Genomic DNA, 107,604 nt, shown 5'->3' with positions numbered 1-107,604 from the left:
AATAAACACAAACACAAAATACAACCAAAAAATTTACATCTTAATAATGTTCTTGTCAAATAATGACATTGATTAGCCACCTTATTATTTAAGGTTACTGGTCGAATGAGTTGAAGCGCGGTATTTAGAACAAGAAGTCGCGAGTGCGATCCCATGAGGGAATATATTTTTTTAATTATTATGTTCTGATTTTTGTTACTTTGGTTTTAAAAATCAAAGAATGGAAAAATCATATCTTTGCTAATATTGTTTCGATAATTTTATACATTATTTAATTTTCTAAACTATTTTATTTTATCATTGAATATTTAGTACATATAGTAGTCATGGGCGAAGAGATGAAAGGGACAAATATAATGATTGTTATTTTAAATTTCTTTTATGTATATGTTTATATGTATGGAGATAAATTTCAAAAAAGGTTGATTTTATTTTTAAATTAAGATTTTTTGGCATATATATGATACTAGTGACGTTATCCATCTGGGAAGAAAGAGTTATTCTTTCACCGAGAGTTAATTTAATAAGATTTTCACATTTTAGTAGGGATTTTGAAACGGTGCCACAAAGAATTAAAAAAATCCAGGGACCTAATGACTTAATGCTTTCAAATAATATATAATTTCTCCGTGGTCCCATTTAAGGGTATCTTACAAAATGGCGCCAAGAAGCTATTAATAAAACTGAGGCTTAGTTCAGTTACCTAAAAATTGAGTAATTCACGTTTTAAGGTTCAGAAAAGAGTAAATTCATTCATTTTCGCTAGAATATATGGACTCAATAGTTATTGTCTGCCTGTTTTTCTGCCTTTATGTGCTATAACTATAAAGAAAATATCCTAAAAACTTGATACATAGCTTGATCCAAGGTCGAACCCTATTGAATTTCTTCTTCTTATTCTTTATAAGCAATTCTGATTGTTCATTGGCGAATTAATACATCTATGGAAGGTTGTCAATCCGTCTTTTGCCCGGCCATCCGATACTTCTGGTGACTTACCTTTTGCTATTTTGACGACACGGGTCTTCTCCATTGTGTTTATGGGGTTATTCTATTTCAAGTTTTTCTATTTATTGTCTATTCGCGTATACACTGTACGGTACATTTTCTTCTAATGTCTTCGCTTCTCTTTCGATCTCTCAACGTATTTCCTGTAACTCTTCTCAGTACTCTCACTCTTATCTCTGTCGTTTCCAGTAGCCTTTGTGTTGTGGCTGTGTCGAGTTTTGTTTCTGAGGCATATGTCATTATTGGTCTTACACTGACTTTATAAATTCTTGACTTCATCTCAATGTTAATGTGTCTGTTTCGCCATATAGTGCTACTAATTCATCCTGTCAGTCTATTTGCTTTTTGTACTTGATTTCTCACTTATTTGTCCAAGACTCCATAGCTGCATATTAGTAATAATGGTATTTTATTTCCATTACTTTTCATCAAAATATTGATTCAATCCTTCATTGTTAGTAAGTTGTTAATAATTCTGTTTCTCTTTCTGCTCTCTCTTACCTATAGCATTACATATGTAATGATTGTGCCGATTGACTCCCATATAAATTTGTAACAGCGAACGCGTGTATAGAAGTATAACTTTTACCGGCAGTCCCACTGGACTGCCACACCCTCTTTTTTGTAAAATTTTAATCCTGAATTAACCATCAGTATTTCTGTAGCTGTTACAATTTTTGCAACACAATTTTTGCAACTTTCCGTAGAGCTTCATACTATGCATTTGTAGAGAAATATATACATATAAACTACTTTAATAAATAGAAAGAATTATGTATTTCGCTCCTATATATTAATTAAGAGACTTGTCTAAGGCGTTGTCCTTAATTTTTACAAAACTTTTAATCCTGAATTCACCATCAGTCTTTCTGTAGACGCTACAGTTTTAGCTGCACAATTTTTCTCTACAGGTTTACAGAAAATAAAACCCGTCAGTTTAATAATCTTTTCCATCATGAATACGAAATTAGTACTTCTGTATCTGTACAGTTTTGGCTCTATGGCTCGATAAAATACTTTTGTACAATGTTAGTTTGTACTAATCGCTCATATACTTTGATTTCTGATGCTGCAATACAATAGAGGTATTTAAGAAAACTTGTTTTTTTTAAAAAAAGATGAAATTAATTTACTAATTGGAAAATTAACAATCATAAAAGACATACGCTGAGTTATGTACACGAGACTATCAGTTATATCATATTTAACAAAAATACATTATACTTAAATAATCTTATTCTTAAATCAATCATATATTGCATAAAATTCGTAACTAGACAGATAACATTCAGTAAAATTGTAAATCCTAAATTGTATTACTAATTGTCAGATTGAATTTCTTCTCCATCGCTTTTGAACTGAGAAGAGACCCACGCCAGGCCCCATTTTAGATTAGTCAGCATAAATTTCAAAGCTTTGGTCCACTGTTCCTCCGAATTTAACTGAATTCTAAAAAATACAAACAATACAAGATTAATAAGCAACTAATTAACTATAATAATAATTTACACTTTATTAGGATAAAATCAATGATAAATACAAATATTAAAAACTAATTATACTGCTGGTCATCGAAATCGTTTTCATATACTTACTTTATGGAATAACTGGCATCTTTATCTTCTATTTTACCTTTGTTGGTTCGATATGGAAAGCAGAAAGCTTTACTTCCCTTCTCTAATGTTTCCACCTTCTCCTGAAATTGTTGAAGACAGTCCAAAAACGCTACCATTCCACTGTCAAATTTCGTATCCCATAAAAACTTAAACCCACCAGATCCGTACAATGGAAATTCCTTATCATCATCTAGTGACTAAAATAAATAGTAAAGTGAAATCAAATTTTCTGTAATATTATACATTATTTTTAAAAACATTCCTTAGAGCAATGTAGGATTTGTATATAAAAGATTAGAGGTTGAAGACTTTTACCAAACAGATTTTATAAACTGTATCTTCTGACAGCTCTGACATTTTATATACAAAGACTTCGAGGTCAAAAAGGGGTTCAAACAACGGGGATCCCCTTTCTACGCCGCTGTTTAACTTAATACTTGAAGTTATTATGGGGCAAAATAGAATAGAGTCAAAATATTTTTACATTAAATATTACCTACATCTCTGAGCCAAAGTGGTATGTCATACTTAGTCATTTTCAGAAAATTCGTGCTTTAACACACTCGCCGCCAATTGTAACATTAATGTGCACTTTGTATTGACACACGTGTAACATTAATGTACACTTACAGCGTTTCACGTTAACAAAATAATATAGTTTTGGCGCACGACGAAAAAATTTAAAATATCATTGGCGGCGAGAGTGTTAATCTTTATTAATCTAAAATTTACTAAGTAATGAACTAACCCCACTTTAATAAATAAGGGTAAATAAGTACTATTGTATGTTATACTTTCATAATTTCTCTTATTCTGTTGTTCGTTACTCTTTCTAGTCTAGATTTTCCAGCTTACGGTAAGGGTAAGAGTGAAAGATGCTGGAAGTTGAAGCTAGAGAAGTGGGTCACACTGTATGAGTTAGATAGGCGTGAGTCAGACTATGGGGAAGGAGGAAATGTCCGTCTGGGAATAATGCCGTACTAGGAATTATAAGGGTCTTCTACGCGCTACCTGGAACGAGACAAGGAGCCTCCTTGCTGATGAATGGAGTGTGGATGTGTTGAATGGAGAATGAATGAATGAAGGCAGTGCTTCGGAAGTGATGCCGACCTTACAGCGGCCACTTCGCTTCCGAATCGCTGGATGACAGAGGTAGGCGTTAGCAGGTAGGCGTTCGGCGTAGACTCGGAGACGAGAGGGCATTTTAAAGTACCTCAGGAACTATCGCCGTGAGTACGAAGAACGAATCCTGCACTAAGGTCAGTCCGGTGGCGTCCTGGACTGAGATGTCTTTTGAAGATTCCAGACCCCCGTCTATAAAGACGAAAAAAAAAAGATTTTCCAGCTGAACGTCTCCAGAAATCCATTTCCGTTGCCTCAAGTTTTCTCTTGTATCTTTCCTTTATTTGTCATACTTCACTACTGTAGGTAATTATACTGTTAATGATTGTGTTATATATCTTGTGCTTATTATTATTAGAGATTGATTGGATAAGAATACTATTGAGAAGGGAACTTGCTTTTCTTGCTTGGTTGTTTTTCTCCCTAATTGTGTCGTATACGTTGCCTTATTTTGTGATGATCATACCTAAATATTTATATGTGTTGCAATGTTTGATAACTTCTCCATCTTCCAAGATGAGGTCCTGTTGTTTCCCGCCGATACAAATATACTCGGTTTTTTGGATATTGATTTCAAGTCACCATTTTTTATACTCCTCGATTAATTTTCGAGTCATATACTCAATATCTTCATAATCTTGTGCTACCACTAGTTGATCATCTGCAAATGACAAAGTGTATATGCTATTGTTGTTAATTGGCATTCCCATAAATAATGTCGGGGAGAGACAGCAACCCTGCTTAAGGCCTTTATTCATTTGGAATCCACTTGATAGATTATTTCCAACCTTTACCTTTGACCTAGCATGACCGTACAGTTCCTTCGTCGCATTTATTAAATTCATGCTTATGTTTGTTTTCTCTAACGCTTCCCATAACTTATAATGTGGTACGCTATCCTAAGCCTTTCGTAGGTCTACATACAATAAATGTACTTCTTGATTAACGGCTATTTTCTTTTCAATTATCTGTGTAATGCAAAACAAATGGTCAACAGTAGATCTACCTGCCCTAAATCCTGCCTGTTCCTCAGCCTCTAAGTCTTTATATTCGCTTTCTATTCTACTGATCGAGTTTGTCACTGCAATGCCTCTGTAATTGTCACATTCATCCCTTCTGCCTCTTTTGTGTATAGTGGATATGAATGATGTCTTCCACTCCTCTGGGGTTTTATTCCATTAATGCAGTTTTGGAACAGTTTGGCTAAACTTGTATATAGTTTGGTTGTACCATATTTAATTAACTCTGCAGGGATGTTACCTGGATCCGGTGCTTTGTTATTTTTTAGAGATATACATACATCTTCCACTTCTTTCGTTGTTATTCGTATGGGCGAAGTTAAAATATTTATACTTTGTGTTTCGTTGCTGTCTTTAAATTGTGGTCGTTTAAATCGTAATAGCCGTTACAGTCATGGTTGCATTATTCTACATATTCGCGATCAGTTTGGAGTACCGATAATATATGCGATTTCCTCCAACGCTCTCATTAGGCTGTTAATTTCTATCGTATTGAATGCTTTGCGAAAGTCTCCGAAAGCTAGGACCAATGGTTGGTTGTATTCGATGGACTTTTCTACAATCTACAATTTTTAAGCGCTGGAGGTGGTCATTGATGCCAAAGTTTTTCCTAAAACCTGCCTGTTCCCTATGTTGATAAAAATCTAATTTTGTTTTCAGTCTATTTATTATCCTTGTGAATAACTTGTAGAGGTAATTCTCGAGGTCTGTTGGATCGCTCTTTTTTTTGTAATAAAATGGTAAATGCACTGTGTCATCTTGTGTATCTCTGTTGGTAATGATATTTCCATTTTATCCTTTAAAATAAAATACAGCATATTTGCAAGTCTACCCATGAATAGTGTAAATCCTTAGTCCAGTAAATGCCCCACCAAATGCTGATGCTGCTCCGTTTTAAAAATAAATATCCGTTCCCAATATTTAGTTGCCAATATCTCCCAATATTTAGTTGCCAACAAAATGAACATTCTTTATTATTAATTATTTCTGTTAGAGTAAGTATATTTTGTTTTGTGTTGCTGATTGTACTAATTGCATAGTAATACATTAAAAACATGATTAGAAAAAAAAATAAACTGTCAGCTATCGGAATTTTGCGTGTATTTTAGTTTATCCCATTATATAGTTGTCAGGGCTTGTATACTATAGGCTGTAGGTTTTAATATTAACATTTTGCTTGTAACTTTTTAATGACATTATGTATAATTTTAGTTTACTGCAGATAATTGTCACTGAAATCCTGTATACCCAAGAATAAATTATTAAATTATCTTAAATTTTGTAAATAATGTATTTATTAAATATTGTCATACACCACGCTACTTTACTCTGCAATCATAGTATGACTAAAATTCATGTTGTAAATTTTACATTGAATATACAAAATGTACAGAAAGATTAGTACTGGTACAGTATCTTTACATTTTTTGCTTTACTTTTCTCGAAACTACACCCACATGAGGGTGCAGTTTTCGACTAGGGACATATGGTTTCCGGAAAGTTAATTCTTTAATTATCAACAATATATCACTTAATTATATACTTTTTAATTGTCTGATATGTAATTTTAACACAGCAACTGCTTTAAGTTTACTGAAGATGGTCTAATAAGACCAAAAACCTCCATTCTGAACAATTTCAACAATTATAATTAATTTGGATTTTTGATTTTGTGTTTCATTAAATATATACCAATTACACTACAAGTTTTTACTTCGTTGTAAAGTTTTTTCATAAGATATTTAGTAAAATAGAGAATAGAAAAAACATATTTTCTTACCACAATATGTGAATGGTTTCCAAATGGGACTAATCGAAATCTTTCAAAAGTCAGATTTATTTTTCGGGCTAAAGATGAGAGCAACAACGCCGTTTGACCCCAGGCCGCGTTAATTTCTGACCAATCGACAGGAGCGGATGGCAATCTTCCTAATCTAAAATTATTAATTGTCCCAAAGTGACCGTTATGCCATATGTGAAATGTTGCATTGAAAACATTGGTTCGCTGTAGTTTGTCTAATTGATTTGATGTGTAGTTGAGCTGACATTCTAGACTGAAAATAATAAGGCATATTATGGAAAAAAAGTGATAAAAAATATTGTATTTAAAAAAATCCTTTATAGAAGGTATAATAAAAAAACCCATTGGACTACATCACAAAACGTTTTCGGAATATGGAGGTGGAAACTGATTCATCCTTACCGTTTCTCCACGTTATCATAAAGAAAAACTAATCCCAAGGTTTTAATCACTCTGTTTATCGAAAACCCACCCATACCAATCGTTACTTGCAGCAAACTCTCATCATCCACCTTCACAAATTAATTCAGGCGTTAATACCCTTGTCTCCAGATCAATATGCCTTTGCGATGATGTAAGTAGACCCGCTGAGCTCTCTAGTTTAAAACAAGCCCCCATCTAAAACAGTTACCTCGAAAATCACATCAATAGGAGCATCAATAAATCCAACAAAACTTGTCATCTCTTGTCCAATCAATCAATGACAACATTCAGACTGTTCCCGATCCTATATAGGCCAAACAAATCGTAGAATCCAAAATAGGATTTAAGAACATTTCATTTCTGTTCGCAATTCCGACTCAATTTAAGCTCTAGATCAACACCATCTTCATACAGGTCACAAAATTGATTTTAAAACTCCAGAACCATAGCCCCATCCGCTTCTATAAACCAAGAATTATCCGAGAAGCCATATAAATTGAAAAAAGCCAAATTATCTCAATAAAAGAGATGACGGCATATGGTTACCTTCGACATGGAGACCTCTCATAAAGAAAATATCACCCGCTCCACCCAAACCACGTCACCATCGACGGTATAAATAAACCGCTTTCTTTTCCAGTACCAGTAATGCATTGGTTAGTAATCAGTGTAGTAGTGTCTGGGGGTTCGGGAGAATGAGACCTCGGAAGTCCTGAAGAAGACATCAAAGAGGATGTCGAAAGCTCGGCGCGCAATGATAATCGACGCGGTTCAACCCGGAAGACTGTTGAGTTTATTATTATTTCTTGTAATAGTATTAATCTTAGCTCTAGGTTTTATTATAACATTTACAATAAAATAAACATGTATGTCATTTACTTAATAAACAATTATTAAACACGTCCATATTTTTTTTTATTCTGGCCGGTACATATGCCATCTGTACAATGCACGCTAAAAATTTCCATCTGTGTGGCATTGCAAGGAAAAATAAATGCAATCCTGAAAGCGTTAAAAATTATTGAATTTTGATTAAAAATACCAACAGACACATTTTCTTTTCATCTACTTTCTTCCAAGGGCGCTAAATTGTGCCTTGGCGTCCAATTTCTGACGTTCTTATACATGGATTCCCTTATCATCTCTTACTGACAGTGTTTCTCTATCCATCCTCACTACATGATCCAAGAACATGCAGTTTAGGGAAGTCTGGCATAGGTGGTTTCTTTAAATAATTGGTAATGTTCATGATTATATCTAGATCTCCATATCCCGTTTTTCCACTTTTTCGTGATAAAATATCAAAGAGGAACATTTAACAAACATACTTTCTAACTTACAAACTTACCTTTTAGCTTCTTCTTCTAAAACCAAAAAATCTCTTCTATGTCTAGTATACTCTTTCCAATACCTATCCTCTTCTAGAGTTATTTTCTGTGCAATGGCTTCTTGTTCTTGAATAGCTTTTTTGGTTTCTTCCTCCTCGTGTTCTAGGGCGCTCAACTCGTCCAATAATCTCACTTCTTCGGCTTTTAAATCACTTAATTCTTTTTCTAAATCAGATAGTTTTGGTTCGTCTTTATCACTTTGCAACCTAAAAAATAACACCAAACGCATATTTAACTGGGTTTACCTTTTTTGTTCTATACACACTCAACTATGGGACTGATTTCAGTGAAGAGATTATAGTCTAGAATCGAGACACTGACAAAGCACCACAGTCTGGTGTAATAACCAATGTGAGCCGAAATTAATTAAACTGACAAAAATACACAAAAATGTCTTAAGTTGGTTACAAGATTGTTGGTTTTAAGGTTTTCTTTTCTAAGGTTACACCCCCATAAGAGGCAAACAAAAAGAATCAGCTACCACACAAAATCCTTTAATACAAATTCGACAGGTCATCACGAGGATTTGGTGCTCTACAGGAAATTGGTGAAAGTAACCCACTCATTTCCTGTTAAGTAACCTACTCATTTCCCGTTATGAAAACATTCATTTTAATTTATTTCTGTTCTTAACGTGAAACGCTCTATAGTATAAATCTAAATTTAATTAATAAATAGAAATAAAAATTTAATCAAATATTTTATAGAATTATTGTAGTTCTGATTACAAAATCAAAAATATTATCTAAAGTTCATTTGTTTACCAAATTCCCATCATCAAACATGAGCACGTGTTGATATTCGCCGTTTCATTCGTCAAGAGGCTATTAAATATAATGTATTACCTTAAGCGAGACAGATTCTCATGTTACAGATCCCAACTTGCCATAATTTTAAATTAAAATTGTATCGTGTTGATTTTTAAGTTATTATATTGTGTTATATTTATGTTATAGTTATTGTTAAGTTATTTACTGGTCGTGTTATTTTTTAGAGTTTAGTTTAATTGTGATATAATGATTAAATTTCAAGAAATTCTTACATTAACAGTTTCAAAAGTAAATATTTTTAAAAATCATATGATACATAGGTCATACTTCAGTACGACCCTGTTTGGCTTACACGTGGTTCTATTGATGATTGGGAATTTGTAAAATGAATACGGTATAGTAGAGAAATCTAAAAACAAATGGTTGAAAAAATATTCTTACATTTTATAATATCTACTGTAATCGTCATAATCCTCTTGTGCAATTTGAAGTTGTTGATCCAAAATTTCGATGAGGTTATCAGTACACTCATCACACAGAGGATGATCAATATTGGAATTTCCAGAAAGTGTATCAAACAGAGCTGCCTGTACCTAAAAAAGTTTGTTGATATCGTTATGTTTCTTAATGCTACAGTTTATTAAGCAAATACACAAACTTAACACTTGAAAATATATTTATTAATAGATAAGTTGATTTCAAAACGATTTACTATCATGATCCCTAAAATATACTTTTTACATTAACTTAACAACCACACAGGGTTATTAGCGTTTTATTAGGTTAAACTAAAGTAAATAGATCACTTGAGAAAGGCACTCTGCCAAAACAACTGTAGTGATAAGATTTTATAATAAATTTTGTGGAAGTTTTGAAAACAAAGTTTTCAGTATTTTATTGTTATATAAAATTAATTTCTATCAAGTAACGGTCAAATCCATCACTTGAATAATAATTTCTTTATTTTTTTTTTCTCTAACTGCATGTCAGTATTAATTTTTGGTTTTAATCTGAAAAGCCCAGGGTAAAAGTATTCAAGGCTTGTAGGTATTTCTGGTGATTATAAATAGTATTTTACTCATGATTTCTTTTCTTATCATTTAGATAAGATTAGCTGCATTTAAGCAAATTTAATGAAAGACTCATAGAACAAAGAACTTTAATAGCTAATATCAGATTAATTTTAAATTCATTTAAATTTAAATCAGGATTGACATAATACAAAAAGAACCAGCATCAAGCTTAAGCAACAACTACACTAATTAGAATAATTTTTTGTGAATATCTGGATACCTTGTTGGATCTCTATATTCCTCTAAAAACCAATGATGAAATAGAGAATATGGTGGAACATTTTACAAGATACATACAGAAATCGATATGGGACACTGTTGCAGTTTCGCAACGATATATAAACATTTATATAACATTAACAGACTTTGTGGTAGTTTTGATTCTCCCTATATTTCAAGATTACAGCTTACAGCCCATACAAAAATACATCTGTGTTAAAAACTACACATTACGAGACGGACCATCTGCAAAATGACACAGATGTGTATTTGAGATAAGAATAGTAAGAGTCGAATTTTATAAGAGATGTGTATGTGTGTGGGTTAAGAGTACCTGAGACACTTCGTATCGGTCCTGTGACCGGGAGAGACGACAAATGCAGTAAGGTTGCATTATCAATTTTGTGTGGTTTCTGTGAGTCGATGAAGACGTCCTTTGCGATAGCGGTGGTGCTATCATTTAATGGGGTAAAGTACACCCTACTATTTGTTGCCAAAATTACATTGCTGCATATATCAAGTATGTTTACTTGGTATATAGATGTCATATTTGCTTAGAACTTTATATCAGTTGTGCCGCGATCGCGATTGAACTTTATTGGGAACATTTTATGTTTGGTTAAATGTTATTACCTTTACATACATCTGTATATTTATTAGATTGTAATAACTTTACTATTCTTTTTTGTAACTATATCACAGCGTTTACATGATGAGTTTAGTAATTGTATTAATTATTGTATGCACCGCATTATTAATTTGTTTTTTACAACGTTGACATATGTATCCATAATTAGGTTGTTTTTTTTTTTGTAATAGTAGTAATTTGTCTTTTAATTGTTAAATATGTCATAGTTGTCACGCTGTTTGATCTAGTAGTGTTATATCCCTTAAATGGTTATCTTTTTGGTGTCGTTTCATAGTAACTAATATTTAAGTTGTTATAAACTCTTGTTTAGTTATAATTATATGTTTGGTTATGTATATTTATGTTTAATTTCACTTCTTTTTAAAATAGAGTTTTATATAGTCTCTGGCTTTCATTTTTTATTTTAATATACATACTCAATGCGAAAGGGAGAAACCAGCAAGTTCTTGATTGAACAGAATATCTTCTCTTCCCTTTCTGATGACCCCAATTGTTAAATTTTGGTCATCGTATGTGCAGAATGCAACAGACACAACTCCAAGCCAGGTCTCAACTAGCACACCTCAAGAACAACTTTCAATAATTAAACAAAAAATAGTAGAGAAATAGAAAATAAAGAAAACACTGACTATGATTTATGGAAAGCAGATGGTCAATGGGCAAAAAGTAATGAGGACCAAGGCAATGTTTTTGCCAAGCACTTAGAAAAAGTCTTTCAACCATATTCCTCTGAAAATACCTTCTACATTGAAGGCAAAGTGAAAGAATTTCTGCAAACCCCACATCAACTAGAATTACCTATTAAAAATGTTACTGTTAACCAAGTCACAGGATATAACTTAATTAGTGCTAAAATTCTGAAAGAACTTTCGTACAAGGAACTGAGGTATGTGACACAAATATACAACGCTGTTTCAAGAACATGATTCTCTTTTGTGGAAGGTAGCCCAAATTATACTAATTGCTAAGCCAGGAAAACCTGCTGAGCAAACAACATCCTGCAGGCCTACTTCCTGCTATGGTTAGCATCTATCTGCTACTCTTTCAGAATAACAGCAAACTATTTTTATGAAAAATGTAAACGAGTTGTATATTTTTCAAATTTTCATTCTGTAATGTGATTTAGAATAGTTTTCTGGGGGGGAAGTGGTAACGCTGAAGAGCAATCAGAACTCTACTTAACTTGAAATACAGGGATTCATGTAGAGGTAATTGCAAAAAGCTAAACATACTAAGAATGGCTGAAACATACATATAAGAATGCTTACTTTTCATTTTAAAAAACAGACATAAATTCTTGAAACACATAACAAACCATAATAACTAATACACGAAACAATCTCATAAACTATAATATACCAATACATAGATTAACAGCATCTGAGAAAACCACAGAATATGCCTGTATTAAATTCTTTAATAAACTGCTATACAGCATCAAAATAGAAACTGACATAAATAAATATAGAAAGTCTGTTCAACAGTTGCTTATACACCTCGAACCGTACAAAGTGGAAGAATACCTTCAAGCTAACCTGCAGGGAGACTGAGGGCTCTTATCTAAATCTAAATGTCACTGTTATTATTTTTATATTTTAATATTACTTTTATGTTAAGTGTAGGTTGTTACAACAACCATTATAAATTGTAATTGACGCCATTCTCTCTATTGACAATTTATATTTGTGTGTAACTTGTGAATCCTGAGAATAAAGCTTTTTTTTATTCTATTCTATTTGATGACCAAGTTACTTGAAAAATTACTTGTAGAGAAAATAGAACCAATTCTAAAAACAAATCAATTAATTTATAACCATAAATTTTAATTTATAGCGAAACATGAACCCATCGAACAAGTCCACTGAGTTATAAAAAAAAATGATATAAATCATTTGAAGATCAAGAATACTGCTCTACTGCCTTTTTAGTCATCACCCAAGCTTTCAACAAAGTTTGGCAGATGAACTATTGTACAAAATCAGAAAAAGCTTACTAAACAACATTTTCCTTAGCCTCAACATTTTCAAGTAAGGTATTAGGACAAAACCACAACTCTATACCCAATAAGATCCTCTATATTATCTACACAGATCTTCCCACTAGTAAAAATATAACCATTTCAACATATGCAGATGATACTGCTGTTATGGCATGTCACAGAGATCCTATCATTGCTTCTTAAATCTTGCAGACTCACTTGGATATGATTTCCTCTTGGTTAAAACTGGATGAAAACATCTGCGAAAAAATGAAAACCAGGACAGAAGTACAAAAGTTTATTTAAAATTACTGTTCCGGAACTAAAAACACCTCATTTAATGAAACAAGAATTATGGCCGAACAGTGTAAGTTTTTACCATTTTCTGTAAATGAGATAAGATGAAGATTTTAAATATTTCTGATTATTTATCTTTTTATGCCTCTTTAAGCTATAAACATATCTTTATATTAACTAAGTAATAAATTTTTAAAATTTAAATACTTCTATGTATCTTAATGTTTAAATATTTATTGGATTATAATTTTTGCCTTCTACACCCTTTCAAACAATTTTGAAAATCTTTTAAAAGGAAACAGAAAATCAACAATTTGAAAGTAAAAAAAGTTCTTAAGAATATTGCTTCTTATTCTTATTCATATACCTACTGTGTAAACAAAATGAAAGCTGAACAAAATGGCACAATATAAAAACTATTTATTCCCTATTGATGTATTTAGAAATAAATTATTTATCATTTTGGGGATTATATAATAACTGTAACGTTTTAAATTATTATGATGTATGTTTGAACTTACCTTGAATTGGTGACTGAGCAAATCTACCTCATTTTCATCAGATATTAGCATAAAGCCATTGGCTCCATTACCAGAGTCTGATAACCTACATGGAGGTACATAATGATCAAAACTGGTAGCCTGGGATTCCAAATCAACTTCAGGGTTGGAATATATGGGCACTACGAATATAAATGCTGTTTTTAAGGGTACAAACAAAGGACATACAACTTACAATTTAATTCTGCTGAGGTATGTTCACTAAAAGAGTTCAGTGATTCATCTAATCTTAATGATTGAGAACATCTTTGGCATGCAAAAGACACAAATAATTTATCTTCTGCCATTTCATTAGTTCATTTCATATTGTTATTTCCGTTTCTAATCCAAACAATTCTTCACATTTTGACAATGATTTAAGTTTGACATCATCTGTGTTTGTCAACTCTATCTGTGATTGTGATGTTAAACATATGTTACTTACGTCATACTTTATTCTTTTTACTTTTTATTTTTCCAAAATTTTTGCAAAACAGGATATTTAGCCGTTGAAGTTTTGTTCTCATTAACTGGTGTTTAAAAGGATATGATAGTTTTATAACAATAAATAATAAAAAATTATTAACGATATACTTTAGAACACATTTCAGAAATTTGCTGTCCAAATTTTAACCATTAGTAAGTTAAGTAGACTTTACACTACATGATTTTATCATATGACAATATCATATGAGATTTGTTATGATTCCTCGTTTCTATGATGTTTTAAAAAATCGTGTTTACATTGCATGATAAGTTATGACTTATGATATGAGTGACAATGAGTGAGGTTTTATTGATTTTTTTTATTTATGGTCATAGAGATATTAGACACAGTATAGGTATCAACTATTAGATTTTGAAACCATTATAATGGAAGATCAGACGCCTTTGGGCTTGCAGGTGGCTCTTACAAAGAAATCGTGGACAGGGTATATCAAATTTATTACTTATTATTATTATTACCAAAAATCATATGATTTTATCATGCCCTTATTATCATGCACCATCCTATTCTCCTGTGACAAGCTATGACGAGCCGCATGACAGTGCTTTGCTTATGACCATAGTATATATGTACTATGGCTTATGACAAAACCATGGTACAATGAATACACAAGGTATGATACATAATGTTCCAAAATCGGTTCGCTTTCGCGCATGACGTAGTCAAGATCGCTTATTACCGCAACATTTGAATGTAGTTGTATAGGAAAGACTTTTAATTTTAAGTTTTTTTTATATAATTTGGCTAATTTAATTATAGTAATTATAAAGAGATGATAAAATTATGTTATTATAATATTTATCCTTTATAAAACATAGATATCCTTTATAAGACAAGTTTTAATTATCTTTTATTACACGTAGGTACAGGTTAATTAACTTATACTCCAGAGTTCGATATTTCAGATGTTTAAAAAGATACAGAAAAGTGGTAATGGAGGTACACAACATTTGTACGTATATATATATATATATATATATATATATATATATATATATATATATATATATATATATATATATATATATATATATATATACCTACTGAACTAAACACAAAATCAAAATAAATACTGACAAAGTCAACTTTATTTATATCGAATGAGCTAGCTGGCCATCGAATATGAGTGTAGTGAGGGCACACAATATTGCACAACATTTAAAATTACATTTTTGTAATATTCACACATAAAATTATCTTGGTATTGTTTATAATAATGATAACATTGTATATTTTAATAATGATAACATGATTTAACAAAGAAAAATATGTTATTTTGGAAGATGCTAAATTGATTTCCTCCGAAACAGTTCTTATTGCAAATTGCATAGCAGGCTGAGGCTAATTTCTTACTTAACAAATCGATATGAAAAAACCATTAAGGTTTCATGATTAATAATTAATAAAAATAAAGATTTAGACTTACGTCGTTGACCTAGAAGTAATAAGAAGCTGCTCAACATACTTTTTGGACTCTGTGTTCGCCTCCTTGTACGCGTTTCTTTTGGTTGGTTAAAAGGGTAGCCGATGTTGATTCAGGCAAATAAAGACTCGGTACTGCCTCAGGTTTGAGTTTTAGACCCTTTTTAGAAACGTAACTTAAAAGTTCCTGTTGTAGATTTCTTTGGTAATCTTCAGTTTTAAAATGTGTATTACACATTTAAAATGTGTAAAATTATTGCAGTATTACAATTAAAATTATCCTATCTATAACAAGATATAATCCACAGTTTTCTGGTCACGCTATCTTTAGGAAATGTATGAAACCTAAAGATTTTATCTTCATTGTCACTATTGCAACAAGCAATTGCACAGCTTACTTTGAAAAAGGTACAAAACCAGATATACAATGGCAAATAACTACTATATACTATATACTATACAGTATAAATAAATAGTAACTAAACACCATTTGTATAAAGACACATATATAAGCATATATCTAAATTATTTTTCTATTATAAAATAGATGACTTAGTCAGTATTAAGATACTTTAAAATATATTTATTATCTCATAACTTGCAATTTGCAATAGTCACAATTGATAACTGATATTATTGTTAAACTTTTGTTTTTATACAAGCTTTCTGTCTTGCCGGTGTAAAGTCGTCTGAAGTCGATATTTATTGTGTTTTGCGTTTGAACTAATTTGTGTCTTATTTTCATATTATTATATTGTTTGATAAGTAAATTTTGCATATAATAATCGGTAGGTTATAGTAATGTGTATATGTTTTATTTTACTAACTTTCATTATAACTCATCTAAAATATCATATTAAATTGTAAACAGATTTTTCTCTATTGTACTCTATTTTGTTTTTATTTCAGTAAAACTGCTTGGAAGTGAGTGACAGTGAATCAGAATAAGCAAATCTTCTACTATTTACCTATAATTCACAGTATTTCCTCTGCAGAAAATTTTTAAATTTCAAGGGATTTGCATACAAAAAGAGTACTTATATTATTAGTATATGTATGAAAACAAAAATAAATATTTTGCCTGAATCTCTAAGAGAAGTAAAGGTTTTACGCTACTGAAAATATATTTTTTATTCAATTATAACCAAAACAAAACATTTAAAAAAAAATTAGATCACTTTTTAACCACAATTTCAAAATTAATGTGTACGTTAAGCTGTAATAATGGGTTCGAGGTGGTTCAGGCGATCTTAACTACGTCACACTCCTGGGCCAGCTGTCAAATGTCATGCGCAATATCATACCTTGTGTATTCATTGTACCATGTGACAAAACCATATGACAAATCACACAGTGTAAACATGTAAATTTCACTTTATGACCAAATCATAGACAAATCACATTATGATAAATCATGTAGTGTAAAGTGTGTATTAATATATTGTATCACGCTTACAAAGTCGCATGATCCGCTGCGAACTCCGGCACAGACACCAGGAATTTTTTAATTTCTAATTTAATTAGACCGCCACCGGTTTGGAGGGCACACAAAACCGTCGGTTTCATCTACATAAGTAGACGTTAAATCTAAAACCTGGGCCAAAAGGTTACACTAATCGAATATGTAAAATAAACGAATTGGCTACGGTACGACCGGATTATAACAAAAAACGGCTTCCGAAAAATAAGGTAATCACCTCCGCCTATGATCTTTCAAGTCTGTCACATTCACAGCTGTAATATTGGTGTGAAGTGCGTAAAATTGGAAGGACGAAATTTGGGGTTATGTTAGAATTTTGACACCTTACATAATTTCGAAAATGTCGCAAACTAAGGAAATAAAAACTTATAGTTATTTCGATACCCCAGACGGCCATGACGTTTTAGAGAAATTTTGGTGCGTTATGAAACCAGCTTCATTAACTGCATTTGGTATTGGAACAATTGATGTAGTTGCCTGGTCCCATCCAAAAGGATACCTACCAACTCTGGGTAGATATGCATATATGGGATTCCCTATTGTAGGAGCAAGTGCAGCTTTTGTGCTAGTTACAAATGCTTCTGCAAGTTTACGCAAAAAGGACGATAACTGGAATTGGTTTATTGGTGGTTTTTCAGCAGGTAATTTCTAAATTTTTTTGAAATAAATTTTTTTTGATGGTTACAAATGAAGATACACAATATGTCTCTTATTTCTTTTTAATCCTACACTGCCCAATTTAAAATATATGACACATACTGCGAATTTACACATTTAACACAGTGAAATAAAAGAAATAATTTGAATTAGTCAGTTGGTGCTTAACTGTGGTGTTGAGGATAATGTGAAGTTTATCAAAGTGATAAAGGTGGTAGGTATTATTAATGAAAATTGAATGTGTAAAATTGTGTTTTCTAGTTCTTACACATCCACAAGTCATCTATTAGTATTAGTTTTATAGAGCATATATTATTTTAAAAGGTATAGTAAATAATTTATTTGTATCATTTATGATACAGAATGTACTTTTGATATTTTAGATGTCTAACTGAGACATGAAGAGGTCTCTATCAGATAAAGAACTGCAAGATATAGTCAACAATTGGGATGGTAGTAAAGATGATTATGATGTAAGTGATATATGGACAAAACTGGAAGATACATCAAAAAATAACTGAGAACAAATAAGGAAAATCAAAGATATGAGAAATGAATTAGATGAAAACATCAGTAAATTTATTAGAATACTGCTCTATATGCCAGTCATCCATTTGCCTAATGCATGTTGCTACTGGTCTAAAAATATTGGAGTATGCCAAATAAAAGAAACAATGAGCCAACCTGCTTAAGATCATGTCAGAAAAGTAATTCATTTTACAGATAATTTAAAAACGAAACCTAAGGATGATCCACAAGCAGATTGTCTTTATACATTGAAGAATATTTTAGAACATTTAAATTTAAAGGTATATGTAATGAACAATATTTATGTGTAGATGAACAACTATGTGCAACTAAGACCATGAATTATCTAAAACACTACTTGCCCCTTAAACCACATAAATGGGGATTTATGTGGTTTAAGTCTGTTTTTGTAAGTGGTGTAAAAATGCAGAATCATATCTGGGGGTTAGTGCCAATGGGTGGTTGGATTATGTCAAAATATTCATAACAATAAATTCTTCAGGGTTTACTTTGACAACTACTATTCATCAGTTCTCTTAGGGGCATATTTAGCTAACCAAGGCATATACTCACTGGGCACTATTAGAAGGAATATAATTCCAAATTGCCTTCAGTTAATAAGATAAAGAAGCAAGAAACATCATATGAGTATGTATCAAATGCAGAAAGTGTTGATATATCTACCATTATTTGTAAAGATAACAAAGCTGTTACACTTATATTAAAAAGGAAACAAGAAAATCAAGATATCATGTCCACATCTGGCCAAAGAATACAACAGACACATGGGTGGAATATACCTATTAGACAGTCTCATCAGCAGATATAAAATTAAACTCCATAAAAAAAAGTGGTACTTGCTAAATTTTTTCCATCTTATAGTTCTCACTTGTAAATAGTTGAAGTCTTTATAAAAAAGTATGCAAAGAAAATGAAAACAAGTCTATGACGCTGGTAAATTTTAGAATTGAGATAGCTGACTGCCTGTGTGGAGCAGCTAACAATCAAACCTATTGTAAAAATCCAAACTGTAAAAACTCAACCTATATTAAATGTGGTTTACACTTATGTCTTAATAGGATTAAAATTGTTTCTTTGACTTTCATTAATCAAAATATTGTATTATAAAAGTACTGAAGTATTTTATTTAATATATATAATTTTGCCCAAATGCACTTTGTATCAAATATAATACATTACCAAAAATGTCCTGAAATTAAAAAAAAAAGAATAATAGCTACATTTTTCTAATTATTTTTCCTCTAGTGCAACAGAGAAAACTGATGCAAAGCAGTCCCTACATCTCTATTTAAGGGGCTAGGTTTATCGAACATGTGACCTTCTCATTGGTCAATTTAGGTCATGGTGGTAAATAAATCTGACAAATTAGAAAAAGATGCAAACTTGTATTAGGAGATAATTCTATTTAAGGTTTATTGGATTATTTATAGGGATTTTTCAAGACAGTGTGTCTATTATAATTCTGTAAACAGCAATAATAAATATAATTAAAATGAAAAAAATTAATTTATTAAATGCATGGGTTCCATTTTCTTCAGTTTTATCAAATTCAAGAGAAGCTCAGCTGTTCTGATAATATATTGTCCATTAACCAAGATTCTTGTTGTTTATTTTAAAATTAATCTACGTTATCTAGCCTTATGTGAGGGTTTCATATTTTCCTTGCATTAATGATTTTTAAATTGAAACTGTATTCTGTTTGGATGTTTTTTATTTTATTTAATACATGGGATAACCCCATTAACAGTTTACATTACAATATATAATATCACAGTTCAAAACTTGAAATTGTTGTTATGAAAGATTTCTAATTCATTTAGCTAATTAATTTATCATCATCAAGATGCTACAACCCTTTTGGAGCACTGATATTCTCAGCAATATCTACTTGGTACTTAACTAAATAATTAATTTTTTAAAACATACACATTTTCACTGTTAGTTTATTTTGACTTAAACCTTCAATTTTTTTAGGATCTGTTTTGGGAGCCTGGAAGCGACATGCCATGATTGGATTTAATTGTGGAATGTTTTTCGGCATACTTGCTGTATGCAGAAAAATAATGGCAGATAACAACTGGGAGGTTACACCAAGTGTGACTCCTGTAGCTAGCCAAAATGCTTGGAATTATGATTTTACATTAACTAAAGAAAGGCCAGGTAACTGGACTACTGGCAGAGATTGATATGTTTTATAAATAATGTATATTTTAAATGATAGTCTTTAATATAATAAAAAATATTTAAAATTATACTAGAACATATTTATTCCAAAATTGTATAAACCTAATATGATTTATGTTCCGTTTGTTTTTATTCCACATCACACTTTCATTTTGTAGTTGATACAATTGTCTATCAATGCAATTATTTTGATTAATGATGGAACATTTTCATATCACATTGACTCTGATAAACACATTGTCATACAAAAGAAGTTATTGCTGCTATAGTGCTTCGCATAGAAGCTTTGTATGAGTTCTTTGCCATTGCCCACAAGAATTGGAGCTGTATCGATCCACTCAAGGAAAGATTTTGTTAAAATATCTTTGTTTGCAAATGGGCAAGGTATGGATCAGCAAACCAGACTGCTGTTGATACCGATTTTCATAAGCTATGAAGCTCACTTATGGTTGAATGGTTATGGGCTATATAAATAAGTAAAACAGCCATATTTAGAGAGTGAAGATCATCCTAAATAGTCTATTCGTCAGAGAGTTGACTTCTAACAATTATACGAACAAGCTGAATTTTGCCAGGAATATTAATTAGTTTACCACGTTTACCCCCGGGCTTCCCCTTAAGACCCCGCTCTTAACGGGGTAAAAACGAAAAAAAAATCAATTCACCAAAAATTTGTACGCCACAGAAAAAAATGTTTCAGATAAAAAATGTAGCTCAGATAATTTTACACAAAAATTTTTATTAGCACTTTTTGTGTGGAATAAACTGTTTTCTCAGAAATAACGCTTGAAACGACTGTCTATTTTAAATGTCAGTTCAGATCTTTTGATCTAAGTGTCACATCAAAAAAAATCAAGATTACGTTTTAAAAGTAAAGAGTGCAGTTTTTGTGTGCAATTTACGCATTTTGCCAAGAATAAAGTCAGTTTTTATAAAGGTGTTAAATAAATAAATGTGGAGCGACTTTTGTCATTTTTTATGATTCTCGTGAGATCAATCTTTAAAACCTATGGCACGAAATTTCAATTTTCGAGTTGTGGCAAGAAATATGAGGCATTTGAAATATGAATAAAAAACGCAGAATTTAATGTTTTACGTTACAAACGATCGCACGTCACGTGAAATGCCTCCTAGAGGACGGTTTTGGATGTAGTTTATAGCAGAAGTTTGGTTCTTCAGAAAAACATACTAATGTAATTAAAAAAAAAGTTTTAAACAGTTTGTTGTGTGAAAGTTTAAATTCATTTAAAAGCGTTTTTAAGCATTTCATGCCTCATATTTGTTGAAAAAATTCAAAACTAAAAGTTGCGATATGAGTTTATTTGCGACAAAATACAAAAATTACATACGAAAACGTAACTCTTTACTTTTAAAACGCATCTTCATTTTTGTTAATAGGACGCTTAAATCAAAAGATATGGAATTTTAACTGACGAGCTGATACAAAAATTATGCCGCCATTACATTTAGAAAAACTGACTTTGTTTTTTTAATACACTGTACTGCCTCCTTTGACTGCATTGTCAGCACAAACAGTGTGTTGAATCAAAATCTATATTTGTTAGTTAAACCTTAGGTATACCCAAAATAATATGTTTATGAAATATGTCTCAAACAACACATTAATATACAGTGTGTCCGTAAAGTATGGAATAATTTCGATATTTCCTAAATGAAAAGCCTTTTTAAAAAAATTTAAAACATGTCGATTTTTAAATTTAATGTTCTACATTTTACAATAAAATTTCATTATACAAGGTGATACACATTACAGTGATGGCGTTATCGGCTCTTTTTTTAAATGTAACACCCTGTATTTTAGAACATTTTTAGATCGATAAAAATGAGCTAATTTCAAAAAAGTATAATACACGGGTCTAATGGATATAATTTTGAAAGATATTCGCTTAGAAAATTAATTTTTATTGATTTATAATATTAATAAATTATAATAAATAACTTGAAAGTAATCCAGTAATTAATACATGACTTGTATTTGACAGTAACCCAAACGTTGTACAAATTCTTGTAGAACCATGTTTATGCTTTCTTGAGAAATATTGTTTATTTCTTTACGAATTCTTGTTTTTAAGTCTCCAATATTTGCAGGTTTCGTTTTATAAACAACATTCTTTAAATAACCCCACATAAAACAATCCGAAGGATTGAGGACTGGCGACCTCGCTGGCCATTCAATATGTCCACGTCAGCACGTCTTCCAATCCACCTGCTCGGAAAAATTTCGTTTAGGTACCTTCGAACATCTAAAGCATAATGCGGAGGAGCACCATCCTGTTGAAACCATAAACTTTTATCAAAGCCTCCAAGATTAATTGTACTGGGGAATAAATTAACTAAATTATGTACGAGATACCCACTTAAAAACTGAAGGTATGCTGGCCTGTTTAAATTACCTTCGAAATAGTAGGGCCCAATGATTTTATTTCTTACAATGCCAGCCCATACGTTTACCTTTTGCGGGTATTGTGTATGATGTTTCCGCATTAAGTTGGGAGTTTTTTTTGCCTAGTATCTACAATTCTGACGGTTGACCTCGCCATTTAATTTGAATGTAGCCTCATCAGAAAAAATAATATTTTGAACCAAGAGAGGGTTTCGGTGGCTGTTATCCATCATTATTTCGCAAAATTGTATTCTTTTATCTGGATCATCCTCGTTTGATTCCTGTACAACTGTGCATTTTACTTACTTTTACATACTTTGTGTACCGTTGTTTTGCAAACATCGAGATCACTACAAACCTTACGAACAGAAGTGTGCGCGTCTTCTTCAAAAGCAAGTAGAACATCTAATGTAACATAATTTACAGAGGGACGACCTGATTTGTGTGCATTTTCAACCGTTTCTCGAAATTTCTTTTCAATCTTACTTACTCTTGACTGCGTGATGGGTATTTCTGGATATTTATCATTAAATAAATTACTCACTTCCATCTGAGTTCACGATTTGTCTGCATACACCCAATCATCATGAATATTTCAACTCTTTGCTTTACACTCAAATTCATTTCTACTTAAAATTAATTCTAAACAATAATACAGAACATTCACAAATTAATACAATTATTGTACTACTTAATTGCTATTGAACATTACTAAAAATAATTAGTTTACCAAAAACTAGAAGTAGGCTACTTTTTTGCAACTGATAATAAATAATTTATTTTCTAAGCGCATATCTTTCAAATTATATCCATTAGACCCGAGTAATATACTTTTTTGAAATCAGCTCATTTTTATCGATTTTAAAAATGTCCTAAAATACAGGATGTTCATCGAGCAAAAAGACAAAAGAGGGAATGTAAAGGTAGTGGGGGCAAAAATATTGTTAGACAGGAAGTGCCATCTTGAGAGGCCAAATTAAACAAGGAAAGAGAGTCTTTCCTTGTTTAAGAAATCAAATTTAGTTGGGTTATGTTATTATTTGTCCCAACTGTCACATGAAATCTTATTTATATTGAAGTTTTTTAACAATTGTTTCACATTTTAGACTGTTATCGTTAATATTTAATTAAAATATTCTCGTCTAAGACACATTCTGAAAACTATTTTATAGCTACTGTTAATAAGTGTCGGAAAATTTAAATTTGGCGCATTCGCATTTCCGGATATGTCCGCCATCAGAGGCCACTTTTTTGGTCGCCTTTTCATAACGATTAGATTCCCTCTTTTGTCTTTTTGCTCGATGAGGATGTTACATTTAAAAAAAGAGCTGATGACCTCATCACTGTAATGTGTATCACCTTGTATAATGAAATTTTATTGTAAAATGTAGAACATTAAATTTAAAAATCAACGTGTTTTAGATTTTTTTAAAATGGCTTTTCATTTAGAAAATATTGAATTTATTCCATACTTTACAGACACACTGTATTTGAAAACTAGAACTGCATTCTGTTAAAATGTCTTCCATTCTCTCCATTTTAAAAACCTTTGAGAACACTGTGTATTCAATATATGTAAAAAACACATTGAACAATAAATAAATAAATTTATTAAATTACTTCACAAATCAAACATATTATTTGGTTTTGATGCTAGCTTTTTTATTTTTCACATTTGGAGGAATATAAATACCATGTCCTGTCTTCTTCAGATGGTCAAATAATTTATTCTTTGATGGAAAAGCTGATTTACAAGTCACACAACTATGGTTTATATCCAAATCTGGTATTTCCTTTTTAATCATATCTTTTGCAGTTTTTCTTTCTTTTTTATTTTTTGGCACAGGCTTTTCTTCTGTATGGTTTTCTTGTAATTCTTCACTTTCAATCTTAACAGCCTCATTTGTTTTATTTTTTGTGTTCTTTTTGGTCTTCTTTTTCTGTTTTTTTGTTGATGAATCAAAGTCAAAATCATCAGAAGATACTTCAAAATTTAAACCATTAGAACATTCTTCTTCATGATGGTTTATAACATTGTTCTTTTTCTTCTTCTTTTTGTTTTTGTTACTTTCCTCTATAGACTCTGAATCTGACTTAGTTTCATCAGATTCTATGTGTACATCATCTAAATCCTCATTTACTGCCATACATTGATTATCTTTTAAATGTTTTTCATCTTGTTGTTTTTCATTATCTGATATTTCTTCATCACTTTCTAATATTTCTTCCTCTTCTAGCATTGTCTCCTTTAGAATTTCGACATTTTCTTTATGCTTTTTACTACTTTCATGGTTTTCAAAAGCCTTTGGAGTTTTAAACAACTTTGAACAAGCTACACAATACAAATCTAATTCACCTTCTTCATCAGAATCACAAACATCACCAAATTGTTCTGCTAAGTTTCTTTCAATTTGTTCCAATTCAGATTTAACATTATCAAATTTGGCCCATTCGGCTTGACTAGAAACTTTAGCTTTTTCCAACTCTTCTCGCCTTTCTAATCTCTTCTGTTTACTTAATGATTCTCGTTTTTTCTTATCTTCTAGTAGCTTTTGTTCTTGTAACTTCTTTTGAGCTTGTACTCTCTTGTCTCTTTTTTTCACAAAAGCTGCCAAATTTCTAACTTCCTCACTTCTTTCTTTTTTTGCTTTTTGTCTTATTTTTTTGTTTTCCTTTTCTACCATTTTAAGATACCTTCTGTCTCTAATATCTTTGATATCATAAGGATCTAGCCAAACAAAAGATTTTTTTGTTGCATAATTAAGCCAATACGCATAAAATTCTGAAACTACCTCAAAGTCACTTGTAGAATTTCCAAAAGTTGGTACACTACAAAACTCTTCTTTGTCTTCCATAAAATCCATTTCTTCTTTTGATATTCTCTCAAAAACATTTCTATATATCGTGTAAAAACCATTTTCGTCATCTCCATATCCATTAAAGCAAGTAGTTGTGAAGTACTGAAACACATCCAGGGAGTTGTCTTGAAAATCAGAGCTTGAACCCCTAAGTATCTGCTCACGGTGATTGTCATACCAGGCTCTTTCTTGTCTGTCACTCAATACATCATAGGCTTGTTGAACTATCTGAAACTGTTCTTTGGCTAAATCTGCATTATCCAAATTTTTGTCGGGATGCCATTTTAGAGCCAACTTTCTGTATGCTGTTTTAATTTCACTGTCGTCGGCATCTCTGGATACACTTAAAACTTCGTAATGACACTTCATTATTGTTGCTTATAACGAATTTTTAATATATAAAGCCGCAAAAACAATACCTTTTAACTGAAGAATGAATTGTAAGGATAAATCATAATTTTATAAAGCCGCATGTATTCTTGCATAAAATTGTGACAGATTGAAGAAAAAAGAAAAATACTTTCCTGAATGTGACGTGACAGTCGTGACATGTGTCATTAGTGTGGTGAAACAGTTTGAAGTGAGCTACGATTCCAATTAACTGATAAGGATAAAATTATTTACCACAAATAGTTGTGTAAGTGAGATAGGACATTTGGGGAGAGTGAATTGCATGGGCCGAGCCGTTCATAATGGGTACGGCCACAAACCATACATACATGAGTATGTATGGTTTGTGGGTACGGCGCTAGTTATCTACGCCCAATCCATAGGCGTAACTGTGATACCTGTACAGGATTAGAAAATATAAATAAAAAAATTAGTCATTATAGTCATTAGTTTATATAGCACACTTGTAATTGTAGAAAATTGTGCTACATAACATTAAAAATAAATACTGGAAAGAAAAATATGTAAAATATATATTTTTTGTTAATCATCATCATTCTCTTTGCCTTTAACCCTATGAGAGATCTGCTTCCCCAGCTTAATTTCTACATAAATTACTTTAAGTTGTGCTAATATCAATCCTATTTGTCAACATGTCCTGCTTAAGCCTCTTCCACCAGGTTTAATTTGGCCTTCCTCTCTTTTCCAGGAAATTGCAAATCAGCCATTCTTCGTATTTTCATATTATTTCCTTGTAGAGCTTAAATATGCCCTAACTATTTTAACATAATGCTCTTTCATTTTTGCTTTTGCATATTTACTCTATTTTTGCCAATATATGCTTTAAATCCTATAACCCTGCGCGGTTGATGTGGTTTTGTGTTTAAATAAAAAAAAAGAAAACGTTGCACATAGTAGGGCTTTTTTGTGTGAGAGTGAAAATTTTGTAAAGACTACCAGGTGAATCGTGCCTGGCGTGAATTGGATTCAGAGTAGACGGAGTATATTATTATGTAAACGCAATTTCCTTTTGGGAAAGTCCCATCCTTTCTCTTCTCTTTTCTGTTTCTCTCTATTGCTAACGTTACTTATGTTTACCCCTGTTCTCTCTCTAAAATCTTTTCTTTTGATGATTTTTGTCACAGCCTCCAGCATTTCTTTAAACTCATTTCCCCCCTTTCTTACTACGGTCATAAAATTGTACTTTACTTTTTTAACATAATATGATTATACAAAAGTAAATTATTATTCAATATCAATCAACAATTTCGTATTTTAAAATTTAGGACAAATTTGGCGTTAAAAATTTAAAATTAATGTACTTATTTTAAGGATCCTCTTTTTTTTAATAATATAATGCTCATCTTTATTGTTAAAAAGACATAAAAAAGGACAGAAATATTAATCGATAAGACGCGTGACGACAGCTATTACTTGTCAATGTCAATTAATAAACAGCTGATTACAAGTAAAATGGCGAATTACATTTTATTCAATTATTTGGAGAAAATAATATTTTGAGCGTAATCCGTCCTTAAAAAGCTCGAATTTATCAGGTAATTATTACGAGCAAATCCAAAACTAATTGTAATGAGAATATCAAATAAATGACCGCTCTTGTCTGGCGATGTTGTTGTACCAGTTTAAACCACTTTATTACTCCTAATATTTATTGCTGTTGTTAAATCAAACGCAGATTATTTTAAAACTGGAAAATTAAGTCACGTGATCGGAGCTCATGCATGTAATCTTTAATTTAAATCAATTTATTTTTTATCTGAACTTTTCTTATTGAAAGAGATCTTAAATGAACCATGTTTTTTAGATATCTAAAATGCCTGGCACAAGTTTGGTAGTTCCCGTTGTATTATGGGGCAAATACGCCCCAACACATTGTATTTCATGTGTTTATCTATCAAAAGACCTCAAGACTTTGGCAACTGGATGTTATGATGGTCAAATATGTTTGTGGTAAGAAAACATTTTTTAAATATTTTTATACCATAATATAAATATTACTTTATACGCTATACATGCTTGTTATTGAGATTTACAGTTTAATCACGTTAAATTATCTATAACATTATTTAAATTTATAAGGAACATTTGAATACATTAATTTGTATGGTTTGTTTCCAAGATTTTCTTCTACTCAGAGCAAAAGAGTAGTCAATAAAAACCATTATCAATTTAACCTGTCATATTGTTTACAGTATAAACAATTTAGTAAATAATATTGATTGATTAGTAGCAGATATATTTTATTGTAGATTATACTGTTATGATGTGAAACATTTTGATATCTATATAATAAATATATTTTAATTTTGAACATTTTTCTTTAATTTTCTAGTAACTAAACTATATGTTAGTGAATTCTTTCAGTTTATTGAATCCTTTCAATAAATCTGTTATTATGATTACTCAAGCTTGACTGTATACTTTTTGGATAATACATTTACACAACCTTTTATATTGTGCCTTTTATTATGCTCTAATTCTACCTATTTATTGGAACAGACATCTTAAATACTGTAAATTGTATTACGAATTTTACTTGTATTTTTTATTTCAGTATTGGTAACATTCTTAGGCCTAGTAGGTTTTTTAAGTGGTTTATATATATATATATATATATATATATATATATATATATATATATATATATATATATTAAACAAGAAAATAAATAATAACATCTAGTAAAAGTAATAGGCAATGAATTTATCCTTTTGATCCTAGGCAAGTGGATCCAGATACCTTACAGATGATTCCAAGATGTCTCTTGGTTGGTCACACAGCTCCAATACTGTGCATCACAAGGGCTTCTATGATACAAGATAACAATTATATTGTTTCAAGTTCCGAAGCAGGTGAAATGTGTACCTGGGATTTGATAGATGGTAAATGCAGAGAGGCAGTTAAGTTGCAACAAGTTCATACCAATATGCAGGTATTTTTCTTTGTTTCTGCTAAACTTAATTTAATTAGTATGTAATGTTATTCAAGATGTAATGTAGATCAACATTTCAATATATTTTCAGGTTTAATCAATAGTAGGAGTATTCAACTGTGGAATGTTACTAAATTAGAATTTCTACCACCTATACACACGCTACTCCATAGTGGAGTATGATGTGTATATATATGTTTATTCATCTTCATGTGCTTCTATCTTGGGTTATCCCAATATTCATTGCCTGCTCGTATTTCAGTTTGGGAGTACAAAAACTAATCCAAAATTTGTTTTCACAACTTTGAATATTTTATGCAGTCTGAATAATGATCCTAAGCAATCAATATGTTCCACACTTCTTTGCCAATGACTCCACCTTATATTGTTCCTTCTACTTCAGTGCCCTTCATTGTAGAAGTCTCATTAGGGCCTCATGTTTTTTGCTGAGAAGTGTATTTTGTACATTTATTCCATGTATAATACCAATTATTGACCATTTTCACTTTCAAAATGACTCCTGAAAAAGCCTAATAATTTTTCTTAAGGTTGGTTTTTTAGCAAATAAGTTTCTTTTTCTTCTTCTTCCTCTTTATAAGCAATTCTGCCTGTTAATTGGCGGATTAATACCTCTATGGAAGGTTGTCACTCCATCTTTTGGCTGGTTGTTTGATACTTCTTCTGCTGATTGGTGACTTATCTTTTACTATTTTGACGACACAGGTCTCCTTCATTCTGCTTATGTGGTTATTCCATTCTTTTTTTTCTATTTTGTGTCCATTCAATTGTATGCTGTATGTTACATTTTCTTCTAATGTCTTCATTTCTCTTTCGATCTCTCAGTGTGCTTCCTGTAATTCTTCTCAGTACTCTCATCTCTGCTGTTTCCAGTAGCCTTTGCGTTGTGGCTGTGTCGGGTCTTGTTTCTGAAGCAAATGTCATTATTGGTCTTACACTATAAAAGAGGCTGAGGATGACCACTGACTAGATGGACCGATGATATAAAACATGTAGCGGGAAACTGGCTACAAGTGGCCCAGTGTAGAGAACACTGGAAAGAACTGAGGGAGGCCTATGTCCAGCAGTGGACGTGATTGGCTGATTGATGATGATGATTCTCTTCCTTTATTAACGCTTTTGATGATTTCATCCATGATCAAATTGAAGAGCATGGGGCTCAATAAATTTCCTTGTCTTATTCTGCTGCCTATTTCTATAGGTTTTGTTAGTTGTCCATCTATTCTGACTTCCATTTTGTTGTTTTGGTAGATGTTTTCCATAGTTTTTATAATATTTAGAGGAACTTCTCTATTATACAGAAGATGGATTACATCTTTGAGTCTTATGCTGTTAAACGCTTTCTTTAGGTCAATCAGACACAGAAATGCTGGTCTATTATACTCTAGTGATTTTTCAGTAATTTGCTTTATAACTAATATTGCATCTGTACATGATCTTCCACTACTAAAACCCTGTTGTTCATCTGCTAAACTTATCCTCTGATTTATTAGCACTTGTAAAATTTTAGTTGTAAGTTTTAGCGTAGTATTTAATAAGTTTATACCTCTGTAGTTTTATGGCTGTTTTTTATCTCCTTTTTTGAATAGTAGAATTAGTTTGCTGATTCTCCAATCTTCCGGTATTTTATTTTGTTTTATAATTTTATTAATTAATGTTGTTAATTGTTCTGTCATTGCTGCTCCACAATATATGAAGCAAATAACTTTGTAAGATACAAAGAATGGACATTAAATTTACACCAATAAAAAAAATACATTGTTCTATTCCATCTAGAAGTCTTGATATGGTATATGATAAGGTAGCAGCACATGTTCTCTAAATCTCTTAACAATATTACTGTCAATTGATGCATATATGATTCAAAGAACCTACATGTGTCCTTAGTATGTATGTCCATGAGCCAAATGTGATTCAAGAGTAGATGTTGCATTAATATTAAAGTAGCATTGGACATGGTAGACTCCAGGTATATGTTACCATTGGGACAGTGAAGTTATTAATCTTAATCACTCTAAGCTGTCATAATTAACACAGCTGCAATATGATGAAAATTGCATATGTTGTTAATTTGCTTTACATATTAATCATGAATTGTATGTATATAATATAGTTACAGTAAAAAAATATGGTAGGACATCCAGATTTGTAGGTTTTATAACAAAGTACATAATAAATGTTTCGTAAGTTTTGTTATTCGATAAGAATAAAAAATGCTGAAATATATTTTATTAAATATAATATCCCTGAACTGCTATACGAGTCTTCTAGCAATTTTCTAATGCACAGATTCCATCCTTGAAGTGAGAATCTATAAGTCTGTCAAAATATGTTTCCCTGACTGCTAATAATGATTTTCTGTTGTAAGAAAATCATGTCATACAACATGAATTATGTATGATGTAAGACTAGCCAGAGGTCAGAGGGAATTAAATATGGCTAATATGTTGGGTTTTGTAATTATTTATACTTTTTGTGAGCTTTGTGAAAAGGTGAGTTATCTTAATGGAAAATTAATATTTTTTTGTATAAATCATCATTTTCTCCCAAATTTTACATCCAGTTGGTTCACAACGCTATTGGATCAAAATAATTGTACAAAAATAAAATTTCGATCCTGTAGACTATGTTTGTCTCTCCGTCCATCCGTCTGTCTGTCCAGTCTTAGGTTTAAAAAACTGTAACAGATGTAAGGTAATGTAATAGAAAAAAACTGACGACAGATTCTGATTCAGCACTTAAAGTTATCATGGCAAAAATCGTCAAAACAGAAATACTCGCTTCTGGTTTTGAGAAAATTAATAAGAACTATGTAACTTGCAAATGACGATATATATAATTATTTTCACAATGGATTCGTAATTAGCACGCAAAAATACCTCTAAAAACATATCTGGTGGGGTTTGGACTCAAAAATCTGTAAACCCCATAGACATATTTGAAAGAAAGGTACTGAGACGAATACTAGGCCCTATAAATGAGAACAACAGGTGGCGAATCAGATACAATTATGAAATATATAATATCTCCGCCTACAGCGTCTTGAATGGGCAGGCCATGTATTTAGAATGGAAGAAAACAGGCTCCCAAAAAAAACTGTTGAATGCAAGAATGCAGGGAAGATACCTATTGGAAGACCGAGAAAGCGATGGCAGGATGATGTGAATGAAGATGCCAGAAATCTCCTTGCCATTCGATCGTGAAGGAGAATGGCTACAGATCCTAACGGATGGAAATGTTGTATGAGAGAGGCCAGGGCTCTCTCATCCAACATTTAAATTGGGCTGTAAAGCCATAGGATGGAGGATGGAACTTATTTTCTAGCGATAGTATTGGGTTTACATCGCTTATTACCTTCTTGTTTTGACTTAAAATAATGTTTTTAGAGCCTGGTCTGATACAAAATGATGAAACCTTTTGTATAAAAACGTTTTTATTCTTTCTAAAAACCTTTCTATCCTTTCTAAAACGGTCCAAATCTTGCTGGTAATTGAGTATGTGGTTATTCGACTATGTTTTTGTTCCATTGTTCGTAAATGTCACACTCATTATAAACAAATATTTCCAAAACCCAAAACTTTAGCCAATATATTGCTCTGAGATCCATAAGTCTGTTACTAAATATATCTTTTGCTGGTATTGGTGCAATTTTTGAAGGTCATTCATATGGATTCTCGACCACATTTAAAGGCAGCAACCCATTTTTCTACTGTTCTTTTGTATTGTTCTATTGTCTTATAATCGTTTATGAATTTACTTTAGCACCATACCTTCTGAAAATAAACGATTTATAATAGGCAATAGAAATGTTTATATAAATTAGTAAGTGCTCATCCAACAGTACTACAACCCTTAGAAAAATAAAAGAATGAATCTAATATATAAACTATTAAACAACCCATTATAAACAATAGTTTTGTGGTTAAAGTGACTTGAAGTATGTTTCCAAATGTAGAAAACAACGAAATTGTTGTTATAAATAACTGAATTTGCGTATGTGTGCTAATAAATATGATTAAAATTCCAGTACTGTTCATATAAATAACAAAAACCAACTGGTGAATATTTTTTGTGTAAACATGCTTATATTTGTTTACAAATTTTTGTAGTTGACATTGCTACTATTACTATTGATACTGTGTTTGTGTGGGGTTTTTCATGTTTTTAAGTTATTCATATTTTGTAAACTTTTAGATGTTAATGCATAATTAGACTAGTATAATTATGTACACATAATTGCTACTCACCAGTTATTTTGACTTTAAATGTAATGTTTAGTTACAAAATTGAGAAATTTAATATTTGCAAAAAAAATGTTAAATTTGTATCGTTGATGGATTATACCAGAATATTTAGATATCAGGACAGTGGCGGAGCCAGAATTTTTTGTGGGGGGGGGGGGTCATGAGTCTTGTGGATGATTTTGATATAGGATTTAGATTTTTGCTTATGATTGATATGATTTGTGCCTCATGTAAGGGAACCATTTTCTCAATAATTATTTTAAGCGATATATTAAACCAATGAGAAGTTAATTAAAACCCAAATACCCTATGGGTGCAAAGAAGGATATAACATACTTAAACTTAAACAAAAAAGAATAATTTAAACTCACATACTCTATGACAGTAAAATCAAGTGTACAAGATTATTTAACCAAAGGAAACCAAATTAAAATATAAATTCTGAAAAATCAAGGACTATCAATTTAAACTAGGGTTGAGTTTACCGAAAGTACAAGCTGATTATAGCCGCAAATGCCAAACATGGAACAAAAAATTTCGGTACATCAGTGTTGGCATGTTTTTATAATGTAGATGCTGCATGCTTCAAATATAAAAAGATAAAGCTTTAGAAAAGTACATTTTGTTTATATTATGTTATGAATTCTGCAATTTTTGATTTATATAAAACAACAATGAGTAACTATTTGTGTCTTTGGAGATTAATTGCAGTTAATTATTAGAAATTTTTTTAGCAATTACCCTTTGATAGATTAGGAGATAGATTTGGCAATCGTCAAATCAGCAGTTGCCAGATTACAACAGATGTTTGCAATTAATCTCGAAAGAGACAAATATTTACTCGTTATTGCTTCATATAAATTAAAAATTGCAGAATATATAAAACAGTATAATCAAAATGTACTTTTTAAAAGCTTTATCTTTTTATATTTGAAGCATACAACATATGCGTTATAAAAACATGCCAACACTGCCAAACCGAAATATTTTTGACATATGCGGCTATATTCAGCTTATACTTTCGGTAAACTCAACCTAAACTAGGTACTTTAAAGACAATTAATTTAAACCCACCTATCCTATGGCTACAAGATCAAGAAGAAACCAAAGATAAATAAGTATAAACCAAAGTTAAGTAATTTAAATCAATAACTCAATGTAAGTGTAAACATTAATGAATGTATTAAACATTCCTAATCTATATTATCGTTGGATATCCTATATCAATCTGTAAAAACATTCATTTATTTCTTATTGCTATACGAAGTGGAAACATGGACTCTCGGAATTACAAGTATGAAGCGTATAAGCCTTTGAAATGTGTGTTTTTCGAAGGATGCTGAAGATTTCGTAGACAGAGCACGTGACCAACAACGAGATGCTGAGAAGAATGAAGACAGAGAGAATTCCTAAATATTGTAAACAACAGAAAAACGAGTTATCTAGGTCATATTTTCAGAAGAGAAAAATATAACTTTCTACAACAGGAAGAAGAAAATGCTCCTGGCTGAAGAATGTAAGAGACTGGATATGCATGGACACACATTCGATACTAAGGACAGCTCAAGATAGAGAGCAATTTGCTGTAGCTATAGCCACTCTTCCGTAATGAAGGAGGAACCTTAAGAAGAATGATCTGCTCCAAGATTCGTCGCCATCCTGTTCGGTTTCTAGCGACCTTTTGTCATCTTCTGATTTTTAATACCTCAATGTCAGTCTCAACTCAATCCTACTACCTAATTTACGATCGGTCTCTGCTTCCTATTTTGGGTAAGAGCACACCATTAATTCTGAATATCGTGCATGGTTATGTGACAGAAAAATCTATTTGAGAGGAGCGTTGCCACTGTTTGCAGTAATTGTAATATATAACGAAATGTATTGATTCTTTGGAAAACATCGTATCTTTAAATAATTGAATTATCACAAATCGATTTGAAATATATAGTTTTAATTCTGAAAATAAATTTTATGAGACTCAATGTTTACCTATACTATACTATACTTTTGTTTGATAAAATAAATATCGTCAAATAAAAGCCTGATGGGATTCTTAGTAACTTTTGTGAGTGTACTGAGCGAAGATGCAGGTGTGTTTGTCCTTACACCTTGTCCTGATGCCTTTGTTTCGCGCACCAGTCATAGGTCGCTGGTTTTTTCCCTTGGGGAACAAGTTTTATGCTTAGGGAAATAGGTTCACTTTGTATACTTCTTTGAAGGACCATCCAGAAAACTGGGACAAATGAAAGTTTAGAAAAGAACGTTTTAACAAGTCTATTTAAACCATTACAACAACGTATTTTGGACGCCGATAACTTGCTTGCAATGATATTTAGTTTGAATTTATGTGAAAAAAAAAACTAGATAACTTGTCGGTGGTACAATATTGACACGAACTGAGTAAACTTATTAATATACCGACTGTGTTAAACCTTCTGAGATGCGGCTAATGCGGACAGGAGCCTAGCGCTCATCCAATGCTGGATTCGAACTGATGTCCACTCACCCCTTGAATCACTATGCTCGTAATGGTTTCTTAACATTCAGAAATCTCCCTCCTGACCCCCTCGATGTATATAAAGGATATGTTTACATTCCGACTTACCTTTTATTAAGAATTTTATAAATCTTAAACTAATATACAGTCTGATATAATGATATGATACAAAATAAAATAAAAATATTAAATGTTGTTGTTACGCAACATGTACTTTTAGATTTTAAACAAATATGGCCTCTATAGTTTTGGAAGATATCGTTTATTTAACCAATATTTGAATATATGATCCAATTTTTTGATGGTGCTATGCTAAAATCGATCCCACATTTTTATTATATACCATAATATATTAATACGTGGAGTAGCCGAACATATAATACAATGTTATACTAATAATAATTAATCTCAGGGTTTATTTTATAATGAAAATTACGGTGATTTGATACAGCTGTATAATCGTGTGTCAGACCACACACACTCAGGTCACTAGTCCATCTTACAGGACTCTCGAGACGCCATATTTTGGGGTTTTAAAATAATAATATTACGGCCCGCCCTCCTGAGGCGCAGCGTCAGGTTGGTTTGTTACAATACGTAATTTTTGTTTTTTAAGTCGGTAGTATTTATAATTGAAATTTTTCTCATGTATGTTGACTCCAAGAGGTTTGTGCACACAAGAGAATTGTTTGAAGTCACAATTGCTCTTGTAAAAGTTAATAGTACCATAAGAGGAGACTATTTTTAGGTAAAAATGAGCGTTGTGTTCATTTTGAACACAATTTGGGACAAGGGTTTATAATAGCTCTCGTCATAGAGCTAATTTAAATGTGATAAATACGTCACCTTCTTCATTCTGCTATTTAACCTTTAGAGAATCTCAATCATTGTTCGTTTTCTATTTTATACTGTTCAATAGGGACATAAAAGCATAAAACTACATTCATTTCATTATATGTTACACGTAGGGATCTAAACATTAACCGAATTAGATATTACTGTATAATTCTGTATTACTTTATAAAAAATGTTAATAATTGTTATTTTAGGCGTATCATATGTGCAACTGTGAGGATCTACGTTTATTCTGTAATGGTTATTATCCAGAGATTATAGTTATGGATCCATTCAGTTTGGAGATACTCTTCATGCTTTCCTCTAAACAAAATCCTGACTGGATTAGCGCCTTACACGTAAGTCGAATATATTTAATGTATTTATTACTTTACAAATATATATACAGTTCAAAATGTAATCAACAGTAATTTTCAAAACATGATTAGCGATTATATACAAATCCTCGGGACTTCGTGACATGGCGTATCAAGGCGACATTGAATCCTTTTGTAGCAACAGTAAGTAGAACTATAGGATTCCACATCAAACAAGCCGAATTCAGAGTCCGAATTCAGACACAATCAGGTTCCGAATTTGGGAATCATTATGCTGTTAACTATTTTCCAGGGAATCGGAAGTTGGTTATATTTTAGGCGTAGATTGACTGTATTTGCCAGAAGACTCTAGATGCTTTCAGGAAGTTGTTCAAGACATCTATTGATAGGATCGAGGGCAATTTAATTATCCATGGTGGTAGTATTAATAGAATACATGATTTGTTAATGAACTTCAGGAATGGATTGTGAGAGGCTGCTTCTGAGGATGTTTTCTGTTTCGTGTTCGAATACAATATCATACATAGGATTTTCAGGAATTGGGAAGATGGTCTGAAGAGAATTTTTAAAGTCTTAGACCTTTTTTAATTTGAATTTATGATTTGGTTATTTATCAACAGGTTTAGAGAGTTTTTGTTTCGTTAGAACTAGGAATATTTCCAGAATTTTTCGCTGTCCTGTAATCCAGTTTTGAGGTGGTTACTCCCGTCCTTTACTGAGCCCGTTAAAGGATGATAAACCTCTTAATCCTGGCCGAGACGAGGTTATATTCTGTTTTGATTAGTGAGTCACTATTGAGTTTATATTGGCGAAATAGCTTGATTTTTTGTTTGATAATGGACGTTTCGTCCTGGAGGATTCGTACCCAGCAAAATCTGGAGGCGAAGCTACAACCCAGATAACTGCTTTGTAAGCTTCAACATCCATGAGTGCTGCATTTTCCAAATGTCTTTTTCTTCTTTTTCTTTCTTTTTATATAGACATGACTGTATTAGGATGCTTGATCTCCATTCTTGAAGAATTCTGTTTTGTTCTATTATTTTTTGGATTAGTTTTAATAGTTGTTTGGTCAGATCTGGTCCTCCGTACTTTAGCAGTTCGTTCGGTATTCTGTCCTCTCCTGGTGATTTTCTATTTTTTAATTTCTTTAATGCTTCCTTTACCTCTTCCTCCTCAATATTGATTTCTTCGTTTGTCGTCACCTCTGGTGTTGGTGGTTCATTATCGTCACCTTTAGCTAATAGGGATCGAAAGTAGTCTACCCATATTTCCTTCTGATTTTGTTTTGTTTTTATTAGTTCGTTCATCTCTTTTATTGTCCTTTGATCATTCTCCATATTTCTTTTTGTGTTCCGTAGAAGTCGTGTTCCATCTGTTTTTTCCCTTTTTATCTGTCTAACTAAAGTATTCGTTTCATTTCTGATTCGTTTATAGTTCTTGTATGCCTATTGTGTTTGTTGTGTTCTGTATTGTAAAAAGATTTTCTTCTTTTCTTCACATTTTGTCTTCACTTCCTCTCTAAACCATGGTGTTTTCTTTTTTGATATGTTAGTGTTCGTTACTTTCCTCTCTCCAAGTGATTCTGTTTAGTATTTAGTCCTTCGACTTTGATTTTTATTTGTGTTGGCGCCGCCCTTTTGGGTGGGAAGTATTTCAGGAAGATTCTTATTTTACATAATACTAGGCTATGGTCGTTACCTACATCTGCTGCGTTGAGGCATCTTACGTCGATTATTTTCGATGGATGTATATCTTTGTTGGTTATAACATAATCTATCATAAATCTTTGTCCACGGGTGTTATTAAATGTATATTTGTGTTGGTCTTTGTGGTCAAAAAATGTGTTGTTTATTCTTAGTTCGTTATTCGTGAAAAAGTTTATCATCAGTTCTCCATTTTCGTTTTTGACATCCTCGGTATGTTTTTGCTTAATTCCTGGTATTCCGGATATTTTTAAAATGTCTATGAACGAATCCCAAAGATCTAACATCAACCCATAGGAATATAAACAGAGCAACTAAAATTCCCTTTCGTAGAAGATTCGACTTTTCAAGGCGATCTATAATCTGAAACTACTCCAAAGAACTACAATACTTTTATAGGGATAGTCAAATAATATCAAGGCGACACGTACCCAGCAGTTGGGACAGTATTTCATATCAGGTTTTTCCGAGGAACCAAAAACCATTCTGACCAAATAAAAAAAACTGTTTAATGAAAATCCATCTAAAAAAGAAAATATATATTGTGGAACAGCAGTGATGAAAATGCTCAGCGAAGCAAACGATGTAGATGAATACCTTGAACAAAATGGATATGACACACAGTAGTAAAATAGTGTGGAACCTCATTAAGAAGCTCAACTGCGACCCTACTGAAACCAAGAAACCCCATAAAGTAACGCCAGACCAAGTATCTCATCATTTCTTATTAGAGGTCCAGCGCGCAAGACCACAGCAATAAAAAATAATAAATTAGAAAAAGACTGTATGACTTGTATACGCTTCTAAAATAAAGGTCAAACTGACAACAGGTGTATGTTCTGAAAAAACTTGATAGTGTGTAAAATTTTTTATTAAAATCAGCTGAGTATTTTGGCATGTATCATGCCATCTTCAGGAACAATATGTTAAGAGAAATTTATTTTTTACAATTAAAAAACTTATTACAAACGTCTCTAATCAACTGAAAAGGTTCATCCCATCTTCTCCAGAAGTTAACGAAAATACCCCACAGACCGATTCACAGATATTTACTCCTCATGAAGTAAGCAAACCAAAGAAAAAGTTAAAAAAGTCAACCAGAAATTCTCGCGAAGAACTTTTACTTTTTGTTTACTTAAAGACAAAATAGAAAATAGATCACCACCATTTATCCTAAACTATAATGAAATATGTGACTTTCTGGAAAATACACTATATGCCAAATATCCTGAAATAATATCAAAGATTACTCGAATGAAACTGCCGAGCTAATTGAGATCCTTAATTTTGTTCACGCTTTTACCCACAATTCAAGATTGAAACATAATATCACTGGATTGAAAAAGAAACTAGACCTCAATAATCTCTCTTAGACAGAGGAGACAGATGAATAACTATCTCGATCAGAATTCCAACATGTCCAATTCCTTTGTTTTATAATAGAATCTGAATGGGTTTTATACCCATTTAGAACAGTTAAAACTTTTAATAAATGAATTATGCCCAAAGTTCTTACGTCTTCGAGAAATTCATTTTAAACAAGCTAATATAAATCTTCGAAATTATCAATGATTTAAAAAAAAAACCGAATAGCACAACAGGCCAGTGGCAGAGTAGCTATCTTCGTAAATACAGACATAGAAGCTAAGCCAATTCTATTAAGTACTAATCTCGAAGTTGTATCAGTGAATATTACATACCAAAAACATTAATATATGCAACATTTATTTACCACATCCTAGCGAACTAGACCTACAAGAATTAAATATCCTTCTTGATCAAGTTGACTCTTCTGATCTACTATTACTTAATACAGGGAACCTACCAGATTTAGTTCCTATAACGACTCTTTTTCCACCATAGATTTATCACTATGTAGGCAATCCTTATCCCTTATTCTTCCCTGTTCTCTTAAAATATTGTTTGTTATTGGAAGCTCTGAAGATGGTCAGTTTGGCTAATAAAGTTATAAGCATCCAACTTGAAAGAAATTGCCTAGTAATTGCTACCTTTCACAATTAAAGAGGGAGGCGTAGAATGTCATGGCTGCGCAACCTGAGAGAGTGGTACGGATGTACATCAAATGAACTTTTAAGAGCAGCCGTCTCAAAAGTCCGCATAGCTGTGATGATTGCCGACCTCCGCCGCGGAGATGGCACTTGAAGAAGAGAAGAATTAAAGAACTAAACCAAGCCATTTACTCAATGAATAATAGGAACGCAGTTGCCGCGGATGATATCTCTGTAGAACAAATAAAAAACTTGGGCCCAGTTGCCAAGAACTCGACCTTGGAGCCTTTAAAGTCGGGTAAGGACCTAGACTCACCCAAAAACTATGGACCAGTCTCTCTTATATGCTATCTTTTTAAGGTATACGCGGTTGTTTATTTGGTTATCTATATTTTATTCACTTCTGTCCTATGGCCACACTCTAGACAGATCGACATGGAGGAGAAGAAGGTGATCAGAAACATGGAACATCTATCTTCGACTTTATCCAAAATATTACCTGTATTCAGTGTTGGTGATTTTGAAATAGGAAGTTCTACAATCAGGTCACATAATTATGTGCCTTCTATGTTATAATGGTGATCAACGAATTCAGTTTCCCTACAGTTTAAGTCATCCAACATAAAGACTTTCTTGAATGATGAAAAATACTCAATATGTACGGGTAACGGACGATTTGTGTGTCTGTAGTTAACAGATACACTTTTTGTATGACTTTTGTTGAAACTATGATATATTTATATATTTTATTTTGAATTCTACAGTTGGTGCGGGTTATGTAACACCATTAATGCACATTTTAGGTATTAAGACCGGCGAAACGTAAAGACGATGTGGTACTGGCGTTAACCACAACCGGTATGGTCAAAGTTTGGACTCTAACGGGAGCCGAAAATAGACACCAAGAACCGATTTACGAAAACGAAAGTAAACAGATTAGAACGTTGAACGCGGTATGCTTGCAATGTTGCTGTTACAACCAAAGAACGGTTCTTGTGGTCTGCACGAAGTACTGGCAGATTTACGATGCAGGTAAGGATATTTTTTTATGATGATGTTTTTCTTTGTTTCTTTTTCTTCACTAATGCTCGTGTTTGGTGTCTGGTGTATCCACCAGAATGATAAGATAAAAAAGGATGAGGGGACGATGCGTGGTGAGTTATCTACGAATTACATTAAAGCTAAAAGAACGCAATATTTAAAAATCTGTAAAATGTCAAACGTCACATTTCATCGTTTTCCTTCATTTTAGAATCTAGTTTTATATTTATTACTAGTAACTTGCCCGTCATTATATACTTTATATGTACTATACGTATCGCGTCGTTTGATTCGATGTGTCATATGCTAATATTAGTCTAGTTGTTTATTTTGTAATCAGTCAGGGGCCTTTTTCAGGCCTTACTTTTACTTTTTCGTGTCTGGATCCGACTACAGTTTTTCTGCTCAATATCGGGCTACGTCTACACCCTTTGTATTTGCGAGCCATAAATCATCGAGGGTGCACTGTGATGGACAAAATCTGCATACTCTCAGGTGCTCCACGTTCTGTATTTCCCACATTCACAAAGTGCGTCGCTGTCTGTTTTGATGCCCCATTTAATGAGGTTCTGTTTTACAGGGGCAACACCTGTGCGTATGCGATTGAGTGTCCGCCAGGTTCATTCCATTGGGTCGTTCTGGATGTAGGCGGAACAGTTCGGGTGGTTCGACGCTGACATTTTTCATAAACCTTTTCCTTGATTTAAGTCGGCTGATTCCTTTCGGTTCGTCAAACCCGTATAATTGGTGCCTTTCATCGAAAGTTTGCCTGAACTCCTCCACATATTGTGAGGCGCATCTACGGTAGTCTGGTGATGCGAATCCAGCTACCCGGTACAGAAGGGGAAGAGGGGTAGGCTTCATACAACCGGTAATTATTCTACATGTTTCATTTAACGCCGTGGTGACTTGTTGGGCGTGTCTAGATCTGCCCCAGACGGGACAAGCATATTCCCCTGTTGAGAAACATAAGGCCTCAGCTGTTGTCTTCAAGACCTGGGGGTTTGCACCCCACTTGCGCCCTACAACCCTACAAGTTTCCGGAGAAGGTTGTTTCTTGTAGAAACCTTTTGTCTTGTTCTCTGACAGTGGAATTTATACGTTAGTGACCGGTCTAGTATTACTCCAAGATATTTGGGCCTATCAGTATGTTTCAAGCGTTGTCCCTCCCAAGAAACATTTAGTTTTATATGCGCCAGTTGGTTGTTGAGATGGAATGCACATATTTGGGTTTTAGTAGGGTTTGGCTTTAATGAGTTTTGTTTGTAATAAGTTGACATCATGTTTAAAGCCTCTTTCATTGTCGACTCTACTTCTGTGAGTGTTTTGCCCTTTACGGCTATACCAAGGTCGTCAGCGTAGACAAAACTCTCAGTCTGAGGGTGCATTGGTTGGTCGTTGGTGTAGATGTGAAATAAGGACGGCGCCAGAACGCCAATAAAGCTAATTTACCTTATGCTTGATATATAAAGCAAATGTCTATTATCATCCATAGTGTCATGTGATATGTCATATGTCGCTATACGTTCATTAATAACGAAGACGATGTGTAGTGCCCTTTTAGTAGTCTCTTTGTTTTTTCTATCTAAATATATTCGTTATATCCCCCCTTTTATTTGCTATGTCGCATGTTAGAATTCGATCAGTTGTTTATTTTGTACTCAGCCAGAGGCTTTCTTTAAGTCAATAAATCAAAATTTGTTTTACAGTAAATCTATTTTTATCTAAAGGGTGTCCAGAAACTCTCCTGACAAACGAAAACCGCAGATTCCTCAGATAATTTTAAGACGATTTAATTCATTTCACCTATTCCGAAAATGCTTCCTAAAGGAGCTAGAGCTCTTTGAAGATGGCGCCTTGTAAGTGTTTTTTTTTAATAACTCTAGAACGCTTCTATTTAGAAAAATGAAAACTGGTACGATTATTTATCCTTTTTTCGGACTAGGTGAATTGGGTTAAATCATAAAATTATCTGACGAATCCGTAGTTTTCGTTTGTCAGGAGAGTTTCTGGACACCCTGCATAAGTGCCCTATGATATCCCGTATGTCGCTATACGTTCAATAATAATGAAGATCCTGTTTAATGTCCTTTTGCTAGTCGCCTTGTTTGTTGTTTCTATCTGAATATATTCGTTATATCTTCCCCTTTCATTTGCTATGTCGCATTTTAGGATTCGTTCAGTTGTTTATTTTGTACTCAGCCAGAGGCATTCTTCAATAAATCAAAATTTGTCTTTTAGTTAAACTATTTTTATCCATAGTGCCCTATGACATCTCGTATTTGGTAGTCGCCTTGTTTGTTTTCTCTATCTTAATATATTCGTGATATCCTTCCCGTTCATTTAACGTATCACACGCTCCAATCGGACCAATAACAAATGAGATACGATGTAATGCCCTCTTAGCAATGCCGCAATGTGTGTTTTTTCTGTCTCAACATATTAGCTATTAGCAGTGATGTATCAAAAGGCTCAAAAAATGAGCAGATTGAACGTTAGGATTTTCTTATGGGATTTTATGGTAAATGAAGCAGAAACGGTATAGCAGCGTTTTTACAGGTATAGCTTTTACTTAATTTTATTTAATTTTACTTTTATTTTATTTTATTTTGGTAAAGCGTCATTTTATTTTTATAAGAAGTGTATGTGTATCTTATCCAATGACATAATAAATATATATTATACGTCATTAATCTTACCTTAAAATTACAGTAACCTATATTTTTAGCAATTTTCGAAAAAATTAATTACTGTGAAGTAGTAAAATTTCTGATTAACAATATTTGAATTACCAATTTGTAAAATGAATTAGCAATAAGTCAACCGTATCGTTTTAAGAATAAAATATAATTGAAATGTCAAAGTTGGTAGTTCAGATTTCATTCCTAGGTGGCGTCGTTACCTTACTGGACAAACGGTGTGACCTGTCATCATAGACATATATATATATATATATATATATATATATATATATATATATATATATATATATATATATATATATATAAATATATATATATATATATATACATATATATATATATCGCATACTAAGTGAATGAATTTTTCGCACATCGGAAAATTTGAATACTGCTTTTGCGTTATTTTAGCTTTAATGTAGTTCGTTGACAACTCACCACGCACCGCCACTCATCTTTAACAGAGCGAATTATAATTCATGACATGGTCAGATTTTGCGTTACATTTCCATGTCACATTAGACCCATTAATAAAATAATTTCATGAATCCGCAATAGTCAAATATTGGTCTTTGGAAACGGGTTTTTTAATGCGTCATTGGTACACTAGTTTCAAACATTGCGACAGGCAGGCAATGATAGTAGGTAAATAGCTTTCAAAAGTCCACAATAAAACCAATATTGTCTCTTTTTTCACTAAAGTAATAAGTTTTTATTAATGGCTGCACTGTTGGCTGTTTTTCAAATAAAATCTGATGAATTTGATATCTTTATGTCCATCGCTTCGGTATTTTTTTTTATTAATTACAGCCAATTCGGCAAATATTATGTTTGAAGAATTTTCCTTTCAAAAAGAGAAATCAAACGATTTCTACTTAGCGAAACCGAATTCAAATCTTAACCACTGTGTTTCCTAAAATTTGCGAAACAAACAGCTGGATGAATTAATCGGCAAGGGAATCTAAAATTGCATTCCACAAGCCGTTCACCCTAGTCAAAATTCGTAGTGAATTCAGTTTCTCGTACTTCCAACGAAGTAAATAACAAAACAGAATGACGGTACTAGATTTTTGTTTTGATAAAGTGCAGCAACAACCGTGCTGCCGATGAATTAATCGGCAAAATTTGCCGATTAATTCATCCAGCTGTTTGTTTCGCAAATTTTAGGAAACACAGTGGTTAAGATTTGAATTCGGTTTCGCTAAGTAGAAATCGTTTGATTTCTCTTTTTGTTTTTAGATGGCGTAGTTACGTCTGTATATAGTTATTTTAATAACTATTGTCTAGGACGGGAAAGATTTTTGTTTTGGTTCAGAGCAGTGGCTATACCGTTCTGAAGAGACTTAAGGAGGTCGAAATACGTATCAACGGTTGTTGCTGCACTTTATCAAAACAAAAATCTAGTACCGTCATTCTGTTTTGTTATTTACTTCGTTGGAAGTACGAGAAACTGAATTCACTACGAATTTTGACTAGGGTGAACGGCTTGTGGAATGCAATTTTAGATTCCCTTGCCGATTAATTCATCCAGCTGTTTGTTTCGCAAATTTTAGGAAACACAGTGGTTAAGATTTGAATTCGGTTTCGCTAAGTAGAAATCGTTTGATTTCTCTTTTTGTTTTTAGATGGCGTAGTTACGTCTGTATATAGTTATTTTAATAACTATTGTCTAGGACGGGAAAGATTTTTGTTTTGGTTCAGAGCAGTGGCTATACCGTTCTGAAGAGACTTAAGGAGGTCGAAATACGTATCAACGGTTGTTGCTGCACTTTATCAAAACAAAAATCTAGTACCGTCATTCTGTTTTGTTATTTACTTCGTTGGAAGTACGAGAAACTGAATTCACTACGAATTTTGACTAGGGTGAACGGCTTGTGGAATGCAATTTTAGATTCCCTTGCCGATTAATTCATCCAGCTGTTTGTTTCGCAAATTTTAGGAAACACAGTGGTTAAGATTTGAATTCGGTTTCGCTAAGTAGAAATCGTTTGATTTCTCTTTTTGTTTTTAGATGGCGTAGTTACGTCTGTATATAGTTATTTTAATAACTATTGTCTAGGACGGGAAAGATTTTTGTTTTGGTTCAGAGCAGTGGCTATACCGTTCTGAAGAGACTTAAGGAGGTCGAAATACGTATCAACGGTTGTTGCTGCACTTTATCAAAACAAAAATCTAGTACCGTCATTCTGTTTTGTTATTTACTTCGTTGGAAGTACGAGAAACTGAATTCACTACGAATTTTGACTAGGGTGAACGGCTTGTGGAATGCAATTTTAGATTCCCTTGCCGATTAATTCATCCAGCTGTTTGTTTCGCAAATTTTAGGAAACACAGTGGTTAAGATTTGAATTCGGTTTCGCTAAGTAGAAATCGTTTGATTTCTCTTTTTGTTTTTAGATGGCGTAGTTACGTCTGTATATAGTTATTTTAATAACTATTGTCTAGGACGGGAAAGATTTTTGTTTTGGTTCAGAGCAGTGGCTATACCGTTCTGAAGAGACTTAAGGAGGTCGAAATACGTATCAACGGTTGTTGCTGCACTTTATCAAAACAAAAATCTAGTACCGTCATTCTGTTTTGTTATTTACTTCGTTGGAAGTACGAGAAACTGAATTCACTACGAATTTTGACTAGGGTGAACGGCTTGTGGAATGCAATTTTAGATTCCCTTGCCGATTAATTCATCCAGCTGTTTGTTTCGCAAATTTTAGGAAACACAGTGGTTAAGATTTGAATTCGGTTTCGCTAAGTAGAAATCGTTTGATTTCTCTTTTTGTTTTTAGATGGCGTAGTTACGTCTGTATATAGTTATTTTAATAAATATTGTCTAGGACGGGAAAGATTTTTGTTTTGGTTCAGAGCAGTGGCTATACCGTTCTGAAGAGACTTAAGGAGGTCGAAATACGTATCAACGGTTGTTGCTGCACTTTATCAAAACAAAAATCTAGTACCGTCATTCTGGTCAATTTTCCTTTCGTTTAAACACTTTATTTTCTTTCTTCTCCAATTTAATGATTCATCCTTACAAATATTCCTGAGTGCTCAAAAAATTCCTAAAAGAACACCCAAAACGTTCAATTATTAGCAAGTTCTCTTTACCCAAAACTAGAGTTTGTAGTTGCTCAGCTTTTCGCAAACTAAGAACATTTAACGTTTTGTTGTAGGAGATTTTAGTGTACTATGTTCGTATTTGGCTCCCCGTGGAGAGAGGTGGATGTCTGGAGACTTTCTGGCGATGGACAGGATCATAATGTGGTCCGACGCTGGAAAAGGTTACCTGTACAAGTTGCCATCTAAGTAAGACTCTTTTAAAACGATAATAGTTGAAATTGGTGTAAGATTTTTGTTACTTATGATTAATAATAACATTTTAATTGTTTAATTTTTAACATACTACTATGGTATTAACTTGATAGATGTTTACGGTTATGGATTTTTAATTATTCGGGAGATGTGTATTTATTAATAATTTTCTTTTTTTGGCTTAGTACAATTAAAAACAAGCACAATAAAATAAATAGGGAATATGGATCCAGTTCATTAATATTAGAAGTAGTGAGAAATGAAGAGAATCAAATTCAGTTTGCTGTTGACAAAACTTTATTATCTTGTTCATGTGTCCATTGGCTGGACTGCTCTTTGGTTTGCGAGTACAGTGGTAACCCAGGGTTATGAAATGGTGAAAAATTACTGGTGATTTTGGACTCTATGCGCTAAGTACTTTTTATTCTTCACTTCTTCCTTTAAAAATTTTAGCACAGTGTAATTTGAGATGTTCACTATGTCTGCTAATTATAACATTATTTGTGCTTATATGACAAAATTTAAATTCAGCAAATCAGTTTGGAATAACTGAAAACAAAGATGCGGATTCCATCAGTGTTGAACCCAGCTCTGATTTGATTTTGATTAATGTTGCCTTTAAACTTAAAAAACTTGTACTACAAAACTAAAGAGTTAATAATTTGGCCAATATCATTCATAATTATTTCTAACTATTAATATTTATTCACATGTCTAATAGTACAGCATGGTCGAAAATCCACCACAAAACTCTCTCTTGTCTTCTCGTTTTTTCTGAGAACATGGCATATGGTCTGTAAATGTCATTAACTGTAGATTTGATGATTGAACATGAAACATACAGGCAAATATTCTCACACCCACAAATGCAAAACACACACACATGCACACCCACAAATGCTCAATTAGCAAATCGCCAGACAGCCATACCACAACTAACCCACTATACGGTAATATTTTAGATGTAACACCATGCCCAGCGGATGCATTGTTTGATAATTAAATGAATACGGAGACAAAAACAAATGATACAAAAGAGCACTCAAAAATGAGTCACTCTTCTGAATCTGCAAATAAAAATGTACAAGGAACGAGCAGAGAGGCAACCACGGTCTTGGACTCTGTATATCTGCTCCAAATGGCAATAAATGAATCAGTGTCCTACAGATGAACCTTCAGCACATTAAGGCAGCTTCGGCAGAACTTAGTGTTGGCGGGTAGCTTGCCGTGTCTTTCATCATGTTTGTGTAGTAAGTGGGTTAATAAATAATTTATACAAACAATTATTTCTAAGAAGGGAATTATGAAACATTTCTTGTTCCCGATGAGGGAGAGGTGTGTGAATACTGCGCAGTGTAGAATACATGGCTTCCAGACAAAAATGTCATTCTCTTCTTCCTTCTTTGGCTAACATTCGATCGACATGTACGGTGCATATTGCAAGAACTCAAATCTCAAGTGCTTAGCTGATGTTAAAACCATTTAGAATACATTCGGCGTAATATTTTTATGATTTTCTGAAGCTGCTATTGTTACAGCTTATTATCAAAATCCTCCGAATTCGATCCATCTCTTGTAAGACTAAGTATTTATTGAATACTTTTCGAGGCAAGTGAAGCTAATCTGACGATATTATGTCACGTATGTCAACGATCTTTTTTAACACAACAGCAAATTTTTGGACAACCTTCACGAAATTCGCCTTCGATATGACTACGAGCTATTTTTGAGTTTAATTTTCTGTAGTTATGGGACCTCTTCTCTTTCGTTTTTTAAAAACATTGGGTCATATTATTATTCATTCTCCTTGCCTTTATCTCTATGCGTGATTGATTTTTTTGGGAATTTCTGTCTTGGGTCATATCAATCCTCTTTACAGACATGTCCTGCTTAAGCGTCTCCCACCAGTTCTTCTTTGATGTTCCTCTTCTACTGCTTACAGAAACTGGCAACAGAAATCCTGTGTATTAAGCTTTTCGACATTGAAGATGTCCTAACCATCTTAACGTATACTATTTTGGCATCAATTGATGCCATCCCTGAATATCTCCGTTCTTAATTTTATTATTTTTTGTCACTCCACTCATCGTCTAAGGATGCTCATTTTCACTAAATGTATTTGTTGTTCCTCTTTCGTTTTAACTGTCCAACATTCAGTTTCTTATATATTATGGCAGTTATAAAATTTTCCTTTCCAGTTGATTGGAATCTTTCTCTTAGATAACACCACATCACAATACAACATACAACATATAACACATATACAACACTTCATCCTTCCACTATTATTCTGTAATACTGATTCTAGGTACTTAAAACTTTGTGATAAATATGATGCATTTACATAAAAAACGTCAAAGAAAAGAATAATCTTATAATAATTCTCCGAAAAAATCTGATTGCCTTTGGCAATATTTGATATATATAATTTGGTAATAAATTAATTTGTTAAATTATTGTTTTACAAAAAATGAATTGATAAGTACACATCTCTAACAAGTAGCGCAATTTACAAAAAAACTAAACACAAACATGGTCATCTTTTTGTTTTTTATAGTTCGCAATATGGCAATTTCAGTTATGATTTAGTTATTTTCTTAAAGTGCACCTCCATTAGCCAGTGTAATTAATGATTTCATTTTTTATTTTTCACATGGACTACGAACAGCAAGCTACGTGGCAAGAACATTAATAATAGGTTAGACTCTCACTACATTTATGTGTTTCTTTTCTTTTGCTTTATTTAAACAAGTGTTTTGATGCTGTACATAGAATGCTTCAGGTCACTGTGCGTTGACGAACTAGTTCATTATATATCCGTGTTCCGAAATATTTGGTCGAAATTAAAATAAAAAAAATTAAATCCTTTAGTTTTGTTCCGTCCGTCTATCCAGGATTGGTGCAGCCAAAACTATATCAACCACATAAAAACTGACGACGGATTCAAATTCAACATAAAAGCACATTTACATGTCATATTTACTTGTAAAATATGATATCGCTTATTATAAACATAAACCAAATTACGTTAAGCTGAGTTACCCGAGTGTTTAAAAAAATTGACGTGAAATCATGTATTTAAAAAACCCTATCAACAAAGAGCGGAGGTCAGACAAAAATTTAATTTCGCCAAAAGATCAGCTGAGTGGAGTGACTATCGCAAATGACTCAACATAATAAGGAACTGAAAACGACAAAAAGATAATTGTGGAAGATCGCGAGAAGATAGAACAGACTGCAAAAATGTCAAAGCTGTATAAGTTCTCTACAAGGATCCTCAAATAACGATAAGCATTCCATTCCAAGAAGAATTAGGCGAAAACACTTAGTATGGCGAAGAGACCCTGAAAGAACTTTTCAGGGATATAGAGCGTTAACACCTCCTATCAAGCAATCAAACAGGCTATTCGTCTAAAAGCAATAGATGAAACAAGTTGCAATGGATAGTCTATATGCTGAGGAGCGTGTAATATTATTAAAAATTATCCATATATAAGGAGTGACCAACATTTATTTTCGAATCCATCAAATTTAGCACTACTTTTTCCGTATGATTAAGTCCTTCAACTACGGGGTCACTAGCTCTACTATAAACTAATATGCGTTGAATCATCCCGGTACATTCTGCCAAAGTATACAGTTTGACACCATATTTGTGTCGTTTGCCCTTGAGAAATTGACGAAAACTATGTCTTCCTCTCCATAAAATCATAGATTCGTCCAGGGCTAATTTTTTTCTGGATAATAAAGATTCTCCATTTTATTATTAAAAAAATCTAACAATGGAGATATCTTGGCAAATCTGGACTGATTATTGTCACTATTATTGTTAAAATGTAAGTTACGCAAAATTAACATAAAGCGATTTCGGCCCATGTATTGTCCAAACACTGGAATACTAAATAAATGATTTTTCTTCCAATAATCATTCATACGATTAATTTTTATGGTTTCCATGTGAAACAACAAACCATGAAAAATTTTAAATTCTTCTACAGTTATATCCTTCCAAGCTGCAGTTCTACTTTTCTCAGATTTACTTAGAGAAAGAATATCAACGGCATATAAATTGCTATTTTGAATAATCAGGTCATAGAATAATTCACATGCCAATAAATTGAAGTAATCAATAGGATTGCTGCCACCCACATTAATTTTCAATCCTGGTATTGCTGTAAATGTACACTGTAGGATGTTGAACCTCTGAAGACCATTCAATAATATTTTGAGACTCATCACCATCATCATCTTTAGATTCTTCTTGTAAATTAGGATCGTCTGTCCGATCATCTTCATCACAATATAAATCTTCATCACTTGCGTCACTATCGTCATGTGAATCTTCTAATATGTGTAATAATTCATCATCTGAGATTGGCTGAGAAGTTTCCCACCATCACCATCACTAATTTTAAAAATAATTTAAAATTGAAGTATTTAGCAAAACACGTGCAATGACTAACAGTAAAACCAAAAACGGAAAGTGGAAATGCAATATAATCTAAATAAATCTGGTGATTCTTTCAAAGCTTACCGATGCATTTACTTTTATTACTTTACAACCTTTTATCACAGCCAATTTTGTCGTTTTAGAGAACGTCTAGCTTGAATATTTAAAAAGTAAGCAATAAAATTGAGGGTTTCATATTTTATCATTCAATTTATCAATGGGACAGAAGATATTTGTTATAATTTGTGAAAAATCCACCTAGATAACATTCATCCGACACTCTATTAGGGTAAAAGGAAGGGGAGAAAGAAAGAAAGATAACATTCATACATTGTCATATACTCAGAATAAAGTTTAACATCAAAATTCGAAAACCAAACACAAACTCCAGTATATGCCAGTGTTTCCAAGCGATCAGCAGATATTTGTTGTAATTCGTGAAAAATCTACTGAGATAACGTTCATATATTGTCATATAGTCAAAGACCGCGCGACTCGCGTTGGTGGCCTCTGAGGCTATATTCACTGAACGCGACAGTCGCGTTGTCGGACTTGAACGTGTAGTATGATCAAAATTTCAAATCGATCGGTCAAAAAGTTATTAAATTTTTTTGCAACAATATGTCAGAAAATGATGTAGTTAAAGTAATTATACGGGTAGCTTCTGAAAGAAGAATATTTATTCTATTAATATAATTAAAAAAGAATAATGAAAAATAGTTGTAAATATTGCAAAATAATTTTGCAAAAACATATCAATTTTTTGCTTATAAACAATTAGAATAACTTGTTAACCATTGCCTATAAGAAAATTATTTTTTCATATTTGGAAAGGGTCCAATTTTTTACAAATAAAAAATAAAAAAAAATTGACCTAGGACAATTTGGGACGAAGTTAGTCCCGTTTTTTTTTTAAATTGATAGAAGCTTTGTTTACAACAACTAAGATATCTTATTAGGGTCATCTGAAAGAACAAGCTTTAAATTTAATGTGCAAAATTCGAAAAAGATTGTTCGCTTCTCTGGTTCTTGTTTATGGATTTGAAGATTTGAGGACGATTCCATTAAAATGAAATCTTTGTCGAATTTTGCACATTAAAACTTTAAAGCACGTTCTTTCAGATGGCCCTCATAAGATCTCTTAGTTGTTTTAAACAAAGCTGCTATCAATTTAAAAAAAGGGACTAACTTCGTCCATAACTGTCCTAGGTAAACTATTTTTCTTTTAAATAAAAAAAAATGCTGACTTTCTTTACATGAAAAAATAATTTTCTTGTTGGCAATGGTTAAAAAGTTATTCTAATTGTTTATAAGCAAAAAATCAACATGTTTTCTTAATTTTTTTAATATTTTTCGCAGAATAATCCCCCTTCTTTCATAAACTATCCTTAGAATTACTGAAACTTTATTGATGCAAAAATATTTAATTTGGAATAAACAAATAAAATAACTTTTAAACACTTTGAGTAATTTTGGTCATATTTTAATCACTACAAGACCCAATATTGTGTGTAATATGAAGATTGTAAGTTTATTTTTAACAAAGTTATAAACATTTATTTAAAACCAAAGTTTTTGACTTATTTTGCAACTTTCTAAGCAACAAATAAGGATCAAACATTTAAAAACGCCATTTTAAGCGTTTTTATATGACTTATATACCTTTATTACTCTTAAATTTGATTAAAATACTTAACTTTTTGCTGATAGATGAAAAAAGTGAAAATATACCGCATTTTACCTTAATTTTTTAATAATTATTAAGTCCAAACATTCGACTGCAGGACACATATAGGTGTTTGTTACAGAGGTCCGTACTACTCAAAACAACTGTCGTTTGCCTGGCCGGTTTAGTAAGGGTACTTTTTTGATTATTTCCCTGGCCCATATAGTAAATTGGTAGATTAGGTAAAGAATATGTAAAAATCGATTATGACACACTTAATGTTGACATACAATGAACTGGTTCGTTAATTCCTAAGAAAGTGACATCATTCACTGAATTAATCTTTCAAAATGGGATTAACTAAAGAGATTTGCAGTTTTTAACACCTTACATGTACTACGTATTGCTATAACGTGCGTTTTAAAATATATACAGGGTGGTTTGTTAATACTGAGAAAGGGATATAATTCTTACATGACAATGTTATTCTTACATGATACATTTGCAGTGGACTGTATTTATTATGACCTTCAATCGGAGCCTTCTCTAACCATGACTGACTGGTTACATAGATAATAATGCTACATCAGGAAAGTGAAGTATCTTCTCGTTCAAACTAATCATATTAACTTCTTCTGTAAGTGCCAGAATTATCCGTTCATCATCGTGAAGGCTGGAATTCTTGCAAACAAATGCTTTTAATTTAATCACTTTTAGCAAGTCTTTTTTAATTAAGTCTTCTTAATACTTCATTGTTAGTTTTGTAAGCCGTCCAAGCAATCTTCTACATTCTTTTATGTATCTATATTTCTAATTATTGAATTCGGTTAATTGGTTTTACTTTTAGCGTCTATGCTTCTACTTAATATAACACCACAGGCCAAACATAGCACTTTATCATGTTTTCTCTTTATTCAAAGCTGAGATGGTTTATACAAAGAAATATTCTCATGCACAAAATGGCTTTAATCGTTGCAATTTTTCATTTATTTTTGTCTGGATCAAATCGATCTGTTATATTTCCCAAATATGTGAATTTGTTAATTGTTTTAATTTATACTTCATTTAATTCGAGTTGTATGTAGGTTACGACCGCAGACTAAAAATGTGGTTCTAGTTTCGTTTATTTTGATATACATTTCCTGTCTTACTTCGATTCGGCGGGATTTGTCTGATAAAATTACCATATCATCCGTATATCTAGTGACATTAAGCAATTCCCTAATTATTTTTATTCTATATAGTTGAACTTCAATGAGTTTTTTTGAACAATCGATCTGAGCATAAATCGAAAGTTTTTGGGAATAGAATTGTACCCTGTTCAATTCATCGTTACATACATATGCGATTATCCTTGTTATCAATTCGTATATTTTTTAGTATTTCAATTCAACGAAGCACGCAAAACATCTTTTGACTGATCACGACATTTGTGCAACAGGACATTTAGCAGAAAAAGTACGTCTCTAGTTCTGAGTGCATTTCTAAAATCTAACTACGCATTATTCGCATCTCTATCTTCTGGAAAGTATTCTAAGGAAGATCTTAAGAGTTTGAGGATAATTAATCGCCATTCTGGGCATTTTGTCGCAATGCTTGTGGAATTCTGGTATCACACCAGTCTGAGTGAATCAAGTCAATCTTATATACTGCATTAAAATGCTATATTACACTTTTAATATTCTTTTAACAACTCCTTTCTTTGTTTTGCCAGGCTATCAGGTTATTTAGTTTTTCCATTTTTTATCCCTTGGTATACCTCTGACTTCATGACTTTTGGATTTTATAACATCAACAAAAGGAACGTATGGCCTCGATGGCTCAGCGGACTATCTTACTTACTTCGGGTTAGTAGGTTCATGGTTCGAGCCAAGATTTAGTCAATAATTTTTGAAATACAACTGTCTCTCAGCTGTGAGACGTTCTTTTATTGATTCGTACAGGAAGATGTTAATAGGTTAGAAAATAAAACATACCTACATCAAAACAAGATATATAAACAATTTTAATGTTTTTTCGTGGATACTTACTATAAAGTGAATAGAGGTATGATGATTTCGAGTTTATTAGTTTATATTTTATTGTTAATCTAATGCTTATAAGAATTTGCTGTGAAATTTAACAATGCTCCGTAAGAAAGATATTCAAGAGGATGCAGAGAGAAGGCGAGACAGAAAGATCGATATACACATAGTGAGAAAAAATATAGTAAACGACTTTTCAGTCGACATTTGGAATTTTCTTTACGGAACATAGAATTTTTAATACAATAACTTTGTTGATTTGCAATTAAACAGTGTAAATTTAATATAACGTCGCGATGTTTTATAACTAATTTATTTGTTCCTCTGGATTGCATCTCCTTTGCGGTTTGTTAAAGCGTATGTGGGACGCCGACAGTGTTGTCACATCTACCGATTTTTCCTGAAACTCCGTTTGGGATATTCGTGATTCTGTATTTTTGTGCAGATAATAATAATGTTTTATTAACATCAATTTTGTTTGTGTTCATTGGGTATTATTTGAATTATTAAATTTATACTTAAATACATTTATTATTCCAAATATTGTTTATAATTTCAAATTAAAAAGGGTGTATTATTATTATTTTAATTTTGAAATTCCTTTTTATTTTTAGAAATATACTCTTTTTTTCAAGTCATTTTGGCAATAAAACATAACCATTTTTTTTAGTTAAATAATATTTTTAATTCCATTTATCTACATTTATAAATGTGCGTTTTTAGCGAATTGGCATGCACTCTATCTGTGTTCTGGTTTTACACGTACACTGGCGGCATCGCGGAATGGATTGACTTGACGATGATCGTTTGCGAAGTTGCGGTTACAGTATATTGCTAAATATTATTCTTTATTAGTAATATACCTACTATGGCACGGTCACGGTAGTAGGATATCGGCTGTAGAGGGACTCCAGTCGAACAAATGAATTAATTATAAAATATCGCGACGTTGTATTGAAATTTACACTGGTTAATTGCAAATCAAATCAGGCGATCTGAGTATATATATATATATATATATATATATATATATATATATATATATATATATATATATATATATATATATATATATTACGTCTATAACTATCTCATTATTGACACACTACCCTGTAAACAGAGTGTGTGGCGCTTAACGGGAGTCTACTTGTCAAACAAGTAAAGATAAAAGCTTCTTTAACAACAAGAAAAACAGAAATATAGCGGCTGAAAATTTAACATTAAATATTTTTATGATGATTGTCTACTTTGGACTACTCTGTATGTGTCTAACTAATTTGAGCTTGTAAACGCTAGTGATTTGCAAATTCTGTTCCTGCTGAAGACAATATTAATTTTATTATTTGACAAGAAAACTCCGTTCTGTTGAGTGCCTCCTACACCTTATATATTCGTATCTTTAAAATATTTTTTAGTACATTTTTTTCTAAAATAAATCTGACTTAAAAATGTGAGGATCGTTCAGTGGAAACATAATTGTGGAATGATAATTAAACTATTGGTGATTTTATCTCCTTAAATCACCACTAAAATCTATTTTATATTTTTATTGATAAATTAGGACTGATTTTTTCACCACATGGGACGTAAGGGCTTGATGAATCACTGCCACTTAAACATTCCCACGGTGCTTTACAGAGAGATTTCGACGGTCAATTTGAAGTCCACTCTGCGTAAATTCCATCGTCGATGGATTTGTGGTTTTTCTTACACAAGGAATTAAAATAAAACAACTTTTGAAAGGTGGAAACTATCCAGCCACAGAGTGTAAAAATCCTAGAGCTGAGCAGAGCCCCGACATCGGACTCCCAGGGTGCGGAGACCCTATTTGGGAGCCGAGACCAGACTGAGGCCGAGTGCAGAAAATGTCCCATATTTATAAGTATATTATAAAACCTTTTTTCTTTCTCGGTAATGGTAACAAATCAATAAAAAAATGCAGTCTAGCTCAAAATAAAGTATTATCCTACAAGACATGATCAACTCAAAGAACTGCAAACTAAGGCTGAGTCACAAAACGAGTACGTTAACAACCTCCTTCCAGTCGTAGTCTTTGTTTGACCACAAAACAGAGAAACAACTAAGTCTAACAAACAAATAAAGAAATTAGACATCTAAATGGTAAAAAGCAGCTGGAATCACGTGTCAATCATGGATTCTCGGAAATAGTGAATCAATCATTATCAGCGCGGAAGAAAATGTTTATTTTTGGCCAGTTTACACTGTAACAATTGAATATTATATTTCTGCTTATAATATTAAAAATACTACCCGTACATTAGATCTTTATAAAATACGTTTTCCTTCACATTAAAAATGACTTCTACAGACTCGTGGATAGTCTGCTCTATGGATAATCCGCTATGAACGGGAGTTGACTGTATTCTTATATACTTATACCGGTAACTTTGATGAGCTTCGACTCATTGATCGAAAAACATAGAAGAAATATATAAAAGAGGTTCCGAAACCTCAACAAGACACCTGAACAGGCTTAAGAATATGAGAAGAAGAAGACCTATTGATTCTAATTTCAACGAGGTTCTCCCTTGGAGCAAGATGAGCCCTTGTGCTGGTTTCGAGACTTTGGGACTTTTCCTTGAAGAGTTATTGCAGGCAGACGAATAGTCGTTAACACAAATGGACATATCAGATTGGCTTTTATATAGTTTGGCTCCTGTGTGAGTTCACCTAATCTCTGTCTTATGTCATTTATATTGGTCGATTGGAGTATTAAGATGGCTGAGTATACGAAAATGGTAGCTGGCGGTGTTCTTCTTGGTGTTTAGTGAGGCTTGTGAAGCTGCAGTTTTGGGTATAAGTGTTTCTTCTGGAACGGTCAGGAGATCAATTAATATTTATTTTCTATAACGGTTCTATAGAATTATGTAGAACATGTAGTTTAACAAAAACGTGTGAAAGTTAGCTGTGACTGTTATCTCATCTAGGACAGGTGTAGTTGAGAACCGCATAAATCGAATCTCCACGTGTTCTATGTGTTATTAAAAGAGGAGAGGTTAATGTTCGGATGATTTTGAATCATCGTCCAACCTTCCAATCATCAGTTCTTATAATTGTCGATCATATAATTTTTGGTACCAATGATATGATCATTTGTTCAAAATGATTTGTTTTCTACTAACATCTTGGCAGTTGACAGGTACTTATAATAGTCCATTTACTCAGCAGATTTAAGAGGATTTTGGTAAATATCTGGAAGACCCATGTAAATCATGGCCTACATGAGAGGGGGGGGGGGGGATTGAGAATTTCTCTACAAAATAGTGACGGGTTGGAATTACTCGCGAGTGGATGGGAGATTCCTGAGGCATAAGATTTGTGGTCTTAAATTGTACGTTTATGAGTAGGAAAGGAGAAAACTGACATTATGACATGTCTTCATATAAGTAGAGTGGACACATAACCAAGTTTCGGTATAAAATTTTACTGAAATCGCGTTTTGATCCTAAAAATAAAGGTTTTATTATTTTAACGATAAAGAAACTTGATTTTGATATTTTTTAAAATATTTCCAATGAATAATCCTCATGATACATATACAATGTAAAATATATAAATTTTTGATAAAAAATGACCAGGTTTAGTAGATGTAAGGTTTGTATTTTTTAAAGCACCCTTTATTTCTTTTTTACTTCAATTCGCTTTTTATGCATGTCCATTTTGTTTACACGAATTATGTTGTTTTCAAGTATAAATTTTTGAAAACCAGCACTCAGTATTAGTTTTGACCTATATCAAAACTTTTGTTTGAGTGTTTATAAAAAGATTAAATGCTCCCATTCTGTACATATTCATAACAACCTCAGACAACTTCTTGTAAAGACACAAGTCGTAATTTGTCATTTTTTATCGTCGTAATTATTTCATTTGACAAGTATTACTGATGTTTTTTGTAGCAGTATACCGGATCACGCCGAGTTTCACACGCCTAGCACAGAAAGCGATAGTCCATTTTTATACTGTTTATTAAATCAGCCCGACGGTAAGGTAAGTTGTAATTGCAACGACTCTAATTGAGAATTGTACCATTAAGAACTGTATTAAGTTTTCTCCTCGTTCATTCCTGTTTCCCATGCCAGAATTTCCAATAAAATGACGTCCATTTAAAATAAATTGCCAAAGCAATCTTCTATAGGTTTTGATAAAAGATATCGTTGTAGCCTTTGTCTTGTCCACCATCGATGCATTTCATCACGACTACGAAACAAAACAAGCCAAATAAATCCAGGTATCTGATCAGAGGAGATTCCGAGGGAAACGTGATGGTATGGAGTATCCCAGAAATATCTGCCGCTCAATTAGAAGAAATCCAAAGACAAAAATTACCCCAACCAGTAACGATGAAAGCCACTCTCACTACAAGTTTAACAGAAGCTTGGGCTGGAATGAAGCCGAGTCCGGTTGGGATTTTAGATCAACTCGAGAAACAGGAAGAACAGTGTAAGTATTCAAATGTTGTAGTTATTTTGTAACTAACGCCTTTTATCACACACCAAGTCACACATTATTTATACTCTAGTTCTTCAAGAGCTTTATATGTATACCCAAGCTAATCTTGATCCACAAAGAAATGGTTTAGGAAAGCGTTTTTGGTATTTTGAAGTAGAAATAAAAGCTTTTTATTTCCAGCTGTCAAATTAACTGCCAGTATATATCTGCCTCTGCAAAGTAGACTAGTCGTAGGAAGAGAAGATGGTACAATAATTATCGTTCCCGCAAACCAAACTGTGATGTTACAATTACTTCATGGAAACCATCAACACTATAAAGGTATTTGCGTTTTCTATTTTAGTTTATAATTTATTTTTTTCTAAAACCGTTTTTTTTTCATAGTCTACAGATAAGTTATTTATATTGCAGCTGTTCCAAAATATTTGCTAAACAGAAATAATCACCATCTTTTTAAAATTTAAAAATAATAATTAAATTCAATGTATTGTTTCTGCAGTTGTCGTTTTAGTAGTGTATTCTCGGAAACAAATATATTTTTACACCCGCCCGCTTTGCTGCGCTACGCTGATCGAAAAACTTTGCGACATCCCGAGAGGCAGTATAGGTGGTATTAACCATGTAAAAGGGTTCATATAATCGATCATATTAATTTGTATCGTTCAGTAAATAAATGTTACAAATTAATTGTGTGTTTAGTGTTAGTGTTAGAAGGCTGTAAAAAATTAAAATAAACATTACAATATATTTTCCCCTTCTTCCACTACTCTGCTTCACTTATGTTCACATATTATTCCCGAGCGAAGGAAATGTCGGCTATACTGTACCGTAATTCTGTTATTTTCTCTCCGATTTTTATCAGTGCTGTCTGATTAATTAACAATTTTCTTTTAATGACATTATAATCGATTAACAATATATTAACCAGTTTAGGTAACTTGACTAAATTACGTCATCTAGGAATTAGGGGAAACTAGGCGACCTAGTTTCTTGCTGCAGTGTTACCTTAGTTTCAATATTTCCTTAAATTAACAAATAAAATTTAAACTCAGTAAGATCAAATATTAAGACAAATTTAATAATTTTGTTGGAAATTGTATCATCCGCAAACTCTATATCACTTCTCGCATTGGTTCGACATTAAACATTTTGAAGATTTACATTTGTAATGAGATGTCAATTATTATAATCAAATAGACAATACTTTTTTTGTAAATTTAAAACATATATTTACTGGTCCAAATTTTAGGTTGGCCACAGCATCAGATCCTATCAGGACACGGAGGAAGGGTGAATTGCCTGCTATATCCGCACAGAGAACACGCAAGATATGACAAAAATCATCTGGTGTCAGGCGGAGTAGATTTTGCAGTTTGTGTTTGGGATCTATATGCCGGCACATTACTTCATAGATTTTGTGTTCATGCCGGAGAAATTACTCAGTTGCTAGTGCCTCCTAATAATTGTAGTGTGAGTATATTTATTTTTATGACCATAAAACAGTGAAGTATCATAGAAAACAAAACCTAGAACGGTTTCGACTGAAAGAGGAATTTTATATCAAATGGAATATACAAATGAAGCGTGCCATATGCAAAAGGTGCTATGTGCAATTTTAAAAATTTTACAGGAGGCGCATTAATTTGTTTTGTTTTAGTTTACTAAGAAATACAAAATATTTGCAGCTATTTCTGATATTATAATATAAATTTTATTATGCAAGTAAAGCATTGCACATACTACCTATTTAGCTTATAATCCGCATTTGTGAAAAAGTGGCACTTACAACGTTTTGCATATGGGACGCTTCAAATAATGTAAACAGACATGGAAATAAACGGGTTAACGAATACGGTATAAATTGTAACAATCTAATCACCCATCAGAAACAGTGGGCACCAATGTGTAACAATAAAACTCCAACTAACGTTGGGAGCCAATTATTTTGGGCTTCGACTAGTTCTAGCCTCTCAGGTGTAGAACAATCTCATCTTAAACGAAAATCCGAAAAATGAATTTGGCTGTGACAAATAAAACATGATGTTAACTAATCATATTTATTATACATAAAAAAAAGAAATGAAATTTTAGTATTAATAAAAAAAGAGCAAACCCTGCCTAAAGCTGTACATTAACTTGATATTTAAAACCGGCAACACTGAGCTCCAAGCTTCTATAAGATTTACGTAGCCCTATGCTGCTCCTACTGCAAAGTGACCGCGAAACGCCCTATAGTTACATACACCTAAATAAAAGCTAAAAGAAACGTGACCTGACGTCAAAAATGTATGTCAAAAGAATATTTGTTAAATGGTAAATATAAAGAAATCAGCTTACCCTAATAGAGATTTAACTATATATATATATATATATATATATATATATATATATATATATATATATATATATATATATATATATATATATATATGTATATATATATATATATATATATATATATATATATATATATATATATATATATATATATATATATATATATGAGTTTGGAATATAAATTTCACTTTAAATAGATGAAAAATATAAAAAAACGAGATGTAATGTGGAGTGACCGAGGAGAGGAAGTATAGCTTTCTTATCGTCTACACACAGAGCGATTTTAATTTAGTTTTATTCAATTCGATTTAATTTGATTATATTCGATTCAGTTCATTTCCATTTCATTCAATTCGATTCATTTCGTTTCCATTCGATTAGATTCGATTCCATTCGATTTTATTTGATTCGATTCGATTCCATTCGATTCGATTTTATTTACTTGGTTAATTTTATTAATTTATTAATTGTTTACGCATGGAACTGCTTCATTGCGTTTTGTTGCGTTACTTTTGTTTTTATTTTTTCACACGTTGCGCTATCTGCGATCTATTTCACCGATCAATGCATTCCATCTGTAGCACGCGATAAGAAAGCTATGCTTCCACAAAATATATTCCCGCTTCTGCATTGAAGTAAAACTGACGTGACATAACTCGGAATTACAATTGTCAATAAACAAATAAAGTTTGTCGCTACTTGGATTAGAGCATAGACATTTTATGTGTGTCTATGGAGTAGAATAGTTACAGGGTCTGAATACGGGGGTTATCCGAAGAATAAATGGGAATAGAATCGAAATAAGTGAAAATGTAAAATTAAGAATAAAGATGTGTCGTAATAATTGGTGATTTTCTACTACTAGTGTTCGATAACAAGTAGTTGTACTTACTTATATTTTTATTTACAATTATAGTTGAGGCGTAACTAATCAATGTATACTTTTTTGTTTGTTTAGGCTCGAATACAAAAATGCATATGTTCAGTAGCGTCGGATCATTCGGTGACTTTACTCAGTCTAGCAGAAAGGAAGTGCGTATGTTTGGCGTCGAGACATCTCTTCCCAGTTACGACAATTAAATGGAGGCCTAATGACGACTTCATGATAATAGGATGTTCCGATGGCACAGTCTACGTTTGGCAGATGGAGACCGGACACTTAGATAGAGTTTTACAAGGTATAGCAGCCGAAGAAGTACTTTACGCGTGTGAAGAAAACGAGGCTAACAATGCTTCGTCTGAAGTTGGATTGGCGAACCCCGCTGTACACTTTTTCAGGTAAATCTTTTCAGTTTTTCTTGTATAGATTTGTTGTTTTGGTTTGTAGAAGCAATTAATAGAAGAAAACACTTAATTTTTAAGCCTGAGCAAAAGACAATTTCTGCCTAAATATTTCGCCCGGCACCCTTCTGATTTGTTTCCTTGCTTCTGAAGGAGACATTTTTGAACAGGAATCCGCAAAGAAACCGAATCAGAAACATTTTTACTACGAGAGTGGCCTCAAAAGCTGGACTATATGTCTGTGTACTTTCTATCCACATCCAAATTAAAAAGGTAGAAAGATATGTGCTTGTTTGATGATCACTGCTTCTAAATTTTTATTTCGAAGTGTCTGTTATCGGTATGTGAACTTTAATGCATATGATTTTAGGAAACTTTAACAGGTTTGTCATTTTTATTACTTCTGCCATCAAGAAACGTTTGACCTAATAAAAATGAAGTATTTTTTCAGTTTTTCTTGTAAATGCTATTATTTTCATATTTCACAATTTTGTTGTGAATTTAAGATTCGATCAAAAGCTATATTAAACGCAATTTAAGTACATTTATTCTAAAGCCTTTATCACAAACACCAATGGCATCTCTAAAATTCTCGATTCTAAAGAAGTTAGTGTCTTAGGTTAGTTCATTTTGTAGCGTTGCTATATAGGTACTTCAGAACTTTTTAAAATACTTAAAGTAGGTTTGACTTTGAATGACGGTGTTTAGGAATTTTATTATATTATGGACAAATAAACCCCCTATATATGTTACAAAATTAATCAAAATGGTGTAAACGTGTTCCAGAGTCGCTTATTTTCTTGTGTTAAATTGTGTTTTACAAAGAAATCAGACAACTCTATAGATGTTAGGTTATAGATGATTCTGTATTTAATGATATATAATTTAAGATATATTTTTCTTTATCTTTATTGTTTTTATAGAGGATTAAGGCACAGAAACTTGTCAGCAATAAGGCATGCGACTCAACGAGGCCTCCATCAATTACAGATGCTTGGAGCCCATACGAACAATGATGACCCCCATATGCAAAGAAATCATAATTCCCCGCTTTCCATTCAAGGCCTAAGAACAAATCCAAAAGGTAATGCACATTTTACTGTGTAAATTGTATGTTTTTACTTATTTTATTTGTTTACTTTAAAGAAATTACAACAAAATTATGTTAACACAGTATACTTCAAAAGCAATTCCCAGTGCTTTATGAAAAAGTTATTCTTTAATTAAAACTTTTTCGCAAATTTTTCGAATCCCGAATTTCCAATTTTAAAGTTATTATGTACTAGAATTTTCTGGAGTAGTCCACCTCTAATTCGCCTCTTTGGCGGGTCGATCTCTCCCGCGCTCGATATCGCTGGAAGCCTCTAGTCGCTTTCGAGATGCAACCGTTACATGGGCCACGCCGAATGCATGTTCGTAACACTGGTCCCCTCTTAGATATGGGCGTCCCGATCAGCAACTCAGGACTAGGCCCAGGATGGCGGAATCTACAGGACTCTCTAGCTCTGCATGAACCCCTCAGAAAGAAATAACAGTCTACTGTCTTTAAAGGACACTATCTCTTCGGATTAATGCAACACACAGTAATTCGTACGCCGGTTTCTCGGAAGATCACTTCAAGCATGCTTCTGACAATCTTAAAATCCACATTTTCGAGTGCATGGCCTATCTTGGCTAAGGCCAAATTCTTGATGTCATTGCACACGATTTTCTTCAGATTAGTTAGAGCACGCCATATATCCTCGTAGCTTGCTCTGTCTGTATACGACTTCCTGGTCACCATATACAGCAAAGATCGAGGACCATCTTCTAATCTCAGTACTCTTCCAACTTTAGGCTGCTGATTTCTTAACTCGTCCAAATGACCGAACTTCTTATAAAATACGGATGAGATTCTTTTAGTCGTCTCAAGATATTGTGCAACACAGTGGGCTAGAGAGACGTTATGCGGAACGCTAAAAAGATCCTGCTGAACTTCTGTGGTCACGCCGAATCTAGCACTCTTTCTCTCTGCGTAATTTGACATAAATTCATTAAATCTTGGTCGCCAGTCATCTTTGATCTCATGTTGAAGGGTTCGTGCTTCTTCTGTTTCATTTGAGCCAGCATATGGTGCAAGACGATTTATGTGAACTACTTTTGGTTTACCTTTCGGCAACTTCTTAATTCGGTATATTACGTCATTTATTCTCTTTTTAATTTCATACAGACCTTCCCATTGTCTTTGCAGTTTCGGAGACAAACCTCGACAACGTTCTGGATTATAAAGCCAAACAAGATCACCTACTTCATAGCTTTCATTCTTGCATCGCGAATCATATTGATCTTTCATTCTGTCGCTGGCTAACTGGATGTGTTGTTGGGCAAGTTCATGAATGTTGTTCATTCTTAACTTCAGGCGGTCGGCATAATCTTTGCTTGCAACATGTTCTTCGGAAGGTCTGCAGCCAAACTCTAGGTCGCAGGGCAAACGAACTTCACGACCTAACATCAGGCAGATTGGAGTCTAGCCTGTAGTTTCATTCACATACCGGCCGACCGGTAGGCCATTATGAATAAATGAATGTGCTGGTCTCAATTTCTTTGATGTTCTGATACAACTTTGGATAAGTGTTTACCCATCGTTCGGTTCATCCTCTTGACCATTCCATCTGATTGAGGATGCAGGGGTGTCGTTCTGGTCTTATTGACACCAATCAATTTACAAACGTTTTGGAAAAGGGTTGACTCGAAGTTTCGCCCTTGGTCGGAGTGGATCTCCAAGGGAACACCAAATCGGCTAAAGAATTCTCTAACAATTACCTCTGCAACGGTAGCAGCTTCTTGATTCGGCATCGCATAGGCCTCAGTCCATTTCGTAAAATAATACATGGCTACCAGGATATATTTATTTCCATCATTCGACTCTGGAAGTAAACCTGCAATGTCGATTGCTACTCTTTCCATAGGACTACCAACATTGTACTGTTTCATGGGTGCCCTCTTTTTACCAACTGGACCATTACTGGTTGCACACAGTTCACATTTCCGGCACCATCTTCTCATCATCTTTACAGTTCACCCAATATAACCGTTCTCGAACCTTTTGCAGAGTCTTCGTAATATCAAAGTATCCACCTGATGCACCGTCATGCAACTGACGCAATACTTTTGACACTTTACTTTTAGGTACAATCAAAATCAAAGGTTCTATACAGAAGATCATCTTTTAGCACTAGGCAATTCCATTGGCTCCAGTAACACTTGACTTCGGGACTACATGCACTTATGCCTTGCCAAGAAGGTCTTTCACTTCGACGCATCCAATCCAATACTCTTTTTATACATGGTTCATCTGCTTGAGCGTCTTGTAGCTGTTGAGGCTGCCATTGATCATTAATGACGGTGGTTCGTCTCCCGGGGCAAAGTCGTTCTTCTAATTTCAAACAGTGATTACAATTTGCACTTCACGGCCGTCTTGAAAGAGCATCAGCATTTAAGTCAACTCTTCCAGCCCTATGTTCGATCTCGTAATCATATTCTTGTAATCGTTCTAACCATCTTGCCATCTGGCCCTCTGGATTACGGAATTGTAGAAGCCATTTTAGAGCGGCGTGATCCGCTAAGTATTTATGGAAATGCTCGCAAGCCTTCACTACGCCTAGCAATTCTCTCCTGGTAACGCAATAGTTTCTTTCTGGTTTCGACAAGACTTTGCTAAAGTAAGCGATGACTTTCTCCTGCCTATCTTGGATTTGGGAGAGAGCCTCCACCGATTACAAATTATTCAACAAAAACATTTTTATTGCCTATATCTTTTTAACATAAAAAAATTTTTTTCGAATTAAGAGTTTTCTTTGCGCATACATTTTGTACTTATCAAAATCTCTTAGATATGATACACCTTTATAAAAAGTTTGATTTGTTTATTTGAAGTTACAGTTGAGATCAGTAAATATAAATATTTTTTAACCTAGATCCTGAAAGCCATATATTATTCTTCGATATTGAAGCTTTAATAATCGAACTTTTAAGTGAAGAATACGAAACAATGTCGCCAGGAAGTCTCGAAGCAGCCGGTTTAATAAACGCCTCGGAATACCTCAAAGTCGCTGCTTTAACACAAAGTGCCAGTCCCGACGCTCATAAAAAGATCGTAGGTAAGTGCTTTTTTTATATTGCATGGTAATATTTTTAGTTTAAGCGTAAAACGCTATAACGAAAGGGTAATTCTAAAATCTAATTCAAAATATTTCTTTATGCAAGACTTTTTCGGGAAGATGAAAAATAAAGCTGAAAATATGGAAATGATCATAAAGGAAAAAGACAAACACGGTAATTATATTGTAGTCCAACCATATTTTGAAATTTTTTTGCTTATTCTTTTTATTTTGCTATTTTCATTAAGATAATTTCTTATTCCCCGATCCCACGCTTTTCATCGACATTACGTTCTTTTTGATTTGTAACTTGTATTTTTGTGGATTAAAACTTCATCTGTTGTGAAAATATGGTGATAAATAATTATATCTATAGAGTTATTTCTATAAGACGAAAAGTAAGTATTACACAAAACAAATAAAAGGTAAACAGCACAGTAGGTACGGAGATATAGTGACTAGATCGATATAAAAAAATGAGAATCACATTTGTAGGCAGTAGGTTCTCAGAAATGTGAATGCGATAAAGCGACGACATTGTTCAACCTCCACAGGAAGTCAAGATATTATGAAGACAAATCGTCGGATGATCAAGAGTCCCCAATACACTTTGTACATAATAGTTTTTTTTTCCCATCGAAAAATTTAGGCATCGTTTAATTTGATTGCTCTCGCCTTTCATATTGCTCACAACACTAAAATACGTATTCACTGCTTCGATAATCTAATAGAACAAAAAAAAATTGTGTGGCAGTTCCACTGGACGGTAGAAGTTATACTTCTATACACACAAATTTTTATGGGAGTCAATCTGCACAATCATTACACATGTAATGCTATAGGTGAGAGAGAGCAGAAAGAGAAACAGAATTGGGTATATGGTGCATCGTTTGCTGTATATAAACAACATTTGACTTGACAATAACATTTGACAAAAAGTTTCAGTGTTTATGAGATAACTTTTTGTGTCCATTATTATTTTTACTTATTTTTGCTTTTTTAAGTATTTATTTCAGAAAGTCATGGCATTTCGAACATTTAATTTAAAATAATTGTTATGCATAATTTGGTCACTTTAAAGTACATTATGAATTAAATCATTAGTTAAAATTAGTACATCATTAGTAAATCATTAGTAAAAAAAAATTCATTTGTACCCTTAAAACAATATTTTAGTTAAAAATGTAATGTAGTTAAATAGAGAATTAAATTCTCCTTCAAATGAGGTGTCGCAGTATACCAATTTAAAAAAAAATAACGGATATGTCACTACACCCACACCGGCGACGTCATCCCTACTCCATGTACGTTATAAGATGGGTAATTTATAACAAAAATCGACATGTTTCGGGATTTCCCTCAAAACTCAACGGTTCTCGAAATAATGATAATATTCCATAATTTAGCCATTCACTGTATACATATTATAAACTATATTTAAATTATATAATAAATAATTTTCTTTACAGTTTTTAAGCATTATTTGTTTTACCTCTTACTTTTTGATTTGGGAATAGTTAGTTTAAAATCACATTATGTGTAAAGTATTTAAAGTCTATTCAATACTTGTTAATTTAAGGAGCTGCATTAAATACCGTCATTTTAAAAAAGTATTTAATATTCGCTTAAAGATACATTAATGTATTTACATTTACGGATATATACATATTATAAACTAAACTTAAATTCTACAATTAATAATTTTCTTTACAGTTTGTAAGCATTTGTTTTTCCTTTTACGGTCTGATTTCATTGGATTTTTCTTGAGAATCTCCAAACTATGTTTAAAATTTACAGGTTTCTTAGTAGTTTGCTTAGAAAGGTTGGCTGCAAATTCTCTCTTACTACCCTCTCTGGAAATGGTTAGATACTTTGCAGGATTAATGATATCTTCCTTGGCTTGACATCTTTCAATTTCCAAAGCATCTCGAAGTTTATTTCTTAAAACGCTATCACCAAGACAAATGCTCTTGAATCTCGGATATGATCTTACACTTGCCAATAAAGATAATGGGTCCAATAACCTACAAAAAGAAAAAATGTAATACAATATAATATTAAAATATCGTTTAAAAATACTAAACAAAAGCTTACCTTAAAATAGTACACCACATTTTCACAGGAAGTACAGTCAACTGAAAACAGGACGCTGCTATCACCGGTAATAAACGAAACATCTCGAACGCAATAAAATACTAACACTTATCTACTCGAAGGCACACGCTGAACTGACACGTCAGCGATATGGCGCTCACAGTGGAGCACCAATCGATCAAGAATGTTGACCAAATATCTCTCATGGTATTTATTTCTCTGCTTTGGTTACTTTTATCCGCCTGTTGGCTTGTCTGTATCTGTATGTGTCCGGTATTAGTTATATTTTTTAAGATTTAATTTTAGTTCCTAATGATGCTTTTTCTATTGAATCATTCATTTTCTGTTGAACATTGTACTTAGTTCTTCCTTACTTATTGGTATGAGTAAACTTAAGATACTGTAATTTTTTGCGTTGACGCAGATTTCTTTATTGTCCCATTTATGAATTTGAAAATATTATCCAACGTCACAGTGCTCTAATTCTCATTGAATGTATTTTTAAATCCAGGTCTAGCTGGACCTACAGTTTAGTATATTTTATAACTAAGTTTCAGTTTTGTTTTAACATTCTAATAAGAGGATGTTTTTAACCACCCTGCTTAGTGTATACTAAAAACAAAAAAGGAATTATTGCAGCTAATCATACTCTCGCATTCACATGTTCTTTTGATCTATAAAAAGGAGTTCTAAATTTCAAATAATTTACAAATTAAATAAAAGAAAAATTAAAAATACTTAACTTGTTTTAGTATATCCACAAAAATACAACTAGTTACTAAGGGTTGTGAAAATGGCTATTTTCCTACCTCTTTTGATTACTGATTTGTTAGATTTCGATTTTGTTCCAAAAATAATATCTTCCCAAAAAGTGAAAAACCATGTTTTTGTAGGAATTCTTGCCAAAATGAAAGAAGGTGCAGAAACAGCAATAGCAAAAGCGGAAAGTGTTTTAAAACAATCAGGAGATCATTTCAAAGGTATTTTATATCAACCTAGCGATGCGCTTTCGATTCTTTTGAGTCATTTTGAGTTTTGTTTTTGTACATACTTTTTTGCTTATGGGTTTTTATTTCAGAGATTTTATTTACTTTTATTTTGTAGTTAATAATACCAATGTTTTGTCTACCTTTATTTTTCGTTTATTATTATTAATATTTTATTGTTATATGTATGGAAGCTTGCAGAATAGGTGACGTTGCATGTAAATGATGAGTTAGAAACCAGTTGGTGACATCTTTGTAATCATTATCACTGATTATGAGATAGGTGGTTGAATAAGAGCGTAACAAGTGACACGTAATGACAGACGACAGCTGATCGTTGACGGTTACATCGTACTTTTAATTCTATACACAGAAAATGCCGGACAGAGAAGTGGAGAGTAAATTTTTACCGGTCAAACCTGATTTTTAGGAGAGTTTTAAATGAAAATTAAAATAAAAATTCAAAATTCCTGCACCAATACTGATTTTCAATAGTCGTAGCTTCCAATAATACAAGAAAAGACTCTGCCAAATTGCCAACTTACTCATCATTAGGAAATTTGCTTACTTTTTCCGTGGAAAAGACACTGCTTTCTCTAAGGAAAAGGGAGATCTACAGCTTGTTTAAATCTTTTTTATATATTAGGATTTGTATATATTAGGATTTTTAATTTAAATTGGGCGTTTCATGTTGTATAACTCATAAGGTTTTTATTTTATAGTCGTAGCGCAGTAAATAATTTTTTTAGCGTGTTTTTCTAAAATCATGTTTTTAATATGATTTTGAAATTACCATAACTTATCACTGATATGTCATCGCATATACAAATGCAGAAGGTGTCTTAGATCGAATAGAATCGGACAATAAAAATAACACTAAGCCTTATTGGTGGGCTCACGAAATTGAAAAAGAAATAGAAGAAAAAAGAAACAAATAGCACTTGTTTTGATTTAGAATCATAGTGATAGAGCCAAGTCTCATCCATAGTGAGGAATCTATGACGGTCAGGAAAACGCTCTAAATGTTGCTGAGAAAGTCGCAATACTTCAGTCAAAGTATTGTTTATACTGTCCAATGACACCTTCATCAATGCTTGTGCGATCACGTTTAAATTCAGCAACGCATTTTTCACTGTACTAATTGAAAGCGAAGAATCCTTATACACTTTCAACATTCGTTCATACATTTTCTTTGCTTTTAAATCTTCAAAAATTAAAAATTCAATCACTGCACGATACTTGATTTTTTCCGTTGTATAAAAATACTCTGATACGTCGATACTAAATGGCTTGTAAACAAAGAATGAATTGACAAATTCAAATTAAACTTCACGTGCGTTCATATGAAGAGTGTACTAACATAACAAAAAATTAGGCTAGTAGCAACGCCATCTCTTATCGAACCGTAAATTATATTGAACAGTCTAGTGCAACAACAGAACAGGATCATTGAATAAACACTTGGGATAAAATTAATAAAAGACGGAACACTGAAAGAAGCAATGTTAGATAGAAATACCAAAATAACTATACTGTTTAATCAACTATAAGGATCTGCGAGTCTATCAACAACAATATCTTATTAGTTATACTGGGGGTATTTATGTCTTGTGTTAATTCGTGGGCTGAATCTAAAACTATATTTTCGCATGCAAATATATGATTACTTTTGTACACGTTATACAATTTAATATTTGTTGTTATTCGCAAGTTTGCTTTAGCCAGGATAGTATGAAGAAATGGGTTCACCAATATTTAAATAAAAAATAATCACTACAGTCTTATATTTTTCTAGATGGAAACGAAGCTAACTCAAGAAACAACAAACCGAACTCTCTCGGTCCTCTCGAAGCTAGTCATGGAATGGAAATAGCTCAGCTGTTGCTATCTTTGCTACATTCGTGGGGCCTTGACAGCGATTTGGATAGAGTGTGCCAAGTTAAACTTGGCTTACTACGACCAATGGTATGTTTATATTTTATTAAAAATATCTTTATACACCATCTTTATTCTTGGATATAGGAACTGCATCATCCACATACCAAAAAAATCTTTCTTTTTTGTATCCCTTTAGGATAGTTTGAGTCAGCGTTTTTTTTTTTATTAAGATGTATCAACAGAAAAATAAAATAAAGGTTTTTTATAATTATAAAGTTTACAGGCTATTGAAATTTCAGACCTCGGACTCGGTAAAAAGGTAAAACTTCTCGGTGGGTTAATCATGCCCTTAGTGGTATCAGAAGTGGAATGTTAATGTAAAAAAAATATTGTATAAACGATATGTAGACTCAAGATTTCACCAAACCTCTTTAAATTAAAATTGATAGAAACCCCAAATTGTTGATGCGTAGAAATGGGACTATAGAGCATATAAGTATTCTTTTGTGTCTATCCTTAGTTTCCACAATTTACCTGTGGTCAGATCTATGCTACAATGTCTAAATCACTTTAAAAGACCCCTGGGTGTATTAAGTGACTAGCATCCCTTGTGGCGTTGAGCCCTCGACCGGCTAGCCCAACTGATTTTCCATGTTGCACTTCGAGAAATAAATATTGTACTTTTTTGCCTTTAAATACTAAATCTGTGATACATAATTTCTGCTGACTCTACAGGGTCACGCAATAGGTTTTTCGACTGTTAACTCTCTTATTGTGTATTTGACATTGAACTGAATGACGCAATGTTTTGGTTATTACGATATTTCCAGGCTTCTATTTTAATAATTAAATGTAATATGAAAAAAAAACGAGAGAATTTCAAAGAAGAAAAATCAATAATATTAAACGATTAGAACATAATGTACAGATGTAGTAAACGGAATACATAAATTGGTTAAAACAGGAAAGGCTTTAGGCTAGCTGCCAAGGCCAAAATTATCAAAGCATACACAAATTGTCCATGTACCACGAAATGGAACTGATTATGATATGGTTTAACATATTTTAAGCCTCTGATGGGGCCATTGCCGATAGTCATATAACTTCCGATACTTCTCGAACTAATTTTTAAATAACTGTTCAAATAGTCGACTGCTATTCAGAAATCGCTATGCTATATTTTCGATTAAAAATACCCATAGACACATTTCAACGAGATAACAGAAGAAAGTGAAAAAATCCACATCCTTTTTAAAAGCACTATACGTTATTAAATTGTTGTATATACGAGCCCTAACAACTATATAAACTATATGCAAACTTCAGATAGTTGACATTATCATCTCTTATCATGTTTTTAATATATTACATTTTCGCAAATTTTTACCAATATTTTCCTATTCCAATCAGAAACTAGTTTTGGACGACCCTGGCTTTTACCTTTTTTTTATCCAAGATACCAGTGCCGCACCCAGGGGGGTTTTAGGGGTTACCCCCTCCCCCCCGCTCAGGACCCTATTCCGACACTGTTACTCACACATTTTTTTTTTTTTTTTTTTTTTTTTTTTTTTTTTTTTTTTTTATTTTTTTTATTTTTTTTTTTTAGCCCTTTTTCTATCCGAATTGTCGAATAAAGGCCTCTCCCATTTCTCGCCATTCATCCCTGTTGTGTGCTAGGCGTTTCCACATTGGTCCTGCGACTCTTTTGATATCGTCGCTCCAGCGCATTTGAGGTCTTCCTCTTGGTCTCTTCGCATCGTACGGTCGCCAGTTTCCGACTTCTTTGTTCCATCTACCATCTTCGAGACGTTCGTTGTGTCCAGCCCATTTCCATTTTAATTTAGCTGCTTGTTTCGCGGCGTCCTTTATTTTTGTTTTGTTCCGGATTGCTTCGTTCGTTTGCCGATCTATTAGTGAGATACCAAGCATCTGTCGTTCCATGGCTCGCTGAGTTTTTCGAATCTTGTCGATGTTCTTTTTTGTGAATGTCCAGGTTTGAGCTCCGTAAGTGAGAACGGGAAGGATACAAGAATCGAACACTTTGGTTCGAAGGTTTTGGGGTATCTTTTTGTCTTTCAGTATGTATGAGAGCTTTCCAAATGCGGCCCATCCCATTCTTACTCGTCTGCTTATTTCGGTAGTTTGGTTTTCTTTGTTTACCTTGATATTCTGACCCAGATATATGTATTCTTCTACATGTTCCACTTTTGTTCCTTGGATGGTTATCATCGGTTGATCATCTTTATTCGACATTAGCTTAGTTTTACTCAGATTCATTTTCAGTCCTTTTTTATGGATTCCGTATGAAGCTCATCGATCATCGTCTTCAGTTCTTTCCAGCTGTCGGCTATTAGTACTACGTCATCTGCATATCTTAGATGGTTTAAATACTTTCCGTTTATCGACAGTCCCTTCGTTTCCCAATTTAGTGATTTAAAGATGTCTTCAAGTGCGGCAGTAAATAGTTTTGGAGATATGGTGTCTCCCTGTCTTACTCCTCGGTTGATTTTTATTGGTCTCGTTTTCATTCCGTTATCCATCGTGACTACCATTTCAGCGTGTTGGTATATATTATGTATTAATATCCTATATCTAGAATCTATTCTGCTGTTGACCAGTGCTTCCTCAATAGCCCATAATTAGTCCATAATTAATCACACATTTTAAGGACTCAAAATAGAGGTTACATCATAAAAAAAAATTCGGTGACCAACCAAAACCCTCCCCAGAGGCAAATTCTAGGTGCGCTACTGCAAGATACTTCATGTTTCCTCATAATGCTTAATCATATTCCACACTGTAGTTTTAGGAGTATTAATTTCATTTGCCACATCAAGGATTGTTTTATTGTTAATAATTTTTATCACCAACTCACGAATTTTTGAATTTGTAGAGATACCAGGCACCATTTTATTGAAATAATACAGCGATTCACTCAATTTGACAAGAAATAAATTGTGGAATATAGTTTGAAGTTTGTTAGAGTGTCAGGTTGCATTGTTTTCGCAGGCTAATTGTCTTTATCTTATGTGTTTTTTAGAAGTTACTTCATGCTGTCCCATTATTTAGTGCTCACTTATTTTTACATATTTTGATGATCTTTTGACATTAATATATTATGTGATTTGTATAAAACAATATTAATTACTTTATGTGATTACATATCATTAAAAATATTGCTTATTTAACATTATTATCAGAACTATGAAAAAAATAATAATTAACAGTCAAGTTCCTGAATTTGTTGCATATTTTATGTCAGGGCTCGTAAATTCTTGTTCTACTTGCGCTTTTAAACGTTTATAATGTTTATAGGTACCAATATCGTACGGAGTGCTGTCAAAAGCAAATCACATGTCGCTCTTCCTACCAACTTGGCATAATACAATTCCAGTAGATGAAGAATCGCTTCCCAACGATTTATCGATTACGAACAGTCTGCCCCCCGAACTGATTAGACAAGAACAAGTAACTAGAATATTTACCTCTCGAACGCATTGGGAATTGAGCACCACACTTACCACCAACCATCTGCTTGCGATCATTGCTTTGAGTCACACTTTAATGTCCATGAGCAACGCTACGTTTGTTCCTGAACAAGAAAGAAATCGAAAGTTGCATAGGTATGTACATATTAGTTGATCTAGTACAGTAACCGCCAATTATGGTAGAGTTTCGTCGCAGAGATTTTAAAATAATTATAACAAAGGTAATAGTAGCACTTAGCAGGAAGTAAAGTTTCAGATTGTTTTGTCTAACACAGAAGCGTGAGATAACTCGAGACGAAAATACGTGATTTCGCGCAACTCACCATAAATGGTGGTTTTTGTAGTGAAATATTTAATAACAACCATTTTTAACTGTTTTGTTTTTCAATTTTTCAAGTAATTTTTTAAGTTTTCAATCAAAATTGATGTATCTTTTTGTAATAATATTAGGCAGTCAACGCGTGTGAATTGGTCAAAAACGGATGAGGAACACGAAGAAATGTTTACACAACAACAAGCTCAGATCAAACAAGGATGGTCCCTTTTGGCTACTTTACATTGTGTGTTGTTACCGGATAAGGTAAGTATTATGTACCGATTTAAAATGAAGTAACATCCTTGCACTATAATCCTAAATTTTCTATGCTATTTACTTCGGGTCATCTATTTATTTAATGTCTGGTATACCACGCTTCTTTATCTTACATATACTTTGATAACCCAAGCACAAATATATTTTTAATAAAAATAAACTAGGCATTGCCAATATCAATACATTTCTTTTATTTTTTTGAATTTTTTTACATATTGCGATTAAGATCATGTATAACTTGAATGTTAAAAGACTCCCTAGTATTTTATGGGAGAGAAACAGTAAACATTGTGTCGCAAATACTGAAAGATTGACAAATTCTGTTTTACATTTCTGTCTTTATATAGGGTGATTCATTTAGAGGTACTTTTTTGTTGGGGATTTGATTGGAGATCGTACATGAATACTGTCATACTGACATTTCGCTTTTGTTCAGTATTGTTTGACATTTCATGATGGAAAGACTTAGCCCGGACAGTGTCTAGAAATTATTAAGTTCTATTTTGAAAATGGGAGTTCTGTGAGAAATGTGTTTCGTGCGCTTAGAGCAATTTATGGTCCACATAATCGGTCTACCGAACGTACAATCTGCTTTACAATTAGTAAGTTTAAAACCCAGTTTTCATTATTGGATAACACGCGACCAAATATACCACATTCAGCACGTACTGAAAAAGATATAACGGCGGTAACGATTAGTGTACTCGAAAATAATGAAGAATCGATTCGTCGCGGTTCTCAACAGCTTGGCTTGTCATATGCAACAACTTGGCGTATTTTACGTAAGGATTTTGGTTTAAAAGCATACAAAATTCAATTAGTGCAAGAGCTGAAGCCGACCGACCTTCCAAGTCGTCACCGTTTCAGTCGATGGGCTCTTGATAAGCTTTTAGAAGATCCACTGTTTTCGAGAAAAATTTTGTTTTCAGATGAGGCCCATTTTTGGCTTAATGGGTACGTTAATAAACAAAATGTCCGTATTTGGGGTGATGAACAACCCAAAGAGGCTCAAGAGTTGCCATTACACCCTGAAAAAACAATTGTTTGGTGTGGTGTATGGGCTGGTGGAGTAGTTGGTACATATTTCTTTCAAACAGAGGCCGACCAAAATGTTACTGTGAATGGAGACCGTTATCGTGCCATGATTACGGACATTTGGTACCTGAAATTGAAGCTCGTGGTCTCGGCGACATTTGGTTGCAAGATGGCGCCACTTGCCATACAGCCCGTGAAAGCATGGCTTTACTGCGAGAACGATTCGGTGAACCAATTAGTCCACGCTTTGGACCAGTGAATTGGTCGCCTAGATTCTGTGACATCTCACCTTTCGACTCTTTCTTTTGGGGCTACCTAGAGTCCAAAGTCTACATAAATAAACCAGATACGATTGAGGCATTGAAGGCCAATATTACTCGAGTCATTGGTGAACTACCAATCTAAATGGTAGAACGAGTCATCGAGAATTGGAACTTGAGAATGAACCAACTTAATCGTAGTCATGGCCAACATTTAAAAGAAATTATCTTTAAGAATGTAAAGAATGCTTCTTTTGTATAATAATAAATATTTTCAAATAAAATTTATTTTTTTCATTGTTTTTTCTTGTTGAAAAACGTACTTCTAAATGAATCATCCTTTATTATACTCAATATTAACTGTTGTTAAACTCGTATCATCTTTTAAATAGGTAGTAGAGCATGGTGCAAAGAACTTCAAACGACCGCAAGTGGAAATGATGGTCAAGAGGTGGCAACACCATTGCGTAGAAGTACGGGAGGCGGCGCAAACTTTATTGTTGGCTGAATTGTCTAGGTAGGCACAAGTATTATCTTCTTAATTCCAGTATGTATAACTTCTTAAACTTTTATATCGACAAAAATTTTGAGCTCATATTAATTTGGTATAATGGATATGTTGTTTAATTTAGAATGGGACCTAAAGGTAGAAAGCTACTGGTTGAGTCTTGGGCTCAGTATCTACCACAGTTTACTCATATTGAAACTATCAACCAGCAAATTAACTCTCCAGTGCCTCAGACGAATGGAAATATCAACCAGCAGCCTCACAGTCCAGATCCAGTGGTAAGTTTTTATTTACTCATGTGATTATATCTACATTACACATAGCATGTTTGTGCTTACGTCAGTTTTCAAAATCTCTTAATAAAATGTTACATAAACTGTATTATTTATTTACTATTTGTTAATATTTTGATTTCTGTATTGGAAGACGTTGTCAAGATATAATTTTAACGAAATATGGAACCAACTTCTTGCCGTAACTATACTGGAAGTACTGTATCCGCTTACTGGACCTTAGCTATCTATTTGGCGATCGTCACCCAATTCACTACCATCCAGAACAGAGATTCGATAAGTTGTGCATACTATAACATCAAAATGGCCCATGTTGGGACCAATGTAGCAAATTTGTGTGAAAGGCACACTAAATGAGCGCCAGTGTAACAAATTGTGGGGAAAGGATGTAACGAATACAATAGATAAAAACCATAAAACTTAAATAAAAGCTGAATTGTGCCCCTGTTTCGCCGCACCAACCTAAATTAGGTGTTTATTCTTCAAGATTTCAGGCTGGAGTGAAACCTTGTCCTGAGGACAAGTAATATGAAAGTTACAATTAGAATCGTTCGGATGTCAAGTCTCGACATATTGATTGTCCAGCTACTAATTATTGGCCATACAATATTGGAAATCCTGATTTATAGGCGAAAAGAAATAAATGATTAAGAAAAGACGATAGGTAACTTCGCACCATTACACATACCTCTGTCCCAAGTTTTAAGTATCGATATTCTTCTGAGACATCTGTCGAATATTTTTCCTTGCGTCTACCAAGCTCTCACTTTCTGGTTTCACTTCACTTTCACTTTCTCACAAATTTTCTGGTTTTAATGGTTTTTACGATTTCTTTATCTTTCTTCATCTTATGAAGATGTCTTCGTGTCCTTGAGGACTTATTTCTGTCCTCGTGTCTTATTCATTTAAACCTTTTTCTCCCAAGTCCTCCGCCACACAGTCCTTCAATATTGTCCTCTGCCATCCAGTCCTTCAATATTGTCCTCGGTTTTCCTCTATCTCTCTTTCCCTCAATTTCTAACAGCATGCTGTCACTACTTGTTTTAATGGTTATTGCAACTCATTATCGTTACTTACTAGTAGAAGCGTAGCATCTGCGACACCGTCGATATATATTTCAATTGATTATCCTGTAATACCTGTTATGTTGATAAATGTTTTTAGAGTCCATGTTAAATACGAGTGGAGATAAAATGCATCCCTGCGGACTCCTCTTCTTATATCCAGTAGTTCCTAAAGTGCATGGTCAAATCTAATTGAAATCTTTTGACCTCAATATAAGTTAGCTCAGTTTCATTACTACTTCTGATTCCGCAAGAGTTCAACTTCGCAAAATTACATGAATTTTTATGTCCCGGTGAATCAAAATCAAACATACAATTAGCTTACTTTCAGGATGAAGAATTTGAGGAAGAGGAAGAGGAACAAATACGAAAACCGTCAAGTTTGTCAGAGCTCAAAAAGAAACAATCCACAGCGGTGATAATTTTAGGGGTGATAGGAGCCGAGTTTGGACAAGACATCACTTGTAGCGATAATAATAAGAGACGTATGAGCGAAGAAAGAAGGAAGAGTTCCGTTGTTGAAGGTTTCGGTAAGATTAAACAGTTATTTTCTACAAAATATTGCTCCATTTTGTTGTTCTGTATCGAAGAAATATTTCTATTAAGGAAATAGTGTTTCTAATACTTACAATTTCCAAAGAAATTTAAAAAAATGCTCATTCTTCCTAATTAATATGGTGTATTATAGGTCCTGGCAACAACAATCTAGCAAGACTGACTTCGATGGCGCTGTCTCATTTATTGCTGGCGCCTCCTTCTCAAAAGTTACCAGCACACATTCCGTTGAGACGAGCTGCCATCGATCTCATAGGCAGGGGATTCACCGTATGGGCCCCGTTCTTAGATAATAGTAAAGTATTGTTAGGTGAGTAAAAGTATTTGGTTTATGAGAATAAATATAATGCATTAATTAAATTTTTCAATTAGTCGTAGCATATTATAAGTGCTAAATGCGATAACATTGACGAAAGTGACAAGGTCTGACTGCAATCGCTCACAATAGAGAAAATCAATCAGTAATCTATTTTACTATTCTTATTTTACTATAATTTTTTAGTATAACTAGAAGGAAGAGTTTTATAAAATTTAAATTATATTACAGGTCTTTTAGAATTGTGTTCGGAAGCAGATAGACTAGTTCCAAGTATGACGTACGGACTACCGTTGACCCCCCAGGCAGATTCGTGCCGGACAGCCAGGCATGCTTTGACTCTTATAGCGACAGCAAGGTAACTACTTTATTTTAGTGTTTGAACAATTCCTTATTTGTTATTTTGTATTTAATTGCTGTTATTGTCTTCTTAAGATGCCTGCAGATGACTATTTTCACTTCATTTGTGAAAATAGTCATTCACTAAATAGATCAGCGTTAGATAGTGAAAAACCCTTTCTAAGATTATAGAGCCACGAAATTCTTCGTTTGCCCGGACCACTTTTGCTTGTACTTTCCTTGGCAATATAAGCTGCAATAAACCATAGCAATGTTGATTTATCATTATGTAGCAGAGATATTTTAACTTGCGCTTCTTCACAGTTGAAACCGAGGATAGTCTCAAAAAAGCAACATAATAACACGACCTTTCTGTTGATACAACTCTGCTTGTGTATTTATGATTGTTAACCTTGACTGTAAAATGAAATGTCTGTATAAGAAACCAAATAGACTATATACTTGTTAACAAAAGATATCGAAATAGTTTCAACAGTGTTAAAACCTACCCACGCGCTGATATTCAATCTGATCACAAACAGAAAACTGGAATGTAGTGAAGTAAAAGAAATAATCAGCAAAACAATAAGTAGAAAATTCAGAGAAATCGATAATATAACGGAAAGCACAGAAGAGACGATAGAATCCCTTAATAAAACGATAGACGATATTAAAGACAATTTTATGAAGAACGAAGAAGATAAGAATAAGACATGGATGACGACAGAGATTCTGCAGCTGATGGAAGACAGAAGGAAAAACAAGAACAATAACTCTATGTATAAAATATTACAAAGAGATATTCAGAGAAAGTTCAGAGAAGCCAAACAGAAAGAACTGGACAAAAAATGCCAAGAAATCGAAATTCTACAAAGTAAATACGACGACTTCAACGTGCATAAAAAGGTAAGAGAAATTACAGGCAAATGTAAAAACAGAAGAGTAAGTAAACTTGTTAATGACAATGGAGAGGTAATCGTGGACAAGACAGTATTGATAATACCTGGAAAAATTACATACGAAATTTATTTTTTGATGAGAGGAAGAACCAGTCCCCAATACCTACGGAAACAGGACCACCTATACTAGTGGCAGAAATAAGAGCAGCCATAATATCACTAAAAGAAGGGGGAGCTCCAGGACCAGACGGAGAATTTCTTAAACTTTTTGATGATGAATTTTTAAGAATACTTTGTAAAATCTTCAAAAATATCTATGACACAAGCAATATTCCAAAAGATTGGCTAATTCCAGAATTTATTACGTTACCAAAGAAACAGGGAGCGAAAAAGTGCGGAGAATATAGGCTAATAAGTCTAATGAGCCATACACTAAAACTTTTTCTTAAAATTATACATCGCAGAATATGCAAGCTATGCGACAAGAGAATACAAGACACACAGTTTGGATTCAGGAAAGGCGTAGGTGAGAGAGATGCACTGTTTAGTCTACAGGTATTATTCCAAAGATGCAGAGATATGACTTCCGATATCTACACCTGCTTTGTGGACTACCAAAAAGCATTTGACACAGTTCAACACCGAAAAATGACGAATGTTGTAACAAAAGCCCAAATAGATAAAGACCGGCATATAATACAAAATTTATACTGGAACCAATCAGTCACAATAAGAACAAATCTTGGAGATGAACCGACGGAAGCAATCCAGATTCTGCTATTCCAAGAAGCCTTGGAAAAATGCGACCATGAAATCCTTTTAAATGGAGAACGCCTAAACAATATCCGCTATGCAGATGACACCGTCATTTTTGCAGACATTATAAACAATTTACAGCAAATAATAAACAAAGTAAATGAAGTAAGTGAAAGATTTGTACTACAAGTAAACATATCAAAAACTAAATTTATGGTCATCAGCAAAAATAAAATTAGAGACGTCCAACTGCTTATCAAGAATACACCAGTGGACCGAGTAAAACAGTTTACCTATCTTGGAACAATAGTAAACGAACAATGGAATCACTCACAAGAAGTAAAATGTAGAATAGAGAAGTCTAGGAGTGCATTCAACAACATGGCTAAACTGTTTAATAGCAACAACCGTAGTCTGGAAATAAAAGTAAGGCTCCTATGATGTTATATCTTCTCGATATTGTACTACGGAGTTGAATCCTGGACACTCACTGAAGCTATGGAGAAAAAACTAGAAGCCTTCGAGATGTGGCTATACAGAAGAATTCTAACGATATCATAGACGGATAAGATAACCAACGAGACTGTACTACGAAGAAAGAAGAATATCATGGTTAAAAAACCTGAGGAAATGGTTCTCCACAACAATAACTAATGTCTTTAAAGCATCAATTAATAAAATAATTATAGCCAGAATGATCGCCAATATTCGAAACGAGTAGGCACCAAAAGAAGAAACCTTGTCTGTATAATTTATTTTAATCATAATCTCAGTACTGATATTGCAGCTTCCCCACACCATTGTAGTTTTGGTTTCATTTGGGTATTTTATTTCTCCAATAACATCCCATAGCTGTTACATAATTTGCTTAATATTTATCATTTCAACTGTATTAATGCATTACAAAAAATAAAAAAAAAAACATAAAAACACAACACTGATATTAATTTTCACAGAATATCGGCAGTTTGGCATATTTAGCTGTAACAGCTTCCTCTGAAGAAAAATTTAATTGAATCCATTATATTGTACACAGTTCTGTTCTTCTGAACTTCTGTTCATTGATAATTAAATTTGTATATTTAAACAATTATTTTTCAAAATATCTCGAATAAGGATTTCTTTGCTTTATTGTTCTTGTCCTTGCAGAAGTTATTGTGTTAGAAGTTATTGAATTCATGGCCTTTTGTAATCAAATGGTTGATATGTGTAGTTAGTTTTACCGTGAACAAAACTTATATGTTCTGTTATACATTTTATAAAATTTGTCCTGTCTGACCTATGTATACTTATGGCTATGTATCACCATCACTAGATATTCGTGAACTTCGGTTTCCATCAGTTCTATCGTTATTATTTTTTATGTATTTACCCAATTGTTGATATTTAGAGTTAAATCATATTTTCTTCACATTGTATCAATCTCATCTCAGTTGTCTATAAATGTTAACGAACTATGGTACTCTTTCTTTGTCTTGTGTATTAGGATATATGAAATTAATCGCCAGTTATCAGGAAGCTGTTCTTACAGCGAAACACTCAAGTTGATGATGTGCTGTGAGAATTTCGTGATTTTATGTTTAGCTTAATTATTGAACACGAATTCCCATCGAGTAATAATCAATTCCATAATAGCAATACACAATAAAATTAACCATTAATATCTTTGTAGGCCGGCTGCATTCATTACCACAATGGCGAAAGAAGTAGCTAGGTATAACACCCTGCAACAAAATGCACAAACATTGAATATTAATATGAACAACAACGTTCTACATAAAGCGAAACCCGAAATTCTCAGAGGAGTGGAGCTTTTGATAGAGAAAATGCAGAACGAAATGGCAGATCTTTTAGTTGAGGTAAGAACTTTACTTTTTTGTTTAATAATAAATTAATACCAAAATATTCACGATAAAGAAATAAAATCACTATTAGAGATTCAAACAACGTATTTCTACTCTAAACAAAGGTTTGTGCTGGTTAAATCAAAGTGCCTTAAGCCGGACTCAAAAGCCTCGTGTACTTAGCAAATAATCATCACTTGCGTATACTTGCCATGTCGTGTGGGTGGGTTACTCGTACAATTATTTGTCACTCGTTGGTTTTCCATATTGTTGTCGGTAAAAATGACCCGAGTCAAGGGATCGCGATTATTCGTACACTTGCAAAGTACATCATACAGTACAGAAGTCTATGCTTGCAGAGGCGCTCAAACAAATTGTATAAATAATTGGCAGTTACGGCGACTATTCATTTAGTTTTCAAAGATTTCAGGAGTGTACAAACGTTTTATTTGTACGGCTGAATTTTGTGATGTAAGATAAATCACAATTTTAAAATCGTCTCATTATTTGACATTTAGGTTTCCATAACTAACGATAATGATTATTTCGACATATAATTTATAAAATTTGTATTTTGAAGACGACCAATACAGATACATCAAAAGAATTTGACGTTTATTCCCAAGAAAAAAAAACTAAAACTCCACAAGGAAATATTTTTCTATTTATTAATAAAAAAAAATAGATATTATTAGATATTATTTTTTATTTTTGTGCTTTAGTTGTATCTTTTTTAAATGAAGGCGGAATCTAGCGACAAGGGAGTTGTGATCAGAAAATACATCAGCACCTGGTATGCTTTTGTTACCTTTATTGCGTATTGGCATCCATGTTGTATTACGATATCTTCTTCTTAACGTGCTTTATCAAGTCCCCTTGACGTTGGCGATTAACATGGCGAAACTGTCTCTGTCTTGAGCTGTTCTAAAGAGTTGCTCAGCTTTCCTCATTCCTGTCCACTCCCTGATATTCTTCAACCAAGAGGCCTGCTTTCTACCAATTCCTCTGCGTCCTTCGATTTTACCCATCATAATAAGTTGAAGAATATTATATCGGTCTCCCCTTACTACGTGTCCAAAATAGGCCATCTTTCTACATTTGATTATCAAGCAGCTCGCGAGCAGCATTTGCTCTCTCAAGGACTGCCACATTTGTCAGCATAGCCGTCCATGGAATTTTTAGTATACGTCTGTGCAGCCACATTTCAAAGGCCTCCAGACGATTAATGGTGGATATTTTTAATGTCCATGCTTCGACACCGTATAAGAGGACTGACCAAATGTAGCATTTAACCATGCGCTTTTGAAGTTGAAGTTGCAAGTTATTACAGATTATTACGATATAGTAAATGTGATTTCTGACTGTCTTTACCACCGAAACAAATCCTATGTGGCTTTATTTTATTTGACATAAAAAGTACCGTTGAAAGATGGCAGTTTTTATTGATTGTACTGTAATAAGGTTATAGGAACAGTATTATTCCAAATTCTCAGGAATACAGAGAATAAGTTTGAAAAGTTACAGATTTTTCTCCAGTAAATTTACCTGTTATAAGTGCAAGATAAAAGTTGCAAATTAGAAAATTAAGTTTCGGAAACAATTGTCGATTTCGTCTTAAAATATATTTAATTTAGTACTTTACGAGGAATATATAATTTGAATAGTTTTATCTTACATTTTAGTTAATGGATATAATCCTTCACTGCTTGGATCCAAGTCAATTAAAGAACAAAGGACTTCAGGATGTTTTTCCTGCCGTATGTCGATTTAGTCAGGTTTCACATTGTTCGCAGACAAGAAGAATAGCAGGTAAATTGTTATATCATAGATCATATCATATAAAATGCGATCTATTTCCACTGAAATATTCAATATTTGAATGTTTATAAAATTTTAAACCTATGTGATGCAAAATTTGGAAATTAACTTTTTATTTATTTGATGAAACGGTACACACTAATACGATTGTAGTTTATGTTATGTACTTACTTACCCCACAGCGCTACAACCCAGGCTTGATCTTCCTCATCATTTTAACATGAAGACTAAAGAGTTCAGTATGAAAATATCTCAACAAAAGAAAACAAACAGTCTAGTAGTATAAATAGAACTAATAAGGTCCAAACTAGACGTGAAGTAACAACTATATCAAGGAAGAAGTGAGGGAATAAGTGACTAACGTAACTAGAATTAGAATACCAAGATGCATTAACGCTGCAATGTGGAAAAACACGCATCCAAACTTAGAAACGAAATCGCGCACGAAAAAGACACTGTTGGAAAAATTAAGAAGTAAGGATATCAAAAACACTTCCAGGATATTGCTCGCGATAAATCACCAATTGTAACAAGAAACATAAGTCGACCTAAAAGGAGATATAATGACAATATTCCAATAGAATAAGAGGCAATGTTGAAGCAAAAGAGTCAATATGCCTAGTCTTTGGAAGAAGTATTCTAATTGTTTTTTATCGATTGTTTTAAAATATTAATAGTTTTTTTTTATTTATTTCAGTTGGTTCTCACACAGGATCTCTAACCCTCTATGAGCTTCGACAAGGAAAATGTGTGAACATTCGAGCTCATAGCTCTCCTGTGACTGCATTAGCATTTAGTCCCGATGGGAAATTTTTAGTTAGTTATGCTTCTGGTGATAATAAGTTGAGCTTCTGGCAGACTAGTACGGGTATGTATTAAAACTTCTAATATATGGGTAAGTAATGTTGCATTTTTGTTCTGACACGTCATCGATATTTTCTGGTACAACAGTAGATTTTGGACGACCTTCACGACCATAAAATTATTTCAAATATAGCCGAACTGAATATAGTCAGAATAAAAATGAATCTTTAGGGCTTATATGTATATCGTTAAGCTAAATTCTTAAAATGAAAAATGAGAAAGAACTTATAAAGATTAATGAGTAAAGTATGATAGGTCCACCAATGTATCGTTCGTGTTAAAAGTAATCTATTAACGAAGAAACGAGCTCTTTGCGACGACTGTTGAGTTGATTGGGCATTTTTCAAGCACAATATACAACAATAATCAGTTTATTTAAACTATATATTGCGAATCAGTATAGTATTTATAAAGTCAGTTGAAACAACCAAAAAACTGGTTGCCGACAAACATTAAAAGAATAATATCATATTACCAGACATGGGCGCATCATTTATTTTTATATTCAAATATAGATTAATGAAGAACAGAGTAAGGACAATTTTAATTTACTTAAAACTGTCGTAAAGTACATAAGTGTATAAAAAAGTTTTTAACATATATTTAGCAACAAAAATAATTTATATATAATGGCAATAGGCCATATTGACAGTATAATGATTTAAAACAGTTATTATACTTCGTAAAAATAATTAACATTTTAGCTGTACAGCACTGGCATGATTCAACAGCGTTTCTTATCTGTACACCATCGCCGAAGGCTGGAAGCGAACCTCCAAATAGCCTGTTAAATATTGGTGATTTTGAATAACATATCAATGTCCAATATTTATTTGATGGGATGTATCTTTCATTCTTTCTTTCTTGTAATGTAATATTGAACGCCCTTATAAATCTCGTCCGAGTGAAATGTTTCAACTGACTTTATAAATACTATAAACAAAATTATTACTATAAGCTTGTAAAGTGTTGACAATACCGTAAACATGTTTGCCAATCCTTCACATGTCATTTAAGTCTGAAGTATTCCCGTATCAGTGGAGTAAGAAATCTACTCTAGATCATCTATTCCATGAAATAGGGAAATTTTAACTCTTAGGTTAATTTTAACCAAAAGCGACGTCAATTTATATAAATCGTGACGTAACGTTAAAGTACTAAAAATACTATACTCATTTTTATATAACAAATTTAAATCATATTTCTTTTATTTAGGTATGTTTGGTTTGGGTCAATCACAGACGAAGAACGTCAAATCTTATAGCACAGCTCCCATAGCGGACGTAGCCCGTCTGAATCCAATGCGTCTAGCCCGCTTGATATGGATGAACAACAGAACAGTGTCCCTGATGTTGGCGGACGGCTCCGAAACCAGATTTAATGTGTAACGGACAGAGAACTTAGGTTATGTGGCCTTTAAGTCTTATGAACGTAACGTTACCTTTCAAATCGTTGTGTAATGTTTTATCTTGCACAGTTCTATGGTATTAGTTGTCAGTAATTTTATTACTTTGATTTTGTGTAGTGATATTTTATCGAGAATCTACTTCCATGGTCTTTCAACATCTTAATTTTCCAAGTGTGTGTTGTAGTAAATACCATATTTTAGAAACGAATATGGTACTCGGTGCCATTGATATACATAAAGGTCCGTTTGTAATGGATGGAACACGAAGCAACTGCGTATCGCTCATACAGAAATATCACGATTTAAGCCAAATTGGAGAATTTGTATGGAGAAGTTTAAGCAAATTGTTTATCCATTTTTCTTCATAAACAACAATTTTTAATAAATTTTAACGAAAACTTGTCAAACAAGAGTTATAAGTAATCATTTTTAATCAATGTTTACCTGTGTGCTAGAGGACACTATCGTCAAGTGAATAATATTTTTAATATTGATAACATCGGCTATAAGTTATTTTTACTTAGAAAGGCCACAACGAAGTGTCACCATATACTTATGAAATTAAGGACCAAGGTGGATGGTAAAAGGCAAGCTTTCCTAGTAGTACGTAAATGTTAACTGTTTCAAAGAAAATTGTTAATAACATATTCCATTTGACCTAGAATATAGAGAAACATTTATAGTACCATACGCTGCGAGCTTTAGGTCCCGATATTACAATGTACCTGGTATAACATTTTTGTTGTACATAGTTTAAAAGAAAATATATAGATGTAAATTAATTTAGTTTTGGTGTAAAATTTCTTATTCAGGAGTTCTTATTAGGATTTAAATTAAAAGCAATAATGAAATACAATAACCAGGAATAACAAAATGAAATGCTACAGACTAGAATGATAGACAGTACTATTTGACTATTGAAAGACAGATGGTAGTAGAAGTAATACAGAAAACGGAACAACGCAGAAGCTAATAGAGGGCAGGTACGTACAAAGAAACTTCTCAGCGAAAAATTTGAAAACATTCACTAAAGATCTTGGGGTTTTTCCTTCTCAGACTTTTACTTGATTAAGATGGTCCAGCAATTTTATATTTTCAGTATTGAGGGTTCACAACTGTTTTCCTTTGATTATGGTTATCTTAACTGTCAGAAGCGCTGGGAGGTTTTTTGCAACAATCAGTACTATTGATTAAATTTCAATTTTAATTATGTGCTTTTCCTTACGATGGATTCTCCATGATAGATATGGATGATTCTGAGATACATGATACGAAAAATGTATCACTGATAGCTTAGTCTGCCTTACATAAAGCCAAACTGATTATCGGATATTTCGGTTTCTTCACGTATCCGTATAGCAAGTACTCTCTCCCTTATTTTCATGGTGTGACTAAGTAGTTTTATGGCTCTGTAGTTTGTAGTACATTAGTGTACATCTCCCTTGTTTTGTAGACAGGCACTAATATACTGCGTCTCCATTCGTCTGGCATTTACCTCACTTCCATAATTCTATTAAATAAACCTGTTAGCCAACTTGTTCCTGTTTCTCCTAAAGCTGGGAGACGGACAGAAAGCAATTATACCGGATTATATTCCCCAGGAATATCTTCGGTTCGATTGCTTTTCCTATCTTTACTGAAAGCATAACATTCTTATCGCAGACTATGTTCGGAGCGGTGAATCGTGCATATGTATGAAAAAATAAAAGCGACTGAATCGATAAATTGTAACGATCGCGCGACCAGACTAGATCGAGTAGTAAACGCAGTCTCGTGCGTGTTTCTCAATAAAATCAAATTAAATTAATTAAATTTAAATAAAATAAAATTAAATTAATAATCATTACCACATCAGTGCCACATACTAAAAGTATTCCTAAAGATTATTCATCGTAGAATATATAAAAAGTTAGAACAAGATATTGGACAAACTCAGGTCGGATTTAGAAATGCTCTAGGAACCAGAGAAGCATTATATGCAGTAAATGTGCTAATACAGAGATGTTTAGATGTAAACCAAGACATCTATGTCTGCTTCCTAGATTATAACAAGGCATTCGATACAGTGAAACATAATCCGTTAATAAAACTACTGAGAACAAAGAACATCGACACACGGGATATAAGAATAGGAAAGAAGCTGTCATAAGAATAAATAATTTAAAAACTAATAAAATAAAAATCAGAAGAGGTTTTAGACAAGGCTGTGTCTTGTCACCATCACTGTTTAATGCATACTCAGAGGAAATATTCAAAAAAGCATTAGAAGATGAAGTAGCAGGCATAAAAATAAATGGCATACCCATAAGTGAAATTAGATATGCTGATGATACAGTACTAATAGCAGAAAATATTCGGATCTACAAAGAATTTGGTCTGTCACTAAACATAAAGAAAACAAAATTCATGGTTATATCAAAGAAAAATATTAGATACAATCTACACGTAAATAATAAGACGATAGAACGAGTTCAGAATTATTACTATTTAGGGACAAACATTAATGAAACAAACGATTATACCAAAGAAATTAGAGTTAGAATAGAAAAGGCTAGAAATGCATTCAATAATATGAAACAAATATTATGTTGTAGAGACCTCAGCCTAAATCTTCAGAATACTCAGAAAACGAGTACTAAAGTGTTGTGTATTTTCTGTTTTTTTGTATGGTGTTGAGACATGGACTTTAAATAAACAATGTCTCAATAAATTGGAAGCATTTGAAATGTGGACATATCGAACAATACTGAGAATCTCCTGGACAGACAGAATAACCCATGAAGAAGTACTAAGAAGAATAGAGAACAGCAGGGAGATACTGGATTCAATCAAAATAAGAAAACTACAATATCTGGGTCATATAACACGTAGTGACAGATATGAATTCCTAAAACTAATAATGCAGGGAAAGATTCAAGGAAAGCGCAGCATAGGTAGAAGAAGAATGTCCTGGCTGAGAAATCTCAGAGAATGGTTTGGATGCAGCTCAACTGAACTCTTTCGGGCTGTAGTGTCAAAAGTTAGAATAGCAGTGATGTTCGCCAACCTTCGTAGCGGATCTGGCACGTAAAGAAGAATAATCATTGCTCTGTACGTAGACGATAAGAAATCTATGCTTCCCCTCCTCGGTCATACCCAGAGTGCCACATTAGGTTTTTTTTAAGTGGTTAAACCACTTCATCGTTTGTTATTTTGGTGAATATTGCTGTTAACTCAACTAGTTTTCTGTCAAATTTTTTTCATTTAATAAGCTGTCGAAAGTACTTTTTCCAGTTCTTTTTAATATCCTTTTGTAGTGAAGTAGTATTTTATTATTTTCATCTCTATACATCAGATACATCTAATCTGATTAAAATATTTTGCTTTCTTTGCTCTGTGTTTAGCTTTTTTATGTATATTGTTTCTCCTTCCCTGGTATCAAGTTGATATATATTTGTATACACTTCTGCTTTAGCTTTTGCTACTGCCACTTTCGCTTCATTTTTAGCGAGGTTTCTTTATTCTCAAACTTCTCTTCTGACGTTTTTCCAAGTATTTCAACAGCAGTATCTCTAATGATATTGGCCATCTTCCTTCAAATTGTATTAGCACTTCCTTTCATTTTCCTGAATTTATTTCTAATATCAAAATGAGTTCCAAGGTTTTCTTCGTTGTATTTATATAATTAATTAAAAACTTTACAGAATGCAGTATCAGTAATTAGGTTAAGGTAATTACTAACAACAGAGATGTATTTTTGATAAATATAGATTGGATAATAATGATGGAAGGAGCAATGAAATCAGACAATGACGAAGGTTGCTGATGACCTTTATTAACGTTAATTAGTCAGTCATTAAACGTAATGAATTACAACATAAACGAGAGTTAGAAGATAATATGAAATGTAAGAAAATGACAAATATAATATACTTTTTAAAAAAATATACTAGATGTATTTTATATAATATGTGGTATGAAACCAAATTATATCCCATGTACAGGATTTAGCGGTAGTGTATATAATAGCATATTTGTTAGTCTAGAAGACACCAAAAAAAATATTTGCAAACATTATAGGCAATTACTTTTTTTACACATAAATGGAACACCCTATATATTATTATTAGTTTGGATTAGGCTAATTTCGCCGATATTAACAATGTACAGTTATATTGCATTATATTACCGTATATAAGTCAATTATATACGGTAATTATTCTTATTTCAACGTCTATTCTCTATACAGAAAACCTGAAATTATTTTTTTTGCACAAAAGTTATGTCTATAAAAAATTAATGCCACGACATACAAGCAATCATAACTATTGAAATATCTTATATAACATGATAGAACCTTATATTGGAAGTCAGCGACATGAGCTTAATCTGAGTCTGAAATTAATATCCCATTGACACTTACGTTTGGTTCACCCTGTAGATACCAAAATCATTTTATGTTGTGAACTATAAAGTTTTCTGCTATAAATGTTGTAAATAACTTTTTGATATCTTCTACAATATCGAATAAATCATACTTTGAAACACTCTTGCCAAGCCCTGTATAAAATTGTATTAAATAATATTCCATGGAATTAGATTCTGAATAAGAATATAAAAATGACGAGCGACAATAATTTGAAGATGACGATCGTTATTCACAAAAGAGAGAAAACATATTCCCATTTTAGTCAAACCCAATGCTAAACGGGGAAAAATTTATCATTGATCTGCTGAAAAGCTATCAAATTTCTTGTGCCTATATGATACATATGCGTTTATTTGCCATTTCCTTTTGTAGTCTTCATAGTATTCAAATTAGTTTACATGGAAATGGTTTAGGACAATCATTATGAAAATTATGTATTTGAAACAATTGAAACCAAGCAAGATGTACACTGATACTGTAACGGCTAACTCTGTTAGACACAAGACTCAGTAAAACACAGGTTTAGTTTAAATAAAAATATATTCTGAATAAATAGATAAAATCAGTTTCTTCCGTACAAAAAAAAATTATTCTAGCCGAGGTACGACGGCGCTACGATCCACTGGTCCTCCTCCTCATTCCTTGAGCCATTGTCAGAGCGTGGTAACACTCTAAATATTATTAGCTTGCTGTTTACATTGGCTGCGATCTTGTGTCATATGGACAGCTTTATGTAGGGATTTTCCCACCAGAGTCTTTATTTGGTATGTCCATCGTGTTGGAGATCTTCGAGCAACACTCGTTCCGACAAGGACCGGGAAGTGACTAATCAACACTTAATCACATACGGTTTGGTCTCAGATCAAATCACTGTAAGACTGGATTTGGGAGCTGCTACTAGATCAATACTGTAGCAGAAGCAGTTGGCCTCTAGTCAATACCCTAGGGCTAGTAGAGTTGTTCCCAGATCAGTACTCTGATAGAACTCCCAAGATAGTTAGCCTTTGGTCAATACCTACCCAAAAACCCGGCGAAGTTCCCACCAGATCAGTATTCTGGCGGAACTCGATTCTCTCTTGCGGCGTACGTTGTTTTATACCGTTGCGAGTCTTCCATCTCCAGCGCGCATCGAATGTGTTGGAAGGTAGTGGGGGTGCTTGTGTACAGAGCAGTGGTAAGCCGACGACGAGAGCTGGTGATGACATACAAAAATGTGTCGTTAAAAATGTTGAAAGTTGTTATTAGCCCCGATATTTTGTAAATTAATACATAAGTAATGCTCTCTTCGTGTTGTGATATTCCCTCATTATGCAAGCAATAATCACTTTTCAGCAACTAATCTTATCACCACCACCTACGTTTCGTGTATTTTTTTCGTTTATACAAAGAGCAAGAGAAGCTAAAAGTATATCGTTATCTGACATGTTTCTGATTTGAAACTAAAACTCATACTGCAAAATCGGCACGTATGTGTTCCCATCCAATTTTCAACATTATTAAACGTGAGTGGCGGGCTTAAGACTTCTCCAATTGGTGTACCGCAACTCATGTCCAGATGCGAGTGACTCACTAAGGTGTAAGTAAGTATTAGCCGATATACTCTCTCGCCATACTCACCATATAGAGGCGTAGTTCTTTGTGTGAAGCTGTCTTGACTTTAGGCGAGGTACAGTAGTACATAGGGTGTCTTGGATCTGTTATCTGCTTCTTCTCCTTCTCCACTTCTGCTGCTACTCTTCGTCTTACATGTGGTGGTGCTATGCCACCTAATGAATAGAGGGACTGGACCGGAGTGGTTAACAGTTGGTAACAATCGTCATGGTTTCGTTAAGAGCGACATCAACCTGTTTGACACGTGCTGAGTATTACCACAGAGCAAAACAAAGTTCTAAGGCGGATGTTTTTAATACCGCGGCTGCCCTCCCTAGCTTGCCTACCACTAGCAAAAATTAATTTTCTCGTGGATGCCCCATGCTGTATAACCGACTAAAAATGTTCTCCTTTAATTCCCATAAATGACTGCGGGATTATTGTAAAGAAAAAGACTGCACAACTCAGCTGAGCTTAAATAAAAACTTCACTGATGATCTTGTTTAAATAACTTGAGATTTCTTTTAGTCACGTTGGCTCAACGATGTTTGGAAGATAGTCGAAGGCCTTAATCGAAGAGTTATTTTATTTTATTGTATCTAACGTATCTGTTAAAAACCTTCTCAGTTAATCTCAATAAAATAGCCGGTTTACAAAAAGGACTTATTATTGAAGCTGTGATCAGGAAAATAAGGAATAACATATCCAAAAGGGAAATCACATCAAATTCATACGTTACAGTCAGCTGATTGTCCTGTAGGCAAGAGAAAAATGCTGCGCACAAACCCAAGTGATTCCTCTCATCATTTTAGCCTACCAGTGGGATCCCGCGTTCTTTTTTTATTTTCTACATTAATTATCACTATTGTAAATGAAAAAATATAAAGCATATATTGCCTACTAAGATCTTTCTTCAAACCATTATAATTTTCATTTGCCATTGTCCTAAATTCATAATCAGTAAACATAAAATAAATCTTTTTTGCTCTAGCACTTGGAATGTCTGTAATAATGTTTAACAATACGAAGAAATGACTATTTTGAACTTCATTTGTTACTTTTCGTAAGTAACTCACATTGGTCCTTATTGTAATAGATACATCAAAAAATTTTGCGCTTATTCGTAACTTCAAAATCAAGCTTTCAAAAGCTCGACTTAGATAATCGATGCCATTAGTAAAACATTCAATTAATTCTATAAAATGGAATTGCTTAGTTTTAAACCTAGGTTTTCTGGTATAGATACGATTCCTCGTAGAATAAACATTGCGTATAAAAAAATAATCCTAAATGTGGATCCTGTAGACGTTGACCATCATAGATTACTAATAAACTTTGGATTGCTGTAGACCTATAGACAAATATAAAAACACTACATTGTTTTCGGGGTTTATAGACCATAGTACGGGGTTATTTCGTTCCGACTTTCAATCTGTAGTTTCATTATCAAAGGCGATGCAGTAATAGACTAACTGTGTATTGCTCACTGATAATCTTCCTTGAGTACCTGCTCTATTTATAACTTTTAAGTATCCTCCGGTGTCTGTCGGTTGCTCCGAATCCATCCTGAGATCCATATCATGTTTAGATGCGATCTTGCTTTATAATTAAAGTTGCTCTGGTGTTTTTGTATTTCCATGGCTGTGAGGTATGTTTCTTCAAATACAATTTTGTGGTCATCTTGCGCATGCTGTGTTAACGACTGATTTGTTCTTTGAGTGTCGTCTCCATTACGAAGGTTGTCAACCATTATAGCTTCTCTAACTTTGTTTTGAGCTATATCATCATGTTAAATTCTGCAGCCAATATATCCTTCAGATGAAGACGGATTTGCTCTTTTCTTTCTTTTATCCTTTCAACTTCTTTTTCTTTCTTCGTTCTTCTTAGAACTTCAATGTTCGTAACGTGATCCACGCATGAGATCTTCAAAATCTTTCTACATGTCAACGTCTTCAAGGATTTAAGTTTGATAGCCTCTGGATTATCCCAGCGCGACTCTATTATACCAGTGCTAATGCTATCGCGTAGATACCGCGAGAAACAGAGAGCATAATTTCCAAGTTATATGTGACTGTAGTTGCGCCGCGTTGAGATCACATTGTCAGCGCGGCCAAAACGTATAATAATGTGCAACGCGTGCTGCAATGGTACAATGGCACTAGTCCATGGTAGTGCCATTGGCCGTTTGGGCCGACGCTGACTCGGCGCAGCTCCTTTTTCTTACACAAATTTTTATGAATTTTGTTTTTTTACTTTGGTAGAGATTCCATAGATTTCACTTCATCTTAGTATTTTATTTATTATTCTTTCGTGATTTTCGAAATTATCAGCTCTTATTATGGTATCATCAGCATATCTAATAGTGTAAAAGTAAAACCCATTTGTTTTTATCCCTGCCTTTTCTCATTCAATAGCTTTCAGTATGATTTACTCCAGAGTGAGAGTTAAATAATAAGTAACCTTTACTTTAGTAATCTTGTATCCTACTTCTCCGCTTATACTATTCATATAGCGATTTCAATGTCTGGCCTTGAAATAATTCCTTCCATCTGCGTAATTTTTGTTCTGTTTCCATAATGATCTTTTCCCCTCTGCCTAGCTTTGGAGTTTGGACTGATTTCTAGTAGTGAAGACAACAGTTCATATTGTTTGTTTTCAAATGATCATTTGCGTCAGGTTTTTTTGTTCACCACAACTACAAGGAATGTGGTAAATTCCTGAAGTCCCTTTTTTTGTATTATTTGCGTTATTTGAAAGATATACTGATGTCATGTTTTGCCAAAATTTTCTCAACTCGATCAGTAATATTTTTAATGTACGGATATCTATATGTTTCTTCTTCTTTCCACAGCCCTTAACTGTCCGCTCCCAGATGTAAGCATCTCGTTGGCGTTTTCATTTTAATTTGTCTCTTGATAACTGGTGCCATTGCCTTCCCGCCTTTTCTTTCACGTCGCCCAGCCATTTCTTTATCATTTCCTCCTCCATAGTAAGTGATACTTCCTCCAAAGTAAGAATCTTGGTCTGTTAGATTTTTGTGTTCTTATCAATTTTTATGTGTACGTGTAGAGCTTCGGTATATGTTTTAGCAGGTTCTTATATTTCGGCTTTATCCTTGCGTTATTCATTGCTTCGAATACGGCCCAGAGTTCAACTGAATCAAAGGCCTTGTGACAATCAGCTAAATTCTAAAGGCTAAGTGTAGTGAGATATCGGAATGAGAGGATATCTATATACGTAGTATATATTTTATCAGGTGAAATAATTCTATACCAAGGCTTATAAACCTCGCAATTAATGTATAATTGCAGAACACCGGCTGCCAAAGCGTTCATTTTAAAAACAACTGCAAATAGAAGAGGTTTTCTAATTGAAGACCGCGAATTGAAAGGAATACTATAGAAAAAGAAGGTATTTAAACTATTTATTTCAGATCAGTAGTTGATAGATGGTTGAAAAATATAATTTGTACAATTAAATCATCACTACAATATTTGTAATGTTTTGATACATTTTATTGTCTTATTAAAATACCTGGCCTATTATACCTTTTGATTATCAGGCATATTATTGGCGGTGAGTTAGAAACAGACAGATAAAAAGAGAAAGAGCTTTTAGAGTGTACAGTTAAAATAGAGTTATAATAATAATTGATATGGAACATTCATTATCGAAATTCCAAGTGTACGAGATATTTCTTCGATTCTGTGTATATGTACTGTTAAATCGCTTAATATAGTGTATACGAAATATTTATCTCCGCTAAAAAATATATACCTATGTGTTTTATAAAATATGAAATTCAAACAAAACTAATTGGTCTATATGTACAATTTATCAAAGGAAAGATTTGCATTTTAAAGAGTAATCGATTTACTTTTGTCCAATTAAATTCGAAATTAGTAGACGCTAGTCACTTGTTGATTTTTAAGCTGACTTACGAAGTATGAACTACCAAAACTGTGACGCCACACGAGGTGGATGGAGCTATGGACATTTACGTAATATCTAACAATAAAACACTGAAAACTTTTGTTTTCAACAATTCCACAAAATTTATTTTAAATTATTATCACTACAACTGTTTCGGCCAAAGTCTTTAACTAAATAAGTTGAGGAGGGGAGAACTGTTTGTCTCAAGTATTTTTTAATTTGTTGATTTCCATAGATTCTAATAAAGGTAGCTTAAGGCCTTTATTTTGAATGTGAAGAATTTGAAATTCATCTTTAAAAGAATGATTATGGTCTAGAAGGCTAAGTGCGTACGTAAAGTCTGTTTTTTTATTATTGAAAGTTCTTTTATGTTCTGCTATACGTTTGATAAAAGTTCTACCAGTTTGACCGATGTAAGTTTTTGGGCACTCGCCACATTTTAGTTTGTATACACTACTGTGTAATTGCTTTTTCTTTGGTCGAATCCGACACTTATTTACATAATACACTAACATATAAATGTCCATAGTACATATGTATGATTTCTACTTTGTTTTCGAATGTGTTAGAAATGAGCAGCTCCAGCTAATATTAGAAAGCAAGATTGAAGGTAAAAGGGGCATAGGACGAAAGAAAAAATCTTGGCAACGAAACATCAGAGATTGGACCCACACAAGAGGAAATGAATTAATTCATTAAGCCCAGAACAGAGAGAAATTTGGCATATTGATCGCCAACCTCAACAGAGAAGGCACTTATTAGGAGGAGGAGAAATGATAGTTTTCGAACATACAGAAAGTGCATAAAGTGGTATCTTTTTTCATGAACGCAGAAGTTAAAGAGTATCTGAGAGTTGAATTGTTAATATATCCTCAAATTCGATTTTTCTTGATCTTCATATGACCCTGAAGGTTGGTACAAAAATTATTGATAGTAGTATTAGATCCTTGTAAAATGATTGTTTTTTTTTTCATCTTTGTTTCAAGAGAAAAGTTCACGTACTTCTCGGTGCCTGGGCAAGATTTTCATCATCCATGTTTTTTCGATCCATATCGATTAAAAGAGATGTCGAAAAGTGTGACCTATACATCAATCTGATTGTTGTAAATTCTAATATTTCGAGATCAAGGATGGAATTTTTGAAAAATGTGTTTATGCCAAAAAGTTAGTTTGTGCGTTTTCCATTTAATTTTGATCTATTCAAAGGTATGCTACGTGTCGTTGTTTCATTTCTAGGACATTATGGTGTGTGGTCATGTGATCTGATACCTAATAAACACGAGAATGAGCCTAGAGCCATAAATAATGGCACTAAGCAATAAGCTATTGAATTTCACTCCGATCCCATAATAATCTTTGCTTGAACTATTCAAACCAATTACGTCGATGTTATGTAGCTAGGGATAATAACTGATGTCTTATTTGGGGTCCATTTGCTTCGTAATATTCCTTCCCAATTATTTAAAAAAAAGTATCTTTTCAATTATTGGTTGTCCATAGAGGTATAAATTTGTGTCAGGTTATGGATTTCTGCAAAAAATCATAAATTTTGTCTTGTTCACATTTATATTCAAATTCATTTTCCTTCCTACTTCGCTGACATAGTTTAGCAGATGTATACAATATACTATTCTTCGCATATACTGTTCGCACTCTTTCAACAATTTCCCGAACAGAAAGTCTACCTTCCCTTAATCCAACAATATAACCCTGTCAAACTCATTGAATTGACGATGATTTACTCTTCGTTGCACTCTAAACATCATAAATAAACAATGGTGAACAATATTCAAAACTCACTGCGCGACATTTGAAACACTATAAATTTCATGCGACAGATAAGTTGCAATCGCAAAAAAACCAAAATTGCCAAACTTGATTTGGTTACATTATGTGCACTCCAACAACCAGAAAAATAAACCATATTTTATGAGTCTTCGGATATTGATTAAATTTTGTGAAAATGTTGAAACATATCGATTTTTATTCCAAAGAGGATATATTTTAACGATACAGGCATCTGTCATTAGTCAACCCCTTCCATTCCAGTTCCACAACCATTCAATTTTAAATAAGGAATGATTATTTTGTGAAAACTTTAATTTTTATTTTTGCGAAAAAGTAATTTATTAAAAGATTTACACAATAAAGATTTCGCTAATGTTAAAAAAATGTTTCTATCTTATCAAAAAATGCCTTTGTAAAAAACATTACAGCTAGTTTTAGAAAAAGTAGAAATCTGTCTAAAGACATTTTTACGTAATTATTAATAGTTTTAATGAAAATGTTGTAATTCTCTACCCCTCGTGTAACGTCAAAATTTAGTAGTTCATTTTCTTTTTGTTGTGCTACAAATTGTTTCGCACGCTTTAGCTAATAGTCGTAATTAAAAATATACTTTTGAGCTGAAAAATTGTTTATGTCAACGCTTTTTAGACATTTATTTTAATAATTCTAGTCACTGATCCTCTACTGTCCTATTTCCGCTATTTGTATTATAATCAAAACTATTCTGTATAAATATTATATGTATAGTATTAATCTAAAAAATGTTGGCAATATTCTTCACTAAGAATGGAGAATACTTCATGACTTTAACTGAAAGATTACTTTGTCACACTAGCAAAGTTCTCGTCACATCACAAATTATTTGGTGGTCTGTTTTCTGAAAGAATTTAAAAACGTAAGTAAATACACTTTCTTCTAAATGTTTAGGATTCAAAATCATTTACAGATAGAAAAAATATAGTATTAAGTTCGAAAATATTTGAAAATATAACAATTCGAATTCGAACATTCTAACATAAGCAGTTTCTAAAATTACAGAAATGGTCTTTTAAAAAGGTATGCTCATTTTATATCTTAAAATTATTCGCATATAAAGGAAAATGGCGTATTGTTGTTATATATTATTGTGTAATTAGAAACAATTACAACTAAATCAATGTTTATGTACATAACTCTTGTTTAAAAGGTCGGTTTTTAATAATGACTAGCCGGTGTTTGACTAACCGCGATTTTGGAGTGCTTGTAACAGACCCGGTGGTTTATGGGGTAAGCCCTAACGATTCTCAGACCACTTAGAATCGATTGTATCTCACCTTAACTCTTCTAATGCTCCTAGAAGAAGCAGTGTAGACCTTCACCAGGATCTAAGCTTACACCGCAGTAGGGCAACATGGCTAAAAAGCGGAAAAACTATACATAAAGGTAAATTTTTATTGGGTTTATAGATCGTGTTCCGGAATTGTTGTACTTAACGTTACATCTGCAACTGTGGCAGACATTGTCATAGGCGATGTAGAAACGGACACAGTTCATATCGCTCACCTCAACCACTGATGAGTGATTGTATAATGTTGTATAGAGGAATTTAACAGCATAAATTATCAATTGAGTGCTTCGTTACTACTGGAAAGACCTTTTTAGGTCCAGACATATATGTTCCTGTACAGTAACATTTCCTTACGAAATAAAATCCATACTTTTTTCCCATTTTCTTGTAGCCTCTCCGAAAGTGATCCAATTGGCAATGCTGCTGGTACTTTGTGTATCTTTGAAGGAATGTATTTCATCGGTCACATTTATATTGCCAATTTCACATTTTGTGTCGTATATGATTTCAATTTATCGGGGTCAGTGAATGAGTTGCTATTAATCACCTTCAATATTTCCAATATCCGATATATATATATATATATATATATATATATATATATATATATATATATATATATATATATACATATATATATATATATATATACATATATATATATATATACATATATATATATATATACATATATATATATATATATATATATATATATATATACATATATATATATACATATATATATATATATATATATATATATATATATATATATATATATATATATATATATATATATATATATATATATATATATATATATATTACTCTAGTCGGTGAATCAGGCTTTTGCTTGATTAAATTAGATTAGATTGTGAAGGTATTCATCTTAATCTAATCCTTTTAGTTGGATGGTTCGCCTATAGTAGGTTCAGGCTGAGCACTGATATACGACATGTTTCGTCTTTCTCATCACGTTGTTGACACTTTGTATCATCCCCTAATTCGGGTAGATATACGTACTGTCTAAGCCTGGAATCACTGCTGTAGTGAGTCAGATATAACAACAGACGCTTTTACGATACGTTTTAGCAAATTAATACTTGGTCACCACAATTTATCGGAATTCGTAATTATTTACTCTTAATCAGTGGCGTTTCACTGGCATATTACTTTTAAACAATTTGTTTAGATAATTAATTTCAAAATAACAAATATAACGCACAACAAATATAATATAAAGTCGCAAACCCCTACCTCTTATCGTACTGCTCATCCATAGGTATATCCGACACACCAGCGTATTCTAGGCTAACTGGCAGACTATTTAGACTTTAATACTGTTAAGTAACCCTTTTTGATTTCTGGCCAGGATTTGAACAATTGATTCACTAGATCATCACACTAGACCAGAAAGTCTGGTCCGCTTGGTTATCTGACCCAGGATTTTCTATTCGTAAATAAGCCTTTTAAGTATTTTTAAAAGATTAATAAATAGTTGAATAGATAATCCTACAATAAACATTAATTTGTATTCTGTAATTTAAAATTATTATCATACCTAGCATAATTACCACAAATATGGTAAATTAATTCGATTATGAAATAACCACGCCGCTGGAATTTGTATAGTATCACAGCTTGGGAGTTTTAAAATTGGTTCTTAACAATGAATCACCCTCTTTATTTTCTTGTCAGAGTATAATAGATTCTCTGATAGAAGGACGCTCGAACGATATAAATTTCTGAAGATATATTTCCTACATTTTTCTTAATGCGTATAAGTGAAGAAAACAATCATCGTCGTTCAAAAGCAGGACAGGAAAAGAGAACGACTGTATTTTTATAGTTTTTCTTTGTATTTTACACAATTTTGTATTATTATAGATTTTTAGACGGTTTAGATTTTTTCATTCTATGTAACAATAAATACCAATATTGTTTATACTTTTGCTAGAGACAGATACAGTAAATTTTCAGTTAAGGTGATTTATATAATCGATGTTGAAACGATATATATATAGAAAGTACAAAATTTGTGTATTTGTACGACAAATCGATATGAGATGGAACACAATCTGATATAGTTTTTGTAATTTTAAAATTAATCGTAAAAGAATTATATTGTACTAATTATATAGCTGGACATACTCATAAAAAGCTTAAAAACGGTTTTAGCTCACTGCAGACTGTAAGCGTAGACGTTGAGTGGGGTTTAAGAGACCAAGAAACCGTTTGGTGCGCTGTATATACGAGCGCACATATTTAGCATGTTTGTTAATGGGCAAAGGTCTTGTGAACTACAGGTGTACCTTATATGCAGTTTTAACGGCCAATTTAATTTCAATTTGTGGTGTAGTGAACTGAAAGCATGCCACAAATCGAAGCTAAGTTAATTTTAAATATGATGCCTGTTTTTAAAGTAATCTTTTTGAAACAATGCGTATCTTATCGTATGCATAATCTGTTAAATTATTGGATATTGGATATCGATTAAATCGTAAAGTATCACTCTTTTTTATGTACCGTTCCATCGTCCATAATGTTTTTTTTTCTATAAACTTCATTGATTCCACATGCAAATCTGATAGATGATTTTACGCTTTTAGTACTAAAAAAACTAATAGCAATTATTTTAAAATCGGCGGCATTCTTAGTCAGCAGGGCATTAAAACTTCTCAAAAAGAAACGAAAACATGGTCTAACGTTTCCGTAATGTCATCTGTCATCAAAGTGACTTCATTTAAACAAAATTTTCATGTGTCTCATATAATGCAGGCGTGAAAAGTTATATTAACTTAACACCAAGCGTTTTCTCTGATCAAGTTTCACGTTGAGCGGTATAAATATATCAAAATATTTATTTTATTATTCATTTTATCTATATTTAAAACTACTGAAGTAATTCCAAATTTCAGTTTTTGTAATGGCTTTCCGCGCCATTTAAGCGGTATTTTCAATTTTGGAAACTCGAAATATCGCAGGGACTATAAGGAAGCCGGCAAAATTGTGTAACTTTGTGTTTTAGCAAAAACTTTTACACAGGTTTTATGAATTTACTGGCGCGTGATCATGATAAAGAAATCAGTCGCCGCTCGTGTAAAAATATAACAAATATAGCATTTTTATCTCCTCGTCCTAGATGTAATATTTTTAGATGGTGAACGTAAATTCTTTGTTCACAACACCTTCATATCTTTATTTAATTTTTTTTTGTTGTGTAGTTGGAGTCGTCTTTTTTCGTCAACTGTCTCTTACCTATTAGCTCTTAGGTATTTTGGCTTAGTTTTTCTTTATGGGTACGGGCCGGGCAGCACTCCCTTTCTGTTTCTTTTAGTGCTCTTGTTATGCCCTCATTTGCTTAATCTACATCTTATATTTCGTCTTGCAAGTCTTGTATATGTCTGGTTAGTGTATCTTCATACAGGTCTTGGTTTTCTGGGGGAATCCATTTCTTTTTTTGAGTTTTTAGGATCATATTTGTTATTTCCAATTTGACATTTAATAGTATCTTAGCTCGCATTAATCTGTGGTCGCTTCCTATTGAAAATTTGTTGATTACTTCGATGTCTTTGATTATTTCTTTTCTGTTTGTTATGATATAATCTATTTCATTTTTGACACTGCTATCTGGGCTGATCCATGTGCACTTACGCTGAGGCTTTTTATCGAAAAACAAGTTCATCATGGAATAATTTTCGCCATATCCATACCATATCCATTTCTACTTATGCATCATTTTGTTTAAACCCCATTTTCGCATTAAAGTCGCCCATAATTATTATGTAATATGCTGGTGTGGCATGTAACGCAGTTTCTGGGTACTTATAAAATTCTTTAATTTCTTCATCCGAGTAGCTAGTCGTTGGAGCATATGTCTGGATTACCTTAAGGTTATATCTTGCATTCAGTTTGAAGATGAGGTATACAATCCTCGGGCTTAAGCTGAAAAAAAATATATAAGCTTCAAAATGTGTTTGCATTCGAAATTTAACCTACTTACTATTAAGAAGGTGATGTAGTCTTTCACATCTGATTCTAAAAAGAAAAAACTGTCTTATAAGAACTGACGAAGATAAAACTTTCAAAACAATCCTTATCTCCACTGGATAAAGACTCGTAAATGAAAAAGTTGTAGTACTATTTTATTTAAAAACAAAATAGCTACCGACTACTAAAAAATAGCTATCCACTTTGTGCATGATATGAAAATATAATTTTTTATGTTCCTAAATCCTTTTGTTAACAAAGCTTGCGTCATATTTAAATCGGTACTTTTCTTAAAACCTCATTTTGAAAAATCGATAGCTTGTATGGTGGTGTGGTGTTGTATACATATGAATATTACAGTACTTTTAAAGAAATATAACGAGACTTATAAGCCCATGAACACACACTTTTTTATAGTCGACAACGCCGCTGTTTCACGACGGATTGGAAAGATAGATTTGTCATGCAGTGGGCCGAAACCGTTCATTAATCCTATGTGTATGCTCGGTTGATGAATATATAGGTGATTTTATCATTTATCGGTATAATGTTTATAAAAATATGTATATAAATGTTATTTATTTTTAAAGTTATTAGCTTAGAAATAAGTATATAAAAAATTATTTTATTCCTATCTAGTTAAAATATTGTAAAGTGTTGTTGATCAATTTTTATTAAACAAATTTCAAGGAAATGTTGTTTTATTTATAAACACCACGATTGCGCACACCACCACGAAGCGCATGCATTAAGGCATGCCTGTTTTCATATTCATGGCTTGTATTTGTTGATACAGCGTGTTCTTTACTGGCTCGTAATTTAGTGAGTTTTAAAATTTTAAGTTGTCGTAACTTCGTTATTAATAGGACTTTTCATCAGCCGTTATGTTTTTCGTGCAGATTTGACAATGACCTACAATATACAGGGTGTCAGAAACTCTCCTGACAAACGAAGACCGCAGATTCCTCAGATAATTTTCTATTTCTCAGATTCTATTTAGAAGAATAAAAACTGGTACGATTATTTATCCTCTAGAGTTGAATCGATTCCATTAATTGCGAATTTCTAATATAGGAGTCCGTTTTCGATAGGTCAACGGGTATTTTAACGCATAACTTTGTTATATGTGTAACTTTTAAGCATTTGTGATACTAGATTATTAAATTTTCAGATATTCTAGTACTAAAAGGTACTCTTACTTAAGTCGG

General features: G+C 32.8%; 4 protein-coding genes across 9 annotated transcripts; 2 read left to right on the top strand and 2 right to left on the bottom strand.

Moving 5' to 3' along the window:
• Positions 1-2,107: 2,107 nt before the first annotated feature.
• Positions 2,108-14,323, bottom strand: Atg6 (Beclin-1-like Atg6). The gene is made up of 7 exons (XM_072531087.1): positions 14,099-14,323; positions 13,885-14,045; positions 9,589-9,740; positions 8,338-8,583; positions 6,546-6,819; positions 2,604-2,821; positions 2,108-2,457 (listed from the first exon to the last, which is right to left on the bottom strand). Exons 1-7 carry the CDS (start codon positions 14,208-14,210, stop codon positions 2,328-2,330), a joined length of 1,293 nt encoding a protein of 430 aa, XP_072387188.1. The 5' UTR covers positions 14,211-14,323; the 3' UTR covers positions 2,108-2,327.
• A 3,257-nt stretch (positions 14,324-17,580) lies between these two features.
• On the top strand, positions 17,581-20,770 carry ND-B14.7 (NADH dehydrogenase (ubiquinone) B14.7 subunit). Its single transcript, XM_072531086.1, has 2 exons — positions 17,581-17,953; positions 20,493-20,770. The coding sequence occupies exons 1-2, from the start codon at positions 17,653-17,655 to the stop codon at positions 20,702-20,704; spliced, it is 513 nt and encodes a 170-aa protein (XP_072387187.1). The 5' UTR covers positions 17,581-17,652; the 3' UTR covers positions 20,705-20,770.
• A 3,923-nt stretch (positions 20,771-24,693) lies between these two features.
• LOC140441564 (dnaJ homolog subfamily C member 21) lies at positions 24,694-26,519 on the bottom strand. The gene has a single exon (XM_072532375.1). It carries the CDS (start codon positions 26,331-26,333, stop codon positions 24,744-24,746), a length of 1,590 nt encoding a protein of 529 aa, XP_072388476.1. The 5' UTR covers positions 26,334-26,519; the 3' UTR covers positions 24,694-24,743.
• A 1,277-nt stretch (positions 26,520-27,796) lies between these two features.
• Rbcn-3B (WD repeat-containing protein Rbcn-3B) lies at positions 27,797-102,973 on the top strand. 6 transcript variants are annotated; one of them, XM_072532369.1, is made up of 28 exons: positions 27,797-27,910; positions 28,180-28,325; positions 29,097-29,307; positions 37,116-37,259; positions 41,754-41,982; positions 47,855-47,987; positions 50,662-50,691; positions 60,054-60,141; positions 60,315-60,594; positions 60,784-60,924; positions 61,853-62,073; positions 63,899-64,218; positions 65,145-65,305; positions 68,178-68,360; positions 68,467-68,535; positions 71,348-71,434; positions 73,236-73,405; positions 76,634-76,941; positions 77,257-77,386; positions 79,086-79,210; positions 79,326-79,479; positions 80,890-81,088; positions 81,247-81,423; positions 81,661-81,787; positions 85,096-85,282; positions 86,950-87,076; positions 87,783-87,953; positions 89,165-102,973. In XM_072532369.1, the coding sequence occupies exons 2-28, from the start codon at positions 28,189-28,191 to the stop codon at positions 89,335-89,337; spliced, it is 4,482 nt and encodes a 1,493-aa protein (XP_072388470.1). In that variant the 5' UTR covers positions 27,797-27,910; positions 28,180-28,188; the 3' UTR covers positions 89,338-102,973. The 6 variants fall into 6 exon arrangements, with proteins under 6 accessions (XP_072388470.1, XP_072388469.1, XP_072388472.1 ...); XM_072532368.1 differs by having other exon boundaries at positions 60,051-60,141; XM_072532371.1 differs by lacking the exon at positions 50,662-50,691.
• The last annotated feature ends 4,631 nt before the right edge of the window (positions 102,974-107,604 follow it).

Source organism: Diabrotica undecimpunctata, chromosome 5 (genome assembly GCF_040954645.1).
Source record: "Diabrotica undecimpunctata isolate CICGRU chromosome 5, icDiaUnde3, whole genome shotgun sequence".
Taxonomy (NCBI): domain Eukaryota; kingdom Metazoa; phylum Arthropoda; class Insecta; order Coleoptera; family Chrysomelidae; genus Diabrotica; species Diabrotica undecimpunctata.
This window is presented reverse-complemented; position numbering and strand designations above follow the sequence as displayed.

What these genes read in the sequence shown, in the direction of transcription:
- Atg6 (XM_072531087.1), bottom strand. Translation starts at nt 14,210, where the DNA reads ATGGCAGAAGATAAATTATTTGTGTCTTTTGCATGCCAAAGATGTTCT. An exon ending in TTAGAAGAAGAAGCTAAAAG is followed by an intron (nt 6,820 to 8,337) that starts GTAAGTTTGTAA and finishes TATTATTTTCAG; the next exon opens with TCTAGAATGTCAGCTCAACT. An exon ending in GATGCCAGTTATTCCATAAA is followed by an intron (nt 2,458 to 2,603) that starts GTAAGTATATGA and finishes TGTATTTTTTAG; the next exon opens with AATTCAGTTAAATTCGGAGG.
- ND-B14.7 (XM_072531086.1), top strand. Translation starts at nt 17,653, where the DNA reads ATGTCGCAAACTAAGGAAATAAAAACTTATAGTTATTTCGATACCCCA. An exon ending in TATTGGTGGTTTTTCAGCAG is followed by an intron (nt 17,954 to 20,492) that starts GTAATTTCTAAA and finishes CAATTTTTTTAG; the next exon opens with GATCTGTTTTGGGAGCCTGG.
- LOC140441564 (XM_072532375.1), bottom strand. Translation starts at nt 26,333, where the DNA reads ATGAAGTGTCATTACGAAGTTTTAAGTGTATCCAGAGATGCCGACGAC.
- Rbcn-3B (XM_072532368.1), top strand. Translation starts at nt 28,189, where the DNA reads ATGCCTGGCACAAGTTTGGTAGTTCCCGTTGTATTATGGGGCAAATAC. An exon ending in CCTAAGAACAAATCCAAAAG is followed by an intron (nt 65,306 to 68,177) that starts GTAATGCACATT and finishes TTTTTAACCTAG; the next exon opens with ATCCTGAAAGCCATATATTA. An exon ending in TTCCGTTGTTGAAGGTTTCG is followed by an intron (nt 81,089 to 81,246) that starts GTAAGATTAAAC and finishes GGTGTATTATAG; the next exon opens with GTCCTGGCAACAACAATCTA.